This window comes from Oncorhynchus clarkii, unplaced genomic scaffold, assembly GCF_045791955.1.
Source record: "Oncorhynchus clarkii lewisi isolate Uvic-CL-2024 unplaced genomic scaffold, UVic_Ocla_1.0 unplaced_contig_10955_pilon_pilon, whole genome shotgun sequence".
NCBI lineage: Eukaryota > Metazoa > Chordata > Actinopteri > Salmoniformes > Salmonidae > Oncorhynchus > Oncorhynchus clarkii.
In genome coordinates, this window is record NW_027261102.1 from 1 (window position 1) to 143703 (window position 143703).

At 45.8% G+C, this 143703-nt stretch overlaps 6 protein-coding genes and 1 long non-coding RNA gene across 9 annotated transcripts; 2 read left to right on the forward strand and 5 right to left on the reverse strand.

The window, feature by feature from the left end:
- Window positions 1–396: 396 nt before the first annotated feature.
- On the forward strand, window positions 397–4954 carry LOC139404843 (uncharacterized). Its single transcript, XR_011633849.1, has 3 exons — window positions 397–685; window positions 1867–1949; window positions 2443–4954. It is a non-coding gene; the product is annotated as an uncharacterized lncRNA (long non-coding RNA).
- Window positions 4955–7204: 2250 nt separating this feature from the next.
- On the reverse strand, window positions 7205–26815 carry LOC139404842 (BCL2/adenovirus E1B 19 kDa protein-interacting protein 2-like). 2 transcript variants are annotated; one of them, XM_071147375.1, is made up of 10 exons: window positions 24213–24388; window positions 17447–17527; window positions 17204–17262; window positions 16855–17112; window positions 15951–16148; window positions 14646–14748; window positions 14412–14543; window positions 9388–9474; window positions 9100–9198; window positions 7205–8995 (listed from the first exon to the last, which is right to left on the reverse strand). In XM_071147375.1, the coding sequence occupies exons 1-10, from the start codon at window positions 24245–24247 to the stop codon at window positions 8971–8973; spliced, it is 1077 nt and encodes a 358-aa protein (XP_071003476.1). In that variant the 5' UTR covers window positions 24248–24388; the 3' UTR covers window positions 7205–8970. The 2 variants fall into 2 exon arrangements, with proteins under 2 accessions (XP_071003476.1, XP_071003475.1); XM_071147374.1 differs by lacking the exon at window positions 24213–24388 and adding an exon at window positions 26650–26815 and having other exon boundaries at window positions 7213–8995.
- Window positions 26816–27643: 828 nt separating this feature from the next.
- On the reverse strand, window positions 27644–36481 carry LOC139404839 (exopolyphosphatase PRUNE1-like). Its single transcript, XM_071147371.1, has 8 exons — window positions 36259–36481; window positions 32884–32988; window positions 32579–32781; window positions 32224–32408; window positions 31953–32111; window positions 31700–31794; window positions 30198–30356; window positions 27644–30034 (listed from the first exon to the last, which is right to left on the reverse strand). Exons 1-8 carry the CDS (start codon window positions 36295–36297, stop codon window positions 29648–29650), a joined length of 1332 nt encoding a protein of 443 aa, XP_071003472.1. The 5' UTR covers window positions 36298–36481; the 3' UTR covers window positions 27644–29647.
- Window positions 36482–38191: 1710 nt separating this feature from the next.
- Window positions 38192–53146, reverse strand: LOC139404836 (unconventional myosin-Ie-like). Its single transcript, XM_071147366.1, has 27 exons — window positions 52941–53146; window positions 50293–50430; window positions 49798–49887; window positions 48490–48584; window positions 48253–48340; window positions 48057–48146; window positions 47698–47829; window positions 47481–47615; window positions 47271–47403; window positions 46956–47152; window positions 46406–46486; window positions 44872–44958; window positions 44685–44771; window positions 44354–44521; window positions 44047–44132; window positions 43869–43950; window positions 43112–43317; window positions 42739–42883; window positions 42512–42626; window positions 41447–41616; window positions 41071–41216; window positions 40820–40966; window positions 39448–39605; window positions 39263–39337; window positions 38954–39176; window positions 38616–38791; window positions 38192–38335 (listed from the first exon to the last, which is right to left on the reverse strand). Exons 1-27 carry the CDS (start codon window positions 52941–52943, stop codon window positions 38259–38261), a joined length of 3330 nt encoding a protein of 1109 aa, XP_071003467.1. The 5' UTR covers window positions 52944–53146; the 3' UTR covers window positions 38192–38258.
- Window positions 53147–53371: 225 nt separating this feature from the next.
- LOC139404837 (phosphatidylinositol 4-kinase beta-like) lies at window positions 53372–67373 on the reverse strand. Of its 2 annotated transcripts, XM_071147367.1 has the most exons (13): window positions 67270–67373; window positions 64284–65002; window positions 63808–64176; window positions 58448–58675; window positions 58134–58361; window positions 57925–58034; window positions 57699–57803; window positions 57448–57571; window positions 57183–57296; window positions 56434–56585; window positions 55888–56020; window positions 55197–55317; window positions 53372–54972 (listed from the first exon to the last, which is right to left on the reverse strand). In XM_071147367.1, exons 2-13 carry the CDS (start codon window positions 64977–64979, stop codon window positions 54791–54793), a joined length of 2562 nt encoding a protein of 853 aa, XP_071003468.1. In that variant the 5' UTR covers window positions 64980–65002; window positions 67270–67373; the 3' UTR covers window positions 53372–54790. The 2 variants fall into 2 exon arrangements, with proteins under 2 accessions (XP_071003468.1, XP_071003469.1); XM_071147368.1 differs by lacking the exons at window positions 53372–54972; window positions 55197–55317 and adding an exon at window positions 55368–55500.
- A 1799-nt stretch (window positions 67374–69172) lies between these two features.
- Window positions 69173–76978, reverse strand: LOC139404840 (methanethiol oxidase-like). The gene is made up of 12 exons (XM_071147372.1): window positions 76654–76978; window positions 73823–73879; window positions 73226–73338; window positions 72876–73061; window positions 72424–72544; window positions 71665–71847; window positions 71398–71579; window positions 71216–71294; window positions 70913–71034; window positions 70295–70387; window positions 70036–70154; window positions 69173–69611 (listed from the first exon to the last, which is right to left on the reverse strand). The coding sequence occupies exons 1-12, from the start codon at window positions 76961–76963 to the stop codon at window positions 69449–69451; spliced, it is 1728 nt and encodes a 575-aa protein (XP_071003473.1). The 5' UTR covers window positions 76964–76978; the 3' UTR covers window positions 69173–69448.
- Window positions 76979–99326: 22348 nt separating this feature from the next.
- Window positions 99327–102310, forward strand: LOC139404838 (retinol dehydrogenase 12-like). Its single transcript, XM_071147370.1, has 7 exons — window positions 99327–99415; window positions 100343–100477; window positions 100706–100897; window positions 101228–101389; window positions 101478–101597; window positions 101760–101964; window positions 102159–102310. The coding sequence occupies exons 1-7, from the start codon at window positions 99349–99351 to the stop codon at window positions 102262–102264; spliced, it is 987 nt and encodes a 328-aa protein (XP_071003471.1). The 5' UTR covers window positions 99327–99348; the 3' UTR covers window positions 102265–102310.
- Window positions 102311–143703: the final 41393 nt, after the last annotated feature.

Here is a 143703-nt window from a genome sequence, read left to right on the forward strand (position 1 = left end):
ACGGCCTGACCCGCCGCTAGGAGTCCTGACCCGCCGCTAGGTTGCCTGACCCGCCACTAGGCGGCCTGACCCGCCACTAGGCGTCCTGACCCGCCGCTAGACGGCCTGACCCGCCACTAGGTGTCCTGACCCGCCGCTAGGCTGCCTGACCCGCCACTAGGAGTCCTGACACCGCCGCTTGGCTGCCTGACCCGCCGCTAGGCGTCCTGACCCGCCGCAAGGCGTCCTGACCCGCCGCTAGACGTCCTGACCCGCCGCTAGGCGTCCTGACCCGCCGCTAGACGGCCTGACCCGCCCCTAGCCTGCCTGACCCGCCGCTAGACGGCCTGACCCGCCACTAGGAGTCCTGACCCGCCGCTAGGAGTCCTGACCCGCCGCTAGGCGCCCTGACCCGCTGCCATTGAGTATGAAATAACAAGTAGAAGATCAAAACTCTTATCGAAGATCATCCCATTCAGGTTACAAAATGCATTGTGTGTGTGCGTGTATGCTGTAAAGTCTGTACTTCCACTGGGCTTAATTGCATAATATCAGTCTAAGTCCCCATTTTCTATTTCTATATATTTTCTATTATTTCCAGAGGAAGAAGCGCAGGAAAATCGACCGCAGCATGATCGGCGAGCCCACAAACTTTGTCCACTTGACACACATTGGCTCTGGGGAGATGGCAGAGGGCCGGGCCCCGGTAAGAGAGATGATACCTAGACTGACTGGGGCTGGTGTATGTTAAAATGTGTAGAGATATTGTGAAGATATTGTGAAGGTGTGTGTGTGTTACTCCTCAGAACATGGGCAGGGCTTTGCAGCTTCCAACCTGCCGCTAGGAATGTTGGCCTGGTTTCCTACGGAATACAGTCACGTTGGACAGGGAATGAGAGGAGGAAATGTAGAAACGCTGGGAATTGTTTCTCAATTCATTCACCTATTAGTAGGATATGAATATTAACTTCAGTTTGAAACCTGTTACGCTATGATTGATAAAGCTGTGTACAGTACTATCAGAAGACTAGCCAATCACTAGTCTGGTCACTGTTTAAATCACTGTATGGAAAGTGGTAGGTTAAACTGAGTGATAGTCCATTTCTGAATTTATTACATGATGTTGATGCTATCAGTACTAAAATGTATGGACTACTGTATGTCGCTCTGCTGAATGACTCCAATGTTTCACTAAACAACTGACTGTTCCGTCGTGATCATGACCTCCAATTGCGAAAGACAACAGATTTTTTTAAAGAAATGATACATTTACACATTGTATCATGACGTGGTCTGAGAACAGTCAGGAGGAGTATGTTGCTGAAACATGTTATTGCCCTCCGTGTTACATAATTCCATTTCCTCAACTGCTATTGCGTAACCCTCTAATGTCCATTGTTCTGTTATGACCCATAGCTGTCAGACTGTAGTTATTCTAGTGCTCGTCAAGCACGTGCCATTTCTGCAGCGCTTGACGCCAGAATGATTGATCCACACCTGTGCGTTCGTCCAACTCTGAACTGCGTCGTTTTAAAAAGTAAAGAAAAAAACCCACAGCCTAAAGCAAGTCCCATTCCTCCTCACTCCATCCCATCATATGGTCACTATCATTATGTAAAGACGTAGGTTATGAGTAATGCTGCTGGCCAAATGGATCAAATGTTGTCAGCAGTCCAAATGGGATCATGTTTCATATGAACCCCACAGAAACACTGTTAAATATGTTACATAAAATGATACAGTATAGAAGCACAGTTCTAATTCTGGCTTCGGATCCTGCCTCTCCATCCATATGTTATCATGAAGAGGTCATGACCTGCCTTTTTGATATGAAAATGACTAAGTATCTGTAGAAACTCTAACAGTCGTTATCTTCCTGTCCTGTAGTCGGGGCCGGTCCAGGATAAGATGAGGTCAAAAGGACCCAGTGCCAACGGCCGCAAGAGCATGTTATAGCTGCTGCCTACCAAGTAAGTACCCAGTTAATGAAGCTATCGCCATATCTGCAATGCAATAGCTTCTCTGGAACTGACCTTCACCACTGGAACTAACCACCTTCACCACTGGAACTAACCACCTTCACCTCTCTGGAACTAACCACATTCACCTCTCTGGAACTAACCACATTCACCTCTCTGGAACTAACCACCTTCACCTCTCTGGAACTAACCACCTTCACCTCTCTGGAACTAACCACCTTCACACCTCTGGAACGAACCACCTTCACCTCTCTGGAACGAACCACCTTCACCTCTCTGGAACGAACCACCTTCACCTCTCTGGAACGAACCACCTTCACCTCTCTGGAACGAACCACCTTCACCTCTCTGGAACGAACCACCTTCACCTCTCTGGAACGAACCACCTTCACCTCTCTGGAACGAACCACCTTCACCTCTCTGGAACGAACCACCTTCACCTCTCTGGACTTGTAGAACTAACAGTTTTCATTTCTCTCTGTAGGCATGGAGAACCATTTCCATCCTCCTCTATGCGCCCCTCTCATCCCAAATCGAAAGCAGTCACTGCAGTGTAACCTGTTTCCAAAGGAGCGCTTGGCAAACCTGAGAGCGGACCACAATAGAGAGCAGAGAGGCTCTTCCTGACTTCTGCAGGATCTATTTAGCCAAACAGGACGATGGCCTTTCTGTGGTCACCACCAGAATCGCCCTGCTCAGAGGAGGATAGACTGACATGTTTGTTATGCTTTTTAAAGAAAACTATTTGTCTTTCTGATGGACTTTGGACTTCCACTGTATTTCAGCCAACAACGTTACTGTGTCTGTGCCAGCAAGCGGATGGGATAGAGCCGGTGAGAGTGTTTAGTTAAATTTGTTGACTAACATGGCTGATTCCATTTCAGGAAGTGAAGATTATGTTCTCAAGGATTACCTGAATGTTGCAAACCATTGACCTACTGCCAAACAAACTATTTTGTGTATCTGTCTAATGAATGAGGATGCACCTTTTATTTTCCTACAGTGCATAGTTAAAGGTGTCTTCGTGTGTCTTCGTGTAAGGGCAAAATGCTATGTGATTTTGTTGCTGTTTAGATACCAGTACTGAGTAGTGTTATTTTGATTGTACCAGTTGCCATAGAGCCCCATTTGGACTGCTACCCAGTTGCCATAGAGCCCCATTTGGACTGCTACCCAGTTGCCATAGAGCCCCATTTGGACTGCTACCCAGTTGCCATAGAGCCCCATTTGGACTGCTACCCAGTTGCCATAGAACCCCATTTGGACTGCTACCCAGTTGCCATAGAACCCCATTTGGACTGCTACCCAGTTGCCATAGAACCCCATTTGGACTGCTACCCAGTTGCCATAGAGCCCCATTTGGACTGCTACCCAGTTGCCATAGAACCCCATTTGGACTGCTACCCAGTTGCCATAGAACCCCATTTGGACTGCTACCCAGTTGCAAGCATACAGGTAACTGCCAAAATAAAGGAAACCCCAGCATGGTGTCTTAATAGGGCATTGGGCACCACGAGCCGCTAGAACAGCTCCAATGCACCTTGGCATAGATTCTACAAGTGTCTGAAACTCTTGGAGGGATGCAACACCATTCTTCCACCAGAAATTCCATCATTTGGTGTTTTGTTGCTGGTGGTGGGAAACGCTTTCTCAGGCTCCGCTCCAGAATCTCCCAATAGTGTTCAATTGGTTTGAGATCTGGTGACTGAGACGGCCATGGCATATGGTTTACATAGTTTTCATACTCATCAAACCATTGTGACCACTCGTGCCCTGTGGATGGGGTCATTGTCATCCTGGAAGAGACCACTCCCATCAAGGTAGATCTGTTTCACCCTACAGGTAGCAAGCAGGTGATCACTCAGAATAGCTGTGTATTCACTGGAGTTGACCTTGTCCTATATGGGGTTGAGTGGACCTAAACCATGCCAGGAAAATGCACCTCCACACCATAAGAGCTGCCAATAAGTACCCTAATTTACTGGTGTTTCCTTTTATTTGAGCAGTTACCTGTAGCTGGTCACTGTGATACACAATTTACTAGCACCTACTCTGAAAACCCCTAACTATTAGTCAGCAGGAAGAGTCTGTTAGTAACAGGGGTTGTTGTTGTTGAAATTCGAAACACCCTGACCGTTACGGGGCTTTCCAGTGATCTGTCCTGGAATTACTCGGGAATGCCACTCATTAAATCAACTGCATCGAAGGAACATTCCATAAGGTAGTTTGTTCTCTTGTCGGGGGGGGGGGGGATGTCCACCCCCTTGATCAGAATGGAAAATTCCAACCATTTCACTGTGCATTCCCCTTGTAATTTCTATATGGCCTCCCACTTGAGCTTGTTGTAGGTGACGTGCACTCCAAGCTGGCTTGTGTCCCACATGACATCCACACGATTCTGAAACCAGGTGGTTTAAATATCTGATTTAAATCATGCAGTAGAAATGAAAGTTTGTTTCCTGTACACAACTGTATTTCTGACGTGCTTAGTATACACAATCTGTTGTGAATAACTTGTGACTCTGTAGTTTTTTTGCTAAGTGTGTCCATACGGGGAAAAACTCTGAAATTGAATGTTTTTTAAATATTGTATCTTATGTGATTTCCTAGGCCGTTATCCTATAGCAGAACATATGGCATATGGATGGTGTTGTACATGTTGTATGTTGTCCCTTCACTAATACCTTATCTGTTTTATACACTGGGCTTAAAGTTGACTTAATGCTGAAGGTGAGACTTTGCATATTGCTTGGTGGCTTTCCTATCTTTGGTAGAGCTTGTAATACTGAGTACATTCTCAGCCCAACAGAATGACTGCTGCCTTGAAGTTTCTGGAACAATGTACATTGGTAACGTCAGTAACTTGAGTCTGTTGGCATTTAAGTTTCTTTCCCATCTTTATCATGGTTGTTGTTAGACCAAAACTCAAGTTCATTAGAAATGATTTGTGCAATCTCTTGATTTTTCCTGAAATACAGTTCACATTCTGAATAGAATTCTGTGTGATTAATCTCTTCTGTTGCTAATGGTGAATGTTATCACCAAATGTGTTACTCAATTTTCACTGCCTGGTACAGAAATAATAGAATCTCAACCAACTGGTTTCAGTGGCCCCTATGGGCTCTGCTGTGAACATTTCTGGGAGATTGTATCATTTTCATTGAAGTTAGTGGGAATCTGTAGTTGCTACATCCATTTTGGGATTTATAAATGATATATATACCCATTGATTCTTGAATATCTTATAAATGCCTCACGAGCTTAGTTCAACTAGCATGTTGATATCATGGATGGTCAGTCCTTGCATCCACAGCTCTGTCTATGAATTTGAGAGCAGTTACATTTCTCCAGGCCCATCCTTCAGCTTTTTACCAAAACACAGTTGGGGTGACTGCTTTGTCATTGTTTCAATTAAGGATCCTAGTTTTAAACTACTTCAACAAATGCATATCTCACTGAAATCCATCTGGTATAGCACAAATATTGCAATCTAAACAAATGCCCTAAAATAAATGGAATGGACGCTATAGTCTGTGTGTACAGCTCGCTTTAAAAAAACATGCATAACAGAGATGTTAAATGATGCCACTAACAATGCAAATAGTTGGCATGGAAATCTTGTTCTAAGAGCAGCCCAGGGCTGAGTGAATAGATGGGTGCAAGGATCATGTTCCAGCAGCAAAACCCACTGGAACAGAAGATTACAATTTAACGGGAGTGGACTCCACGAACTGTCTAACCATGTGAAATACAGTCCTAAGTAGAGGACGTGTGAAGTCTACGGGGTGTCTAGTAGAGGACGTGTAAAGTCTACGGGGTGTTTAGTAGAGGATGTGTGAAGTCTACGGGGTGTTTAGTAGAGGACATATGAAGTCTACGGGGTGTGAAGTCTACGGGGTGTTTAGTAGAGGACGTGTAAAGTCTACGGGGTGTCCAGTAGAAGACGTGCGAAATCTACGGGGTGTGAAGTCTACGGGGTGTCCAGTAGAGGACATGTGAAGTCTACGGGGTGTTTAGAAGAGGACGTGTGAAGGATACGGAGTGTTTAGTAGAGGACGTGTGAAGGCTACGGGTGTGAAGTCTACGGGGTGTCTACTAGAGGACGTGTGAAGGCTACGGGGTGTCTACTAGAGGACGTGTGAAGGCTACGGAGTGTCCAGTAGAGGACGTGTGAAGGCTACGGGGTGTCCAGTAGAGGACGTGTGAAGGCTACGGGGTGTCCAGTAGAGGACGTGTAAAGGCTACGGGGTGTCCAGTAGAGGACGTGTGAAGGCTACGGGGTGTCCAGTAGAGGACGTGTGAAGGCTACGGGGTGTCCAGTAGAGGACGTGTGAAGGCTACGGGGTGTCTACTAGAGGACGTGTGAAGGCTACGGGGTGTCTACTAGAGGACGTGTGAAGGCTACGGGGTGTCTACTAGAGGACGTGTGAAGGCTACGGGGTGTCTACTAGAGGACGTGTGAAGGCTACGGGGTGTCTACTAGAGGACGTGTGAAGGCTACGGGGTGTCTACTAGAGGACGTGTGAAGGCTACGGGGTGTCTACTAGAGGACGTGTGAAGGCTACGGGGTGTCTACTAGAGGACGTGTGAAGGCTACAGGGTGTCTAGTAGAGGACGTGTGAAGGCTACAGGGTGTCTAGTAGAGGACGTGTGAAGGCTACGGGGTGTCCAGTAGAGGACGTGTGAAGGCTACGGGGTGTCCAGTAGAGGACGTGTGAAGGCTACGGGGTGTCTACTAGAGGACGTGTGAAGGCTACGGGGTGTCTACTAGAGGACGTGTGAAGGCTACGGGGTGTCTACTAGAGGACGTGTGAAGGCTACGGGGTGTCTACTAGAGGACGTGTGAAGGCTACGGGGTGTCTACTAGAGGACGTGTGAAGGCTACAGGGTGTCTACTAGAGGACGTGTGAAGGCTACGGGGTGTCTACTAGAGGACGTGTGAAGGCTACGGGGTGTCCAGTAGAGGACGTGTGAAGGCTACAGGGTGTCTACTAGAGGACGTGTGAAGGCTACAGGGTGTCTACTAGAGGACGTGTGAAGGCTACGGGGTGTCTACTAGAGGACGTGTGAAGGCTACGGGGTGTCTAGTGTTTTTGAATTGTAATATTCACTAGATGTACTTTGTATCATCACCTAGAACTCCAGTCCTAGCTCTTCTCAGAATAACCAGAAGTCTTTATTTGATACCTGAAGATGAATGATTCTATCTTCACTTATTTACTTAAGCTTCTTCAAAAAAAAACAAAGACGAGTTCCATGATGACAACTTTATTTACATGAACAACTGGCAAGCAGACAGACCACCGGGACAAAGGTGTGAATGCAGAGGGGTACAAAATAATCCCTGAAAAACAAGCAGTCAGACTCCAGTCGTGTTAACGAAGGACACCATATCTATCTCAGAGGCCATTCAGTTTCCACCTCCACAAGGCAACACAATTCAGAGAATTTCAGAACACCCAGCTGACATGAGCGATACCAACCACCACCATATAATCTTACTGAATACTAATCTGATTTAATACTGAATGCATCATCGTCTCATGTATTTAAGATCTGTTAGCTACCACCAGTTTAAAGGAGTCTTTTGAAGACTTCTGTAGATTTAGAAACATCCCCAATATGGTGGTATAATTCAGTAGCAGTAACATTGAAAAACCCACAATTTCCTGTGGTAGAATTGTCATTGGTTGCACTAATTGCACTATTTGTCTACATAACCTGTTTGAGGTACTCATGACATTACCCTGAAGAAGGCACAGTGATGTCGAAACGTTGGTAAATACCCAATAAATTACTGGGAGTTTATATATGGAGTATGCAACTTTATTTTGATAGCTTATAATTTTTTCGTTGTTAGTCTGCACCTCCACACAGACATTTTTTTCTGGGTGTGCGCCAGCTCATGTTTTTTAATCAGCATAAAGGACTATAACAAAACAATACATTCAATAGCTCCCTTTTTCAGAAAAATGTTTTTCATTTTCAGATGAATATTCTTCACCCCTAATTAATGGACATGTCACTGTTCCTGTGTACGAGTTACAGTAAATGCAGGCAGCAGTATTCTTCTTCCTCACTTCCTGTGGCTGCCATTTCCTGAATGCCTGCAGCGTTTCCATGGTGACACCCCTTCCTTTAAAATAATGTAAAAGCCCTTACACATGTGGTAAGCAGTGCTCTAAAACAAATGTCTTAAAGTGAGAAGATCATTCAGCTATAGAAAGCATGGTTAGAAAATGACAATTATAAAAGTACAGGTTGTTCAAGAGTTTTCTTACATAAATATTTGCTCTGAGGGTAGGCTATAAAAAGCCTTAGGTTTACAAGGTCAGAATAATACAGTAAAATACGTCAGAATTTATGTCATGATGTAAATTCTGATTTGTTTTATTAAATAGACTGTCTCCATCTTAACCTAAAGTATTATTTGTGCATCAATCACATTTTAGTAAACATTAAAAGGTGACATCCCATCTCCCTGACAACCTGACAGTCCAAAGTGTTGTATTTGGCACTAGAGTGCAGTAAGCCCTAACAGATAAAGCAGCAGTCAATGTGAGCTCCAGTGAAGGTAACTGTAACAGAAAACCATCTGGACCTTTCATCTAAGTGTTATGTTGTGTTCAAACTGACTGTATGTTGCTCCTTGACGACAGGTCCCACAAATCACTCTGGCATCAATACATATGATAGGGTTGCATTCAAGTACCACAAAATAGGGGCAGTTATGAAACTGTTGCAAAGCCAGTGGCTTGGGGAAGTGAACTTCTTTAGTGACATTACATTCAACGATGAATAAATTAAAGGTGTGTCTGTAGACACAAAGTCTTTCATTTTCTGTACAACAAAAGTGCTGCACGTCCAAGCATACCTGCAGGGTGACATTTGGACTAGTTAACTTTTGAACTTTCATGGTAATTCAGCCCATAGTTCCTGGTCGTCTGCTGTCTTCCCCTCCTTCGCCTATCCACTCTCAATGTCCGCTCTTTGGCTTCCCGCGATATGTTCCTCACCCGTTCATCCTCGCATCATACCTAGAGAAAAAAGCACTTAATACGGGAATAATTATCCTACAACGTAGAAGTAAAATTGTAATAACTTCCAGGCTAATATAGCTCTCGAGAACCCAGTCACTCACTCTCGGATGCTGTCGGGAATCTGCAGGCGTTCCATGGGGATGTACTCAGACAGCTCCTGCAGGCTGTGAATGAAGCGGATCTTCCGGCTGAACTTCTCACTGTGGAGGGCACAGAGAGGTCAGAGGTTCGAGAGAACATCAGCATGGTCAAGACATATGCTGCAGCTGGATCTTCACAACAGATGGAGTGGGACTCACTGAATCAGTGTGACTCGTTGAATCATCTGAGGACTGATGTGGTTCAAATGAAATATGAACCACATCAATATGACTAATGGTTCTGCTCACCTGATGAAAGGCTTGACGACAGTGATGAGTGCTTTGATGTACCAGGCAGGGTGGACCACAAAGAGCCCCTTCAGATCCTTCCTCAACCTGCCAGGAGAACCATCACCATGACTCCACAGGCATTACATTTACATGACTCATTTAATCCACATTACAATACGTGTTACATACGTAGGTGGAAACAACCACATGATATGAGTAACACAGTGCCTGAGGCAGATTCTCTGGATGGAACACGGCGAATGTCTGATTTCCTAAACAATCCCCTAGGCATGGGCAGAAACCTGTTTCTCTGAGTCACGTGAAGAGAATCATACATTTAGACGCCTCAGTAAACACCAACCTTAGTTGAATACAATAAGAATGTTCATCCTATGTGTAGTTCTCCTCTTAATGCCCTGGGAAGAGTGCCATGATATACGGCGTTGAGACCTGGTTCTGATGATATGACTCAAAAGCTCACGGTCGCATAGCAACCGCATTTGCCTCCCTCCAAATTGAGCGCGTGAGGTAACGTCTGAGGGCTGGTTTTCTCAAAGACACCAGTGTCTGGAAATAGGTCTGGTCTCGTCCAAGTTCACCAGAAGACATGCTACAGATGTAGGATCTAAATTGGATCACCCTTTTGCAGGATAACGTTCCTGCAATGCAGGAAATTTTTTATGTAGTGTATTTGAGGTTTAAAAAGGCTTCTGACGTTTTGACTTGATTTTCCCTTACGAAATATATATCAACCCTTACACAAATGTCCATCAATTAAAATCCACATAATAATTCACATTTCCGGTTGCTTCAAGATTATTTTCCTATTGTAGCAAACTGGCTCAAATTAAGATCCTACATCTGTACCTTTGGCTCTATAATTCCCTAAGGCAGGGTTTCCCAAACGATCCAACCCCCCCCCCCTGGGAGGACGATTTGGTTTTTGCCCTAACACTACACAGCTGATTCAGATAATCAAAGCTTGGTGATGAGTAGGTTATTTGAATCATCTGTGTAGTGCTATGTCAACAACCAAAACGTGCACCCGGGTTTGGGAAACCACACCCTAAGGTATATTAGGAGCAAGATGATGGTCAACCTGATGTTTGGGAGGCCACTGTGGTATGCACAGTGAATGTGGTGGTTTATGTATGGGAACGTTATGCTGTGGAGTGTGGCCAGTGGCCAGGCATGCAGAGACTGAGCACTGAGCTGCCTTTATATGGGCTATGGAAACATCTCAATGATAAGGAGGACCACATTACAGTAGAACCAACAGCACAGATACAGTATGAGACAAATGGCAAATATACCGACACGTGGATATACTTTAGTACACTTATTTTTGATTGGACTTTGTATTATTGATTATTGTACTGTGATGTTGAGAGAGCCAGCACACAAGCATTTCACTGCACCTTTTATACCTGCTGGAAACTGTGTATGTGACTAATACAATTTGATTTTGATTTGGCACACGCACACAGTCAGGGATCAGAGGGTTATCTGAGGAATGTCCGGAGGGGGCACTTCCCTGTGGTAGAGATCCTCACAGTCCTGAATCATTATACTTCCCTGTGGTAGAGATCCTCACAGCCCTGAATCATTACACTACCCTGTGGTAGAGATCCTCACAGCCCTGAATCATTATACTACCCTGTGGTAGAGATCCTCACAGCCCTGAATCATTACACTACCCTGTGGTAGAGATCCTCACAGCCCTGAATCATTATACTACCCTGTGGTAGAGATCCTCACAGCCCTGAATCATTACACTACCCTGTGGTAGAGATCCTCACAGCCCTAAATCATTATACTACCACATGGTAGAGATCCTCACAGCCCTGAATCATTACACTACCCTGTGGTAGAGATCCTCACAGCCCTGAATCATTATACTTCCCTGTGGTAGAGATCCTCACAGCCCTGAATCATTATACTACCCTGTGGTAGAGATCCTCACAGCCCTGAATCATTACACTACCCTGTGGTAGAGATCCTCACAGCCCTGGATCATTACACTACCCTGTGGTAGAGATCCTCACAGCCCTGAATCATTACACTACCCTGTGGTAGAGATCCTCACAGCCCTGAATCATTACACTACCCTGTGGTAGAGATCCTCACAGCCCTGAATCATTATACTACCCTGTGGTAGAGATCCTCACAGCCCTGAATCATTACACTACCCTGTGGTAGAGATCCTCACAGCCCTGAATCATTATACTACCCTGTGGTAGAGATCCTCACAGCCCTGAATCATTACACTACCCTGTGGTAGAGATCCTCACAGCCCTGAATCATTACACTACCCTGTGGTAGAGATCCTCACAGCCCTGAATCATTACACTACCCTGTGGTAGAGATCCTCACAGCCCTGAATCATTACACTACCCTGTGGTAGAGATCCTCACAGCCCTGAATCATTATACTTCCCTGTGGTAGAGATCCTCACAGCCCTGAATCATTATACTACCCTGTGGTAGAGATCCTCACAGCCCTGAATCATTACACTACCCTGTGGTAGAGATCCTCACAGCCCTGAATCATTACACTACCCTGTGGTAGAGATCCTCACAGCCCTGAATCATTACACTACCCTGTGGTAGAGATCCTCACAGCCCTGAATCATTACACTACCCTGTGGTAGAGATCCTCACAGCCCTGAATCATTACACTACCCTGTGGTAGAGATCCTCACAGCTCTGAATCATTATACTACCCTGTGGTAGAGATCCTCACAGCTCTGAATCATTATACTACCCTGTGGTAGAGATCCTCACAGCTCTGAATCATTATACTACCCTGTGGTAGAGATCCTCACAGCTCTGAATCATTATACTACCCTGTGGTAGAGATCCTCACAGCTCTGAATCATTATACTACCCTGTGGTAGAGATCCTCACAGCCCTGAATCATTATACTACCCTGTGGTAGAGATCCTCACAGCCCTGAATCATTATACTACCCTGTGGTAGAGATCCTCACAGCCCTGAATCATTATACTACCCTGTGGTAGAGATCCTCACAGCCCTGAATCATTATACTACCCTGTGGTAGAGATCCTCACAGCCCTGAATCATTACACTACCCTGTGGTAGAGATCCTCACAGCCCTGAATCATTATACTACCCTGTGGTAGAGATCCTCACAGCCCTGAATCATTACACTACCCTGTGGTAGAGATCCTCACAGCCCTAAATCATTATACTACCACATGGTAGAGATCCTCACAGCCCTGAATCATTACACTACCCTGTGGTAGAGATCCTCACAGCCCTGAATCATTATACTTCCCTGTGGTAGAGATCCTCACAGCCCTGAATCATTACACTACCCTGTGGTAGAGATCCTCACAGCCCTGAATCATTATACTTCCCTGTGGTAGAGATCCTCACAGCCCTGAATCATTATACTTCCCTGTGGTAGAGATCCTCACAGCCCTGAATCATTATACTACCCTGTGGTAGAGATCCTCACAGCCCTGAATCATTGCACTACCCTGTGGTAGAGATCCTCACAGCCCTGAATCATTACACTACCCTGTGGTAGAGATCCTCACAGCCCTGAATCATTACACTACCCTGTGGTAGAGATCCTCACAGCCCTGAATCATTATACTTCCCTGTGGTAGAGATCCTCACAGCCCTGAATCATTATACTACCCTGTGGTAGAGATCCTCACAGCCCTGAATCATTACACTACCCTGTGGTAGAGATCCTCACAGCCCTGAATCATTATACTTCCCTGTGGTAGAGATCCTCACAGCCCTGAATCATTATACTACCCTGTGGTAGAGATCCTCACAGCCCTGAATCATTGCACTACCCTGTGGTAGAGATCCTCACAGCCCTGAATCATTACACTACCCTGTGGTAGAGATCCTCACAGCCCTGAATCATTATACTACCCTGTGGTAGAGATCCTCACAGCCCTGAATCATTACACTACCCTGTGGTAGAGATCCTCACAGCCCTGAATCATTACACTACCCTGTGGTAGAGATCCTCACAGCCCTGAATCATTATACTTCCCTGTGGTAGAGATCCTCACAGCCCTGAATCAATATACTACCCTGTGGTAGAGATCCTCACAGCCCTGAATCATTACACTACCCTGTGGTAGAGATCCTCACAGCCCTGAATCATTACACTACCCTGTGGTAGAGATCCTCACAGCCCTGAATCATTACACTACCCTGTGGTAGAGATCCTCACAGCCCTGAATCATTACACTACCCTGTGGTAGAGATCCTCACAGCCCTGAATCATTATACTACCCTGTGGTACAGCCCTGACTTCCCTGTGGTAGAGATCCTCACAGCCCTGAATCATTATACTACCCTGTGGTAGAGATCCTCACAGCCCTGAATCATTACACTACCCTGTGGTAGAGATCCTCACAGCCCTGAATCATTACACTACCCTGTGGTAGAGATCCTCACAGCCCTGAATCATTATACTTCCCTGTGGTAGAGATCCTCACAGCCCTGAATAAATATACTACCCTGTGGTAGAGATCCTCACAGCCCTGAATCATTACACTACCCTGTGGTAGAGATCCTCACAGCCCTGAATCATTACACTACCCTGTGGTAGAGATCCTCACAGCCCTGAATCATTACACTACCCTGTGGTAGAGATCCTCACAGCCCTGAATCATTACACTACCCTGTGGTAGAGATCCTCACAGCCCTGAATCATTATACTTCCCTGTGGTAGAGATCCTCACAGCCCTGAATCATTATACTACCCTGTGGTAGAGATCCTCACAGCCCTGAATCATTACACTACCCTGTGGTAGAGATCCTCACAGCCCTGAATCATTATAGCATTCCTGTGATATTCCACACGCGGGGAGGAGAAGCAGAGATAGGACAGGAATAAGAGCCCTCCATTACATCCTCCCATTCTGTCCAATACCTGGACCACAGCAGTGCTATACAGAGAACCATAGGGCCACTTGCCCCCTCCTCTGGACTATTTCAGTACAACAGCAGAGGGAACCTTGTGAGAGAAAGAGCAAGAGGAACATACTGTACCTTCTGTCAATGGAGGTGTAACACTGTCGCAGCCATTTGATGGCGGGCATCTTATTCCTGGGAGCCATGCTGCACAGGTACACCATGACATAGCCTTCTGACACCATCAGGTCCAGCGTCCCCACTATGTACCTGCAGCGTACACACACACCCAAATAACAAACTAAAACTACTTTGATTGTCATCTTTCATTGTGACCTCAACACCAGAGGGTGTTTGTCCGTCTACACTGACCTGAAGAGATTGTCCATGACGTACTCATAGTTCTCCACCGTGTTCTCTGGTAGGTAACAGGAGGAGAACGTGATGATGGCATTCATAGCCTCCCCGTAATAACCTAGGAAACACAGAGGCATACCTCATGAGATACGGCACATGTCGATCACATAGAATTACATAGTGAAGAATGACAAGTTCCAACTGTGGGAGTATAGACGGAGTACATGTTGAACTGCTATAGTGTTAAGTACTGCTAATGGGGGTCCTAATAAAATACTGAAATATTTAAGGCAAATGTATTTATGTTTGAACTCTGTTGTTGTTTGACATCATGATGAGGTAACTTGATTGAGCCTAGTAAGGCTATTCATAAAATAGATACAACCTTATAGTCAAAGGAAGCCATCCTCCTCAACTTAACATACTATTATTTTAGGGGTATATACAGTAATATATAGATGGGGGATGGACTCTACAAGGTGTCGAAGGCATTCCACAGGGACACTGGCCCATGTTGACTCCAATGCTTCCCACAGTTGTGTCAAGTTGGTTGGATGTCCTTTGGGTGGTGGACCTGGGATACACATGGGAAACTGTTGAGCGTGAAAAACACAGCAGCGTTGTAGTTCTTGGCACAAACCGGTGCGCCTGGCACCTACTATTTAAATATATATATATTTTTAAATGTAACCTTTATTTAACTAGGCAAGTCAGTTAAGAACAAATTCTTATTTACAATGACAGCCTACCCCGGCCAAAACCAGACGGCGCTGGGACAATTGTGCGCCGCCATATGGGAATCCCACTCACGGCCGGATGTGATGCAGCCTGGATTCGAAGCAGGGACTGCAGTGCCTTAGATCGCTGCGCCACTCGGGAGCAACCATACCCCGTTCAAAGGCACTTAAATCTTTTGTCTTTCCCATTCACCTTCAGAATGGCACACATATGCAATCCATGTCTCAATTGTCTCAAGGCTGAAAAATCCTACTTTAACCTGGCTCCTCCCCTTCATCTACACTGATTGAAGTGGATTTAACAAGTGACATCAATAAGGGATCATAGCTTTCACCTGGATTCACCTGGTCAGTCTATGTCATGGAAAGAGCAGTTCTTAATGTTTGGTATATCAGATAGAATTACATAGTGCAACTGAAAATCATTCCCTTTCACTGAGGCCTGTCATTTTCAGCAAATGCATATAGTGGGAGCTACACAACAGATGCTGTGTCATATGCACTCAGCTGGACTCAGTTATGGAAGCATTGATTTTACAGGTTAGTCAAGTGGCTACTTGACAGTCAGCTTCAGCTGTCTCACCTCCGTGAGAGAGCACCTGGAGGTATGGCTCCAGGACACTCATGTTGACGTGGTACTCCTGTCCTGCGACGCAGAACCTTCTCCAGCGGCACCCCCTGTTGTCCACCTGGTCTAGCTCCATCGAGCCCATCTCTGCCTGCTCCATCACCGTGGTGCCTGAGACACCATCCTCCCCCCGGCCCAGCCGTGGCAGGTCATCTGGAGGGTCATCAGAGGTCAGATGAAGGTCAAGAAGTGGGTCAAGTGGGATTAGATTGTGCAAGCATCATACCATTCCATTTCAGAATGGAATTCAAAATATAAAATGGAATGGAATAGAAGAATACTATGTTCCAAATTGGAATTTCTCTTTATCTCTCTCCTACTCTCTGTTTTCTGACCTCCCACTACAGTTCATTCTACCCCCACACCCCCTTTCTCTCTCCCCACCCTCATACATCCCACTCTCACTTTTACCTTCCCACTCCAGTTCGTGCAAGCCGTCTTTCTCTGTCATCCTCCCACTCCAGTTCTCTCTCACCCTCCCACTCCAGTTCTCTCTCACCCTCCCACTCCAGTTCTCTCTCACCCTCCCACTCCAGTTCTCTCTCACCCTCCCACTCCAGTTCTCCCTCACCCTCCCACTCCAGTTCTTGTCTACTCTCTCACCCTCCCACTCCAGTTCTTGTCTCCCCTCTCACCCTCCCACTCCAGTTCTTGTCTCCCCTCTCACCCTCCCACTCCAGTTCTTGTCTCCTCTCTCACCCTCCCACTCCAGTTCTTGTCTCCTCTCTCACCCTCCCACTCCAGTTCTTGTCTCCTCTCTCACCCTCCCACTCCAGTTCTTGTCTCCTCTCTCACCCTCCCACTCCAGTTCTTGTCTCCCCTCTCACCCTCCCACTCCAGTTCTTGTTTCTTCTCTCACCCTCCCACTCCAGTTCGTGCATGCTGTCAGGGAAGTTGCAGGACTCGCTGTCCGAGGGTGTCTCCAGGGCCTCCAGGTTGATATCCAGCTCCGTGTCATCTTCGTCGGGTGAGAGCGCGGCGGCAGAGTAGCCGGTGTCCCCTGACTTCACACTGCGGTCCGCTGAGTCGGTACGGGACAGGGTCAGGCTGAGGGTGGGCGCCACCAGACGCTTCTTCCTTATGGGGTTTTCTGACAGGGCCAGGCTGGTGGGTGGAGCTGGAGGAGTAGCACACACACAGGTATTGTGGGATATGGTGCAGTACTTTTGGAATTAGGCCTTTGCAGACATATGGTATTAGGGATATACCTGGTCTCTCTGCATTTTCTCCTTGGGTCTCAGGACTATGGGAATCTTCCGGAAGAGGTCTAGGGGGGGAATACAAAATAGTTGAAAAAGCTTAGTACTGCTTTCTTACCCGGTCATAACCAAAAAACATTATTTGCCGGGACCTAAAATATAATTTAAGATTGTCATGGTGAACAGGCTGGGGTTTACAGTTCATGAGGTCAGGGGGTAAGGTTAAAGGTCAGGGTTAGGTTTGTCTCTGACCTGGGGAACTCCTCATCCTGCCATTCCTCCCTCAGCTCCATGTCCTGGATGTAGGAAGCAGCCTTCGCCCCCTCTGGACTCCTACAGAACAGACAGCATGTCACAGTACATTCAATAGTCTTGTTGTACATGCTGTAATAATCAACAGATTCAACAACAGTCTATAGTCCTTAAGAGCTCAAATAAGACACAGTCTGACAGACACTCTGATGAAGGCCACTGCCCAAACGCATGTACCATGTTTTTAATGTGATGATACCAAATTAATAAAGTCTTTGTAAAGTGCCTGTCAAACATTACGCATGAATCACAAGGTCGAATCATTGCAATATGTTCATTGGTTACCAGGGGAGAACGACTGCCCCCTCTCATTGAAACCAGGAAGTTCAAGGCTGACTGTGGTACTGCAGGCATTGTTGGCAGAAAACAGGATTATAGGGATGGGCATTTGACATTTTTTGATTGTTCTTGTACACACATAATGTGCATTTATCTATATGCCACCAGTGTGAAACAATACCTAATTTATCATAACCATTAGTACTATTTAAGATGAATTTATTGAAACTGTAAAATCAACTGGTTATATTATATTGTGAAACACAATCTTCTAAAAGGCAGTAACCTCAGCAGGGGCGCTTGCATAGAAGCCAATGGCTGTGCAACGGCATAGCATTGTTTTGTTCATTTAACAGACAAGCCACTCTTACTTGCCGAGCCCTTATCACAGTCAAGACACACCTTGCAAACAAGCACCCGCCCCACACACACAAACACACACGCACACACTGAGAAGAGTCCTCAAGTTCTCCCTCACCTCACTCCAGTGCTCAGAGAGTACACAGACACAATCACGTCCAAGTGCAGAAGAGCGAGAGAGAAAAACTAACAATGTAGGCTTGCAACTTGTCTTACTCCATGTGTTTCCTCTGGCTGTCATTGGTCTAGACTGCCTCATGTGTGTCCTCTGGCTGTCATTGGTCTAGACTGCCTCATGTGTGTCCTCTGGCTGTCATTGGTCTAGACTGCCTCTGCCAGTGGACACACTTGACAAGGTTTCAGGACCACTGTAAGAGTCAAACAGCACCCTCTGTGACTGTGCCTCCAGTACTCCATGGAAGAGTGGTTCACAAAGTGGCCAACACACCCTTAGACCCACCAGCTGCTGATCACTTCCCTATATTGTGTTAACGTTTCATTAGTGCTCACCTGTCATATGAATTAGACTTTACGCACCGTAAAAGGAAATTGGGCTTTTAAAGTAATGACGTTCATATAGCATCACACTGTAAAGACATACAGATAAAGAATATAGACTCATTTGTAAACTGTCATAAAGGGGAATAGTCTTGGTTTAGAAGACCACCATCTGTCACTTAGAAATTAAAACAGAGTGATAAGCAAATGCTAGATGCACCAATAAATTGGCAAAGATCAAATAATTATAATATGTCCAACTGTAGGCCCTATGTGGAAAAACAAATGAAGAATCATGAACTACAGTAAGTTTATCCATATAGTTTAAGCACTTTTAGTGTCATGTACTGTCATGTTGTCTTGTCTCTGTCCTTTCCCTTCACCCTGTCTCCCTCTGCTGGTCGTGTTAGGTTACCTTTTCTCCCCCGCTTTCCCCCAGCTGTCCCTTGTCTCCTCTAACTACCCATTCACCCCGTTCCCCACCTGTTCCCTTTTTCCCTCTGATTAGGTCCCTATATCTCTCTCTGTTTCTGCTCCTGTCCTTGTCGGATTCTTGTTTGTTTGTGTCATTCATGCCTGAACCAGACTGTCGTCATGTTTGCTGTAACCTTGTCCTGTCCTGTCGGAATCTGCCGGTCCATCTGAGCCTACCTATGTTTGGTAATTAAAGAAGCTCTGTTTAAGTTGATTCGCTTTTGGGTCCTCATTCACGCACCGTAACAGAAGAATCCGACCAAGAATGGACCCAGCGACTTCGGATCCTCTCCACTCAGCCGTCGAGATCCAGGGAGCGATGCTAGGCAGACACAAGCAGGAATTGTCTGCTGCTCGACATGCCGTTGAGACCCTGGCCACCCAAGTCTCCAACCTCACAGAACAGGTTCACCATCTCCGCCTCGATCCACCGGCCACTTCCAGGGCTTTCGAATCTCCGGAGCCCAGAATCAATAACCCGCCGTGTTACTCTGGGGAGCCCACTGAATGCCGCTCGTTCCTCACCCAGTGTGATATTGTGTTTTCTCTCCAGCCCAACACTTACTCCAGGAGCACTGCTCGTGTCGCCTACGTCATATCTCTCCTTATTGGACGGGCTCGTGAGTGGGGCACGGCAATCTGGGAGGCAAGGGCTGAGTGTACTAACCAGTATCAAGACTTTAAGGAGGAGATGATACGGGTTTTTGATCGATCTGTTTTTGGGGAGGAGGCTTCCAGGGCCCTGTCTTCCCTATGTCAAGGCAATCGATCCATAACAGACTACTCTATTGAGTTTCGCACTCTTGCTGTCTCCAGTGGCTGGAACGAGCCGGCCTTGCTCGCTCGTCTTCTGGAGGGTTTCCGCGCAGAGGTAAAGGATGAGATTCTCTCCCGGGAGGTTCCTTCCAGCGTGGATTCCTTGATTGAACTCGCTATTCGCATTGAGCGACGGGTTGATCTTCGTCACCGAGCTCGTGGAAAGGAGCTCGCGCTCTCCGTCGCCTCCCTCTCCGCATCACTACCATCTTCCTCTGCCGGCTCGGGTGCTGAGTCCATGCAGCTGGGAGGTATCCGCATCTCGACTGAGGAGAGGGAACGGAGAATCACCAACCGCCTCTGTCTCTATTGCGGTTCCGCTGGTCATTTTGTCACTTCATGTCCAGTAAAAGGCCAGAGCTCGTCAGTAAGCGGAGGGCTACTGGTGAGCGCTACTACTCCTGTCTCTCCTTCAAGATCCTGCACTACCTTGTCGGTCCATCTACGCTGGACCGGTTCGTCAGCTTCCTGCAGTGCCTTAATAGACTCTGGGGCGGAGGGCTGTTTTATGGACGAGACCTGGGCTCGGGAACATGACATTCCTCTCAGACAGTTAAAGGAGCCCACGGCCTTGTTCGCCCTGGATGGTAGTCCTCTCCCCAGGATTCAGCGTGAGACGCTACCTTTAACCCTCACTGTTTCTGGTAATCATAGTGAAACCATTTCTTTTTTAATTTTTCGTTCACCTTTTACACCTGTTGTTTTGGGCCATCCCTGGCTAGTTTGTCATAATCCTTCCATTAATTGGTCTAGTAATTCTATCCTCTCCTGGAACGTCTCTTGTCATGTGAAATGTTTAATGTCTGCTATCCCTCCTGTTTCCTCTGTCTCTTCTTCACAGGAGGAGCCTGGTGATTTGACAGGGGTGCCGGAGGAATATCACGATCTGCGCACGGTGTTCAGTCGGTCCAGGGCCACCTCTCTTCCTCCACACCGGTCGTATGATTGTAGTATTGATCTCCTTCCGGGAACCACCCCCCCCCGGGGTAGACTATACTCTCTGTCGGCTCCCGAACGTAAGGCTCTCGAAGATTATTTGTCTGTAGCTCTTGACGCCGGTACCATAGTCCCCTCCTCCTCTCCCGCCGGAGCGGGGTTTTTTTTTGTCAAGAAGAAGGACGGGTCTCTGCGCCCCTGCATAGATTATCGAGGGCTGAATGACATAACAGTGAAGAATCGTTATCCGCTTCCTCTTATGTCTTCAGCCTTCGAGATCCTGCAGGGAGCCAGGTTTTTCACTAAGTTGGACCTTCGTAACGCTTACCATCTCGTGCGCATCAGGGAGGGGGACGAGTGGAAGACGGCGTTTAACACTCCGTTAGGGCACTTTGAATACCGGGTTCTTCCTTTCGGCCTCGCTAACGCTCCAGCTGTCTTTCAGGCATTAGTCAATGATGTCCTGAGAGACATGCTGAACATCTTTGTTTTCGTTTACCTTGACGATATCCTGATTTTTTCACCGTCACTCCAGATTCATGTTCAGCACGTTCGACGTGTCCTCCAGCGCCTTTTAGAGAATTGTCTTTTTGTGAAGGCTGAGAAGTGCACTTTTCATGCCTCCTCCGTCACATTTCTCGGTTCTGTTATTTCCGCTGAAGGCATTAAGATGGATCCCGCTAAGGTCCAAGCTGTCATTGATTGGCCCGTCCCTAAGTCACGCGTCGAGCTGCAGCGCTTTCTCGGCTTCGCGAACTTCTATCGTCATTTCATCCGTAATTTCGGTCAGGTGGCAGCTCCTCTCACAGCCCTTACTTCTGTCAAGACGTGCTTTAAGTGGTCCGTTTCCGCCCAGGGAGCTTTTGATCTCCTCAAGAATCGTTTTACATCCGCTCCTATCCTTGTTACACCTGACGTCTCTAGACAGTTCGTTGTCGAGGTTGACGCGTCAGAGGTGGGAGTGGGAGCCATCCTTTCTCAGCGCTCCCTCTCTGACGACAAGGTCCACCCATGCGCGTATTTTTCTCATCGCCTGTCGCCGTCGGAACGTAACTATGATGTGGGTAACCGCGAACTGCTCGCCATCCGGTTAGCCCTAGGCGAATGGCGACAGTGGTTGGAGGGGGCGACCGTTCCTTTTGTCGTTTGGACTGACCATAGGAACCTTGAGTACATCCGTTCTGCCAAACGACTTAATGCGCGTCAGGCGCGTTGGGCGCTGTTTTTCGCTCGTTTCGAGTTCGTGATTTCTTATCGTCCGGGCTCTAAGAACACCAAGCCTGATGCTTTGTCTCGTCTCTTCAGTTCTTCAGTAGCCTCCACTGACCCCGAGGGGATTCTCCCTGAGGGGCGTGTTGTCGGGTTGACTGTCTGGGGAATTGAGAGGCAGGTAAAGCAAGCACTCACTCAAACTCCGTCGCCGCGCGCTTGTCCTAGGAACCTTCTTTTCGTTCCCGTTCCTACTCGTCTGGCCGTTCTTCAGTGGGCTCACTCTGCCAAGTTAGCCGGCCACCCTGGCGTTCGGGGTACGCTTGCTTCCATTCGCCAGCGTTTCTGGTGGCCCACCCGGGAGCATGACACGCGTCGTTTCGTGGCTGCTTGTTCGGTCTGCGCGCAGACTAAGTCCGGTAACTCTCCTCCTGCCGGCCGTCTCAGGCCGCTTCCTATTCCCTCTCGACCGTGGTCTCACATCGCCTTAGATTTTGTCACCGGACTGCCTTCGTCAGCGGGGAAGACTGTTATTCTTACGGTTGTCGATAGGTTCTCTAAGGCGGCTCATTTCATTCCCCTTGCTAAGCTTCCTTCTGCTAAAGAGACGGCACAAATCATCATCGAGAATGTTTTCAGAATTCATGGCCTTCCGTCAGACGTCGTTTCGGACAGAGGTCCGCAATTCACGTCTCAATTTTGGAGGGAGTTTTGCCGTTTGATTGGGGCTTCCGTCAGTCTCTCTTCCGGCTTTCACCCCCAGTCTAACGGTCAAGCAGAACGGGCCAATCAGACTATTGGTCGCATCTTACGCAGTCTTTCTTTTCGCAACCCTGCGTCTTGGTCAGAACAGCTCCCCTGGGCAGAATACGCCCACAACTCGCTTCCTTCGTCTGCGACCGGGCTATCTCCTTTTCAGAGTAGCCTCGGGTACCAGCCTCCGTTGTTCTCATCTCAGTTCGCCGAGTCCAGCGTCCCCTCCGCTCAGGCTTTTGTCCAACGTTGCGAGCGCACCTGGAAGAGGGTCAGGTCTGCACTTTGCCGTTATAGGGCGCAGACTGTGAGAGCTGCTAATAAGCGTAGAACTAAGAGCCCTAGATATTGTCGCGGTCAGAGAGTTTGGCTCTCCACTCAGAACCTTCCCCTTAAGACGGCTTCTCGCAAGTTGACCCCGCGGTTCATTGGTCCATTCCGTATCTCTCAGGTCATTAATCCTGTCGCAGTGCGACTTCTTCTTCCGCGATATCTTCGTCGCGTCCACCCGGTCTTCCATGTCTCCTGTGTTAAGCCCGTTCTTCGCGCCCCCGCTCGTCTTCCCCCCCCCCCCCCCCATCCTTGTCGAGGGCGCACCTATCTACAGGGTCCGTAAAATCTTGGACATGCGTCCTCGGGGCCGTGGTCATCAGTACCTAGTTGACTGGGAGGGGTACGGTCCTGAGGAGAGGAGTTGGGTTCCCTCTCGGGACGTGCTGGACCGTGCGCTGATTGATGATTTCCTCCGTTGCCGCCAGGTTTCCTCCTCGAGTGCGCCAGGAGGCGCTCGGTGAGTGGGGGGGTACTGTCATGTACTGTCATGTTGTCTTGTCTCTGTCCTTTCCCTTCACCCTGTCTCCCTCTGCTGGTCGTGTTAGGTTACCTTTTCTCCCCCGCTTTCCCCCAGCTGTCCCTTGTCTCCTCTAACTACCCATTCACCCCGTTCCCCACCTGTTCCCTTTTTCCCTCTGATTAGGTCCCTATATCTCTCTCTGTTTCTGCTCCTGTCCTTGTCGGATTCTTGTTTGTTTGTGTCATTCATGCCTGAACCAGACTGTCGTCATGTTTGCTGTAACCTTGTCCTGTCCTGTCGGAATCTGCCGGTCCATCTGAGCCTACCTATGTTTGGTAATTAAAGAAGCTCTGTTTAAGTTGATTCGCTTTTGGGTCCTCATTCACGCACCGTAACATTTAGTGTCATTGCACAGTATTAACATGTTGTAAACTAACTTTGCACAACTGTGTTCATGCCGTCAACTGGATTATACATTGCTTCCACATCAGCTTCCCCGTCTCCAACAACCTAGTTCTACTGTAGTTACACAATGCCTTTGTAAATAAAGAGACACGCCGATACACAAAGCGACTGAGCATAGCCTACCTTTCACCCTTTCCTCTGTATAAACGCGCACTCATGCAGACATCATGATTAAAAGATGAGTAAAAAAAAATGTTTATCAAGAAGATAAGTCATTTAAAAGTCGTCAATTGTAAACACTCCGACGTTCGCACAAGTGCAGTGTTCTGACAACCCAACCACACAGCAAACAATACATTAGCTTAGCCAATCAGAGGGCTTTGTACGTGCTCGGCTGGTGACACGTTCACCACACCTGAGTGAGTGAGAACTTTCTGATCTATCACTCATCGCTCAACTTGTAAACACATCAAAATGAGCAGATCCGTAGATAAATAGTTGAGTATCTCAATGCAGCAGTCTCAAACTCTTACCACACTGAAAGGAAACACATTTCGGCAACAATAACAGTTCCTGTTTACTCAACCATCATTAAAAAAAACGGTATTGCCGTCTCCTGATTTTTTTTAACGAGAATGACACATCAATAGGTCCCTCTCGAGAGCCTGTATGTCTATGGTTTAATGAGTCAACCCAGCTGAACTCGTGACAGTAAGGTTTAGCTGGTTTGTGAGATGTGGTCTGAGTATAAACTCATTATCTATTTAATTATTTAAAATGTGGGCGTCCCGTTATGACGTGATCGTTGTGGCACTGAACACCTGAACATCTTGTGAGATTGGAACATAGGGGGTTTAAAGGGTGTGTATGTGTTTGTGTGTGTCTCTGTGTTGCAACCAACCAGTGAACAGATCTCAACTCAATTGAACACTTAAGAGAGATTCTGAGCGGCTCGTGAGACAGCGTTTCCCACCACCATCTACAAAACACCAAATTATGCAATGTCTCGTTGAATAATGGTTTCGCATCCCTCCAATAGCGTTCCAGACACTTGAAGAATCTTTGCCACGGCGCATTGAAGCTGTTCTGGCCCAACGCAATATTAAGACACGTTTTGTGTATTTTGGCAGTAACCTGTAGACGCGTGTAAAAAAAATCTGTTAATAGCTGCTCGTGGTGGGAAGGGAAGACAACCTCTGTGCTCTTGCATTGTTCCCGATGAAGCATGCCTAGGGTGTATACTCTGTGTTAAGGAAACCTGATATTGTAATTGCCACGGCCTGTAGAGGCAGTTATTGAAGCCTCTGCCTATAAAAGGACAGGAGTAGATAACAGGGATTAACCTAACGCAAAGAAAGCTCCGATTCAAACTCCCTTTCCGCCAGAATTATGTCAAAATATGTTCCTTGATCACCAAATATGGAGTTACGCTGAGCAACCATCTCATTTACTCCCGTTACAGCCGGTATGTAGCCTACTTACAAAAAGCAACGGAAAAAAATGCCTCTAACGCCAATAATCTATCTATACCTCCAACTCCAATCTATCCACCTCCGGCAGATAGATTGATGACAATATACAGAAGGAATTCGGAGGCAACTAATGATGACATCAGAGATACAGTGGCTGTCTTTCTGTACCTCGCAGTACAAGTATCAGACAGAGACTAAGATCAGTATGTTTCTTTCCAATTACCGGTATATTAATTATAGGCCTAAATCAAATGTATATCTAGTGGCATTATTACATCACCCCAGACACTGTTCGTGAATCTTGTCAACAGCTCACAATCCAGTGGTGGAAGTTGCCCTTTAGTCCATGTAAATCTTAGTTATAAAACAAACTTTGGCAATTACTAAGCCCATGCATGAATCAACGCTTTGTCAGCTTTGCAAAGCCAGCGATTCAGCACTGAGGAAGTCATTAGAGCAGAGACTCCCAGGACAGACGGCATCTTTATCGTCACTACTGGCCTGGTTAGTGTCAGAGTGGCTTGTGACTTCCCAGTTCTCCTTTTGTTAACCCCTGTCCATTGTTCAGAGAGTAGGTCATATGACATGGAGTCTAGAGGGTTGTAAATGAGATAGATACAACACTCACACTTCAATACTCCATATTTCCCTCTAGCAATTGAAATCCACTACATCTTTCCCTCTAACAATTGAAATCCACTACATCTTTCCCTCTAGCAATTGAAATCCACTCCATATTTCCCTCTAACAATTGAAATCCACTCCATATTTCCCTCTAGCAATTGAAATCCACTACATCTTTCCCTCTAACAATTGAAATCCACTCCATATTTCCCTCTAACAATTGAAATCCACTCCATATTTCCCTCTAGCAATTGAAATCCACTCCATATTTCCCTCTAGCAATTGAAATCCACTCCATATTTCCCTCTAACAATTGAAATCCACTCCATATTTCCCTCTAGTAATTTAAATCCACTACTCCATCTTTCCCTCTAGCATTTGAAATGAGCTGAAACACTGACACCACTGTTTTTGTTTCAGGAAACCCACACCGCTATGAGCGTCACTTCACATTTGCTACACACACTGGTTGTGAAACTATGGGTTTCCACAGAATAAACTAGCAAAGTGGTTTAATCACTTACCCATTTAGCATGTACTGGTCCCCCTGCTCCGTATAGGTCCCCATATCATCCACCCTGTGAGTGAGATCAGATGATTATTTCAGCACTGAATGGGTACCTCCAGGAACTAGTGTTTCTTGCAAAACAAGACAGCCTGCTGGCTCATCTGCCTTTCTCCTGAGGAAGTCTGTTGATGTGGGTGGGTGTGTTTGTGTGGATGTGTGTCTATGTCAGTGAATTCACCCTCTTCCTGTCCCTACAGGTTTTTCTGCATTTCAGCAGGACCTGTTGTGGTTGCTTCCCTATTACCTAAGGCTAAGCTCACCTGGGCAGCTATGGTGCTTAGTCGGCAGATTGAAACATGTTTAGCTAGAGCCTCGCAGATAGAAATGCACTGCATAGAATAAACAGAAACATTTGTACTCTGCATAATGGAGGCTTGTCCAGTCTATACATTTCATTTCTATCTGCAGTGTTCTAAACATTGCATCCCATTGAATGTGCCTCAGTTCTCCCAGTCAGGGAGGAGTTAAGGACAATAGGGAGGTAGGCTTGGGCGATATTCCGTTTATACCAGGGTATTTAGGAAAATACCAACGGCATGATTTTCAATACCATTATTTGGGTTGGGGCCACCAGCACCTCGCAGGGCCTGCCGCGTTGCAACATGTAGAACTATAAGAAATCCATGATATCCAGCGCAGGGCTCCTGCTATGCATTTGGTTTGCTAACTTGCTAAGTGGCTAGATGTCAAGATCAAGCTTCTTGGTTACAGTAGAAACATTCAATGCACTCCTGGATCAAGACCCCTGTTGCCTAATTTATTTTGTGCGTAAAAAATAAGTGTGCCCTTCCGGTACAACATAAACCCCAGTGTGGTACAGAAGCAGTATGAACATTTGGATAAGGCCAAACTCTAGAGGAAGGTAGACAGTAGATACCACACTGGGAGGAACCTCCATGGTCCCAACATCACCCCATCACAAATACTGAGTTGAAATAACATGGACAAAACAGGATAAGAAACTTTAATACTATTAAATCCTTTTCAACATTTCAGGTGAAACCATTACATTTCTAACTGTAAAACTTTAGTCAGCTGGTTTCCAAATGATTAAAAAGGTCAAACTGACATTTTTCACTTGATTGTCCTTCATAACATCTGCTAATGGTCTAACCTTGACTGAAATCTACTCTACCTTTCAGTGCAGATTATGGCTACATCTCATCTGTTCTCATCAGTTTAGAGCATTTAATGAAATAAACAGTCATTTAATTAGACTACATCAGGCCTGGAAGTACCTTGGTTCTGGGGAGTCCTAGTTTCAGATAAGAGCTCAAAATATTATATTCAAATTAACATGACATCAGCAATATCATTGGTACCAAGTGTTTCAACACAATCCAACGGAAGTTACTGTATCTTCGTGCGATACAATTGCATATAATCAGATAATTCTTAAATACATTATGTTTACATACATTTGCAGTATACAAAATCTTTCATTTGGGGAAGATACAGTATTATAATGGTGTTTTGAATCAGAAGAACATTCAAAACTGATTTATTATCAATAAAACAGTCAAGGAATAATGTCTAGCTATCTCTAGCAATAACTATTCAACACAAACTCTTCACTTCAACGTCAAACTGCTGATCAATTATGTCAAATCAACACTGCATATCATGCAGAGTAACACTTCATTTGGACAGTCCATTTCACATTTCAACTAACTATGTACTAAACGCCAACCTTAACCAAACCTTAAACTTAACTCTGACCCTAACCCCAACTCTAACTATTAACCCTTACCCTAAGCTTAGTAAGCAGTTGCTTATCAACAGATAGTTTGACCATCTACAGCTAGACTATCTACAGCTAGACAAATAAAGTGGGGCCACATATTGGTTTAGGCATCTATCACAAAGATCTTCCTATACATATTAGTATAGGGCACAGTGCCTAGATGTCAAGATCAAGCTTCTTGGTTACAGTAGAGACATTCAATGCCCTCCTGGATCAAGATCCCTGTTGCCTTAGTAAGCAGACCACATATTGGTTTAGGCATCTATCACAAAAATGTTCATATACACACTAGTCTAGGCTGCACACACACTCTTGGGGAGAAGAGAGAGAGTGGATCTATTTTCTCAAATCTACAGCAAAATCTATTTCCCGGAAACATAACTGGGAGTATTCCCAATTAAATGTCTTATTCCCATTCAAGGATGAAAGCATCGGTGTCACTAATATTTTTTTATTTAACCTTTATTTAACTAGGCAAGTCAGTTAAGAACAAATTCATATTACAATGATGGCCTACCCCGGCCAAACCTTAACCCGGACGACGCTGGGACAATGGACTCCCAATCACGGCCAGTTGTGATACAGCCAGGAATCAAACCAGGTTCTGTAGTGACGCCTCTAGCACTGAGATGCAGTGCCTTGGACCGCTACGCCACTCAGGAACTCCCTCCCCCCATATAAAGCACGGTGTCACTAACGTAAAGCACGGGTGTCACTAACGTAAAGCACGGGTGTCACTAACGTAAAGCACGGGTGTCACTAACGTAAAGCACGGGTGTCACCAACGTAAAGCACGGGTGTCACCAACGTAAAGCACGGGTGTCACCAACGTAAAGCACGGGTGTCACTAACGTAAAGCACGGGTGTCACCAACGTAAAGCACGGGTGTCACTAACGTAAAGCATGGGTGTCACTAACGTAAAGCACGGGTGTCACTAACGTAAAGCACGGGTGTCACTAATATTTTCAATGCATTTCCATCATCTCCAATATGATTGCCAGTGGATTGTTTACTCCTCTGGATTGGGAACAGTGTGCCTCCCAGTCCTCGTCCCAGCGGATCAATGTTGTGCCGAGCTCAACACCCTGCACAGTCACAAACAATCTGTACTGACTGGTCTGAATCCTGTTGCGAGAACTCTGGCCATCCAGCTGTTATACAGGTTAGTGAGCTTGGGTGCTCCGCTGACCACCAGGAGTGTGAGTGACATCAGAGTCCCCCTGCGTTCTCCTCTTCGCTGGCCATCTTGCTGAACTTCTCCGTCAGAGCTTCAGCGCTGATCTTTGGCAGTCCGTTGTCAAGGGGACAGCCCTCCACCAGACTGTTCATAGGGGTGGGGGGGAAGTAGGAGTCCTCCTCTATCCCAGCGTCCTCAGTGCACGCTCGTTGCTGTGGTACCTCGTAACTCTCCTCTAGGGTCCCACAATGCACCTCTCTTCGCTCCCTGTCCCTCAGGAAGTCCTTGATGATGGGCAGCACCTTCTTCCTGGAGGCCAACGTGTTGCCCTGGAGGTAAGCCCTGATGTCCGAGTAAGGGCTGCTCATTGGACTCAGGCTCAGACTGGGGCTCCGGGCTTGCTCCAAGGCTTGGCTCATCTGCAGGACAACAAAGACCATTCAGTTGATCATATAAAATAGACACCGTAAAAAACAACCCTGGCAACCCAAAGCTTACTATCAACTCTTCATAATGACTTACTTTAACTCTAGATAGTCAACTCTATGGGATCATGTTTGATTGGGATGGTGTAGTTCCTACCTCCCCCCTGTAGAGGGTGCTGGAGCTGTAGACGGCCAGCTGCCTGAAGGGCTCCTTGTTATCGTTGAAGGAGATCGTCATGGCCACCACCAGGTTGTAGCTGTGCTTGTGGCAGAACTCACAGAGCTCTTGCTGTAAGCTTTGTCTCTGTAGAAAAGCCTGAGGGACAACATAGAGGTATTACAGTTTGTTTGTGAATCTCAGTATAAACTCAAATGCAGCTGTTGAGTCCCTTTATAAGTTGACATGAAGAGACAGGCACAGGGTTTGTCTTTTTACTTGTGGGTGGTTCCACCTGATTGGACATGTGGGGGGGTGATCTTCATGAACTAGGTGAAACATCCCACCTTCACATTTTGGGTGACTGAAGGGTGTGTCAGGCAGTAACACAGGGAAGTGTCTGAAGGGTGTGTCAGGCAGTAACAACGGGGAAGTGTCTGAAGGGTGTGTCAGGCAGTAACACAGGGAAGTGTCTGAAGGGTGTGTCAGGCAGTAACACAGGGAAGTGTCTGAAGGGTGTGTCAGGCAGTAACAACGGGGAAGTGTCTGAAGGGTGTGTCAGGCAGTAACAACGGGGATGTGTCTGAAGGGTGTGTCAGGCAGTAACACGGGAAGTGTCTGAAGGGTGTGTCAGGCAGTAACACGGGAAGTGTCTGAAGGGTGCGTCAGGCAGTAACACAGGGAAGTGTCTGAAGGGTGTGTCAGGCAGTAACACAGGGAAGTGTCTGAAGGGTGTGTCAGGCAGTAACACAGGGAAGTGTCTGAAGGGTGTGTCAGGCAGTAACACAGGGAAGTGTCTGAAGGGTGTGTCAGGCAGTAACACAGGGAAGTGTCTGAAGGGTGTGTCAGGCCGTAACACAGGGAAGTGTCTGAAGGGTGTGTCAGGCAGTAACAACAGGGAAGTGTCTGAAGGGTGTGTCAGGCAGTAACAACAGGGAAGTGTCTGAAGGGGGTGTCAGGCAGTAACACAGGGAAGTGTCTGAAGGGTGTGTCAGGCAGTAACACAGGGAAGTGTCTGAAGGGGGTGTCAGGCAGTAACAACAGGGAAGTGTCTGAAGGGTGTGTCAGGCAGTAACACAGGGAAGTGTCTGAAGGGTGTGTCAGGCAGTAACACAGGGAAGTGTCTGAAGGGTGTGTCAGGCAGTAACACAGGGAAGTGTCTGAAGGGTGTCAGGCAGTAGCACGGGGAAGTGTCTGAAGGGTGTGTCAGGCAGTAACACAGGGAAGTGTCTGAAGGGTGTGTCAGGCAGTAACAACAGGGATGTGTCTGAAGGGTGTGTCAGGCAGTAACACGGGGAAAGGCTCTGATAACTTGAGGACTGTGTTCAGTTTAGATCTGAAGTGAGATTCTGTAAAGAATTCATAGGTGAAACGTGCATTGTGGGATGGCATACTGCAGTAGAACTGGGTACATGATAGTATTTGAACCATGTTATTATCCACCAGTAGTACGTGTAACCTTGTGTTGTATCACATATTGAATAGTTAAGATGCACACCCACCTCCAGTGTCATATATATCACACTGACTGCCAGTTTTAAATCTCCTTCCGATGCCACCTTCATGTCTTTCAGAAGCATCTGTTCTGTGGTAAGACCTGAGAACAAGGGAATACGAGCAAAAAACATTGTAGGTCTCCCTCTCCTTCATACTTAAACATGGCATTGATATCATGGGATGCCCATCGTTCTAATCTGAGAGGCAAAAACCACATCCACAAGGCTGAGCTTCAGGTATTAATCCTGGGGTGTTTACCTGACACGTCAAATTTAGCATTCTGCAAGGACTGGAAGAGGACGCCCCTTGGTGGCAGGTTGGGGAAGTGAGTCTCCAGGAGGCCAGCGTACTGGCTGTCTTTAGGGGTGACTTTCCCTGCCTCTGGGGCCATGTTCACACAGTCTAACACTATGGTGCCTGTGATCACAAAGAACAGGATGTCAGTCTCGTCACACAGTGATGCAGTTAAAGGCATAGTTCACTTAATACTGACATGATTTCCACATACATCAGTTATATTTCTGGTTACCATATAAGAGCTGGGCCACCTGTTGGTCGAGGACTTGAGGGGCTTTCTGGATGATCCGTTCTGCCACCAGGGTGGAGCAGGAGCCCACCGTCTCCACGGTAACGGGACAGGAGGGAGAGGGCTTCCTCTCCAGGAGGTGATGGTCGATCACCTCCAACACCGCCTCTTCTAGATCACAGTCAGAGCTGCAACAGACAGCCACACAGTCAGTCAGGGACTTTAGTCAAGCTATTTCAAGGAGTCTCTAGGTCAGTGTTGCTTTTATAGAGATACAGGTGATGATCACATGGGGAAGTGTTTACGTCCTGGATGACTGTCAGTGGACAGAGGTTAAGGTGTCACGGTTGACCCTTACCTGGGCAGCACGTTGTGGTCCACCAGTGTGAGGTCCAGCCGGCCGGCCCGGTGTAGACTCCCCAGGTCCACCTCGTCCCGGAACACCAGGTCATCCTGGGAGAGGCCACTCTCTCTCAGCAGGAAGGCATTGTCCGTGTGCAGCGGGAACTCTTGCCGGGGAATGTTCAGAACGGGAAGAAGAACTTTCCCAGAATCAAGTGTCTGGGAGGGGAGAGAGAGGTGTTATAACACCTGACGTTTGCTCTGTTGAACCATTCTCAACACATGGGTCGGGTCCAAAAGATGAGGGTGGGTTACTCTCACCTTGAACAGGAAGTATGCGTAGGCCAGAGCTGACACCATGGAGTCCAGGTCACAGGCCTCGTTCCCCAGGACCACATGGAACCCTGGGCTGCCCTCTGCGTTCCCCTGAGGAGGGGAGAGTGGGATGAATACAGTCACAAGAATATCCAACTCCTATGAGGGGATTTACCATGAGAAAATACAGGTCAGTCTATCCATTACTCTTATAATGAGCCTTCAAAGGCAATCAGATGTGTATTAGTGAGTGGACAGTGCAATGTGGACAGGTTGTGTGTGTGTGTTGTAATGTCAATGCACGTCATGATGATGCTGATCACAGGAGATTAGCTACTGTCGGTTCTGCACAATGTCCCCCATCCTAGAGTAAAACCCTGGACACTGTTTGAATAGCCTTCTGAAGGGTCAATGGCAGATCCCAGTGTAGCCTAAAGTGGATGAGCTAAGGGCTGACTTCATTCCCCTGCCTGAAGGCTTTGGCTAGCTCTTTGTCAAATAGCCTTAGGCTAATTCCATCAATGACCTCAGTAGAGCAGACTGTGATGTAATGGCTAAGCTACATCACGGCCTGCTAACTCCACTACATGTTTTTGTTGAACGTTTTTAATGTGGAGTTGAGAAACAAGTAGGGTGTTTCATTTTCCCAGAGCATGGCCGTCTGTGACAGCAGCACGAGTCATGGGTGCCAGACCTAGGGGCTAACAGAGACAGCTTGTTGCGATAACAAAAGCCGGTCATGTGACAATTAGCCAGTCTACAGCCTGAAGCCTAGCAGCAGGTAGCCTAGCAACTAAGAGCATTGGGCCAGTAATCGAAACGTTGCTGGTTCAAATCTCCGAGCCGACTATCTATCCACGGTATAACCCAGTCTCATCTATCCACGGTATAACCCAGTCTCATCTATCCACGGTACAACCCAGTCTCATCTATCCACGGTACAACCCAGTCTCATCTATCCACGGTACAACCCAGTCTCATCTATCCACGGTACAACCCAGTCTCATCTATCCACGGTACAACCCAGTCTCATCTATCCACGGTACAACCCAGTCTCATCTATCCACGGTACAACCCAGTCTCATCTATCCACGGTACAACCCAGTCTCATCTATCCACGGTACAACCCAGTCTCATCTATCCACGGTACAACCCAGTCTCATCTATCCACGGTACAACCCAGTCTCATCTATCCACGGTACAACCCAGTCTCATCTATCCACGGTACAACCCAGTCTCATCTATCCACGGTACAACCCAGTCTCATCTATCCACGGTACAACCCAGTCTCATCTATCCACGGTACAACCCAGTCTCATCTATCCACGGTACAACCCAGTCTCATCTATCCACGGTACAACCCAGTCTCATCTATCCACGGTACAACCCAGTCTCATCTATCCACGGTTCAACCCAGTCTCATCTATCCACGATACAACCCAGTCTCATCTATCCACGATACAACCCAGTCTCATCTATCCACGATACAACCCAGTCTCATCTATCCACGATACAACCCAGTCTCATCTATCCACGGTACAACCCAGTCTCATCTATCCACGGTACAACCCAGTCTCATCTATCCACGGTACAACCCAGTCTCATCTATCCACGGTACAACCCAGTCTCATCTATCCACGGTACAACCCAGTCTCATCTATCCACGGTACAACCCAGTCTCATCTATCCACGGTACAACCCAGTCTCATCTATCCACGGTACAACCCAGTCTCATTTATCCACGGTATAACCCAGTCTCATCTATCCACGGTACAACCCAGTCTCATCTATCCACGGTACAACCCAGTCTCATCTATCCACGGTACAACCCAGTCTCATCTATCCACGGTACAACCCAGTCTCATCTATCCACGGTACAACCCAGTCTCATCTATCCACGGTACAACCCAGTCTCATCTATCCACGGTACAACCCAGTCTCATCTATCCACGGTACAACCCAGTCTCATCTATCCACGGTACAACCCAGTCTCATCTATCCACGGTACAACCCAGTCTCATCTATCCACGGTACAACCCAGTCTCATCTATCCACGGTACAACCCAGTCTCATCTATCCACGGTACAACCCAGTCTCATCTATCCACGGTACAACCCAGTCTCATTTATCCACGGTACAACCCAGTCTCATCTATCCACGGTACAACCCAGTCTCATCTATCCACGGTATAACCCAGTCTCATCTATCCACGGTATAACCCAGTCTCATCTATCCACGGTACAACCCAGTCTCATCTATCCACGGTACAACCCAGTCTCATCTATCCACGGTACAACCCAGTCTCATCTATCCACGGTATAACCCAGTCTCATCTATCCACGGTATAACCCAGTCTCATCTATCCACGGTATAACCCAGTCTCATCTATCCACGGTATAACCCAGTCTCATCTGTCCGTTATGTTTTCAGATTGATGCAGAAGGAGTGGTAGCCACTGTTAACTATTGAAATGCACCTCACCTGTCTTTCAGTTCCCATTAGACTTCTCTCTCAACCCAGCCTCCCCATGTACACACTGGATAGTACATCTGTGTTGGTGCTGACTTCTCTTCCCCCTCACTGAACACCGAGTAAATAAGGTGTGACGCTCTGAGGCGCTATAAACACCATCTGATCTCACTAATCTTGATAGGGCTTGTTTTGAACCCAAACAGTGCTCTTTTCACTTAAGGTCAAGAGCATGACATCAAGACCCTGAAATTAAAGCCATCGTGTAACTAACTGTAAGTGTGGCAGATATGCAAAGCAAAAAAATGCACGTGGGCATATTGACACCTGACAGGCACCTGACAGGCAGCTGACCCTACAAGAAATGTACTTTCATGGCCCATTACAATTGAACAATTATATTTGTTTGAATATCACTGAAATATATTAATGCAATATATCATGCAACATAATGAAGCAGTGTATGAGTTACATTTAACACAATTATGTGATCACGTGACAATGCTCAATTTGCCTGGCTAGCCAACTAGCTAGCTGTAATTACAGTCTATGTACAGTACAGTTCAAATGTAGTTAGTGTACGGTGACAACTGTCTGTCTGATCTAATTTGATGCGCATGCACGAGCCCACAAGCAACACCGGGACCATGCGGCAGGCTGCTGTCACATTGCCCTACTGTTTTTCAATGACAAGTCTTTCGACTTGATCTAGTCGGAATTTAATGTCTAGCTAGCTTTCTCCTGATATCTCTGAAAACCCCACTAATTTAATTTGTTCATCATACATGTACATGTCGAAGTTATTTAGAAGACTACATAACTAGCTAACGTTAGCCGTAAAGACAAACTAAACATTGAAAATGGATAAAGCAAGAAAACGGCGCGACCACCAGAAACCGTCGATGTTCCTACCTTCAGTTCATTGCGACAGCTTTTTAAAAATATATCCATGGTTATCGGATGCACTACGTAAAGACAGTCTGAAATTAGAGTGTTCTAGTTGTCTTTGTTGCATATAGCTAACGTTAGCTGTATCTGCACGTCTCAGGAATAAAAAGACTGCACTGTAAGTTTGAAATGTTAATGCCCAAGAGTCGTGCGTGACTCGTCTTGGGCTGACGTGACGTTCAAAGACGGGACGTAGTATTATGGGTAGTGTAGTATCAAATATTGGTTTACAAACTGGTAGTTTCAAAGAGACTGGTTGTAGCAAAGATTTTTCTAACTAAACCAAGATGGACCACAGCCTCTCGTTTCCAATGGGAACAAATGGGCCATAGTGGGCAGACCAAGCAAGAAGGGGGCAGAGCCAAATACGATTGGCCCGTTCTAGCGTTATCTTCATATTTCCGCCAGGGAACGCCTACTCTGAAGTGCGCGTGTGCAATAACTTTTGCAAAGGGTAAAGTCTACAAACCCTAGTCCACTCTGTTCATAACATATTCCAGTTTTGGGAACAGAAAACTGTATTGAGATCAAATGTTTCATTGGTAGTGATTGGAAACGCCAAGCGGATGCTTCACATTTAAACACCCAGTGAAATATCTGTCTCGTTGTTCTATCTGTGGTAATAGAGTTAGTTGTAAAAAACAATGGTAAGTAGTGTCGAGAGGTTTGTGATGGGATGCCGCTCATGTCAGAAGTGACTTTTAGTACCAGGTTAGGATAACTTACTCAGCAGGTTAGGACAACTTACGCAGTTAGTTTAGGAGAATAGGTTAAGGTTATAAAAAGGGTTAGGGTGAGCTAAAATTATCCTGATGCAACTCAATAGTCACTTTGACATCAGTGCCATCCCTTCTAGACATGACCAGTGTCCATAGGCTGTAAAAAGAGTGTCATGGGACAATCTTTGGTGACCCCCCTCCCCCCAAAGAAACAACCCCTCAATATTTGATGGTTTACAATTCTTTTAATTTTTTGTTCATTATGACCTTATGTCAACTGTCAACAAACAATCAACTGTCTTTTTTAACAGACTATCGCTGGGTAATAACATGTACCATGTAGCCTATTATAAAACATGGGAAATGGTAGGCTCTGTTAATGTCTTATATGGTTCATCATCATCTTAGGTAGATATTTCACAATTCTACATCAGTGAAGATCAGTAAGGCTGGGTTTACACAGGCAGCCCAATTCTAATTATTTTCCCATTAATTGGTCTTCTGGCCAATCAGACCAGCCCTTTTGCAGATAATTGGATAAAACATCAGAATTGGGCTGCCTGTGTAAACTCAGCCTTACAAATCTTCACTAAATATAGAATTGTGAAATATCTACCTAAGACATGGATAATCACATAAAATACACAACTAATATATATTTTACAATATATATCTTGTCAAAAATGTTTTGTAATTACCCATTCTATCCCAACTCCACCTGAACTGAGATTATTATGGACATTTGGTCCTATGTATTAAACAAACGTGAAAGAGCAAATAAAACTAAGATTTATTTGAACACTCGAGGTAAATGGCTATAAAAATATTTGTTCAGTCTTTAAAAAAAGCTAACACATGCTAAAACAATAGATAAAATCCATTGATAAAAATTAGTAGTATTTGCACTTCAAACCATCTTTGTCAAAAATCATCACCTTGTCTTGGACTCCAAAGAGAGATGGTATGGAGAAATGCTTTAATTATGCTTTTTTGTTTTGTCTCTGTAGTAATGCACTTGGTATGGTTGTAATTCTACTGTTACCACCTGACTCTCATTGGACATGTCCCTCATCGCTCCAGTCTAGATCTTCTCTCATTGGACATGTCCCTCATCGCTCCAGTCTAGATCTTCTCTCATTGGACATGTCCCTCATCGCTCCAGTCTAGATCTTCTCTCATTGGACATGTCCCTCATCGCTCCAGTCTAGATCTTCTACCTTTAGACAAGTCCCTCATCGCTCCAGCCTAAATCTTCTTTACATAATTCCCAGGAAACATGCCTTCCCTCCCGCGAAGACGACCGTACCACCAGCCTGATGGATCTGGAGGGAGGATGGGTGAGAAAACCGGTCAATCTAGCAATTATAGACTATATAGCCCTTTTCTATCCTCAGAGGGAATTACAGGTGAAGCACAGGAAGACTGCATCACAGTTGAACATGTGGTTATAGTATACCTTTAATAATGCTACAATAATATCAGTATATAATATGTAGCAGTACTTATAGTATATGACTAATAGCAGTTTTATACTACTGTAATTAATATACTCAGTTTATACAAATATAACTTCAGAGATGATCTACTGTAAGAGTTTAGTACCTTCAGTGAGGATTTCAATGACATCCTCCGCGTTGAAGCTCAGCTCATCAGTGTCCTGGGCGTCGTAAGCATACAGCGCTCGGCATTCAGGGGAGCGAGGCTTGGGCTTGGGGGCAGGCTTGGGGCGGCCCGCTCCTGGGGAAGGCTTGACCTCCTTTGAGCGTCTACGATGAACACTGAGCGAAATTGGGAGGAGAGAAAGAGAGATTTAGAAAAAGTGCCTTTCTTGGTTTACAGTATATAATACCATTTGAGGTTTTTTTTAAACACCAGCAACAACAGGAAGAATATCAATTTTAACAACCTAACAAGTATTCAAACAGGACCTGAGAACTCACCCAGCCACTCCCTGGTCAGGCACGTTCATGAAAGCGGTGTCTGCCTGGCTCTGGTTGTTGGAGTGGTTGTTGGTCTGCCGGGACCTCTGTTGTCGGGGTAGTGTAGGCTGCTCCATACTGGACTGCCGGCGGAGCAGAGAGACCCTGGACGAGGGTGGCCCACCCCGCTGACCACCACCCCGCTGACCACCACCCCCACCTCGGCCTCTGCCCCTGGGGGCGCCTGAGACAGATGAGGGAGATGTTGAGTCAGGTCAAAAGTGAAATGAGTGCCATCATTGGAGAGGCTCAGATATCTAGTTCTCTCACCTTGTGACTGCTGTCCTGAGCCTGGAGTCTGGTTTCCCATGTAGCGACTTTTCCTGTTGTCCCTGCGGGTCGGTCCTGGGGAACACATGACAAAAAGGTGTGATGTGTCTGAAATGCTATGGGACGGTTGCAGACACAGATTAGGCCTACTAATAGAAGTCTCCATTCAAAGTGCTTGGACTCACTGGAGTTCTTTGGGAGCCCGGGTCCGATGGTGACTATGAGGACCTTGCTGCTGGGCTTCACAACCGCCTCTTCTCCTTGGCCTGCCTGGAACTGGATCTGCCTGGAGCCAGCAGCAGAGAACGGCCCCCAACCTCCCTTCTTCACCTTAAACTCCAGTCTAAACGAGGAACGGAGAGGGGAGAGAGAAGCGCAATGGGTTAAGATATGGCTTAAAAGACTCAAACTGGATAACTTTTGCGTTATGCATCTTTGAGATTATTCATGATCGTTGACGTAAAGCATGACACTGGGATGTTTTAAGGGGAAATCAGCAGTTGCAACATCCCTTTTTGGACTTATAAATTAATGATTTAATTGATTCTCTAAGAATATAATAATTTAGCTTGGGGGCGTCTCCCGCCAAAATGTTTAAAGGCCCTCCACTTGGCCGCAGGTCTTGCTGTTTTAAAGCAAATTTGGTACAATTCTCCACATTTTGCCAGGGCTTATGCCATGTTCTTATGCTATCTGGGTGACACAAACATTATAACATCACAGCGAGACCCATGCCATGTTCTGACTCAAACATCATAACATCACAGCGAGACCCATGCCATGTTCTGACTCAAACATCATAACATCACAGCGAGACCCATGCCATGTTCTGACTCAAACATTATAACATCACAGCGAGACCCATGCCATGTTCTGACTCAAACATCATAACATCACAGCGAGACCCATGCCATGTTCTGACTCAAACATCATAACATCACAGCGAGACCCATGCCATGTTCTGACTCAAACATTATAACATCACAGCGAGACCCATGCCATGTTCTGACTCAAACATCATAACATCACAGCGAGACCCATGCCATGTTCTGACTCAAACATTATAACATCACAGCGAGACCCATGCCATGTTCTGACTCAAACATTATAACATCACAGCGAGACCCATGCCCATGACATCTTTGGAATTTTAGATTCTCCCTGACTGTCTAGTTTTCATTTTGGTGGTTGTACATGATCTTATAAAGATACAGCTCCATCATCTCTTTTACATACTTTATATGTGGTTTTAGTCATTTAAGTTGCTGATAAATCAATACACTGCAGTCAGAACCCAAAGTATAGGCTTACTTTACTCCAATGTTTGTATACAAAGTAAATGTAAAACTGTATAGCCTCAAAACATGGTTAAAGCTATCTTCATGATATCATGGATGATCAGTCCTTGCATCCATATCGGTCTATGAGAGAGTGGTTTTATTTCTCCAGCCCCATCCCTCAGCATTTTATAGAAAACTACTGTTATGGTTTCAACTGTTTAACAGTAAGACCCCACTGATTGGTCTAAGGCTAAGCTCAGAGTAAAGACTGACTGACAGGTTGTTGAACTTGAGCGGTAGCTTCCTCTGGGTCTTCTCATCATAACGTTTGTAGAGCAGACTGAGGAACTCCGTCTTGAAGATGCACTGAAGGACACTGTCGTAATGCTCCTCGTGGATGATGAAGAAGTCATCCTGCAGGGTGCTGAGGGAGGAAAGGAGACATCTTTTCAATGAAACGCCCATTTCTACTACTGTGCATCATGACCATCAACTGGTATAACACTTCCAGAGTATCTAAACCGGCACCTGAGAGAGACTGACTGAATCTTCTCCACTTCTATCTGTCTCTTCAGAACCTCGTGGATCTGTCCCTTATCTGGTCCCTGCTTCACCTTCTCCCGACCAATCAGATACAGGAACTTAGGGGTCAGGATGAGGTCACGCTTCACAGTCTGCAAGATGGAGAGAGGGATATTATATAACTTGTTGCTATTATAGGCTTACTGACCAGGAACCACAATATATAGGGGGTTCATTGAGCAGACAAGCATTGGCAATATCCACCAAACCGTAGAGGGAGTAGAAACACTGTCTTGTCTATTTAACATGAATAACAATAGCATTATGCGTTCTGTGACAATGTTAATGTTGGTTTGTTACTGTGGCCATACTTGACTCTTACCCTAAACCTGCGGTCATATTTGGCAACCACATCTGCAAAATCGATCTTCTCCCGGCGGCCCACGAACTGCCGGATCTCGGGGTGGTTGTCGGTGCCGATGTAGTCGCCCACAAAGTTCCTGTTGAGGCTGTTCCTCCTCCTCTCCTTCTTATTCAGTAGGATGTCTGAGGCTACAGGACACGACACAGTGTGATACAGTACTGAACTGACAGGACACAGTGTGACACAGTACTGACAGGACACAGTGTGATACAGTACTGAACTGACAGGACACAGTGTGATACAGTACTGAACTGACACGACACAGTGTGATACAGTACTGAACTGACACGACACGACACAGTGTGACACAGTACTGAACTGACACAGTGTGACACAGTACTGAACTGACACAGTGTGACACAGTACTGAACTGACACGACACAGTGTGACACAGTACTGAACTGACACGACACAGTGTGACACAGTACTGAACTGACACGACACAGTGTGACAGTGCTGAACTGACAGGACATGACACAGTGTGACACAGTGCTGAACTGACAGGACACAGTGTGACACAGTACTGAACTGACAGGACACTAGAGTGTGACACAGTACTGAACTGACAGGACACTACAGTGTGACACAGTACTGAACTGACAGGACACTACAGTGTGACACAGTACTGAACTGACAGGACACTACAGTGTGACACAGTACTGAACTGACAGGACACTACAGTGTGACACAGTACTGAACTGACAGGACACTACAGTGTGACACAGTACTGAACTGACAGGACACAGGGCTTAACATATACAGTAGATATAATGCACTATTATGCAGTACTGAACTGACAGGATACAGGGCTTAACATATACAGTAGATATAGTACACTATTATGCAGTACTGAACTGACAGGATACAGGGCTTAACATATACAGTAGATATAGTGCACTATTATACAGTACTGACCTGACAGGATACAGGGCTTAACATATACAGTAGATATAGTGCACTATTATGCAGTACTGACTGTACATGGCAAAAAGCTGATTCCCACAGAGAGAAACCATACCTTACCTTCCTCTCTCATCTTGACGTACTTGCGGACGGCGATGTGTTTGCGCCAGGCCTTCTGGATGGCCCGAGCATATCCGTTATATTTCCTTTCCCTCATCTCCTCCAGCAAGAACAACTACAGAAACATATTTCACAATACTTCTATAAATGATCATCTTTATAGTAAGAAGAACCAGACTGTTATGTGTCAGTATAGAGGTTTTCTAGATAACGAGAGAAAGACGTACTGATTCTGGGGCCTTGATGAAGATCTTAGTCTTTCCCAGCTGGTACTGGTCCTGGTCCATGTTGACAGAGTGGAGGAGGTGCAAAACCCCCTTCCTCTCCTCCCCTGTCCACCGGGGCCATGTCTCCCTGGTCAGGATGGCGTACCTGTAGGACCACACAAAGCCATTTTACTGGACTGGCAGAATGTCCTCAAGTCATGCATACATTTTTTAAATAGATGAAAACAAAGTATTGGGTGGAATTAATTCAGATCAAGCCAAACGCTGATTAAAACAACATGAACAAATACATTTGTACTGATGTTTGAAATCTGTGAAGCCAGCATGGAAATCCATCTCTTGGACCCCTGACCCCTATGACCTTAGGGCTCACCTCTGCAGGAACTTGGCGAAGGCTCGGCGGAATGCGTACCCGGCGCGGCGCACACGAATGTTCTCCCGCAGGCCCAGGTACTCCACCTGGTGTTTGGCCCGAGTGTCCTCCCAGTCCCGAGGCTTCTTGGTCTCGTTGGGCTTGATACAGCGGATGTAGTGGGGGGTGCACTTCATCAGGGTCTGGACCAGGTTGTTGGCTTGTTTCTGAAGGACATGGAGGTTCAATCACAGCTTGGTAGCACAGACCAGGCGCTCAGAGTAGTAAACAGACTGATGGAAGAAAATATATCCCTGTACAATAACACATACAGTGACCCGTGGCCGGGATGTTATGGAAGACAGGGGGGTGGGGGAGCCACTCATCTGAGATTGGACTGGCATGTCTGTTTCCATAGCAACAATAATACTTAGTGGACAGATCTACATAAACATAACTGGTATGGTAGTATCTGTGGGGAAGGAATGGGATGGGTGGGATAATGAGCAGCAGTGCTTACAGTGTGTGGGTCTTTCCTCACTGGTTATTTGGACAAATCACGATTTCGCAGGTGTTAACATCTTTCGAATTTTGGGAGGGGACATTTAGCCCGTAGACAGAGGGTTCCGCTCCTCGTTCCTGTTCTGCTGCTCGTTCTACCATCTCTTCTCTTCACACGTATGGACCCAGAACTTAATCAAGCAGCTGACCAATTACGTGAGACTTTGTTCTGGGTCTACAGAGATTGTAGTAGCACACAACCGTGTCAGATCCTTACCTTGATCTTGCTACTGGCGGTGGTAGGACGGCCCTTTTTCTCTGCCTCTAGGTTTTCTGGGAAAAGGGTTTTTATGAAGGCACTGCCCAAACACAGACAGACAGAGAGAGGCTGGTCAGTGGCAGACTATGTAATTATCATATAGTATACCTATTATAACACGTCTCACTACACTTACAATTCACTGCTCTGCATCAGCTCAATGATGTCGTTGAAGAGCACATCTCTGTTCCTCTCACAGAAGCCACTGACATCATAGGACACCTGAGAGAGAGAGAGAGAGAGAGAGAGAGAGAAGCTATCAGCATTTTCCCTCTAACACATTCTGATATTTGGGATATGTGGGCTCCATGTTCTTCAAACCCCCACCAGGGGGCAATGTACCAAATTAAATCAAAGAGCTGTAATCTTTGGAATGTTGGATCAGGTTGCGATGAGGATGCATTGTAAAAGGCCCATAGTGTTGTACTGTATGGTGTACGTACCTTGCCAGCGTAGTGGTGCACTATGAAGCCTTTATTCCAGTTGTTGAAGTGCTCATGGGAGCTGATTCCCGCTTGTAGCTTCTGGATCAGGGTCTGGTCTGCACCCTCCCCCTTAGCATGCATGGTGGCACACACATCGTCCAAGATACTCATGATGCCTGGGGGGTTCTGGGTAATAAGAACAGGGCATATCAAGAACTGTACCACACACACACACACACACACACACACACACAACATCTACTGGTACTGTAACTAGTTCACCTGAATTACAGGCAAAATGGCCCGGTCAACTTCAGCACTACAGCAATGACCAAATATGATCACTCACCAGTTTGGACTCAATGAGGTCACACACGATTTTGTTGTTAAAGTACTCGATCGGGGTCCACTTGATCCCTTCCTGCACATATTCCTCCTACAAGAAACAACGTCAGTATCTGGGAAAACAGGCCAAAGTAATGTAGACCTATCACAAGACGAAAGAGTGAAACAGGTAATGTAGAGTTATAACTTACCTGCTCAGCTTTTAACGTGAGCTCAATGAAAATCTGCTGCAGCTTCTCATTCACAAAGTTGATGCAGAACTGCTCAAAGCCGTTTTTCTATTAGTGTTAAATAGAGATGTGAAGGAAAATGTTATGTTTGTGCTTTTCTAATAACCAATTCGACTGGGTTGATGCAAGTTACTGGTGGATCATGCCTGGGAGGAATCCTCACTATCAGTATAAGCAATGTGGCAGTACACCCACAACCAAGTTACTGATGGATCATGCCTGGGAGGAATCCTCACTATCAGTATAAGCAATGTGGCAGTACACCCACAACCTTGTTTTGAGAAAGGAATATCTCAGTTTCAAGGTGTCAGCTTGGAGAGAAGAAGCCTTGTGAGGTATTGGTCGGTCACAAGCATGAACCAAAAGTTAATGATGAATGAATAATAAATAATGAATAAGCTAAATCATGCAAATATAACTTGACTGTGTAAGCAGTATATAAGAGACCCAACGGGACTGCCCCGGCAGAGATAATACTTGGTGCATTTATTTGTTGGAACCTCTCCAGCTTGATGATAATAAAGAATCATTCATTTAAGGTTGACTTCAGGTGTCCCTGGTGGTCATTCCCACAACAGAGAGCATACGTAGCATTAGCGATTTTGTATGTAGTAACAATTCAACGTAACTGGAGGTGGCAATTAGGTGTGCAGGACACGTGTGATTAGGTGTACAGGACACGTGTGATTAGGTGTACAGGTCACATGTGATTAGGTGTGCAGGACACGTGTGATTAGGTGTGCAGGATGTTGTTAGGACATATGTGATTAGGTGTACAGGTCACGTGTGATTAGGTGTGCAGGACACGTGTGATTAGGTGTGCAGGATGTTGTTAGGACATATGTGATTAGGTGTACAGGTCACGTGTGATTAGGTGTGCAGGACACGTGTGATTAGGTGTGCAGGACACGTGTGATTAGGTGTGCAGGACACGTGTGATTAGGTGTGCAGGACACGTGTGATTAGGTGTGCAGGACACGTGTGATTAGGTGTGCAGGATGTTGTTAGGACATATGTGATTAGGTGTGCAGGACACGTGTGATTAGGTGTGCAGGACACGTGTGATTAGGTGTGCAGGATGTTGTTAGGACATATGTGATTAGGTGTGCAGGACATGTGATTAGGTGTGCAGGATGTTGTTAGGACATATGTGATTAGGTGTGCAGGATGTTGTTAGGACATATGTGATTAGGTGTGCAGGACACGTGTGATTAGGTGTGCAGGACATGTGATTAGGTGTGCAGGATGTTGTTAGGACATATGTGATTAGGTGTGCAGGACACATGTGATTAGGTGTACAGGACATATGTGATTATGTGATTGGGTGTACAGGTCACATGTGATTAGGTGTGCAGGACACATGTGATCTTCAACTAAATGATATGGTCTAACAGCCTATAGGTAGAAATCTTTATGTATACAGTGTTAAAGGAAATGAAGCATAGTCCAATAGAAGAAGTGGAACTCCTGTATGAGGAAGCACAGAAATATCCACCTGGAAGATTTCAAAGCCATAGATGTCCAGCACCCCGATGTTGAATTCCTCGTGGTCTTTCTGTATGGCTTTGTTGATAGACTGGGGGAGTGGAGAGAAGAAAGAAATCTATGAAGAAGTTGAATTGCTAGTCTATATTTTCATCATACAGTACTACAATAAAATAAGGTGTCATGGTCGTAGCAACAGTACTGCAGTAAACCTCTTGTGAGACAACAGGACAGAACATGTGTAAGCTGTGCTGCCTCCCTGCTGCTCCCATCTCTAGACGTGTTCTGTCTTGTGAGGCTCCCAGCCCAGCAGTCAAAAGACAAACAACTGGACAAGAATTCAGACAGCAAGTCCAATACATGTTCCGATAAGAGAGATGCCTCTTTATAGTGATTGTGAACATGGCAATGCTTTGCTGTTAAATGGCCATGGCCATGCTTTGCTGTTAAATGTTCCCTCTACTAGTTAATCAGTCAAAATATACTGTAGGTGAGCAAATTGATGAGGATAAACGGAACCTCACTGACAGGTTCCTTCTGAAATTAAAATGGACACTTACATCCACAAGAAAGTCAAACAGGCGTGAGTAGAGGGCTTTGGAGAGGGCGTCCCGTGTGAAGGAGGCCTGCTCTGTGTTCAGAGTGACAGCGATGCTCTCCGTCTTGCCTCCCCACTTGCTGTCCATGATCCGGCTGGTCAGCTTGTTTTTCAGACCCTCCTGGGAGATTCCCAACAGGTAGGCCGGGAACGCCAGGACTGCCGGAACATGGAGGAGGGGAAGTGATATAGGACAGCCAGAGAGATCACAAGTGCAAAGAGGGTATAGGATAGGGGTTGGTTTGGGATTGTGTGTGTATGTATGTATGTAACTCACAGTCCTCACTCTCCACCACAGCGTAGTTTCCCTCCTCTCTGAAGACGATGTTACCCAGATGCAGGATGCCTGCTACGATCTGCATCACCATGTCCTGATCATCTACAGACAGGCCCACCACTGACATGGCTTCCTAAAACACAGACACAATGAAGACAAACTGCCTCTCTATACAAGTGAAAAAGAGAGAAAGAGAGAGAGAGAGCTCACCATGGTGTCAGAGAATTCCTTCTTATCGTTGACATCCTCCACGGTGTAGGTGCCAGACTGGTTCAGGTAGAGGTAGTAGTCAGGTGTGGTGACACCAAGGTTCTCCCTCATCTCTTTAGTGGCGCCCCCCAGGAGCTAAGGGTCAGAGGTCATTAGGTCAAAGGTTAATTAAGTGACGGAATTCTCTCCATAATTAGTTATTGTTATTCTGTCCCACCTGGTAGTAGATGTGGAAGTTCCTCTCTCCCTGGTTCTGTGACACCACCCTGGACTTCTCCAACAGGAAGTTGGAGATCTTCCCTCCGTCTGGCTCTCCTCCACGGCTGAACTGGATCTCAAAGTACTTCCCCTGTGGTAAAAACAGACAGTGATTAAGGTTCCTTGTCCAGATAAGGCCTAAAACAGGAATGCAACAACAAAGCTCCACCTACAATCCTCCCTATTGCTTCACCTATCTGGTCCCATCATCTCTGCCAATGGGAGTGAATGGCAGAAGGCCACAACATTTTGGAATGAAATGCACCCCTAATTCCTTATCCATTCTATCGGTATTCCCAGATTCCCGGTTCTACTCACAAAGCGACTAGAGTTATTGTTGCGCACAGTCTTGGCATTCCCAAAGGCCTCCAGGAGAGGGTTGGATTGGAGGATGATGTCTTTTACGTGCTGTGAAGAAGAAGAATAAAGGAGAACAGATGAACCCACTAATATGTGTCTGAGAAGAAGAAATGAGAGAATGGAAGGGAGCATTAGTCAAATGTATCCCCTATACCTGGACTTTGGGACCTCCGCCCGACACCTTGGAGATGTAACCCATTATGTATTTAGCTGCTACAGTCTTTCCTGCTCCACTCTCCCCACTGCAAAGACAACGGAAAGCTTTGGGAAACAGGGCAACACCCTAACTCATTGTGATGGTATTCCATTGACAGAATGCATGGTTTATGTGACAGTTCAGGTTACAAGAAGTATAAAGTTTGATCTCTAGGAGTGAGATGATTGGTCAGACCTGATGATGACACACTGGTTCTCACAGTCGATCATCATGTTGCGGTACATGTTGTCAGCCAGGGCATAGATGTGAGGGGGGTTCTCATACTGGGCCTGGAAAAGGAAGAGAAAGCATAGCGGTTAAGAGCATTGGGCCAATAATCAAAAGGTCGCTGGTTCGAATCCCCACGCCGACAATCTGTCGATGTGCCCTTGACCAAGGCACTTAACCCTATTTGTTCCTGTAAGTCACTCTGGATAAGAGCACCTGCTAAATTACTAATTAGAAGAAAAAAAAAAATATATATATATATATATATATATATATGAGTGTCTTCTACAAGCCCTAGGTGACTTGCTATCAAACATCCAGCAGTTTACTTTCAACATGTATTTTATTTTGTCCAGCTCGGTAAACAGCATTCACAATAGATGACGCTTCTTACTGACATGATGACGCTTCTTACTTACATGATGACGCTTCTTACTTACATGATGACGCTTCTTACTTACATGATGACGCTTCTTACTTACATGATGACGCTTCTTACTTACATGATGACGCTTCTTACTTACATGATGACGCTTCTTACTGACATGATGACGCTTCTTACTGACATGATGACGCTTCTTACTTACATGATGACGCTTCTTACTTACATGATGACGCTTCTTACTGACATGATGACGCTTCTTACTTACATGATGACGCTTCTTACTGACATGATGACGCTTCTTACTTACATGATGACGCTTCTTACTTACATGATGACGCTTCTTACTTACATGATGACGCTTCTTACTTACATGATGACGCTTCTTACTTACATGATGACGCTTCTTACTGACATGATGACGCTTCTTACTGACATGATGACGCTTCTTACTTACATGATGACGCTTCTTACTTACTTACATTTACTTAAAAAAAGGCATTTACAAAAACTTCTGCAGTAGAATACATTGTCACATATTTGTAACAGAAGTGGTTAATGGAGTTTCTACTGGTCCCTCAGACCCGAGTGAAACCAAAGAAATGAAGGAGGTAACTGAGAAACAGGAAGCCTTGGGGTTATTCATTAACTCTGTGATTATGAGGTCAGGTAAACAATGGACAACTTAATGGCATTGAACAGATCATTTACATGATAGTGGGAATGTGGGAGGGCACACTTTGCATCACCTATTAATAAGCATCATTTTATACACTACAGTTTCTCCGTCTAGATCGAGAGATGCAAACAAATCCTGAAACTGGTAGGTAGGTAGGTAGGTGCAGCCAGCCAGCAGCAAGCCCAGTGTCTTTAGTAGTGTGTCTATTACTCACAGCTCCCTGGTAGAGCTCCACCTCTCTGTCGGTGAAGTAGGGCAGCTGTTTAAAGGGGTTGACAGAGATCAGCACCGACCCTATGTAGGTCTGAGGAAGACACGTTAAGAAGAACTTGAATATCCATCTAGAAGACACCACCGCCAGGGACCACAACAACGCTGACGTGGGTAGCTGTGATCACAGTGTTAGTCCCTAACGCTACATGGTGTACTGTAAATATGGTGGTTGAGACACAAACATATTATCCTTCCATGTTGCTATACACTTTTTAAAGTATGTTATTAAGGCTAATCTCATAACAGGCTGATGTGGGTGAAGTGATCACACAGGTGTGTAGGTCCATAGGGCGTGCGTGTGTGTGTTTGTGTGTGTGTGTGTGACAGAGAGACCACGGTGTATGTACATCTACAAAGCACAGCAAAGCCTCAGTGTATTTGCCACATATAGCAGTGCGTGTCCTGGTTCTACTACTAAGTTGAAGCTGAAGGATACAAAGATGTAGTCGTCCATGTATCTCTTCTTGAGGTTGTCAGTGATGGCATCTTCGTTGATCTTGGAGAGCAGGACCATGTCATCCACCCCGCTGATCTTAACATTCTGGGTCTGCCAGTGGTAGCGCTCCTTACTCCCCTGAGACAGAGAAACAGACAGAAAGAGAGGGAGATAGAAACTTATTGCAACCAGTCTGTGCAAATTCAAATTCGCTCTCTTTCCATTTCAACTCCTCTCCTCATCCATTAAGGAACACTCATATGTCCTCATTAACTGACTGAGGAGTGGGAGTTGGAAAGATCAGTGATGGGCTGGTAGCAAGGAAACTGAATATGCCGGAATCTGACATACCAACTACTTTACACAAGAGGCTGTGAGCTCTTCAAGATCGCATTGTGGAGTTCTGGAAATGTACAACGGTTTGTGTGGTGCAAATAGTAATGTCCGCACAGTGAACACCAGTGGTCACCAACCTTGTACACAATAAATTACATAAAAGTAGCAATCAATACACTTTTTAGACTGTGCCTGTTAGACTGTGCCTGTTAGACTGTGCCTGTTAGACTGTGCCTGTTAGACTGTGCCTGCCACAAATAAGCTGAATGTGTTATGACCATAAAGTAAAGAAATAGTCTTCATACTCACCACACGACCATAAAGATGTTCCCACCATAACACATGTATTACACAATTACAGCAGCCTCTATTTCAAAAGAGGATGAGAACTATGATCCTACTCAAACAGCTACAGAAATGTCTCAACCGTTGACGTGAATGTACTCACTCTTACCAAAATAACCTTGAATATTGCCATATTGACCACAAGTTGGTGAGGTAATGTCATAATATAGCTGTGTGCCTGCCAGGATGAATCAGAACACTATCATTTATTTAAACTTGATTTAACTAGGCAAGTCACTTCATAACAAATTCTTAATGACAATGACGGCCTACCAAGACCAAGAGACAAACGTTTATGATTGAAATACCCTCGTCAATTCAGTGGTGTAAAGTAGTTGTCAAACACACATCACATTATACAAGGTGCTGAATGAGAAACTCTGCATAGAAAAGAAACAGAAAGGCTAAGCAGCAATATAGTGTGTAGGCTGTAGGCTGTAGACCGTAGGCTGTAGACCGTAGGCTGTAGGCCGTAGGCTGTGTTGTTTCTTCGTTCATTCACTGATGGTCAGATGGGCAAGAAGAGGCAATGCCACGAGGGAAATACCTTGTGATTTATCAGTCATGAATCACCATGACAGACAGATGGTTTGGGTATTGCAACAGACAGTCCAGTTCTCGTAGAACAGTCATGCGTCTGTGGAATTTCTAACAAGGAACCAAACAGGTCACAGGGTGAATACCAGCAGTGGTTTGTTCCCCTTTTCTCTAACTTGATCAGTACTGATAAAAACTAGATCGGGAGAGGAAGAATATTCTGTCACGTTGTCCTCCTGAATGTGTCCAACCAATACAGAGTCCCGATGTTGAATCCCAAAGTTATGACCAGGTATAATTTTGTATGCATGACATCACAGGGGGTCTGTCCCCCGTGGACCTCAAATCTTCCTATCCTGATTTGTCTACATTCCTTTTCCCTCCTAGGGCCTGTTCAATGGGGATAACCCTGCCCAGACACGTTGCTCCTGGTTGATTCATTTGAATCAGCTTCACCTGCAGTTTGACAGGGAAACAATTTTGCTAGCTGAGTGCAGTAACATTTAGAGGCAAAACATTTACTATAGTAGCATAGCCACGGGAAGTAATTGGGAGTTGGGGGTATTGTTTGTGGAGGTGGACAGGGTGGCAGCAGAGAACAATGTTTTGCATGCTCTAATTGGTCCACTAATACAGGATTATTAAAGGCCCAGCGCACTACTTTTGTGAGAGAGAAGAAAAAATAAAGAAACCATTATTTATTATGATTTTTCAGTGGGTGCTGCAGAACCCTCAGCACCCCTACTCTCTGTGGCTATGTGTAGTAGACTACGGGTATGCCTAGGCTGTGATTTAGGTGTGCATGCAATGAATGACCTCTGGGAAAAGTGTATGCCCAGGCTAGTCGTGTGTTTCCATCTGTGGGTAGGCCTAAACGTTGTGCCTATTCCAATGTTATTATATACTATAGACCCCTTTCCTTGTCACCTTTCCTATAACCTAGCACCACTGATCATGACTTGACAGGTGGAAGCAGCACTAAGGTGAAAACCTGTCCATACTTTTCAGTTATTGGAAAGGAGTTCAAGGAGTACTGGGACATTTGAGGCAATAGTCTACTGATTGAATCAAATGTAGACACTGTCTACCTGTTCACGACAAGGAAGTCTGTGCAAAAGAAAAATGCGCAGACTTACTAATATTTACGTCGTGTGGATCCAACAGTGCCAGTTGTTTAAAGTTAGTGATTTATGAATCAAAGAACGGACAGCGCCTTTTCAAGCTCCGGTCAGGCATCCAAGGATATTTGTCGACAATCCTTGTCATCCACCAGGTTTCTGTATCACAAACACTAGGCAATTGGACTTGTTGGCTCAAGGAAATATTCTCCAGTCGGGAGAACTTCACGAGTAGGCTAAACATTCGATGAATGATGTTTAAATTATTTTCGGTGTGTAGTTGGTGATTGAGAAAAAGTATAGGTTACTTACCATTTTAACTTGATATTACTTCCTGATTGAGAAATCCAACTTACACGGAAAGTTTGAGGAGCTAAGCAAGGAGTGTCACGAGCTCAGGTGAAACTCAAACGTAATATCATACTTATAAATCTAAAGAGGGTTCATTTAATTGTCGGTATTATATGCTGTTTTCTATCAATGTAAAAACTTTCACCCGGTGCTTCAACGTTGATTGAATAGCCTAGCCTGACTTCTTCTAAGGAGGTGGGGTCAGTTTGTAAGTAATTTAAACATTTGCTAGCGGAAGTGTGGACAGGTAAGGGACTACCTCTGCAGTTGGCATTATGGTGTTTTTTAAAGCCTATCACCCAAGTACAATGGCGTAAAGTACTAGTTGTAGTAGATAGTAACGTATTGAAATATCCAGACAGGTAAAAATGTAATTTTCAACAACCTGACAGACAAATTACATGTATTACAAAGAAAAATGTACAAGTTAAGGGAGGTCACGTGATCATAACAGCTGGTCCATTAAATAACAGTTTATAAAGAAATAAAAAGGTTTGACAAAAACACTAAAGGTAGTAGAAAAACTATTGGGAGAAATACATTTAATTAGGATTCTAGCTTGTAATTGGTTTGCCCTTACACATTCAGACATCTGGAACAGGGGTGAGAATCCAGATTCTATTGAGATGAATGTAGAGTGGTGGATGGACATAAATCATCTCTATCCTGCCCTAAAACACAGGAAATCAGCCATACAGTTCATAGACCCCATCTTTATCAACCTCCATCCAAAAGCATTCTGATTTAGAAATGTTGAAGTAACACTTTAATTCAACCATTTGTGAATTGACTATTTTCCTCAATGTTCAAAGCCTTTGCTGCTTTTGTGAAATACTGGGTTCTTCTGAGGTACTTCAGTCACATTGGTTCTTGTAGAACTGCTTTGCTCTCCTTTTGTCTACTCAGACCCTCCCCACAAGTACCAGTTTCTAGTGGCTCAATAGACAGCAGTAGGCTCTTCTTCTTCCTCCAAAATTATACCAGGTAGAAATACAAGTCTTCACAGTTGAGTCATGTCCCTTCATACAAAGTGATGCACAAAAGCTTACAGAAGAAATTAGGTTGATAGAAGATACATCGGTAGCGTGGCGCAACCTCATTCCAACCCACTATTGTCGGATCATATTTTGAGGGAACTATGTGCATCTAGCAAACAATGTCACTCCTCAACAACCAAGAACAGTCATGAGTATGGCAGTCCAAAGACAATGGAAACGGAGCTGGTTCCTAAGCATTTCACTAAGTGTTCATTCCATGACTGAGAAAGTGTAGAGAAAACCACTGTAATAGAGAGTTTGGAATGAAATGGTCAATATGGAGACTGAACACCATCACACACTGGGGTGAGACAGATTGACTTAAAGGGCTGGTGAGTGTCATGTATATCTGAGGCACAGGGAAACTGTACTATTACATACTGCAGAGACGGGGAGAAACAGAACACATTCCTATTGGAGAAAACAAAGCACATGGAAAGATATAAGGGGGTAAAACAGACAGAGAAACAGAGAGACATGAATAAAGATGCAGGAAAAGATGAAAACCACAGCTGAAACCTCTCAAATCCTGTGAGGAAAGACATCAGTCCAAGGTTGAGGTGGTGTTAGAAACACAACTATAAACTATGAATGTATTCTGTCTGTAGAGGTATGGGGACTTGTAGGGTGTGGGAGTGGAGTGGTCTCTGCCCGTGGTGCGGCCTCTCCAGTCCAGTCCATGTATGTCCACTGCACATTTAGAAACACACACACACTCATGTATCCTTTCCATACACACGTCCTGTACATACGCACACACACACACACACACGTTCACATGATGCCGTTGGTGAGGTACTGGAAGCCGTCATAGAGCTTGGTAGTGATGGAGCGCATGGATCCGTCCACCATCTGCTCCACCAGGACCTGCAGCTGTTCCTCCGTCAGGCTCATGTGGAAACGCTCCTTCAAGGTCCGGATGGTGCTGGATCCGTGGAAGCAGGGCAGCTGGGAGCCTGGTAGGGAGAAGAGAGGGACACTGATGAAGTACACTGTAGTACAGTTTGTTACTCATAACGACCAAGTGTACTTCTCCATAAAGCACTTTCCTTAAAGTTAAAGCTACTTTACAGGACTAACTAAAGCTAACATGACTACAATACAGACTAGGACCAGAGAGACATGCCATGACTGATACACAGTTGTGGGTTAGGACAAGGTAAGTATGAAGAGTAATTACCTTGCTGCATGATCTCCACTATCTGGATGACTTTGTCCATGTGTTTACGTGCTGCTATCAGGCCCTGCAGCATGAGCATCTTATAGTAATTAAACATGTCTCCATCCAGACCTCCCATCACCTAGAGAGAGACAGAGCATCTTATAGTAATTAAACATGTCTACATCCAGACCTCCCATCACCTAGAGAGAGACAGAGCATCTTATAGTAATTCAACATGTCTCCATCCAGACCTCCCATCACCTAGAGAGAGACAGAGCATCTTATAGTAATTAAACATGTCTCCATCCAGACCTCCCATCACCTAGAGAGAGACAGAGCATCTTATAGTAATTCAACATGTCTCCATCCAGACCTCCCATCACCTAGAGAGAGACAGAGCATCTTATAGTAATTCAACATGTCTACATCCAGACCTCCCATCACCTAGAGAGAGAGAGACAGAGCATCTTATAGTAATTCAACATGTCTCCATCCAGACCTCCCATCACCTAGAGAGAGACAGAGCATCTTATAGTAATTAAACATGTCTCCATCACCTAGAGAGACAGTCACAAGAAAGTGTTGTATTAGTCAATTAGCTTTGTTGAAGATGGCAAAGTGTTTCAAACCTCTGCTTTACTCCTGGTTCAACAGAAATCAGCAAATCTGAATAAGAACGTTGCATTAGCGTTCCTGTCAATTAACTCACGTCTACAAACTCGTTGGTGAGCTTGAAAGCAGAGGTCTCGAAGCCCAGGTTGCGGGGCGAGCTGGACAGAATGAAGCCAAAGTCTATGTGGATGATGTGGCCCTCAGCGTCCAACAGGATGTTGCCATTGTGTCTGGAGAGATGACAGGGCAGAGAGAGATGACAGGGCGGAGAGAGATGACAGGGCGGAGAGAGATGACAGGGCGGAGAGAGATGACAGGGCGGAGAGAGATGACAGGGCGGAGAGAGATGACAGGGCGGAGAGAGATGACAGGGCGGAGAGAGATGAGAGAACAGAAATGGTCAGAAAGAAAGAGGGAAAATAAGAGAGTGAACAGAATGTAAGTAATGAGAGAGAGAGATGAGAACAAAATGTAAGTGATGAGAGAGATATGAGAACAAAATGTAAGTGATGAGAGAGAGATGAGAACAAAATGTAAGTGATGAGAGAGAGATGACAGGGAGGAGAGATGAGAACAAAATGTAAGTGATGAGAGAGAGAGAGGATATAGGAGTGAATGAGAGGAAGTAGTGGGTGTGTCTGACCTGTCTTTGACCTGCAGCAGGTAGCAGATGAGACAGTAGCCTGCACAGCTCTGGACAAAGTTGCGCTGGGCCGTGAGGAAGGCCTCGGTGGTGTGGGTACCGTGTTCCTGCAGGAAGTAGTCCAGCAGAGACATCTGGCTCTGTTTCTTCACCTGGCGGAGGGATATCAGAGAACTTTAACATGGAAGTCCCACTCCAGTCTCCCTTTCAGATCATGTAACACCTTTTCTACTTAACAAAAGGCCCATCTTAATAGGTGGTCCAGTCATGACACAACTAGGTGGTCCCATCAGACCAACTCATTGAAGTTTGTAGGACATATTTAATAATCATTTGGTGGGTGCATATATTTGCCCTACTTCACACATGTACAAGTGTGTATTATATACATGTGTGAATTGAAAATGTCATTTTTTATTTATACATATCCCAACTCCCCCTGAGACACTCTCGGATAGTGGGGTTACGGTCAGGGCATTATCAACGGTGACCCAGGAGCAATTAGGGTTAAGTGCCTTGCTCATGGGCACATCGAGATTTTTCAGCTTGGGGATTCAAACTAGTGACCTTTCGGTTACTGGCCCAATGCTCTAACATCCTACCCACTAGACTACCTGCCGTGTGCCGCTAGAAGCCTAATATCTGGGAGAAAAGGTATTGATCTAGCTGGCTGAGGGGCAAAGGTAGTAACGTTAAATACTACTAATAGTAATGTTTGTTTTTGTTGGAGCCTTTCTGAGTCCACTCACCTGGTGGATGGACACTGCGTTGACTATGGGTTCAATCATGCCGCTGTCAGAGGAGATCACCAGGATCTTGTAGGGTTTGATCCAGATAGGCACGCGCTCCTGTTCCCAGATGATCTGGGAGAGGGAAGAGAGCGGTACATAATTAGTCCAGATAAAGTATATACAGGAGATTATACTGTCATGTAAATGCTGGGTGTGTATATGTGGAAAGAGAGGTTCATCCTTGCTGTGTTTGTGGAGCTAGAGAGTCTCCATTAAGAATGACCTGGAGCTGCTGCAGCACTTGAGAGGCCAGGAGCTCTTGCCGAAGGTCGTCGCCACACTTGACGATGACTGACAACAACCTCCAGGTAGGGATGTGTCCATATGGGGAGCCCTCCCTTATCCGCCTATTCAGAAGAACACAACAAGTACAGGCACATACAATTAGCAAAGCTCAAACCTTTCCTCTAGCCTTGAGGTTACCATCAAGGCATGCAACACCTCCACGGTCCACTGTGGGGATTGAGTACGCACTGAACCTTCTCCTGCCACGGCTCCTTGAGGGCCACTGCTGAAGGGTCCTCTGGGTCCCGTTTGAATGTGGTGGGTGTGTGAGCTAGCTGCTCTGAGAGACGCCGCCTGTGTAGTGGGGGAAACACACACATTCACCATCACTACTGAAGAAGCATCATATACATCACAGTTTGAAAGACTACATTATACCACCCAAGCTAGCTCTCTCCCAGCTATTCCTCTGTACCTGATGTCTCCAGCAGCGATGAAGATGGGCTCCTTGCTGTCCAGGCTGGTGATGCTGTCCACTGAGAACTGGGAGATGTTGTCACAGCTGTTGGTGTGGAACTCTGGGAGCTGGGATAACAGAGGAGGGGAAAGAACGGGGGAGAGGGTGAGTACACAGCCCACACTCCTTCACTACCTGATAAGGGTAGGTGGGCTCCTGACCCTTACCTCCACCTGCAGATCCCTGATGTCGTCCACAGACCAGGCTTCGTTATCCTCATCGTAGTTGTGAACCGTTGAGAAGCCCCCGGCTCGCTGATCTGCCGTGATGCCGCAGTCCGGAAGGTTCTCCACTGAGCGCGTGCTGCGGATCCTGGTCTCGGAGATCCGCACCGGAACGTTGGACGTCTCAAAGTCCTCACACTCCAGAACCTCCACATAGATGAGGTACGGCGCCTGACCAGGTAGAGGTGATTGTTTACATGTTTGTGTTGGTGCGTCGTCTCATTCTACACTGTGTGTGTGTGTGATCTCCCCCTCACCTTGTCTTTGGAGTTGAGCACCACAGCCTGTGTGTGAGGGACGCGCACCACGTGGTGGTCGAAGGCGGCGGTGGGCAGCCAGACGCGGGCGGGCAGCTTGTGGTTGAGCAGCGAAAGCTCCGAGATGAGCCGGGACGTCTTCTGCTCCTTAGTGGGCAGCGTGGCCAGCCGCTTCCCAATGCCCATCAGGGACTTGATGAACTCTCTCTGCGGTGCCAGACGCGCCGGCTACAGAGGAGGAGGAAATCAGATGTATGAACATAATGACCTTTGGAGTAATAGTGATTTGTAAGAATAGTTCAGTGTTGTGTTGGAACCAAATACTCTCTACAACAACACACCTTCTCGTGTTGACCCCCAGAGAACAGGGAGCACCACTCCCTTGTCAAATTACAACAGCAACTTAGATGTACAGCCATGAGCCGCTGCTCCATTTGTGTCAAGTTAGTTTGAAATGATTCAGAAGTCAAGGCCCATTATTGCAGCTGATTCAAGTGAGCAAATGTGTATAATCGCCTGTAGTCTCAAAATAGCCTTTTAAAAAGCCGAAACCCTTCAGCAACCAACATGACACAAATGTCAGAAGATAAGACTAGTTGAAACATGAAAGACCAGAACTTGAAACCATTGGCAAATCATTCATTTGAGGCTAAATTATTGCAGCAGTGGTTTAAAGAAGTCCAAGTTTACACAAAGCCCCAAAACATATACAGACATATTTTGTAAAAATAGAAAATTAAAGCAATAGAGTGGAGGTTTATAAGCATGTATCACAATCTGCACCCGTAACAACCATAGATACACAACTGAAATATGACCCCAAAAAACAATGACGAACAGATCCCACTGCTGCCACCAATGACCTGACCTGACCCCTGAAGGCTATTTATCTCTGGAGCCCAAAGTTACATATTGAGATACATGCTTACAACTCCTCACTTCGCATACAGAGAGTAGTCTACAACCCGGCTGCCAATGGAGACAGGCAGCCATCACCCCAGAATGCACCACAGAAGTCTGTGGTGATGGAGGCCGTTAACTTACTGTACCAGTCTTAGTCTAACAATTAAGACTTTCAGAGCTGGAGCTCAGATCCTGGGAAAGGTGAGAGGTTAAAGTACAAAGTAAGGAAAGGGGGGTGGAGGGAAAGAAAGTAAAAAAAATCTTATTTTTTAAAATGTTTATACCAACAACAAGAATCATAATTAGGTAGTATCAGACTGTATGCCCCCAGTGAATGGGAAGAGGCTGATTTGTGTGCCTGTGTATTCCAGGGTCTTGTTGTGAGGAGTGACAACAAATCTGCAGCTCTACAATGATCCCGTTTATCTGGGTGAACTACTACTAACACTCTCACATGATACTAAAGGTCACAGAGCATGGGGAATAGAATAGAGGAAATAAGAGACATGAGAGCTATGTCTATAGAGCATGGGGAAGCAAGGACAAGGACAACATTAAGAGAGATGAGCAGAGAAAAGCTTCCTTTATGAAAGTCTAGTGACATCCAGTGTTTATGAATGGTTACTCACAACAGACTGTCTCACTACACATTAATCAGGGGGAGGAGGAATGATGGTGGGAAGAGTCCAAACTAGATCCAGGCCTTCAGAAAGTATTCACCCCCCTGACTTTTTACAGCATTTTTGTTGTATTACAGCCTGAATTTTTTATTATTTTGGGTCACTAGCCTACACACAATACCTCATAATGTCAAAGTGGAATTGTGTTTTTAGAAATGTGTACAAATTAATGAGAAATTAAGAGCTGAAATGACTTGAGTCAATAGGTCGAATATTCAATCCCTTTGTTATGGCAAGCCTAAATCAATTCAGGAGTACAAATGTGCTGAACAAGTCACATAATACGTTGCTCTGTGTGTAATGATAGTGTTTAACATGATTTCTGAATGACTACCTCATCTCTGTACCCCACACATACAATTATCTATAAGGTCACTCCGTCGAGCAGCGCATTCAAACACAGATTCAACCACAAAGACCAGGGAGGTTTTTCAATGCCTCGCAAAGGCACCCATTGGTAGATAGGTACAAAAAAAATGAAAAGCAGACATTGAATATTCCTTTGAGCATGGTGAAGTTATTAATTACACTTTGGATGGTGTATCAATACACCCAGTCACTACAAAGATACAGGCGTCCTTCCTAACTCAGTTGCCGGAAAGGAAGGAAACGGCTCAGGGATTTCCCCATGAGGCCAATGGTGATTTTAAAACAGTTAGAGTTTAATGGCTGTGATAGGAGAGAACTGAGGACGGATCAAAAACATAGTTACTCCACAATACTAACCTAAATAACAGACTGAAAAGAAGCCTGTACAGAATAAAAAAAAATATTCCAAAACATGCAACCTGTTTGCAGTAAGGCACTAAAGTAAAACTACAAAACATGTAGCAAAGAAATTAACTTGTCCTGAATACAAAGCATTAGGTTTGGGGCAAATTCTTGTAACACAACAAAATGTGGAAAAAGTCAAAGGGTGTGAATATTTTCTGAAGGTTCCACACAATTACTAGACACCTTGAACTCTCCTCCCAGTGTAACAGTGATGGTGCAACAGCAGTCTTTGTTCACACCATGTGTTTTACCAGCCTTTGCAGAAGGTCACGTGAGACTGAGACAGAATTTTCTGCTGCACGATGACATGAAGTTGGCACATCACATAACAGTATATTTAAATTCCCTTCCTGAATTGGCCTGGAATTGATTCTGACCTCGCGCCATAATGGGGCAGTATGTCTCTATAGTGGAGTCTCAATAAGAGAGTGGGGAGGTTGTGTTTTGGGTACCTCTATAACAACAATGATAAGGAAGTTGTGTCAATGACTCATCGATGACTAAAGGAACTAAACTGGTGTATCAGTGACTCGTGAAGAGACTTTGCAATTGAGATTTGATTTTCAATTGTGTATCCAACGACTAAACAACTAAAAGTGTTCAAATGTTTGATAATAGACCCGTTCATGCCTGAGAAGACTGCCTAATCCTAGATTATCACCCATATCAGGAGGGCACTTCCTTTTACATAATGACAGCTCTGCCGTTTCAGGGACAGTCCCTGAGCACCCTGTAGTGGTGATGACTGAGTACCTTTACATGCACACTAATAATTAGATAGTAAACTGATTATGGCAGTAGGCCAAGCACGGCAGGAGTCATGTAAACACGTTACTCTGCATATCTCAATCAGCGCACGGTCATAATCAAAGTAAGCACCAATTAAAACAGCTGGTTTTCTGAGCAATCTTTCAAATGACTAGGACATGCAAAGACCTTAATCAGAGCTGTAGCAGTGTTACTGAGCACGAGCAGCGCAAGCTTCCTCCTTTAGCGCCAGTGAAATTAGTTCAGAAAAACTGAAAGTGTGCATCTTAGAAATAGTTCACATTCAAACTTTTATGTCCAAACTCAGACTCAAATATAATTCACAAACGTTTATTTTGACTGGTGATTATCAAAGTCCCATCAGGTAGCCTGATTTCAGATGTGTCCATGTAAACTGGATTATTAGGGGAATCCTTCTTCTTGCGAAGCATGTAAATGTTTAAATCCAACTACTATAATAATAATCTGATTATTTACAATAATTGTACTATTGTGTGCATGTAAACATTAGCTACCCATCTTCCTTCAACGATGACGACAAGAACTACCGGTCTTATCAGTGTAGCTAAATTAACCATTATGACAAATTCTTTACTCTGGTGTTTTTGTATCCAATAGCTACCAGGTTAATAGCCGAGTACTGATGATGTTGCCACATGGTCAGTCGCCATAGCGAACTAGTTTCTCCCAAGATATCACCAGACCTCAATAGAGAACTCTGGGCATGGTGTTTCTAGAAGCACTGTGACCCTATAGTAACACTGTCTCCATGTTTGTAAACCGAAGAGGGAGCTAAGAGAGAAAGGAGGAAGTGACCAGAGGGAAATCACTGAGCTTGAAACTGAACTGCTGATTAAGTTTGGTGTGGTAGTCACATATACACATGCACGCACGGACACACACATACAGAGCTTAATTGGTCAAAGATCCTTTCTTCAACATTTTTATATTTGAGTCATTTAGCAGACGATCTTATCCAGAGCAACTTACAGCAATGAGAGCACACATTTTTATACTTTATTTGTACTGGTCCAACGTGGGAACGGAACCCATAACCCTGGCCATGCTCTACCAACTGAGCTACATGGTCCCAAGTGGGAACGGAACCCATAACCCTGGCCATGCTCTACCAACTGAGCTACATGGTCCCAAGTGGGAACGGAACCCATAACCCTGGCCATGCTCTACCAACTGAGCTACATGGTCCCAAGTGGGAACGGAACCCATAACCCTGGCCATGCTCTATCAACTGAGCTACATGTCCCAAGTGGGAACGGAACCCATAACCCTGGCCATGCTCTACCAACTGAGCTACATGGTCCCAAGTGGGAACGGAACCCATAACCCTGGCCATGCTCTATCAACTGAGCTACATGTCCCAAGTGGGAACGGAACCCATAACCCTGGCCATGCTCTACCAACTGAGCTACATGGTCCCAAATGGGAACCGAACCCATAACCCTGGCCATGCTCTATCAACTGAGCTACATGGTCCCAAGTGGGAACGGAACCCATAACCCTGGCCATGCTCTACCAACTGAGCTACATGGTCCCACGTGGGAACGGAACCCATAACCCTGGCCATGCTCTACCAACTGAGCTACATGGTCCCACGTGGGAACGGAACCCATAACCCTGGCCATGCTCTACCAACTGAGCTACATGGGACCACGTGGGAACGGAACCCATAACCCTGGCCATGCTCTACCAACTGAGCTACATGGTCCCAAGTGGGAACGGAACCCATAACCCTGGCCATGCTCTACCAACTGAGCTACATGGTCCGACGTGGGAACGGAACCCATAACCCTGGCCATGCTCTACCAACTGAGCTACATGGGACCACGTGGGAACAGAACCCATAACCCTGGCCATGCTCTACCAACTGAGCTACATGGGACCACGTGTGAGTTACATAACCATGACACCTTCTATACAGAGACAGAAGAGGAAGTATTATTCCCTGCTCTGTCTGGAATATGTGCATTCCACTGACCCCAAACCCCAATAGCATGTTATCTCTGGGACTATTTTTCAGACAACTGGTGATAACAGCTACAGATTAAGAGTGCTGGACTGTGAAGCTCTTTCTGTTCTTGTATAATGCCCCCCCATTGGACACCAAGCAGTTGCTTCCAAAGTTAGCTATCCCACTTTGAGAGACACCTGCCAAGATACAGAGAAACAAAGTGACTTAGTGGAAAACAAAAATGTGTATATACTCCCAGTGCACACCTCGTCCTGGTTGCTCTCCACCTTGGGGTTGCTCGCTGTCCTCTTCAGGTTGCTGCTCAGGCTGATGCTGACCGTGGCGTCCGACTTGGAGCGCTGATGCGTGCGCTTAGTAGGCGACAGACCGTGCTCTCCGCCCAAGCCGTGCCCGTGCAGGGATGGTGCAGCAGTCGGAAGTGGGCAGAAAGGGGCCAACGTCAGTGGCTGGCGGGCACGGACTGCAGCTGGTTTGAGTTCGTCGGAGAAGATGAGTTTGCGTAGCTTGGTGCCGCGCGAGTGTCGCTGTGTGGAGATGTGCATGTCGGAGGAGTAGGCGCCCAGCAGCCAGGCGCACTGCAGCGAGAAGGAGATACTCTGACGGCAGCGGTGCACCTGTGGTGGAAAAATGATTTGATGTGAAAGGAGCTATAGAGAGGATACATTTCTAACTCTGATGAGTAGCTAGCCACAGAGGTAGTTCAGGGAGGTAACATACGCACCACGTAGGGCTTGATGGCGTCTCCCACGTCCTCGTCCATGTGGATGTACATGTTGAGCAGCTGCGGCAGGTAGAAGTCCACCTCCTCGTGGCGGAAGCTGAACAGACGGTTGCCGATGTAGGCCTGCACACCCGGCTCCTTGGAGTTGTGTAGATAGGAGATGGCCATTGACACGTCGAAGAGTTTGGACTCAAACAGCCGCAGCAGCCACGACTGCTTGGAGGGGTTGTGGCGCTGGCGCCGCCGCGCGCTTTTCACCGAGCCTGGAGGCAGTGCCTCAGAGTCCTCCTCCCCGGGGATTTTTGGGGGCTTGATAGGCTCTGTATGTACAGTCCCGTTGACCAGTGTTTGGTCTGTGCTATTGCCACCATCAGACCCAGGACCTGACCCCTCACTTTCGCCTTTGAGAAACTTCACCTTCTGCAGCACCTCCTGGCAGGCCATCTTGGCCACCTCGGGATCGATGACCAGGGTCAGCTCGCCCACGCCCTCTGAGATGACATCCAGGGGTGGGCTGGAGGCGGCTGGACCATCGCTGTGAGTGGGGCTGGGACTGGTGGTCTGCTGATAGTGGTAGGATCCAGAGGAAGGGGAGGAGGGCAGAGAGAGTGAGGGAGAGGAGGAGGCTGTGGAGGGGCTCTGCGGTTCTAATTCCTCTGGCTGTACAGCAGACAGACCCAGCTCCGTGTCACCCATCACGGCCGCTCACCACACTCCCACTGGGGCCAGACAGAGACAGAGACACAGAGACAGAGAGACAGAGACAGTAGGAAACAGAAAGAGGTTTCATCATTGTTTTGGCCCTCAACGTGTGACAGACCTAGGTTTGTGGAGGTCATGACATTTTGTCAGCAGGTTATTGTCATGCAATAGACTGCCGGTCTCACGGTAATTGACTGTTAATTAACAAACACGTTTAGCATATCCAGGCCTCCACGCATACAAGCCGCATAAAAGCCTTTGAAACAATTGGAAAGTTGAATTAATCTATTTAATATACACAATCACAATGAATCCATTATGTATTTTAGGCAGGTCTTAAGAAATATGATATGAAGAAAATGTATTTCAGAAGAACATGTTTTCTGGCTATGCGCCATGCCATTGGCTGTAGGCTTGTTAATTTAGTTTTAGTTTAAAAAAACACTATACTGTTTTGAGAAGTTTTTGATGTGATTTTTGACTGCATTTTCATCGATATTAGAGTGGTTGGAGGGACAATAGAGCCCTGAATACCAGGCCGTTAGCGACCTGATGGTCGTTAGCGAGTTGGGTACTATCAAAGCATGTCCAGAGTGCATAAGTGGAGATTACCGTGACATGGAATTCTACTGCGGTCATGAATCATGACTGTCGGAGTGGCGGTAATATGGTCACCTCAACAGCCCTAGACAGGCCGCAAGTCTGCAAAACACAGCCCATAGCTCCTTTGATTCTTCATATAGCATTTACATTGAACAGGAATCAGGTTTGGGCTAAGTGGAACAAAGTGCTCAGTGTGTAAAATGGATCTGACAATCTGTGTCCGTCTTCCCATCAGTCAACTAACATACTGTCTGTAAATGCAGGCCAATGATCTTTTCTATGAGTCACTGTCCAGCCATCTGTCCTTCTATGAACGTGTTCGCCTGACTGAGGTCACTGTCTTCCGGCAGGCCCTGCTATGTAACGCACATGGCCATACACACCTGCTAATTCTACTGAGCAGATTAGCACCACAGCAGCACTACCTAGTGCCATGCACTACAGGCCCAAAGCAGGGAGAGGGAGGGTTGTCTCTCTGAAACCTCTGTTATCCATCAGGTGTCAATCTTCAACGTGGTTAATAGCACCCCATCACAAGCCATCCATCGTAGAACACAGTGAATAAGGGATCTACCAGAAACTTCACGACTACAAAGATGAAACCAATACATTTTTCACATTGTTGAATCAACAATGTGGGCTAAGGGCCTCGATCTTTGAGAAGAATGGGTGCAGTATAACACTGGTCCTGCTGTATAGGACTTGTGTGGGTGGTGGAGCAAAGTACTTCCTCATTGGGCTAGTATCCATCAGTCTTTTTCTTTGATCAATATGCTGAAAAATTAAAACTCAGTTTTGGTGGGTGTTGAACAAAAGTGTCAGGTTTGTATACAGTGTTCAGCAGATGGAATATAAATTAACCCTTCGCTAGCTGGCTGCGGCAAGTTGTTGTTGAATTAGCCGTTTCAAGAAGCAGGGACAAGGCAAGGAATTACGCATAGCTAGCACTTATCCAATCGTCCAAACAGAATCATACAGGTGTCTAGCCAGCCAACACCGTCTAGGCAAGGGGTGTGTCATGGAGATAGGTATACAAACATTTGACACGTGTGGTTAACGTTATAAATATGCTGCAGTTGCAATTAACTTTGCTCGCAAATAACGTTGGCAAAACATTTACTAGAACGTTAACGTTAGATAGAGATGGCTAACTCGCCTCAGACGAGTAACGTTAGGTAGACAATCAAACACTAGCTATCTAACTGTCAGTAGTTAGTTAACAGTTCACTAGCCAGCTAGTTGTCGAGCTTGCTGACTAGCTCAGAGCGTAACGTTATTTGCTAGGTAGCTAACATTAGTAAACTATTTATTCTAGTTAAATTATCTATAATTTAGTAGCTATAGTTTAGTAGCTAGCTCCTTCTCATTCCTGGTCAGATTTAGCCATCTAACGTTAACTACATATCTTCCTTAAACGATAAGAAATACCGGTGTTATCATAGTAGCTAAATTAACCATTATGACAAATTCTTTACTCGGGTGTTTTTGTATCTAATTGCTAGCTACCAAGTGAATAGCCGACTAGCTGCTAACCTAAACCTGAGGGATTAACGTTAGCTAGCTCGCTTGCTAGCACATAAGTAGCTAACGTTACACCAGCTAACTTGCGTATCAAACTCCTCGTTTTCTTTAAGGCCACGCCACTCTGAGTGCTATAAACAATTAGAAACATAACTCCTACCTTAAAATTGTATTGGATGGTTAGCTATTTAAGTTTTTTTTATCTCCAATATCTCTGCTCCATTTAGAATGCGTTCAGTCCCTCAAAGTGCCGAGTTCTCTGAACAACTTATTGGAGAGGTGACAGACTAGGGCTGCCTGCTTAGTGCCTGTGTAAAATATATTTGTCCATTATGACAAACTACTCCACAATAAGTGTTGTTGTAAAACATAGAAAATTGCTGAATGAAGAACGTGTAAAATTTTAGCTACATCCAAAAGTGCGTAATATGGTAGAGTAGGGTGCACTATGATACCAGTGTATTACACATAGGCGACAGGAGGTTGGTGACACCTTAATTGGGGAGGACAGGCATATGGTAATGGCTGGAAAATAATAGGTGGAAAGAGATCAACATCAAACACATGGTTTCCATTCGCTCCATTCCAGGCATTATTATGACCAGTCCTCCCCTCAGCAGCCTACACTGACATAGACCTATCCTTTACCAGTGTATTGATAATATACCTTTCATTACTATACACTTGTTTGTGTCATAGCGGATGACTAAGTGTATCGCTGGAAGCTTCCAGAGATGTAGAAGTACTATTGCCACAGATATAAAAATGCCTTTTATGGGTCAATAGTATGCTTGGTTTCCCCACTTTGTCACAGTGCTTTGACTTGGATTACACAGTTGTGCTCTGCCTGGCTGCTGTGGATGCAGGAGGGGGATGTAGCGGTGCATCACTACTACTCTCCTGAGACCTAGAAGTACTGTTGTCCCAGACCATGGTGCATCTTGGGTGTGTTTGTGTGGAGTGTTTGCCCCCCTCTGGAATTTCCACTGTCACACACACGCGTATGGCCAAGCCTGGCATGAATATAGGATTGCCGTGCTGATAGCAATGATCTATTTGCATCATCTGACCATTTTATTTCCTCACTTCTGATGTTAATTAACCACATCTTTGGATCTGAAAGTAGTATGGATTGATTCAGTTTAGGGATGTTGGAAAGTAGCTGCCCAAATCATGCCTGGTGTAAAATTTAGAAAAGTTTATAGGTCACCTGCACCTATGGGCAGTAGCAGGCACTGTTGAGCAAGTATAAATTTTAAGGCTCACTAGCCACTAAATCCAGCCAGCCAAAGGATCTTTGCTCCAGGTCACACATAACCTGGCCACCATCAAAAGTTAGTTATTTTCCAATGCAAACCAGTATTGCCAATATGTTAAGTCCTTTAAAATAAATCCTTGCAGTGATACCCACTGGCCCAAATATTATCTGAAGTGTAACTGACTCACCCAAGCTTGAGAAAGCTTTTGATAGATTTGCTTAAGGGTCATGCTTCAAGGTCATTCCAGACATGTAGTGTAATGAACCATAGCTATGAGACTCAGTGATCAATTATTATTATCATTCTATATAATAATGTAGGAATATGCAGTACATTTATTCAATGTATTTAAAACCATTAATATCTTGCAAATGAACATTATCAATGAGTATTTAAATCAAATGAACTATATAATTATGCAAACCATTATTAATGTAGCAGAATTGGTAGACTGGTGGTTAGAGGTAGTTAGCGTAATAGAGCGTTGGGCCAGTAACTAACTGAAAGGTTGCTGGTTTAAATACCTGCGCCGACAAGGCAAAAAATATGTTGTGCATTTGAGCAAGTCACTTAACCCTCATTTACTATAGGGGCACTGTACTACTATGGCTAACCCTGTAAAACAACATGTTTCACTACACCCATCTAGTTTCCTATTAAATTAAGAGTAAACAATCCAGACATACAGATTCATTCAACCCTGCTGAACACACACACACTCAGGCCATTAAGGAATGATGAAAAATGAGAACGTCTTCATATTCTTAAAAAACAGTACGTCGCCATCAGATGTTACTCTATGAATTCCATATGTTAGAATTTGTTTATTTTTTTAAACCTCAGTTTCACCACTGGCATTGGAAGTAACAAAGAACATTTGGTTCATAGATGAGATAATGACTTAAGGCACAATTATGCATTTAAAGCAAAGCAGCATGGAATGAATAGGCAGCATTATCGGGCATGAGGCTCGAGGGTATGCCTCCTTCCCCACCCGTTCCCAACTAATATGAGTTACATGAAGTCTATGTAAAGTATGATGGGAATGAGAGGGGGAAAACTGGGGCCTCCTGCGTAACTTTACAGCCAGATGTCAGAGGTGCAGTCTCCCCCAGGGTATCGTAGCTCGTGGGCCAAGGCCGGGCCATTGGGCTCTTTCCCAAAGTCGACCAGGAAGTTCTCATTCACCTTGAGGCCACCATTGGCTGTGTTCACGTCAATCTGCATCATAACAGAACCCTCCCTAAGGCAAAGAGAGAAACAGACAAGGGAAAATAAGAAATACAGTCAAGTATTCCATTTGATAGTGTTTCTAGCTATTGGTGTTCAAAACATCTTATTGAAGCAGCCCATGATATTGAATAACACTTATAAGAGCGATAGCATACAAATCCACGTTTTGATAGCTTACAACAAACCTGTTCCTGACATGTGTGCATTGACCACAAGTATGTAAAGTGGTGGGAAATTGTAATACTCGAGTAAAAAGATAGCTTCATAATAAAAAAGTCACCCAGAAAAATACTACTTGAGTAAAAGTATTTGATTTTAAATATACTCAAGTATCATAAGACTATCTACTTAAGTAGTACTTTAAAGTATTTTTACTTAAGTACTTTACACCACTGAGTAATAGAAAAATCTAAGACAGGTGAACAAGTCCTCACTTGATCATTTCCGGGTAGAACTGCTTGTCCCAGCCACTGTAGAGAGAGGTGGTGACGTACAGTCTCTTCCCATCCAGACTGAGCTGCAACATCTGGGGGCTCCCTGGGATCCTCTTCCCCTGGTGTGGATCACATGTACACACAAGTCGTTATCTGCACCTTACAAACACAACCTAAACACCTACTTTTGACCTACTGCAGACATTCTGCTAGTGTGTGTGTGAAGTGAGTTTGGGCATAGATTGTTATTCTTACACACCTTGATTGTGCGTGGGGGTGGTTGGCTCTGATTCTCTGGGTCCTCCAGTACTTTGACAGGGCCATCGTTTAGGATGCTCCCTCCCAAGAAGAGCTGAATACACAGGGAGACAGTCAGTGGACAACTAACAATTTCAGGAGACTGTCCTACCTAGCCCTAGCTACCTTAAGTTGAATGAACTGAGTAAGTCGCTCTGGATAAGAGCGTCTGCTAGATGACCAACATGAAAATGTAGGAGGCCACTTGTTTTTTTTATTTATTTTACCTTTATTTAACTAGGCAAGTCAGTTAAGAAAAAAATCTTATTTTCAATGACGGCCAACAGTGGGTTAACTGCCTGTTCAGGGGCAGAACGACAGATTTGTCAGCTCGGGGGTTTGAACTTGCAACCTTCCGGTTACTAGTCCAACGCTCTAACCACTAGGCTACCCTGCCGACCCTACACAGGTACGCATCACATAGGCAGACTGATGAAGATGATTAATTTAAGTATCCACATAAAAAAAGAACATATGCACTTGTCAGGTTTAATACCTCTGTCCAAGACCATTGCCTGTAAGATGAAACATTTTTGGTGGGTTTAAAATAATCAGCCATGTTGTAAACTTGTGATGTCACCTGGCCAGCCAGACGTGGGTTCCTCCTGTTTGTGATGTCATACTGTCGTATGTCTCCATGCAGCCAGTTACTGAAGTATAGGAAGCGGTCGTCCAGGGAGATCAGAATATCTGTGATCAGACCTGAGATGAACAGATCACACATCAAATTCAGGAAAACCCATTTCATTTGGCATTTCCATTTGATTATGGAACGGGTAGCTACACCCAATTCAAAATCTTCAATATGTACTGGAAGTGTTAAATGTATCCCTAATCTGCAGTACTCTCCCATCAACATTTTCCCAGACACACACACACTCACTTGGCATCACTGGCAAAGCCCATCCCTCCACTTTCTTACTGGGGACGTGGATAACCTTCTCAGCAGCCCATTCTCCTTTCTGTTGATACAGTACCATTTTGTAAGACACTAAGCCAAAAACAAAAGCAAGAGAGATCAGACATGTTATTCTGTTTTTTCCTATGCATTAATGTTTTGCTCACTGGTGTCCTGTAGAAACGGAAGACGGTTCCTTGGAGTGCACAGCCGACGTAGCCCTCCGTGGCGGCGGGATCATGGAGGAAGCGGATCTCCAGAGGAATGGCGCCCTCCTCCCCCAGGTCCAGGGACTGTAGCCGCTTGTGAGTGGTCCAGTCCCACACGTGGATCTTCGATCCATAGAGACCTGCAGACAGAACAGCAGCATTGAAACATTTCTCTCTACTCAACAAGTGTAATACAAAACACATGTATCACCTCTATTTACACACCTTCTTTGACATGTTCCAGGCTGAAACCGTAAGCGAGGGCTTTGGGCGCTCCCCATTCGGTGCTCATCATGACGTTGTGTCGGGGCTGGTACCAGAAGTCATAACCAAAAGGTGCCGCCTCACCAGGCAGCTCCCAGTTACCAACCACCTCAAACGTTTTACCATCCAGCAAGATAAAGCCACCTGAGAGAAACACATCCTGCATCAGTCATCTAATCCAAATGAATATTAACTTGCCTAAATGACACTCCCTTGCCCCGCCCAGTATTCTTTATCATTGTGGATTGTAGAGCCTTAGTCCCTTATTATAAACTGGGTGGTTCCATCCCTAAATGCTGACTGGCTGAAAGCTATGGTATATCATACCGTATACCACGGGTATAACAAAACATTTATTTGTATTGTTCTAATTACGTATGTAACCGGTTTATAATAGCAATTTGGCACCTCAGGGGTTTTTGGTATATGGCCAATATACCACGGCTAAGGGCTGTATCCAGGCACTCCACGTTGCGTCATGCATACGAATAGCCCTTAGCCATGTTATATTGGCCATAAACCACACCCCCTCGGGCCTTATTGCTTAAAATATAGGCGTGTGTTATTCATCCCTATCCTTATGATACAAAGTAAAGTGTTTCAAGGTCACATGCATTGCATGAGGCTGAGGACAAGGAGAGAAGCATCAGGTATTGTCTGCTTTATTTTGCCCAGAACACACCGTCTGTCCCCCTACTGCAGCGTGTTGTCTCCTCCTACCTTTTCCATTGCCAGATGGATCTCCTATGCTGCTGATCATAATCTGGCCACTGCCCAGGCAGTGTGTGGTGTGGGGGTTGGCCAGGCCCGTCTTCCAGAAGATATCCGTGGGCTCCACAATCTGTGAGGAAGCAATCCTTTGGTTTAAATCAGATTACGACCTGCATGGGAAGGACACTTTCCTTTACAAAACAAATGATGCATATTGGGCTGTTGGTGAGAGATGGGTAGGAGGCTTGACCAAATCTGTACATTCAATTGTCTGTTTTTGTTTCGTTGTGTGCTGGAGCTCCTTGTATGACATTGCGTGGTGTTGACTGGATTTGATGTGTCTGTTTCATTTGTTGAGGTTCTGAAAAAAATAATAATTGCACAACAGCTGTGCAACATGGTCATCGAGTACTGTAGTATCACTATAATCAATCACCTGCTGTAGAAGGGTGACCCTTTACCTTGTGCATCTGTGGCGCGCGGGGGTCTGTCCCAGTGTCCACTATGTAGACCCGGGAGGAGATGAGCGAGGGCAGGATAAGTCGGTTGCGCTTCTTGGATGAGTCGCCAAAACAGCTGCTGCAGGCGTTCCAACCAGAGTGGTGTAGCTCGTCATTCAGGTTGGGCATGGGCAGTCTGTGGATGACCTGTAGGCGCAGACATTACCAGGTCACTCTTTAATCCACAAGGTCAAAGGTCATGTATAACACTGTCATCTCTTCAGTATTTAAACTACCGACCACTGTGACTAATGAAGACAGGTGTGAAATCAAAAGCAAGGCAGTGGTTGTTTGATGTAGATCAGCAGTACCTGACAATAAGTAGGAGACTTGGGGTCCACATCGACCGTGGCAAGGTAGTCTGGTTTTTGGATTCCAGTGTTGCGATAAATGCAGGGCAGGTACACAATCTCCTCACGTGGACCTTCAAAAACAAGAGCCCCATTTCAGGAGGCACTACTGTCATTCACTCCTCCTTGACCACAAGAACAAGGACCATGACAAACGCAAATCCCAAAGAGGGATTGATATTAAGGGTTGCACTATTTCCTAGTCAACTGACCAGTCGGGTAAGTTGAGAGTGCTCTGTGGTTTCCCCATCGGGGGAGGTGTTTGTTTTTTTACTGAATATAACCAAACAAAGCGCAAAGAATCAAACCAAAGAATTCCAGTAGCCTACAACTGATGTCTGGTTCCTGCCAATGTTTCAGTAAAATAGACAATTTATGGCATTTGTGCATGTAAATATTTTCATGCAACTGACAAACTCAAGGAACCCCAAAAAAAAATGTTTTTTTTAAATAGTCCCGACTTGTCCAATGGGCAAGTGCCCTGTAGACCTTAATGTCAATCCCTCCTAAAACACATGGGGTGAGCTAAGCTGGTCTTTCCCAGAAAACGACACTCACCCTTCATGGCATCCAGTGGGCTTTTGTAGCCAGGTCCACAGCCTGTGCATTTAGTTGCTGAAAAAACAAACCGCAACTGTCTTTTTCATAGAGAGCTCAAAATAACTTTACTACCACACACAGCAATCTCTGTTTTTACTATTACTGCTGAACATCTATGGCAGGTAACCACAGAACTGTCACACCTATAAGTCATATGCATTCGTCATACAGTTGTTGGGCATATGTTTAAAATGACCTAGAAGTTTCATCACAGGTAAGTCATGTAGACACTTTTCATACTTTTTGTTGTAAAACTGTTGCAGAATGAGTGTGTGAAAGGAGACATTCATTTGTCCACTTTGTCTTCCTTTCCCAAGGTTGCTGTTACTGGCAGCCATCAGAATCGTAGATAAATGCACTTTTACTGTACAAATCTGTAATGCAATGTTATGATTGTGAATGTTAGAGAACAAATCAAATCTGCACAACATGGTCCCAAAAATGCACTGTTTATTTACCCAGCCAATGTTTGACCCTAGGGTCAAAATAAATAAACAGAGCACTGTTTTGTATATCAGTGTGCAGATTCTGTTCATTAATACATCAGAATCATAACATTATATAGCAAGGTCATACAGATATACAGTGTTAACTATTTTTTGGCCAATTGTGTGTGTAAATTTAACAAAACAAAAAATATATTAAAAAATTGACGTTCCCACTATGGTGCCAACACCCCACTGAGAGTTCCTGCTCCCTAATCATATGTCTTGATTTACAGAATAATAGCAAGCCACTCAAGTCAACAGTGCAGACATCGATTCACAAGAGACTGACAGGGTTGGGTCAGTAACCATGATTTTTTTTTCTCCCACCTTTATTTAACCAGGTAGGCTAGTTGAGAACATTCCCATTTACAACTGCGACCTGGCCAAGATAAAGCATAGCAGTGTGAACAGACAACAGAGTTACACATGGAGTAAACAATTAACAAGTCAATAACACAGTAGAAAAAAAAAAGGGGGGGGGGGGGGGGGGGAAGAGTCTATATAAATTGTGTGCAAAAGGCATGGGGTCGGCCAAAAATTACAATTTTGCAGATTAACACTGGAGTGATAAATGATCAGATGGTCATGTACAGGTAGAGATACTGGTGTGCAAAAGAGCAGAAAAGTAAATAAATATGAACACTATGGGGATGAGGTTGGTGAAAATGGGTGGGCTATTTACCAATAGACTATGTACAGCTGCAGCGATCGGTTAGCTGCTCAGATAGCAGATGTTTGAAGTTGGTGAGGGAGATAAAAGTCTCCAACTTCAGCGATTTTTGCAATTCGTTCCAGTCACAGGCAGCAGAGAACTGGAACGAAAGGCGGCCAAATGAGGTGTTGGCTTTAGGGATGATCAGTGAGATACACCTGCTGGAGCGCATGCTACGGGTGGGTATTGCCAATGCCAACAATGGTTCAGAGACTGTATAGATTTCAGATAAGCTTCATTAGCATGAATGGTAAGGCTACTGTTGCTAAAGCAAAGTGAGATAATGACATCATATAATGTATATCTGTGGAACTTAGGACTCTGCTGATCCAGAGTGCTGGTTGTCTTTGGCATTGTACCAAATCCTGCCATAATTTAGTGCTGCCTTTACTTGGAATAAACCATTGCTTTTGTCATGATCAAAGCTGTGCCTTTTTCCTTACACCTGGCAAACAATGGTTTTGGCCTAAACCATTGTTGCAGCTGAGAAACAATAGTGAAGAAAAAAAACATGTGGAAACCACAGCAGATGTCAGATATCAAGCAATCTTCCAGGAAACTAGTCTCCAGTCCAACATTTCCCAACACAATTCCTTCTAAGATACACAAGTTCAGCTTCCGTTCATTTAATGGGTTTGACTGTTGCAGGTCCAAAGAAACCTGGATGAGCCTCTTGCATCATTGATGGATCTACCAAATTCTCTGTTATGGAAATAGGCTAGTCTAACTGTCAAAAGGACATTTTCATTTAATTGTAGAAATTAAAATGTAATAATGCATAGAAGGTTGTTGTGGTTCTGCTGAAGCATCATGATAAAGTGGATCATTTAAGATGAACAAGGCAACAAGAGCAAGAAACCTTTCACCTTTCACACTAAACCCCAACCCCCCCCAATTTCCCGTCACTGCACACGAGAATAAACAGCTACTTACGCAGTGTGAAGCAGGTGGCTGCATCATTTAGACCAGTGTTTCCCAACCAGGGGTACTAGGAACCACTGATTTAAACCACCAAACCTATGCAATTGTGTGACCAGGTGTTTAGGTCCATGCTGAAAACACTTTTTACTTTATAAATTCAAAACGGTGTGAGAAAGACAAAGTATCCTATAGTAAAACATAGCAAGCAGCTTAATAAGGGAAACATTACATGATTAAATCTAATTGAGACGCCGCTGTAACTTCCATTTCTTCCAGTCCTTTTGAATTTGTAAGGCAATGCACGAGTGCCAATATGTAAACACATTTGTATACGTCATTGTCGGTTAAACTAACTGACTACTCAGCAATGGAATTCGGATTCACACATTTTCAACAAGAACTGCCGCACGGACGTGCGCAATTACTCACACTTATTTTCGTTTTGGACATATTTCATTAGTTGTCTTACTCAAATATGCATTTATATAACACAATAACACATTCAGCTCTAAGTTAAATTACTAATGAAAAGTTGACACTATGGAGGTGGTTAGCATTATGTTCTAGTCCACGTTTAATCATTAACTTCGTCATTACCCATTTCAACGTTTTGACAGATTTCCTAAAAGCTACGAAAACGAGTGAAAAAGCATGAAGATTGGACAAACCCATCCCGCAGACTTTATTCGTCCAAGGTATCCACAAGGATCCGGGCTTTCTATAAATTCTTTCAGCTGATATGAGAGTGGAGGAATGGTTGGGCAGGTTTTGTAGGGTAAATGACTTGAGGGGAAAAAAAGGGGAGTGTTTATGGCAGCGTAACGTTGCACGTAGAAATAAGTATTGAGTGCATTTCGTTTTGCATGGCCCGGTGCCCCGGCGGTGGAGATTCCGTTTTGCGACCAATAGACAATGGCATGATCTAAAATATATAAACCCCACCCAACCGGGGCACAGGGCGATGCCAAATGAACTCATCCATTAATATATGAAAGAAGAGATACCCCCGCGCGATTGTCCTGCCCTCTGTTATAGTTTGATAAGACTTGCTTTGATGGCAACATAACATTTAGCTGACACGTTTCTGGCGCAAAGCAAGGTAACATGTTCTGCACTATAAAATAAATATGCAGTTTAAAGTGTTGTTTTAGTTTATTTCCTATGGTCCATACTGATTAGATATACGGTCTATTAAACTCACGCTACCTTCCTACTTAGTCAAGGGGTCATCTCTTGCGTAACTCGACATGAGGGAATGTGAGAATAAAGCCACAATCTGGAGTTTTACCAATATTGTGTTTCAGTCCGTAGACAAAAACAACCTATTTCAAATGAGACGCAGCTATGAATGTAAGGACTTAATCTATAAAAGATTGACTGCTTTTTTAATCATATTTTGAAGATATACATTAGACTTAAATGACATCAAAAACAGAAACAGTAAAGTATTAAAAACGTATATTTTGAATTAGGCCGTATGATATGATAGATAATTGTACAAACCCATAAAACATTTTTAAAGTTCTATTTGATCAAGAATTGTAAGGGTAGGCTATGTCATTAATCAAAATGACCACTGAGCTGCAGGAAATATCCCAGATTGTGCCTCTCACGCCTAATCAAATGCAGGAAATGTTTTTCTTACAAGAGATTCAGAATCTTCAGGACGATTTCAATAACCCCCATGTCCCTTTGGAAGTATTGAGCAGACCAAAGACAAGTCAGAAAAGAAAGGATGCATTTAATATCATCTCTGTGTGTCCATGACTGTGACAAATGAGGTACAGTTCAGATACTTGTTAAAGAACATATTGGACATCTGCAAAATGCATTCGATATTATGTAACTCCATAAGGAATTCAACATTCCCAACATTTCTCAAGCTTGTCAACCCTTCCTCAGTACTACAATCTGACAGACACAGGCAAGAGAACATGGTAGTTCACCCAAATCACATTTGTTTATAAGTCCTTAAGATAAATAGAATACTCTATATAGCTGTAAGCCGTCATTACTAGCCTTCTAGCAATATGGTTGAGTCTATCTAGCCCATAGATTAGGCTACTTTCAAGGTAAGGAAAGAATGTATGTAAAGTCATTTGAGTGCAATAAGGGATAAGGAAGAAAAAGTTGGGGGCAAATTTGTAAACCAACACCAATCTGTCAAAAAGGCATTGAACTTTTAGAAAATACTAAACAATGCATAGTAAATATTCTCAAACTGAATTAAGAATGCATTAATGTACAGTATAGCACCTTAAAATGTTTTGTGTTCAGTTGATGATCTCTTTAGATTTGATTTCTAACACCACAAGAACATGCCTTACGATTGATGGAGTTTGGATCCAGTCTGTTGTGCGTCATAGTGTTCATTAAAGCAAAACATAGAACCTGTCAAGTCAAACAAGGGATACCCACTCAGTTTCCCCACACTGATAACATAAAAAAAGGTTCAAAGGTTGACCAATTGTACTTTAACAGTATGCACTGTAATCTTCTGTGGCCATTTGCAGGGAAGACCCACAGGCTGTGTGGCCTAAGGCAACACGGCAGATGTTCTTGAGTAGGACCGAAGTATTCAACTCAGAGTTTGTGAAAGGGAAGGACTAAGAGGGGGAGACCTCCTCATGGGACCCTCCTGGCTCTCTGGCAGCGGCTCCATCTCTTCTTCTCCCTTTTCCAAGATGTTTTCCTTTGTTGTGTCCATTTCTATAGCTACCTTGTGATTCTCATCTAATGTCCCTTGTTCACTTTCCTGCTCTTCATCTACCTTCCCTTCTTTAACCTCTTGCTCCTCATCTACCCTCTCTTCTCCAGTCTCTTGCTCCTCATCTACCCTCTCTTCTCCAGCCTCTTGCTTCTCATCTACCCTCTCTTCTCCAGCCTCTTGCTTCTCATCTACCCTCTCTTCTCCAGTCTCTTGCTTCTCATCTACCCTCTCTTCTCCAGCCTCCGTGTCCTTTGTACCCCTGCTGTCTTCCTGCTCGAGCTCTGCTGGTGACTCTGGTTCCAGAACCTCAGGACCTAGCAGGGCCTCTCTGAGAGTACTCATCAGCTCTGACTGGGTCTCTGCCAGAGTCTTGGTCATTTCCTGGTCCCACTGCCCAGGGACCAAGTCAGTAAGGTGGAAGGACTGTCGCAGCAGATCAGGCTGTTCCTCTAGGTAGGACAAGGCCTCCACTAGCCAGGCTACTAGCAGCTGCACTAGGTCTTTGTGTGTGGCCCCTGCTGCCCCACCCTCGGCAGCCAGCCGGGCCCAGCGGGCCAGCAAGAAGCTCTGCAGCACGGGCCGCAGGCACATCTCCAGGGGCTGGAGGCGGCAGGTGCAGCCAGCGGGGACCACGGCCGGAAGGGTGCCAGTGGCACCAAGGGTGGTCAAGAAGTCCTTAGACACGTGTCCACGGTGGCCGTCCAGGATCAGCATGCCTTTGGTACTCCTGTTCTGGTCCAGCATATGTTGGCGCCACACCTGAGACTCCCACAGTGCCAACTCCTCGTCCCTGGTGAATCCCTCCACCTTGGCCTCCAGCAGGACAGAGTTGGGGAGGCCTGTGCCCTGCATCTTGGGGAGCTGCCCCTTGATTAGGACCAGGGTGCGTAGCATGGTGCCATCGGCCAGCGCTGAAAGATAGATGGTGACCAGAGGTTCCCTGGTTCCCACCAGCTGGAGAGCCTCTTCTTTATCCACTTTGGCTGGATCCGCAAGCGCCTCAATGTCTACAAAGACAGACAGCTCGTCCATGGCAGCTATGCCTGTGTGGGGCAGATCGTGGGCCTGGATGTGCTTGCGGGTGAACTTGGTGAAGGAGTTAGCGCTGTCCTCCATGGAGCGTGGCAAGCGGAAGCTGACCGTGGCAGTCCGCCCAACAGCCTGCCAGCCAAGGCTATGTTGCAGCATGAAGCTCACAGCCCAGTCGTAAGAGATACGGAAGGCGCTGCTGTGACCGTCTTGGCTGTGGATCTCAGAAGCCCTCTGAAAAAGGTTCTTCTCGTTGAGCGGCAGCTGCTGCTCTCGCTGGGCCATGACCCACTCCACCATGCGCTCCACCGCCTCTCCCTTGCCGGGTCCCCGGCCATCACGTTCCAGCTGCTTCTCCTTGTTCTTCAGCCAGGTCCGGATGAGATTAGACTGGGTGGATAGCTGCTTGGCGGCTTGACGTTCCCCGCAGCACAGAGCGAACAGCACTATCCTCAGCAGACGCACAGAGAGGGTGTCCTTTCGTTCTTTTACCACCGGGCGTACTGTCGGAGGGGTGACGGGAGGGTCAGATAAGGCAGGCTGCTGTTTAGACTCCCCTTCATTAACAATTTCATCAACGTCCTTGCCAAGACCTTCAACCTCCATTTCTTCATTGTCTGTGTCTGAGCCCATGTCCTCCACTGGGGCCATTGCCTCGTCCAGGTCACTCTCCGGCCCTAAGGGACCCCACTCGCTGCTGTCGTCAAAGCGGTCTGCTCCCGTGGTGTTTCTGCAGGAAAGAAAGATAAGTGGTATTTGAGGCATGACAGATAAAACATCTCAATTAATCACAATATTTTGGGGGGAGTAAACTGTGTGAAACGGCTGGAGTGTGTCTCGTAAAGTACCTCATGTTCTCCATGATGAATCCAACATTAGGGGAGCCTGTTAAAAAAAAAAGCAAGAGAGGATAAGAGATTTAGATTTGAAAAGAAAGAGCACGCAGCTAAATGTAAGTGTTACAACAAACATTTCTGTTTCAGGTTGAACTATGTAGACTTTGTTTTCCCTGTCATAATGTATTATTAATATCATCTTTCACAGACAATGTTTTTGACGCTTGTAAACTCATAGAGATGAAGCTAGTCTTGAATTGATTATATACTGTATGTGTTTTGGTATCACAAGAGATGATATTATTGTGTGTGCATCTACAAAACATCAAATAAATGATTGACCTGAGTGGTGGGGTGAGAAGCCATGATACTCCCAGAAGCAGCTGGGCTGCTTGCACAGGTTGGCTTTGCAAACGATGCATCCAAACACGCTCTCATGTCGCAGGTTCTTCAAATTGCAGTTCTTGCATCTCTTGGTCTTGGCGGTGAGTTTAACCAGTCTGTGCCTTAGTTTATTTGGATTGCCTTGCAGGGCAACTTCTCGCACGCTCGCTAGTCCCTCTTTATTCTCAGAGTGGATGCGTGCTTGTCTCTCTGCACACTTGGCTAGCTGGTGCCCTAAGCGCTTTCGAAAGTTTGCCTGGGTAAAGAGTCCACCCTGCACCCATGACGGTGGGTTCTCTTTGCGGCTCTCCCGCAGCACTATAAAGGCGTTGACTATGCTCAGGTTGACCAGGAACCAGAAGAGACTGCGCCAGTGCTTGTCTAGTGGCAGCCCTCCTAGAGGGTTGCAGGCAAGCAGCTGTTTGCAGATGTCCACTCCTCGCATATTCTCCTGCAGAAGTCGGAAGGCTAAGGGCCGCTCGATGGGGCTGAGTTCGCCCACTTTGGTTTGAGACTTCCTCCACACTGTGTCTGGCTGCCCTGGCCTGGCATTGGTAGACAGGCAGCCCATCTCCTTGGTGTCTTTCCAGCGGGTGGCCAGCAGGGGACCCAACTGCCTCTGCAGGAAGTCCCCAGGCTTCTCCAGCTTACCCTGCTCCCACAGCTCCCTGGGGAGGATGGGGCTTGGTGGAGGAAAGGAGCTGGAGGCGTAAATGCCCTGTTCCAAGAGCTTCTGCATGAGAGGGGCAGAGGCCAGTGAGCTACCCAGGAAGAGCTGGTGGTGTTTCTGCTGGAGTCCCTCCACTAAGGGGGGAACTACACTGAACCCCAGCTCATTCTCCTTCTCCCTCCCCATGTGGATGAGCAGTCGGTGGCAGTAGCCCGACTTGGAGTCACACAGCAGCCACACCCCTGGTTGGGCCTTGGGGTTCCCTTTGGCTTGGCCGGCCTCCGTCTCCAGGCTGGGCAGCAGGGCCCGGTCGATGGCCAGGCACCGGTTGGGTTGGTAGGCTTCCCACATGGAGTCGCCAAGGATGCTCAGCATAGGTCTGAAGAGACGCAGCCTGTCGCTGCCACTGCCCTCCCCCTCCTCCTCCTCCTCCATGGAGGTGAGCAGACTACCCATCCAGATGTTGTTGGAGATCTGCTGGAAGCGCTTGATGGACATGGCCCTGAAGAAGGTGTGGCAGTTGTCGTAGTGCTGCCAGGACCAGTAGTTGGCAGGCTCTGGGAGGCTCTGAAGGCCCATGAGGATACTGAGACCTATGAAGCCCTTGATCTCGTGAGCGGCAACAGGGACCCAGTCCGGGTCACGCTGCCCAAGAAACTGGCAGGTCTTGGCCTTGGCGTTGGTCTCGTTGGCGATGAGCTCCAGGAGCGAGTACGGGAAGAGCAGGTTGAAGTAGTCGACAGCGTCGCTGTTTTTGTTTAAGGACTGGCGAGGACCGCAGCTCTCTGTGAAGTCGAGGATGGTTGTGGAGTTGGTGCCTCTCAGCAGAGGTTCTCTCCAGTTCTCCATTAACGCCCATTCAGACCTCCCCACTTCCACACCCCCCCCGGATTTGTCCTCCTCCTCTTGGCAGAACTCAATGTCAGACTCCAGAGACTCTGTGGGGGAGGGAAGGGGATCACAGGAACAACAGTTAGTCTTTTGCTCCACAGAGCCAAGTTGACAACTTTTCTTTTATAAACTCCCTGGGCCATTTCTTATGTCAGCCAAGTCCACTTTTACAACACCATGTGTATAGAACAGGGAAAGATATAACACCTTCACAACTGGCCAGTAGTCTGAAAACAACATAAACGGCAGAGGAAAACAGATTGGTATGCAGACTGTCTCCTTGGTAAGACATTACTCCTCTGCACTTGGGTCATTTTTAGACTCCACACATTTTCCTATTTACTTTGGCACAAAACATGCTTTGGAGTGTGTCTTGATGTACAACAATCTGTCAGTTCCTGTAATGCAGGGTTCCACAAGTGGCAGCCCACAGGCCTTCTTTGTTGGACATAAGACTGTAAACACACCAGCAAATCAGGGCCAGGTGATTTACATTTCCTGTTCCAACGTATTCCCACGCATAATAGAGAGATATGTGATCTTATACAAATGTAAGCAAGGTTTGAAATGATGTTTTAGTCAAATATTATATCCATTTGGGCTTTGAGGTCAATTTGCAGTCTACAAATGATTTGTAATTATGTTTTGGCCCCCTAACCATCCCCTCAAGAAAAACTCAAATGGGCCCGTGGCTGAATCTAGTTGATGATAGTGTGTGAACGAGCAACATGGGATGCAGCCATGTAGAGTTCTTTGACCTCATTAATGAAGAGAAGGGGAATGTATGGTAACAAACACCTGTTGTGTGTGGTTGTGAATAAGTGTGTGGTTCATCTTTTTCCACATTACTTTTTGTAGACACGCACACACACACACACACACACACACACACACACACACCATTTCATTTTTTTTTTGTGTTTACAAGTTTGTAAAAATAGTTTTACATTAGGTAGGGCCAATAGCTTTAGTGCGACCTCATGACCAGAACATAAGGCCTTGTTCTAACCAATATAGATGTACAAATATTTATGATTGAAGGCCCCCTCTGGTGTCCTATATGAGGGGATTTTATGGGCACTCCACAATATCTGGTGTGAACCATGTCTCACTGTACAATATCTGGTGTGAACCATGTCTCACTGTACAATATCTTGTGTGAACCATGTCTCTCACTGTACAATATCTGGTGTGAACCATGTCTCTCACTGTACAATATCTGGTGTGAACCATGTCTCTCACTGTACAATATCTGGTGTGAACCATGTCTCTCACTGTACAATATCTTGTGTGAACCATGTCTCTCACTGTACAATATCTGGTGTGAACCATGTCTCTCACTGTACAATTCCTAGTGTGAACCATGTCTCTCACTGTACAATATCTGGTGTGAACCATGTCTCACTGTACAATATCTGGTGTGTACCATGTCTCTCACTGTACAATATCTGGTGTGTACCATGTCTCACTGTACAATATCTGGTGTGAACCATGTCTCTCACTGTACAATATCTGGTGTGAACCATGTCTCTCACTGTACAATATCTGGTGTGAACCATGTCTCTCACTGTACAATATCTGGTGTGAACCATGTCTCTCACTGTACAATATCTTGTGTGAACCATGTCTCACTGTACAATATCTAGTGTGAACCATGTCTCACTGTACAATATCTGGTGTGAACCATGTCTCTCACTGTACAATATCTGGTGTGAACCATGTCTCTCACTGTACAATATCTTGTGTGAACCATGTCTCTCACTGTACAATATCTGGTGTGAACCATGTCTCACTGTACAATATCTGGTGTGAACCATGTCTCTCACTGTACAATATCTGGTGTGAACCATGTCTCTCACTGTACAATATCTTGTGTGAACCATGTCTCTCACTGTACAATATCTGGTGTGAACCATGTCTCTCACTGTACAATATCTAGTGTGAACCATGTCTCTCACTGTACAATATCTGGTGTGAACCATGTCTCACTGTACAATATCTGGTGTGTACCATGTCTCTCACTGTACAATATCTGGTGTGAACCATGTCTCACTGTACAATATCTGGTGTGAACCATGTCTCTCACTGTACAATATCTGGTGTGAACCATGTCTCACTGTACAATATCTGGTGTGAACCATGTCTCACTGTACAATATCTGGTGTGAACCATGTCTCACTGTACAATATCTGGTGTGAACCATGTCTCTCACTGTACAATATCTGGTGTGAACCATGTCTCTCACTGTACAATATCTGGTGTGAACCATGTCTCTCACTGTACAATATCTGGTGTGAACCATGTCTCTCACTGTACAATATCTGGTGTGTACCATGTCTCTCACTGTACAATATCTGGTGTGTACCATGTCTCTCACTGTACAATATCTGGTGTGTCTCTCACCATGTGAACCATGTCTCACTGTACAATATCTGGTGTGTACCATGTCTCACTGTACAATATCTGGTGTGAACCATGTCTCACTGTACAATATCTGGTGTGAACCATGTCTCACTGTACAATATCTGGTGTGAACCATGTCTCTCACTGTACAATATCTGGTGTGAACCATGTCTCTCACTGTACAATATCTGGTGTGAACCATGTCTCACTGTACAATATCTAGTGTGAACCATGTCTCACTGTACAATATCTGGTGTGAACCATGTCTCTCACTGTACAATATCTGGTGTGAACCATGTCTCTCACTGTACAATATCTGGTGTGAACCATGTCTCTCACTGTACAATATCTAGTGTGAACCATGTCTCTCACTGTACAATATCTGGTGTGAACCATGTCTCACTGTACAATATCTGGTGTGTCCCATGTCTCTCACTGTACAATATCTGGTGTGAACCATGTCTCACTGTACAATATCTGGTGTGAACCATGTCTCACTGTACAATATCTAGTGTGAACCATGTCTCTCACTGTACAATATCTGGTGTGAACCATGTCTCACTGTACAATAATCCTACCATGTCTTTCAGTGTTCACAAGGGGAGATAAGCTCAACACCTTGTGCAACAAAACATTTGGCATCAGGCCAAGTTAAACAACAAAGTAAATAACGACAGCAACCCACCACAACTAGATGTCAAATCATGGGGCTCTTTTGCTGGCACATTTTGCACAAAATGTCACCATGAATGTTGCCATCCTGGTTCTACGTTATAGTACATTTAATGAATAAGATTAATGGTGTATAAATGTTCATGTCTAAATGCTTATGCATTGTACGTAGTAGTATACACTTTTTAAATTGTGCTAGCAATTTCAAAACATTTTCTAAACTGCAAATATAAAGCATCTTTCTCCTTCCATGGTAAAACTGACATGCAAAGGCTATCTGTTTGGAGTTCTGTGGGGAGCTTGAAGACACCTACCATTTGGTGTACAGGTGCTGGAGCCGTGACTTGGGTCCTGGGCCAGGTGCTTGGCCATAAGGTCCCCTGTCTGAGAGCTGAAGTCACAGAGCTCACACCGCAGATTCAAATAGCTGTGTGGAACAGAGGGAATGAAGGTTGGAATGTGTCCCTAGTAACTGGCAAGGCAAAAAAAGATCAAAAACACAACAGAAAAGGTGTCCATTACCAAGGGGGGGGCCGCTTGTGCAGGGGGACCCGGTTGGTTTTCATACGTGGTGCATGATTTCTGCAACAAGAGAAATGAACACTATCAAACTGTCCAAGACATCTATGATCAATGAATGAACCATTGTTTCTTTGACTAATAAAACATTATCTATATTGAAGCTTGACTCACGTAATCATGTGGTCTGCGTAGGAGCGCGAACAGCAGGTGCTGTAGGGGCACACAGCACAGTGGACGAAGGTGGGGTAGTGGTCGGGGAAGCTGGGTACGTCTGAGCTGCACTCCATGCACCGCTGCTTGACTAGAGACACACTGTAGAGGTCACACAGAGGTCAGACACTTCAGCCACAATATATGCGTTTATACATCACCCTGGCCGTGAGCCAACCCTCCAAGGGTGTTTCAGGGAGAGTTGGGATATGCAAAAAAAAACGTATTTCCAACTCACACACACGTATTAATACACACTTGTACATGTGTGAAAAATAACAAACACCCACCAAATGATGATTATGTTTATACATGCTCTCAGAGGGCAAGCTAGCGCTACTGTCACACTTCTCAATCAAAAACTAAGTCTGAGATGAATGATTGGGATTTGTAGTCCTGGGATTTGTAGTCGCTCCATGTACAACAATATAACTATTACTCACCTCCGTTTCTGAAACTTGGTGAGCAGGTCCAACTGCTTGATGGATTTCCTCATGGTGGTTCTGGTTGTTTGTGGAGGTGGTTTGGACTGATGTTGTAGTTTATGTTGTATGTTGGTGTAGGTCTGGCCCGCCTGAGGAGTGGGGCCTGTCGTCTTATAGTCCATAGGTACATTCTTGGGCAAGGGCAACTGTCCCTTGTGGTGGGAATATGCCCTGATGGTCACCTAAGTACACAGACAAGAATATAACACAGTGTTTAACCCCATTCTACTTATGAATACTATACCTATACTAATATAACTCCTTCTTGATCTAGGACATGCATTTCTTTTTGGTTAACCGTTGTTCTGTCCAACAAGTAAATTGCCTGAATCTCTACGCTCTTAGAAAAAAGGGTTCCAAAAGGGTTTTTCGGCTATCCCCATAGGAGAACCCTTTTGGGTTCCATGTAGAACCCTTATTTTGGGTTCCATGTTGAACCCTCTGTAAGAATTCTACATGGAACCAAAAAAGGTTCTTCAAAGGTGGGATGGGAATAGCAGAAAGCACCTTTTCAACTAAGAGTGTAGATAAAGTGGCAAGACATTTCTCTGTGGATGACGCCACTTTGTGGCACAAGTAAGAGAAGGTCTAATCAGTGAAATGAAGCTGTTCATCAACTCACTTTAGTCCCAGGTTGGAGCCCCTCCAGCTGCTTGGGTTTGCGGAAGGTCCTGTGGCTGTGGGTTTTGTGCTCCATCCTGTCCGTGGCAGAGAGGAACTGCAAACGGCACTTGTTGCAGTGACTCGCTCTACTGGCCTGAAAAATCAAGAGTTGGGTTCAGCGTTTCAGGGCTATACATAAACTGCAGAAGAAATTGTGATCTCGTTTTGTCTTTGTACAAGAGTTTACCAAACACTTTTTCTTGCAGTATCACTGCCTTTATAAAACATATGGGACCGGTTTCCCAGACCCAGATTAATCCTAGTCCTGGACTAAATACACACTTACAATGAAGATCCTCTGTTGAGATTGGTGTTTAATCTAAGACTAGGTATAATATGAGTGTGGGAAACCAGGCCATAAATACCTTCCTTGAAGTAAATTCTTTACAACAGTTTTAAATGGGAACAATGCTTACTTTTTTATGGTCCTGTGTGACTTAGTTGGTAGAGCATGGGACTTGCAACACCAGGGTTGTGGGTTTGATTCCCACGGGGGACCAGTATGAGAAAATGTATGCACTCACTACTGTAAATTGTTGTGGATAAGAGCGTCTGCTAAATGACATAAAATGTAATGGGCCTGGGTTGTTCCTCTACCTGGTGTCGTATGTAATGCTGCTGGTAGGAGTTGGGGCTCTTGAACACCTTCAGGCAGTAGACACACAGCTGGTTGCATGTCTTTGCATGATTGGTACAGAAGTGGTTGTACACATCAGAAAAGAAAGAAGACCGGTACCGACACACCTTGAAAAGAAGAAGGGATGGGACTTCAGGAAGGTGTGGTTCTGAGAGGAAATGGAAAGGCCAGCTTTTATTCTATCCTGTTTAACTGGAGGTGAAAGGTTACCAACCTGGCAAATATAGGGCATCTCTCCTGGTTTGTGGGTGTTCTTCATGTGATGCAGGAACACAGGCTCACTCTCAAACGCCCACTCACAGATCTTACAACAAGCTGCACGGTCAATAGAGAAAACGAATCACAAATCCTCCATCAAATGCAACTTAGTTTAATCATAAGAAAATATATCTCCCAGGATGCATATTTAACAACAGGTGAATATGTAAGTATGGTAATGAGAGGGTGTACTGGAAGACTGAGTGGGCCCGTGGGCATTCTCCACATGGTACTGGAGCTGGGCGCTGGTAGAGAACTGGCGGAAGCAGTGCTGGCAGGAGGTCAGCTGGTCCACCCATTTAGTCATCTCTGGGTGCTGCTTCATGTGGTCCATCAGCCTGCCGAGCACACACACACACACACAGTTAACATCCTTCCAGCAATTGAGATTTGCATTTGCATAGTTCTAACCCTTCAATAAGTGGTCCAGATACTTTTGTGGCAATATATCACATGCAAACATTTGATTGATACTTCTACCCCTAAATGTTGTCATTTCAAATCAATTTATGGTCAGTCTGTATGTGTACATACTGTGTGTGTGTATCTGGAGCAGGGGACCCCATCCTTACCTAATGTTGCTATTGGACCTCTTGGGACAGATGACACATTTGAAGGAATAGTTCAGCTTCGTGGGCTGGCTGTCGACCAGGGACTGTTGGCCCGCGAAGTGGCCATAGTAGAAATCATCCACTAGCATAACCACCTTAGGCGGAGGGTCTGGGTTGGAGCTGGGAGCCAGTTCTGGCAGGGGGTTCTGAGTGCCACTGCTGCTGGAAGGCCCAGCAGTAATGACCAGGTCTGGACAGCAGAACTGGGAGGGGGGAATTCAATACAGTTTAAAATTGCCATCATTCTCATCATTACTAGTGGTGAATGTTCATGGTTTAATATCTGGAATGTTCTATGGTGCATATGATTAAGCTTCTTACACACATATGTCCTTGAAGTGCTTCTTGCATTTTGAATTGGGCTCCACATCGGGGGCATATCTTTACCTCCCGATCAACTGTAAAACAAACAGAACAGGGAAACATTTGACCAATGTTCTGTTCAGCGACATATCTACACTTAGAACCCGCGAGGGAATATGATAATGAGCAATAGATCTGATATCGATGTAATTACTGTACCTTTGGTGTTGCCCTGTGTCAGGGGCGTGGCCACGGGTACATTGGCCTGGCTGTTGCTCTTGACGATCTGCAGAAGCTGCGATTGGAGAGCGACTGGGACTTGGTTCCATTTCACTATAGCACAAAGGAAAGCAGGGGATGTTCAACAGATGTCACTATAGAGACAAAAGCTGTACTTCATTGAATTTAGACCCACCCATAAAATAAGAATTTACAAATCTGAGGCTGTGAGGAAGTGTTGAGTAGAGTGGGCCGGGTGCCCATGGTGCTAGCCGTGGTGGTGAGGGGGGCGTGACTGGGCCCGCGGATGGTGAGGGTGGCAGGGATTTGCATAGTGGCAAAGGTGCTGGGCACCGCCTGCCGTAAAACACCACTGGGGCCAGCAGTGGGCCTAATCTGTGCAGGCTGGGTCACAACCTGAGGCATCCCCATAGACGGAGCAAAGAACTGCCCTCCAGGTCCTACCATAGGAGAGAGAGGGCTGTTAACAAAATGGTGTTACTATACCATTGGGACCCCTGTATGTCTATTGTAGCTCTTTGAAAACAGCACTGGATAAAGATGCTGAAATTAAAGACCTAAAGTTATAAAATTACCAGAGAGTAGGGTGATGGGTCGAATCATCTGGCCTTGCTGTAAATTCAGAACTATCCCCATAGGGTTCTGCCCAGGCCTGACGTTTCGGACCGGGAAACCCTGTGACATATAGTAATGAGATGAAGTTAAATACATTCTTAAATGCATTCCACCTCGCTGAGCTGAACCAAAGCAGGTCAGAGAAGATCCGTGAGCACTGATGCAGTCCGTACCTGGGTGAAGTAGATCTGCTGGGCATTGGCCGGGCCGGCACCAGGGTTAACAGCTGTGGGCAGTAGCATGGTGCTCAGACCTGTAGGGGTTTGGATCTGGATCAGCTGTTGTCCCTGGACCATGCCAGATGGTACCAGAGAGGGCATACCAGGGACTCCCGTGGGGACCATAAATTGAGGTAACACCGATGACGACACAGGAGCTGAGGGACACAGAGGAAGGGGGACAACCTAGTGGTTAGTGTCCAGGGCGGGATCTGAACTCAGGTCTACCAAGGGAGAAACCAATGTCTTGACTGTTAGACCAAGAGGACGTTTCCCCTTTGCTGAGAATAACACTGATTTTGATGTCGTAGGCAGGGGCTACCTCATCACAAGACCATGAGCCACTCATGTCTGCTACAACAGCTTCAGCCCTCGGTTCTATATTATAATCAGTGTTGCCACTTTAAAAAGGAGCAGCTTGTGCATTCTCTTTAGTTTCCGACTCCGAGGTGTATAACACATTTATAAATACTCCTGTACAATCAAATAATGAAAATCAATTCCTGAGCTTTTCCTGTGTTTCTGAAAGTAACGACAGCTGTTTTAACCTTTGGGCAGTGTGCGTTTGAGACACCATCCTTCCCCCCCAAAACATCAACTCACGTGCTCTAGTGGTGCGCTGCAAGACAGAGGAGGAGGACAGGATTGTGTTGGAAACCGTTGCCGGGACACGTTGTGCAGCTGAGGGAGTGAGGGAGGGTATGCTGGGAATTGGAGTTTCTCGGGATGTCGAGGAGAAAAAGGAGGCTTCACAGACTGCAGGAAACACACAATGACATAAACAGCAAGGTACAGTTAAATTACATGAGAATTAGCATCCATTCTCCTGTGTTTTTATTTGATCTGACCTAGTATTGATTCTGAGCTGTTTTTTTCAGTTTATATTCTGTATTTCTTACTTTTTATACCATTGATATTGAATATTCCATTGTTGAGGAAAAGCTTGCAAATAAGCATTTCACTGTACTATTTACCCTTGTTGTATCCTGTGCACAGGACAAATAAACTTTGATTGTATTTACCTTCACAGCATAGTCCTATGCCAGGGGTGTCAAACTCATTCCATGGAGGGCCTAGTGTCTGCTGGTTTTTTGTGTTTCCTTTCAATTAAGACCTAGACAACCAGGTGAGGGGAGTTCCTTACTAATTACTGACCCTAATTCATCAATTGAATCATACTACACCGGCTGTTCTGACACTCGTCGTATGTGGCAGGGCTTGCAAACCATTACAGACTACAAAGGGAAGCACAGCCGAGAGCTGCCCAGTGACATGAGCCTACCAGACGAACTAAATAACTTCTATGCACGCTTCGAGGCAAATAACACTGAAACATGCATGAGAGCATCAACTGTTCCGGATGACTGTGTGATCACGCTCTCCGCAGCCGATGTGAGTAAGACCTACAAACAGGTCAACATTCACAAGGCCGCTGGGCCAGACGATTACCAGGACGTGTACTCTGAGCATGAGCTGACCAACTGGCAAGTGTCTTCACTGACATTTTCAAACTCTCCCTGTCTGAGTCTGTAATACCAACATGTTTCATGCAGACCACCATAGTCCCTGTGCCCAAGAACACTAAGGTAACCTGCCTAAATGACTACCGACCCGTAGCACTCATGTCTGTAGCCATTAAATGCTTTGAAAGTTGGCGCCAAGTCTAGGTCCAAGAGGCTTCTAAACAGCTTCTACCCCCAAGCCATAAGACTCCTGAACAGCTAATCAAATGGCTACCCAGATACCCCCGCTACTACTCTGTTATTATCTATGCATAGCCACTTAACAACCCAATTACCTCGACACCGGTGCCCCAGCACATTGACACATTGTACCGGTACCCCCTGTATATAGCCTCCACATTGACACATTGACTCTTTACCGGTACCCCCTGTATATAGCCTCCACATTTACCCATTGACTCTGTACCGGTACCCCCTGTATATAGCCTCCACATTGACTCTGTGCCGGTACCCCCTGTATATAGCCTCCACATTGACTCTGTACCGGTACCCCCTGTATATAGCCTCCACATTGACTCTGTACTGGCACCCCCTGTATATAGCCTCCACATTGACTCTGTACCGGTACCCCCTGTATATAGCCTCCACATTGACTCTGTACCGGTACCCCCTGTATATAGCCTCCACATTGACACATTGACTCTATACCGGTACCCCCTGTATATAGCCTCCACATTGACTCTGTACCGGTACCCCCTGTATATAGCCTCCACATTGACTCTGTACCAGTACCCCCTGTATAAAGCCTCCACATTGACACATTGACTCTGTACCGGTACCCCCTGTATATAGCCTCCACATTGACACATTGACTCTGTACCGGTACCCCCTGTATATAGCCTCCACATTGACTCTGTACCGGTACCCCCTGTATATAGCCTCCACATTGACTCTGTACCGGTACCCCCTGTATATAGCCTCCACATTGACTCTGTACCGGTACCCCCTGTATATAGCCTCCACATTGACTCTGTACCGGTACCCCCTGTATATAGCCTCCACATTGACTCTGTACCGGTACCCCCTGTATATAGCCTCCACATTGTCTCTGTACCGGTACCCCCTGTATATAGCCTCCACATTGACTCTGTACCGGTACCCCCTGTATATAGCCTCCACATTGTCTCTGTACCGGTACCCCCTGTATATAGCCTCCACATTGACACATTGACTCTGTACCGGTACCCCCTGTATATAGCCTCCACATTGACTCTGTACCGGTACCCCCTGTATATAGCCTCCACATTGACTCTGTACCGGTACCCCCTGTATATAGCCTCCACATTGACTCTGCACCGGTACCCCCTGCATAAAGCCTCCACATTGACTCTGTACCGGTACCCCCTGTATATAGCCTCCACATTGACTCTGTACCGGTACCCCCTGTATATAGCCTCCACATTGACACATTGACTCTGTACCGGTACCCCCTGTATATAGCCTCCACATTGACTCTTTACCGGTACCCCCTGTATATAGCCTCCACATTGACTCTGTACCGGTACCCCCTGTATATAGCCTCCACATTGACACATTGTCTCTGTACCGGTACCCCCTGTATATAGCCTCCACATTGACTCTGTACCGGTACCCCCTGTATATAGCCTCCACATTGACTCTTTACCGGTACCCCCTGTATATAGCTTCCACATTGACTCTGTACCGGTACCCCCTGTATATAGCCTCCACATTGACTCTGTACCGGTACCCCCTGTATATAGCCTCCACATTGACTCTGTACCGGTACCCCCTGTATATAGCCTCCACATTGACTCTGTACCGGTACCCCCTGTATATAGCCTCCACATTGACTCTGTACCGGTACCCCCTGTATATAGCCTCCACATTGTCTCTGTACCGGTACCCCCTGTATATAGCCTCCACATTGACTCTGTACCGGTACCCCCTGTATATAGCCTCCACATTGACTCTGTACCGGTACCCCCTGTATATAGCCTCCACATTGACTCTGTACCGGTACCCCCTGTATATAGCCTCCACATTGACTCTGTACCGGTACCCCCTGTATATAGCCTCCACATTGACTCTGTACCGGTACCCCCTGTATATAGCCTCCACATTGACTCTGTACCGGTACCCCCTGTATATAGCCTCCACATTGACTCTGTACCGGTACCCCCTGTATATAGCCTCCACATTGTCTCTGTACCGGTACCCCCTGTATATAGCCTCCACATTGTCTCTGTACCGGTACCCCCTGTATATAGCCTCCACATTGTCTCTGTACCGGTACCCCCTGTATATAGCCTCCACATTGACTCTGTACCGGTACCCCCTGTATATAGCCTCCACATTGTCTCTGTACCGGTACCCCCTGTATATAGCCTCCACATTGTCTCTGTACCGGTACCCCCTGTATATAGCCTCCACATTGACTCTGTACCGGTACCCCCTGTATATAGCCTCCACATTGACTCTGTACCGGTACCCCCTGTATATAGCCTCCACATTGTCTCTGTACCGGTACCCCCTGTATATAGCCTCCACATTGACTCTGTACCGGTACCCCCTGTATATAGCCTCCACATTGACTCTGTACCGGTACCCCCTGTATATAGCCTCCACATTGTCTCTGTACCGGTACCCCCTGTATATAGCCTCCACATTGACTCTGTACCGGTACCCCCTGTATATAGCCTCCACATTGTCTCTGTACCGGTACCCCCTGTATATAGCCTCCACATTGTCTCTGTACCGGTACCCCCTGTATATAGCCTCCACATTGTCTCTGTACCGGTACCCCCTGTATATAGCCTCCACATTGACTCTGTACCGGTACCCCCTGTATATAGCCTCCACATTGTCTCTGTACCGGTACCCCCTGTATATAGCCTCCACATTGTATATAGCCTCTGTACCGGTACCCCCTGTATATAGCCTCCACATTGACTCTGTACCGGTACCCCCTGTATATAGCCTCCACATTGACTCTGTACCGGTACCCCCTGTATATAGCCTCCACATTGACTCTGTACCGGTACCCCCTGTATATAGCCTCCACATTGACTCTGTACCGGTACCCCCTGTATATAGCCTCCACATTGTCTCTGTACCGGTACCCCCTGTATATAGCCTCCACATTGACTCTGTACCGGTACCCCCTGTATATAGCCTCCACATTGACTCTGTACCGGTACCCCCTGTATATAGCCTCCACATTGACTCTGTACCGGTACCCCCTGTATATAGCCTCCACATTGTCTCTGTACCGGTACCCCCTGTATATAGCCTCCACATTGACTCTGTACCGGTACCCCCTGTATATAGCCTCCACATTGACTCTGTACCGGTACCCCCTGTATATAGCCTCCACATTGACTCTGTACCGGTACCCCCTGTATATAGCCTCCACATTGACTCTGTACCGGTACCCCCTGTATATAGCCTCCACATTGACTCTGTACCGGTACCCCCTGTATATAGCCTCCACATTGACTCTGTACCGGTACCCCCTGTATATAGCCTCCACATTGACTCTGTACCGGTACCCCCTGTATATCGCCCCGCTATTGTTATTCACTGCTGCTCTTTGAATATTTGTTTTTCTTATCTCTTATTTTTTTCTTATTTTTAATTTTTCAGGTATTTTTAAAAAACTGCATTGTTGGTTAAGGGCTTGTAAGTAAGTATTTAACTGTAAGGTCTACTACACCTGTTTTATTCGGCGTATGTGACAAATAAAATTTGATTTGATCAATCAAGTACAAGGGAGGAGCGAAAACCCGCAGATTCTCGGCTCTCCGTAGAATGAGTTTGACGCGTGTCTTATGCTAACCGACTATATGACTGGGTCATTGACCATTCATACATGTTCAGACCATGACAAGGAACGCAGTGATCAGTCCGTCACCAAGATGACAGTCAAAAGGGTGTGTCAGTCTGTCTCTGTGGCAATAGTTGGCCAATGGGCATGCTCACCGTTGTCGTTGTCGCCCTCTATGAATTCCAACTCCTCCTCCACGTCATCATACATCTGTTGCCATGGCTCCAGCTCCTCCTCCTCACATTCCATGAATAAATCGCCGTCCATATTGCTGAACGGATCAAATGTCTAATAAACAACTAAGACACACTGAACGGTTAAAATGTCTAGTAAGTGTACACTCATAAGTGTAGATCTATCGCTAGAGAACTACGAACAGTGTCAGAACATCATACAGTACATTAAAAAACACCATTGTAGCTTGAGTAAATATCAGTGTTTTTATAAGTTTCATGTGTTTGTGTAACTTGTATGAAACTATAAAGTTAATTTATTTCAAACATTTATTATATTGTAACCTTTATTTTACTAGGCAAGTCAGTTAAGAACACAGCCTAGGAACAGTGGGGCAGAACAACAGATTTTTACCTTGTCAGCTCGGGGATTCGATCTTGCAAGTCCAACGTTCTAACCAATAGGCTATCTGCCGGCTACCTGCCGTAAGCTACACTATTGAAGAAGGAAAAAAAAAGCCTATTGATTGAATGTTGGCAATATGACTCAGAGACTTGGCTTCAGAGATATAGAAAATCTGTCCAGGATATAAATAATCTTATGAAATTGAATTTCTAAAGATATAAAAATACATATTAAACTATTGAATGAAAACATTGCTTCTCTGACAATTTTTGGGGGGCAATTGTTTTAAATATATATACGCAATTGAGTTAATCTATTATTCTTCTCTGGCTCATTGTGATAGAATTTCTCGCTAAATGTCCCTGGCAACCACTAGAAAATGTACGAAAGGGGCGGGGGACAAAAATAGTTCTCTACATGTATGACAGATTTGAGGTGCATGACTCAAATAAAACAGCTGTTCGTTCCGTGAGTCTAACAAGTCATGTACATGTTTTGCAGAAGAGATGATCTCGTAATGCAATAGTCGCATTCCAAAGAGATAAGACCCCCCCCCCCCCCCCCCCTCACATTTTGTGGAAAATACATTCTGCGTCGGCGTAATGTTACTACTGACTCACAACGTGTAGGCTACGCTATTGATGTCTTTCCACTGTAACGTTTAGCGTGCACATTAGATATATTTACGGCACAAAATATATGTATTATTTGTGACACACAAACTACAGGTAAACCATAAACTATTACAGTTAAATTCTTACCCCGTCCAATATGAAGACAGAACGCTAATAAACTAGAACACACAAAAATTATTCGCAGGCTATATGTTCCCCATTGGAGGCATATTAATCCGCATGAAGGAGGCAGACGTTTACCTCTTTCAGCAAATTACATTGGTCAAAACAAAGTTTGCGTCATTTCCGCTTTAAAAATCTGCACTGTGATTGGCTCCCATCAATGTAAAGAAGAGAGGCGGAGCAAAGCATTTCAGGAAGTAGGGTTGCCCTAAAACTGCGTTGTTTTAATAAATTTCATTAAAAACGTAGTTAATTCAAGTCAATTAATTTCTAACACGGTAATTAATACTCAAATACATGAAATAGTATTAATTTCAACCAAATTTGTGTCAATACTAATATCCATACACCCACTAAAGGCAAATTCATTGAAGCTGCAAGCAGCCATTTTGTTATATCATGATGCTATTTATTAGCCCTTATTCATGACTCAAATTCCATTGCATTACATTGAGCCATTTGTCTTCCTCTTTCGCCTTGTGAGAAAAATGCCCAGACGCTCGGTCCCTGACAAAATGCTGTCTAAATGCAAATACACCTCACACGCGATACAATTTTGGAAACATTTAGAATTGTACTTTCATATAAGCAAGAAATAATTGTTCAAATACAAAAGCTACATTTACTGTGGAGTTTAGGAAAGAACATTGCCTCAAACCGAGACTACACTTCCTACCCTCCAATTTCCAATGGCGCGGAACTGTGGAGGAAGTGTTGTACTTTGGCTGGGTGCTGTGTTTTTGTCAATTCTGCAGGGTGCAACAATGATGTAACTTTGCTAAAAATGCATACAGTAAGTGTATATTTTGTATTTGAAAGATTCTCCCACCCTGAGAAAAAAACTGTAGGCCTATCAGAAATGAAGATTATTAACGTTTCTAAACTTTAAAACAGTGACAGGATTGTAGTTCCTTGATCCAGCTGGGTTCCATGCTTTCAATTGAGAACTAAAGGGCTGGGTTCTGGAGAACTAACTATTGATGTGCTGATTAATGTTACATACTCACATTGACATTTTATGTTCTCACATTACAATTTTACAGAGTGAACTGTGTGTGCGCGCGTGTGTGTCAAATAAAATAAACAAATATTTGTTACATGCGCCGAATACAAGTGTGAAATGCTCATTTACCAACAATGCAGTTCAAAAAATTGAGTTAAGGAAATATTTACTAAATAATATAAAAGTAACACAAGAAAATGCCATAGCAATGTAATGTGTGTGTGTGTGTGTGTGTGTGAGAGAAAGAGAGAAGGGGTCATCATCCATGATAATTTATTCACTTTGGGATTCATGTACATGTAGTCCACTCCACAAAACAATGTTACAAAAATACTGCTTATAGGCTATAGGCCTAGGCTGTCAACAAGGCACATGGTGGCTACTTTGAAGAATCTCAAATATAAAATATATTTTGATTTGGTTAACTTTTTTTGGTTACTACATGATTCCATATGTGTCATTTCATAGTTTTGATGTCTTCACTATTATTCTACAATGTAGAAAATAGTAAAAAATAAGAATAAACCCTGGAATGACTAGGTGTGTCCAAACTTTTGACTGGTACTGTATTTGGAAATGTGTACATATATATTTTATTTTCTTCTCTTAGGTTATAGGTTTAGGCTATTGTAACGCTGAATTGACCAGTAATATTACTGTGAGGTAGCAAACATAACCCATCCGTGCAGCACATATGGCATGCTATCTCCCTCTGGTCCCTATACATTTGATAAAGGACATGTGTTATGCAGCAATAGGTCTTACCTCAAATAGCCTAACCAAACAACTATCACAGCAGCCTATAAACATACAGATATTAGCCCGACATTGTGATGTCAAAGTTTATCATTGTAGGCAGCAGATTAGCCTAAATGGCATGACATGGATATAGTCTTTATGCCAGATCATGTTCTAGGAATTGTATTCTAGTCAAATGCATTGTTATACCATTCTGCCTATTCATTTGCATTGGTATGTTTACATCTGTTTGCAGCGTTTTCATTCGCTGGACTGGGCTCACTCAGTTCACACCTAGAGATGTAACATAACACTTTGTATTTCGACACCACTGCTGCTCTCGTATTGCCCATGATACATTAGAGAATACGATTGTAATCTCTTCGTAATCTGAAGACAGACGCGAAATCCCTCTATTTAAATTGCTTTAAACCTATTAATAGCCTCGCTCTCAGATGAGAGCATCATAGCCGGCAAAACATCGAAATATTCCTAGATTAGAACGAGGTGACTCCCAAGGCGAACGGTATTCGGTCCGTCCACCTATGATCTGGCAGGTTTTTGACCAAGGCTACGGATAAAATGTGGGATGAAGTTGCTCGGTCTGCGCCGGTTAAGTATGGCGCTGTCATAGCGGTCACAGTGATCTGTAAGTCATGGCCTTTGTTTTTCATTGTACTATTTGAAACGTGTTTGTTACAATGAAATAACCAAGTAAAAAAATATAGAATAGACTTTGAATTAAATGTGAAGGCGGGGCAAGGAAATCACTCAGAATATGAAATCGATTTAACGGTTTTAAGAAAAGGCTCTAAAGATATTTTTCATTCTCTATTATCATTCAACTTGGTTTGTCTTTTTGTCTCTTTTATTATTGTTTTATTAGAGAGAGCGCTAACTTTGTTGTTATTTTGAATATTAAACAGACAATAACAAAATTGGTTGTGTTAATTGTAATTTGTGAAGAACACTTACTAAATTTGTCAGCATATGTTTATGCTCTCTTTGCAGACATCTGTTATTAATAAGATGTTATCTTGATGTTATTCAATGTTTTTTAACAGTTCTTTATCACAAACATATCCCAGCTCTTAATATCAAGTGCACAGTTAACTCCTATTCATACATTCCAGGAGCATGTTAAAATGCTCAGAGTTTCTGTCTGTCTACCCAGAAAAATTTGTCCTCCAAAAACACATCATCAGCTCAGACATCAGAGCTTCCCTGTCAGAGTTCTAGTCCATATTCCTGGTCACCATAATATGTTGCTCTCAAATGAACCCACTACACTCTTAGAAAAAAAGGTTCCAAAAGGGTTCTTCGGCTGTCCTCATAGGATAACTATTTTTGGTTCCATGTAGAAAGAACCCTTTTAGGTTTTAGTTAGAACACTTTTGGGTTCCATGTAGAACCCTCTGTGGAAAGGGTTCTAAATGGAACCCAAAGTGTTCTACCTGGAAGAAGAACTGAATAACCCTTTTAGGTTTTAGATAGCACCTTTTTTCTAAGTGTACAGCTTTCAAGCAATAATGTGGGAGGGTATCAATTCTCTCCATGTTGTTTGTTGCACCGACAGGCGTTGTTCTGTTGAGAAAATGGATTGCTGGGGGTGTGTGTCAATCTTCAGTCCAATTACGTGGCAAGACGGTGTTGGTCACCGGTGCCAACACTGGCATTGGCAAGGAAACGTGCCATGACATGGCACGTAGAGGTATGGCATAATCACATTATGTAGCTATGTACAAAATGTCACTGTAAAGACACAGTTTGACCTACTTTAAGGCAGGGTGTTAAATTACTGCCTTCGACCATCCCATCCCAGGAAATGGTTGCAATATTGGGAGCAGGGTACCCTCCTCTTTGGACAGGATGTGCTCTGTGGGGGGATGGCGTGTGTTGTGTGTTTGTGCCTTCTCTAACTGACTTTGGGGAGCTGCAGGGGCGCGGGTGGTGATGGCATGCCGGGACCTGACACGGGCTGCGAGGGCGGCGGATGAGATTCGTCAGGCCACGGGGAACAGCAACATCGTTGTGCGGCACCTGGACCTGGCCTCTATGTACTCTGTCAGAGAGTTGGCCAAAGAGTTCATTGCCAGTGAGGATCGCCTAGATATACTCATCAACAACGCTGGTGAGCATCAGCAACCACTGGAACAGCCATGTCTGGATGGAAAGCTGGCTCTATGGCTTCAGCAACCACTGGAACTGCCATGTCTGGGCCCAGATTCACAAAACGTCTCAGAGGGAAATGTGCTGATCTAGGATATTTTTTTCTTCCTTTTAGATCATAACGAATAAGATTACATGGACCGGGGGGACCTGATCCTAGATTAACACTCTTACTCTGAGACGCTTTGTTAATACGGGCCGAGAATGGGAAGCTGGCTCTATGGTATTATGACTGATAAGGATGGTTGATTCCAGTTATATAGCGCTTCATCATGATGGTTGTCTCCATCAGGTGTGATGATGTGCCCTAAGTGGCTAACAGAGGACGGCTTCGAGACACAACTGGCTGTCAATCACCTCGGACACTTTCTACTGACCAATCTCCTTCTGGGGAAGCTCAAGAGCTCCGCCCCTAGTCGTGTGGTCAATGTGTCTAGCATTGCACACAAAGGGGGTAAACCGGCCTATTGGACTTTTATCTGCCTTTCCATAATATAGGTGCCATGCAATGTAAAAAACAAAGTCTATTTCCCTACATCTAGGTAAGATCCAGTTTGATGATCTTTTCTTTGCCAAGAGGCCGTACAACTCCCTGGTCAGTTACAGGCAGAGCAAGCTGGCCAACGTGCTATTCTCCAGAGAGCTGGCCAGAAGGTTGAAAGGTAAACAGAAATACCCTCGGTTGTCTTTGGCCTTGTGCACATTTATTACAACCATTACAACAACAATATTGTCACCAATAAGAGTTTTAATTGACTGTCAGATAGGACTTTTCCCAGACACGGTGTAGAGGTGTGAAACACTGGGATCTGATCCCCTGGTAGGTACGGGGGTGACGTCCTACAGCCTGCATCCCGGGGTGATCAGGACAGAGCTGACTCGTCACGTGGAGACCTGGTTCCCCATGCTGAGGGCCATCCTGTCAGCCCCCTCCGTGCTCCTCATGAAGACCCCCACCCAGGGTGCCCAGACCTCCATCTACTGTGCTGTCACCCCAGGACTGGAGCACAAGTCTGGCAGCTACTTCAGGTAAGCTCTGTGGTGAAAGTAGTGCTGGATAGGACATGAACATCAAGTCACTGTACTTAATTGTTTTCAATTGTTGTCAAGGTTGTTTAGCTCCGGTTTGTAAAGTGTTATTGGTGTGTGTGTGTGTGTGTGTGTGTGTGTGTGTGTGTGTGTGTGTGTGTGTGTGTGTGTGTGTGTGTGTGTGTGCGTCTCAGTGACTGTGCCATGACGGAGACCGCCCCAGGGGGGAGGGATGATGCGGTGGCCAAGAGGCTTTGGAAGGAGAGTGCCCGTCTGGTGGGTTACATAGAAAAAGACTGAACAACACCCTCCACCTTCAAACTATAGAGAAAGACTGAACAACCCCCTCCATCTGAAAACTATAGTGAAAGACTGTACAACCCCCTCCATCTGAAAACTATAGAGAAAGACTGAACAACCCCCTCCACCTGAAAACTATAGAGAAAGACTGTACAACCCCCTCCATCTGAAAACTATAGAGAAAGACTGTACAACCCCCTCCACCTGAAAACTATAGAGAAAGACTGTACAACCCCCTCCATCTGAAAACTATAGAGAAAGACTGTACAACCCCCTCCACCTGAAAACTATAGAGAAAGACTGTACAACCCCCTCCATCTGAAAACTATAGAGAAAGACTGAACAACCCCCTCCACCTTCAAACTATAGAGAAAGACTGTACAACCCCCTCCATCTGAAAACTATAGAGAAAGACTGTACAACCCCCTCCACCTGAAAACTATAGAGAAAGACTGTACAACCCCCTCCATCTGAAAACTATAGAGAAAGACTGAACAACCCCCTCCACCTTCAAACTATAGAGAAAGACTGTACAACCCCCTCCATCTGAAAACTATAGAGAAAGACTGTACAACCCCCTCCACCTGAAAACCATAGAGAAAGACTGTACAACCCCCTCCATCAGAAAACCATAGAGAAAGACTGAACAACCCCCTCCACCTGAAAACTATAGAGAAAGACTGTACAACCCCCTCCACCTGAAAACTATAGAGAAAGACTGTACAACCCCCTCCATCTGAAAACTATAGAGAAAGACTGTACAACCCCCTCCACCTGAAAACTATAGAGAAAGACTGTACAACCCCCTCCACCTGAAAACCATAGAGAAAAACTGAACCCCCTCCATCTGAAAACTATAGAGAAAGACTGTACAACCCCCTCCATCTGAAAACCACAGAGAAAGACTGAACAACCCCCTCCACCTGCAAACTATAGAGAAGGACTGAGCAACCCCCTCCACTTGCAAACTATAGAGAAAGACTGTACAACCCCCTCCACCTGGAAACCATAGAGAAAAACTGAACCCCCTCCATCTGAAAACTATAGAGAAAGACTGTACAACCCCCTCCATCTGAAAACCACAGAGAAAGACTGAACCACCCCCTCCACCTGCAAACTATAGAGAAAGACTGAGCAACCCCCTCCACTTGCAAACTATAGAGAAAGACTGTACAACCCCCTCCACCTTCAAACCATAGAGAAAGACTGAACAACCCCCTCCACCTTAAAACTATAGAGAAAGACTGAACAACCCCCTCCATCTGAAAACTACAGAGAAAGACTGTACAACCCCCTCCACCTGAAAACCACAGAGAAAGACTGAACAACACCCTCCACCTTAAAACTATGGAGAAAGACTGAACAACCCCCTCCACCTTCAAACTAAAGAGAAGGACTGGACAACCCCCTCCACCTGCAAACTATAGAGAAAGACTGAGCAACCCCCTCCACTTGCAAACTAAAGAGAAAGACTGTACAACCCCCTCCACCTTCAAACCATAGAGAAAGACTGTACAACCCCCTCTACCTGCAAACCATAAAGAAAGACTGAACAACCCCCTCCATCTGAAAACTACAAAGAAAGACTGTACAACCCCCTCCACCTGAAAATGGTAGAGAAACACTGTACAACCCCCTCGACCTTCAAACTATAGAGAAAGACTGAACAACCCCCTCCACCTGCAAACTATAGAGAAAGACTGTACAACCCCCTCCACCTGAAAACCATAGAGAAAAACTGAACCCCCTCCATCTGAAAACTATAGAGAAAGACTGTACAACCCCCTCCATCTGAAAACCACAGAGAAAGACTGAACCACCCCCTCCACCTGCAAACTATAGAGAAAGAACAACCCCCTCCACCTGCAAACCACAGAGAAAGACTGAACAACCCCCTCCACCTGCAAACTATAGAGAAAGACTGTACAACCCCCTCCACCTTCAAACCATAAAGAAAGACTGAACAACCCCCTCCACCTTCAAACTATAGAGAAAGAATGAACAACCCCCTCCACCTTCAAACTATAGAGAAAGACTGAACCACCCCCTCCACCTTAAAACCATAGAGAAAGACTGAACAACCCCCTCCACCTGCAAACCATAGAGAAAGACTGAACAACCCCCTCCATCTGAAAACTACAGAGAAAGACTGTACAACCCCCTCCACCTGCAAACTATAGAGAAAGACTGTACAACCCCCTCCACCTTCAAAGCATAGAGAAAGACTGAACAACCCCCTCCACCTGCAAACTATAGAGAAAGACTGTACAACCCCCTCCACCTTCAAACCATAGAGAAAGACTGAACAACCCCCTCCACCTGCAAACTATAGAGAAAGACTGTACAACCCCCTCCACCTTCAAACCATAGAGAAAGACTGTACAACCCCCTCCACCTTCAAACTATAGAGAAAGACTGAACAACCCCCTACATCTGAAAACCGGGAACTCATGAACTAAGGACAGCCCCAACCCTCTCTGACAAACAGCATCAACAGATTGGACGACTGGTACCAAGGAATCCTCAAGCCTCTCTTCTCTGACCTCTCAATATAAAATGACCTGTAAGGAGTCTTCAAAAAGACATGCATGGGTGATGTGTAGTTACCAGGTTGGGGCGTCCATGCTTACCTTGGAGATTGCAGACTGAAAGACTAACAGACCTGTAGGAACTCAACTCAGGACAAAAAGTCCTTTCACCTCACTATGCTGGAGATCAGATATCCAACAAATTATTTGGAGCATCCATCGCCAGTCATTCTTGTAGAATTCTGACCCTTGTTAACAGGGGCGTCATGTACCCCAAAAATCTGAGGTTTAACAGGGGCGTCATGTACCCCAAAAATCTGAGGTTTAACAGGGGCGTCATGTACCCCAAAAATCTGAGGTTTAACAGGGGCGTCATGTACCCCAAAAATCTGAGGTTTAACAGGGGCGTCATGTACCCCAAAAATCTGAGTGTGCACAAAGTATGTGAGGATGGCTGGGGGAGTGGTTGGATAATTTAGCAATTTTCAAACACCTGAAAAAGCTTTTTCCTGCAATCTAGAGCCATGATCATTATGCTTAATTTTGTGTGAAAAATATGTATATTTTTCTGCATATTTAAGCATACTTTTTGAACTGTCTGTATCCACCTGATTGGTGGTTCTTTTTTTCAATCAACTAAATATTCATCTCTACATCTCTGCTAAAAATCTGGGTAAAAGATTGAAAGGAATGTGAGTCTTATTCAGTACATTGAATAATTCCTCACTTTTCTAAAGTCTACCAACCTTGCCAGCACACATGCCAGCTAAGATAGTTAGACAAGCTAGCTACTCTAACTTGTTTGATAGCCTTCTTTATAGCTAGTTATGAGGTTGGGAGATTGGGAACCAATCTGGGCTAGCTAAAGCCAAATTCATAAAATTGCTAGGAGGCTATTTTTTTGTATAAACAGGACACATCTGAGGGGGCACGTGCCCCTGCGCCCCCTATGGGCATTATGCCTCTGCCTGATAATATGAATGTCAGTTGAGAGTGTTGTACTTGATAGCTTAGTACATTGGGATGAATATTACACTGGTGATCATGCATTTACTGCAGTTTAACACTTTAGAGTGTCATGTTTATGAAATAAGCAGGTAAATAGTATATTTCATCATTAGAGATTGCAGGTAATTATTGCCAAGTATTCACCTGGTTATTTCCTGAGGGCACTGTAAAAGCATGTTTATACTAAATGTTCTCTGTAAAGAGTAGTTGTCTTTTGGAATTCACTCCTGAAATGGGAAACTACTGATGGTCATTCTGTTTTTCAAGGAAGGATCATCTTCAAGGTAATTTTGCAAAGTAGCAACAATGACTATCTCAAATAAAATGTAAGCTTTGTTTCTGTTGTTACCTTCATTTGAATAACAAAAATGTGTTTTGCATCAAACTGTATAAATGTGATTCTCTTATTCTATCTGTAAGGTTTTCTGACATGCAGTGAGCAGGAGTAACCAGCAGAGGGTAATGTGTCCATTATAATTGAGCCACTAGAGAGCAGCGTGGTCCACTTACCATGCAGTCAGCACTCTACAGCCTCTTTCCAGGATTGCCGATACTGAGTAGTAACTGAATTCTTTCATGTTACCAATGAATCATATTTTTACAATGGTGACAACCTCTCAAATATAATTTGTCAATAGCCAATATTGTTCCAAACAGTTCACATCCAGAGACCCATAAAAAGTGTGAAATTGTTTTGTATTGTGGGAAACGGTTAATTTCATAAATTTGGGGTTCATTTCATAAGCTATGGTTGTCTAAAAATATCAGTGTCAGAGAAATTATTTTACAACAAGTGCTTTGAAATAAAGAAGCTGAGACACACACTATACCACCATAAGTATATGACATACATAGTGTCTAATAGACTCTACTGTAAGGGTTTGGAATAATGTTAGGAGTCAGTAGACATGCTGTCCTTATAGACCTAATGGTTCAGTATACATGCTGTCTTTATAGACCTAATGATTCAGTAGACATGCTGTCCTTATAGATCTAATGGTTCAGTAGACATGCTGTCCTTCCTTATAGACCAAATGGTTCAGTAGACATGCTGTCCTTATAGACATAATGGTTCAGTAGACACGCTGTTCTTATAGACCTAATGGTTCAGTAGACATGCTGTCCTTATAGACCTAATGGTTCAGTATACATGCTGTCCTTATAGACCTAATGGTTCAGTAGACATGCTGTGGTTATAGGCCTAATGGTTAAGTAGACATGCTGTGGTTATAGGCCTAATGGTTCAGTAGACATGCTGCGGTTATAGACCTAATGGTTCAGTAGACATGCTGTCCTTATAGACCTAATGGTTCAGTAGACATGCTGTCCTTATAGGCCTAATGGTTCAGTAGACATGCTGTCCTTATAGACGTAATGGTTCAGTATACATGCTGTCCTTGTAGACCTAATGGTTCAGTAGACATGCTGTGGTTATAGGCCTAATAGTTCAGTAGACATGCTGTGGTTATAGGCTTAATGGTTCAGTAGACATGCTGTCCTTCCTGATAGACCTAATGGTTCAGTATACATGCTGTGGTTATAGGCCTAATGGTTCAGAAGACATGCTGTCCTTATAGACCTAATGGTTCAGTAGACATGCTGTCCTTATAGACCTAATGGTTCAGTATACATGCTGTCCTTATAGACCTAATGGTTCAGTAGACATGCTGTCCTTATAGACCTAATGGTTCAGTAGACATGCTGTCCTTATAGACCTAATGGTTCAGTAGACATGCTGTGGTTATAGGCCTAATAGTTCAGTAGACATGCTGTGGTTATAGGCCTAATGGTTCAGTAGACATGCTGTCCTTCCTGATAGACCTAATGGTTCAGTATACATGCTGTGGTTATAGGCCTAATGGTTCAGAAGACATGCTGTCCTTATAGACCTAATGGTTCAGTAGACATGCTGTCCTTATAGACCTAATGGTGAAGACCCTTGAACTGAGTCAGTAAGCAGATGCCAGCTCTGTCTTCCACTAAAGAGCTGATCTTATTAAGCTATAGCAGAGACCTATGACAGCAACATGTGACCTCTCACGGTTGGTAAGTAAACAGCAACTTAGAGAGGTCACATGTTACAGGATGTCACAGGTCAGCGGTAGATCAAACATCGCTAAGGTTTCCACATAGACTGATCTTGTTGCTAAAATTGATGAAAATCTAAAAATGTATATACAAGTTCCCCTAAATGTTAGCTTGGAAAACACCAGCTATCTCTTTGACAACCTCTGTCCTGTAGAGTCTGCGAGCTCTACTCAGTTGAATATCGATTCATCTGGACTGCCACTGGAGACTCTGTAAAGGCTATTATCTTTTATATCCATTGGACATTGCATTCCCAATGCCACCATTCTCAGACATATCAAACATCCTCATTCAGGACCCTGGACAGAAAGACCCACATACTGTAATGGCCTGGATCAATGACTGAGTGCCTGGGTGGAGTCTCAACACACACACACACACACACACACACACACACACACACACACACACACACACACACACACACACACACACACACACACACACACACACACACACACACACACACACACACACACACACACACACACACACACACACACAGAGCCTGAAAAGCCTGGAATGGGATAATGCATCCTGTTGGTGTGGGAACATTGATCAGGCCAGACAGTCTGGGCATTAGTGGGGGTAATGGGTACGGCACCAGCCTTCCTCTTTACCGGATCACTTACCGGCCATTTTTATAAACTCCTGTCTCCCCCCTATCATACCCCTGTCTCCCCTCTATCATACCCCTGTCTCCCCTCTATCATACCCCTGTCTCCCCCCTATCATACCCCTGTCTCCCCTCTATCATACCCCTGTCTCCCATCTATCTTACCGTGGTCTCCCCTCTATCATACCCCTGTTTCCCCTCTATCTTACCGTGGTCTCCCCCCTATCATACCCCTGTCTCCCCTCTATCTTACCGTGGTCTCCCCTCTATCATACCCCTGTCTCCCCTCTATCTTACCGTGGTCTCCCCCCTATTATACTCCTGTCCGCCCTCTATCTTACCGTGGTCTCCCCTCTATCATACCCCTGTCTCCCCTCTATCTTACCGTGGTCTCTCCTCTATCATACCCCTGTCTCCCCTCTATCTTACCGTGGTCTCCCCCCTATCATACCCCTGTCTCCCCTCTATCTTACCGTGGTCTCCCCTCTATCTTTCCGTGGTCTCCCCTCTATCTTACCGTGGTCTCACCCCTATCATACCCCTGTCTCCCCTCTATCTTACCGTGGTCTCCCCTCTATCTTACCGTGGTCTCCCCCCTATCATACCCCTGTCTCCCCTCTATCTTACCGTGGTCTCCACCCTATTATACTCCTGTCCGCCCTCTATCTTACCGTGGTCTCCCCTCTATCATACCCCTGTCTCCCCTCTATCTTACCGTGGTCTCTCCTCTATCATACCCCTGTCTCCCCTCTATCTTACCGTGGTCTCACCCCTATCATACCCCTGTCTCCCCTCTATCTTACCGTGGTCTCCCCTCTATCTTACCGTGGTCTCCCCTCTATCTTTCCGTGGTCTCCCCTCTATCTTACCGTGGTCTCACCCCTATCATACCCCTGTCTCCCCTCTATCTTACCGTGGTCTCCCCTCTATCTTACCGTGGTCTCCCCCCTATAATACCCCTGTCTCCCCTCTATCTTACCGTGGTCTCCACCCTATTATACTCCTGTCCGCCCTCTATCTTACCGTGGTCTCCCCCCTATCATACCCCTGTCTCCCCTCTATCTTACCGTGGTCTCCCCTCTATCTTTCCGTGGTCTCCCCTCTATCTTACCGTGGTCTCCCCCCTATCATACCCCTGTCTCCCCCCTATCATACCCCTGTCTCCCCTCTATCTTACCGTGGTCTCCCCTCTATCATACCCCTGTCTCCCCTCTATCTTACCGTGGTCTCCCCTCTATCATACCCCTGTCTCCCCTCTATCTTACCGTGGTCTCCCCTCTATCATACCCCGGTCTCCCCTCTATCTTACCGTGGTCTCCCCCCTATCATACCCCTGTCTCCCCCCTATCTTACCGTGGTCTCCCCTCTATCATACCCCTGTCTCCCCTCTATCTTACCGTGGTCTCCCCTTTATCATACCCCTGTCTCCCCTCTATCATACCCCTGTCTCCCCTCTATCTTACCGTGGTCTCCCCTCTATCATACCCCTGTCTCCCCTCTATCTTACCGTGGTCTCCCCTCTATCATACCCCGGTCTCCCCTCTATCTTACCGTGGTCTCCCCCCTATCATACCCCTGTCTCCCCCCTATCTTACCGTGGTCTCCCCTCTATCATACCCCTGTCTCCCCTCTATCTTACCGTGGTCTCCCCTTTATCATACCCCTGTCTCCCCTCTATCATACCCCTGTCTCCCCTCTATCTTACCGTGGTCTCCCCTCTATCATACCCCTGTCTCCCCTCTATCTTACCGTGGTCTCCCCTCTATCTTACCGTGGTCTCCCCCCTATTATACCCCTGTCCGCCCTCTATCTTATCGTGGTCTCCCCTCTATCATACCCCTGTCTCCCCTCTATCTTACCGTGGTCTCCCCTCTATCTTACCGTGGTCTCCCCTCTATCATACCCCTGTCTCCCCTCTATCTTACCGTGGTCTCCCCGCTATCTTACCGTGGTCTCCCCCTTATCATACCCCTGTCTCCCCTCTATCTTACCGTGGTCTCCCCTCTATCTTACCGTGGTCTCCCCCCTATCATACCCTGTCTCCCCCCTATAATACCCCTGTCTCCCCTCTATCTTACCGTGGTCTCCCCTCTATCATACCCCTGTCTCCCCTCTATCTTACCGTGGTCTCCCCTCTATCATACCCATGTCTCCCCTCTATCTTACCGTGGTCTCCCCCCTATCATACCCCTGTCTCCCCTCTATCTTACCGTGGTCTCCCCTCTATCATACCCCTGTCTCCCCTCTATCATACCGCTGTCTCCCCTCTATCTTACCGTGGTCTCCCCTCTATCATACCCCTGTCTCCCCTCTATCTTACCGTGGTCTCCCCCCTATCATACCCCTGTCCGCCCTCTATCTTACCGTGGTCTCCCCTCTATCACACCCCTGTCTCCCCTCTATCTTACAGTGGTCTCCCCTCTATCTTACCGTGGTCTCCCCTCTATCATACCCCTGTCTCCCCTCTATCCTACCGTGGTCTCCCCCTATCATACCCCTGTCTCCCCTCTATCTTACCGTGGTCTCCCCTCTATCTTACCGTGGTCTCCCCCCTATCATACCCCTGTCTCCCCTCTATCTTACCGTGGTCTCCCCCTATCATACCCCTGTCTCCCCTATATCTTACCGTGGTCTCCCCTCTATCATACACCTGTCTCCCCTCTATCTTACCGTGGTCTCCCCTCTATAATACCCCTGTCTCCCCTCTATCTTACCGTGGTTTCCCCCCTATCATACCCCTGTCTCCCCTCTATCTTACCGTGGTCTCCCCTCTATCTTACCGTGGTCTCCCCCCTATCATACCCCTGTCTCCCCTCTATCTTACTGTGGTCTCCCCGCTATCTTTCCGTGGTCTCCCCCCTATCATACCCCTGTCTCCCCTCTATCTTACCGTGGTCTCCCCTCTATCTTACCGTGGTCTCCCCTCTATCTTACCGAGGTCTCCCCCCTATCATACCCCTGTCTCCCCCCTATCATACCCCTGTCTCCCCTCTATCTTACCGTGGTCTCCCCTCTATCATACCCCTGTCTCCCCTCTATCTTACCGTGTTCTCCCCTCTATCATACCCCTGTCTCCCCTCTATCTTACCGTGGTCTCCCCTCTATCATACCCCGGTCTCCCCTCTATCTTACCGTGGTCTCCCCCCTATCATACCCCTGTCTCCCCTCTATCTTACCGTGGTCTCCCCTCTATCATTCCCCTGTCTCCCCTCTATCTTACCGTGTTCTCCCCTCTATCATACCCCTGTCTCCCCTCTATCTTACCGTGGTCTCCCCTCTATCATACCCCTGTCTCCCCTCTATCTTACCGTGGTCTCCCCTCTATCATACCCATGTCTCCCCTCTATCTTACCGTGGTCTCCCCCCTATCATACCCCTGTCTCCCCTCTATCTTACCGTGGTCTCCCCTCTATCATACCCCTGTCTCCCCTCTATCTTACCGTGGTCTCCCCTCTATCATACCCCGGTCTCCCCTCTATCATACCCCTGTCTCCCCTCTATCTTACCGTGGTCTCCCCTCTATCATACCCCTGTCTCCCCTCTATCTTACCGTGGTCTCCCCCCTATCATACCCCTGTCCGCCCTCTATCTTACCGTGGTCTCCCCTCTATCATACCCCTGTCTCCCCTCTATCTTACCGTGGTCTCCCCTCTATCTTCCGTGGTCTCCCCCCTATCATACCCCTGTCTCCCCTCTATCTTACCGTGGTCTCCCCCTATCATACCCCTGTCTCCCCTATATCTTACCGTGGTCTCCCCTCTATCATACACCTGTCTCCCCTCTATCTTACCGTGGTCTCCCCTCTATCATACCCCTGTCTCCCCTCTATCTTACCGTGGTTTCCCCCCTATCATACCCCTGTCTCCCCTCTATCTTACCGTGGTCTCCCCTCTATCTTACCGTGGTCTCCCCCCTATCATACCCCTGTCTCCCCTCTATCTTACGGTGGTCTCCCCGCTATCTTTCCGTGGTCTCCCCCCTATCATACCCCTGTCTCCCCTCTATCTTACCGTGGTCTCCCCTCTATCTTACCGTGGTCTCCCATCTATCTTACCGAGGTCTCCCCCCTATCATACCCCTGTCTCCCCCCTATCATACCCCTGTCTCCCCTCTATCTTACCGTGGTCTCCCCTCTATCATACCCCTGTCTCCCCTCTATCTTACCGTGGTCTCCCCTCTATCATACCCCTGTCTCCCCTCTATCTTACCGTGTTCTCCCCTCTATCATACCCCGGTCTCCCCTCTATCTTACCGTGGTCTCCCCCCTATCATACCCCTGTCTCCCCTCTATCTTACCGTGGTCTCCCCTCTATCATTCCCCTGTCTCCCCTCTATCTTACCGTGTTCTCCCCTCTATCATACCCCTGTCTCCCCTCTATCTTACCGTGGTCTCCCCTCTATCATACCCCGGTCTCCCCTCTATCTTACCGTGGTCTCCCCCCTATAATACCCCTGTCTCCCCCCTATCTTACCGTGGTCTCCCCTCTATCATACCCCTGTCTCCCCTCTATCTTACCGTGGTCTCCCCTCTATCATACCCCTGTCTCCCCTCTATCTTACCGTGGTCTCCCCCCTATTATACTCCTGTCCGCCCTCTATCTTACCGTGGTCTCCCCTCTATCATACCCCTGTCTCCCCTCTATCTTACCGTGGTCTCTCCTCTATCATACCCCTGTCTCCCCTCTATCTTACCGTGGTCTCCCCCCTATCATACCCCTGTCTCCCCTCTATCTTACCGTGGTCTCCCCTCTATCTTTCCGTGGTCTCCCCTCTATCTTACCGTGGTCTCACCCCTATCATACCCCTGTCTCCCCTCTATCTTACCGTGGTCTCCCCTCTATCTTACCGTGGTCTCCCCCCTATCATACCCCTGTCTCCCCTCTATCTTACCGTGGTCTCCACCCTATTATACTCCTGTCCGCCCTCTATCTTACCGTGGTCTCCCCTCTATCATACCCCTGTCTCCCCTCTATCTTACCGTGGTCTCTCCTCTATCATACCCCTGTCTCCCCTCTATCTTACCGTGGTCTCACCCCTATCATACCCCTGTCTCCCCTCTATCTTACCGTGGTCTCCCCTCTATCTTACCGTGGTCTCCCCTCTATCTTTCCGTGGTCTCCCCTCTATCTTACCGTGGTCTCACCCCTATCATACCCCTGTCTCCCCTCTATCTTACCGTGGTCTCCCCTCTATCTTACCGTGGTCTCCCCCCTATCATACCCCTGTCTCCCCTCTATCTTACCGTGGTCTCCACCCTATTATACTCCTGTCCGCCCTCTATCTTACCGTGGTCTCCCCCCTATCATACCCCTGTCTCCCCTCTATCTTACCGTGGTCTCCCCTCTATCTTTCCGTGGTCTCCCCTCTATCTTACCGTGGTCTCCCCCCTATCATACCCCTGTCTCCCCCCTATCATACCCCTGTCTCCCCTCTATCTTACCGTGGTCTCCCCTCTATCATACCCCTGTCTCCCCTCTATCTTACCGTGGTCTCCCCTCTATCATACCCCTGTCTCCCCTCTATCTTACCGTGGTCTCCCCTCTATCATACCCCAGTCTCCCCTCTATCTTACCGTGGTCTCCCCCCTATCATACCCCTGTCTCCCCCCTATCTTACCGTGGTCTCCCCTCTATCATACCCCTGTCTCCCCTCTATCTTACCGTGGTCTCCCCTTTATCATACCCCTGTCTCCCCTCTATCATACCCCTGTCTCCCCTCTATCTTACCGTGGTCTCCCCTCTATCATACCCCTGTCTCCCCTCTATCTTACCGTGGTCTCCCCTCTATCATACCCCGGTCTCCCCTCTATCTTACCGTGGTCTCCCCCCTATCATACCCCTGTCTCCCCCCTATCTTACCGTGGTCTCCCCTCTATCATACCCCTGTCTCCCCTCTATCTTACCGTGGTCTCCCCTTTATCATACCCCTGTCTCCCCTCTATCATACCCCTGTCTCCCCTCTATCTTACCGTGGTCTCCCCTCTATCATACCCCTGTCTCCCCTCTATCTTACCGTGGTCTCCCCCCTATCATACCCCTGTCTCCCCTCTATCTTACCGTGGTCTCCCCTCTATCTTACCGTGGTCTCCCCCCTATTATACCCCTGTCCGCCCTCTATCTTATCGTGGTCTCCCCTCTATCATCCCCCTGTCTCCCCTCTATCTTACCGTGGTCTCCCCTCTATCTTACCGTGGTCTCCCCTCTATCATACCCCTGTCTCCCCTCTATCATACCCCTGTCTCCCCTCTATCTTACCGTGGTCTCCCCCCTATCATACCCCTGTCTCCCCTCTATCTTACCGTGGTCTCCCCGCTATCTTACCGTGGTCTCCCCTCTATCATACCCCTGTCTCCCCTCTATCTTACCGTGGTCTCCCCTCTATCTTACCGTGGTCTCCCCCCTATCATACCCTGTCTCCCCCCTATCATACCCCTGTCTCCCCTCTATCTTACCGTGGTCTCCCCTCTATCATACCCCTGTCTCCCCTCTATCTTACCGTGGTCTCCCCTCTATCATACCCATGTCTCCCCTCTATCTTACCGTGGTCTCCCCCCTATCATACCCCTGTCTCCCCTCTATCTTACCGTGGTCTCCCCTCTATCATACCCCTGTCTCCCCTCTATCTTACCGTGGTCTCCCCTCTATCATACCCCGGTCTCCCCCCTATCATACCCCTGTCCGCCCTCTATCTTACCGTGGTCTCCCCTCTATCACACCCCTGTCTCCCCTCTATCTTACAGTGGTCTCCCCTCTATCTTACCGTGGTCTCCCCTCTATCATACCCCTGTCTCCCCTCTATCCTACCGTGGTCTCCCCCTATCATACCCCTGTCTCCCCTCTATCTTACCGTGGTCTCCCCTCTATCTTACCGTGGTCTCCCCCCTATCATACCCCTGTCTCCCCTCTATCTTACCGTGGTCTCCCCCCTATCATACCCCTGTCTCCCCTATATCTTACCGTGGTCTCCCCTCTATCATACACCTGTCTCCCCTCTATCTTACCGTGGTCTCCCCTCTATCATACCCCTGTCTCCCCGCTATCTTACCGTGGTTTCCCCCCTATCATACCCCTGTCTCCCCTCTATCTTACCGTGGTCTCCCCTCTATCTTACCGTGGTCTCCCCCCTATCATACCCCTGTCTCCCCTCTATCTTACTGTGGTCTCCCCGCTATCTTTCCGTGGTCTCCCCCCTATCATACCCCTGTCTCCCCTCTATCATACCGTGGTCTCCCCTCTATCTTACCGTGGTCTCCCCTCTATCTTACCGAGGTCTCCCCCCTATCATACCCCTGTCTCCCCCCTATCATACCCCTGTCTCCCCTCTATCTTACCGTGGTCTCCCCTCTATCATACCCCTGTCTCCCCTCTATCTTACCGTGTTCTCCCCTCTATCATACCCCTGTCTCCCCTCTATCTTACCGTGGTCTCCCCTCTATCATACCCCGGTCTCCCCTCTATCTTACCGTGGTCTCCCCCCTATCATACCCCTGTCTCCCCCCTATCTTACCGTGGTCTCCCCTCTATCATACCCCTGTCTCCCCTCTATCTTACCGTTGTCTCCCCTCTATCATACCCCTGTCTCCCCTCTATCTTACCGTGGTCTCCCCTCTATCATACCCCTGTCTCCCCTCTATCTTACCGTGGTCTCCCCCCTATCATACCCCTGTCTCCCCTCTATCTTACCGTGGTCTCCCCTCTATCATACCCCTGTCTCCCCTCTTTCTTACCGTGGTCTCCCCTCTATCTTACCGTGGTCTCCCCTCTATCATACCCCTGTCTCCCCTCTATCTTACCGTGGTCTCCCCCTATCATACCCGTGTCTCCCCTCTATCTTACCGTGGTCTCCCCTCTATCTTACCGTGGTCTCCCCTCTATCTTACCGTGGTCTCCCCCCTATCATACCCCTGTCTCCCCCCTATCATACCCCTGTCTCCCCTCTATCTTACCGTGGTCTCCCCTCTATCATACCCCTGTCTCCCCTCTATCTTACCGTGGTCTCCCCTCTATCATACCCCTGTCTCCCCTCTATCTTACCGTCGTCTCCCCTCTCTCTTACCGTGGTCTCCCCTCTATCATACCCCGGTCTCCCCTCTATCTTACCGTGGTCTCCCCTCTATCTTACCGTGGTCTCCCCTCTATCTTACCGTGGTCTCCCCCCTGTCAATGGAGTGATGGCCTCCTTTTTTGATTTTCATATAGGCTTGCTTCCCCATTGTCCTTTGAAGAAAATATAGTTGAGCACTTTCTACCCTCATCTACAATCACCTTTTCCTCAGGCAAGAAGGTGTATTCCTCTGTCTGTCTGTCTGTCTGTCTGTCTGTCTGTCTGTCTGTCTGTCTGTCTGTAGGGTCTGTCTGTCTGTCTGTCTGTCTGTCTGTCTGTCTGTCTGTAGGGTCTGTCAGTCTGTAGAGTCTGTCTGTCTGTCTGTCTGTCTGTCTGTCTGTCTGTCTGTCTGTCTGTCTGTCTGTAGGGTCTGTCAGTCTGTAGAGTCTGTCTGTCTATCTGCAGGCATCGCCTCAACAGTTCCATCTCTCCAGGGAGAGAAGCCAACAACATCAGGAGGACCCCGAGCCCGGCTACCAGTTGTGGCAATAAAACACGTGTTAGTCTAATTAGCAGCGCTAGCACAGCTGTGTTGAAGATGACAAAGGTTGACAGCACACTCCTCTCGTGAAACTGTGCCTATATTTTTGGTTTAATGGTTGAAATGGTTCTAATGGTTTAACAGTATGTCATTCCCATCATAACATTATAGCTATATCCACATGGAAATGACACATTATGTAATCAATTTGGCAAAAATAAAGCCACATTTATTTATTTACTGTAAATGCCTTTTCCCCCCAGTATGGAATACAAACGCTGTTGTCAAACATACTCTGTGGTTATGTTCCAGGATCTGTGTAAAACATTTCAGGAGACTTTTCAACTCTATTGTTGAGTGAATGGATGATCACCACAGGCATCAGTGTGATGCACTTTGTCAAGAGAGAAGACGAGGGGGCAGGGTGACTACTAAACACAGTGACTGAGTGTTTCACCAGAGAGGTTATGGGCAGAGGAATGTGTGATTATGATGGAACTCGATGCTAACGATGGCTAGTGACGCACTTTACCCGGCACAGTGAAAGGAGCGCTGGGCTACTCAGACAGGGGTTAGTGAATAGGACCCGTCATTATGGTCAACCCCAGCCCTTGTTATGATGACCCGGGGGTCCCTGTTGTTCTCCTCACACACACACACACGCACGCACGTACACACACACACACACACACACACACACACACACACACACACACACACACACACACACACACACACACACACACACACACACACACACACACACACACACACACACACACACACACACACACACACAATCCCTTGGTAGGTCTTCACTGTTGGCCTGGCTGTGGGAGTCTTGTTCAACACCAGTCTTCACTCAGAGGGGCCCGGGCTGTGCTAAATAGCCTGGCTATCTGGGCAACACTCACTCATGGCTGGAATGCTGGTATGTTCAACAATAGTGCTGCACGACGGAGGCTTTCATGTCTCTGAAGTAGCATGGCCTGGAAGCACCATTGTCTACTCCCCCATAGCTCACCCTCCAGGCAGGGGCTGGCTGATTTGCAGTCTCTACCCACTGAAGTGGTCATCTTTCTGGCTAAGTCATTTACAAGCTCCCCTCCCATCCTACCCCTCTAACCCCCAAGCCATGCAAAACAGAGGGATAGAACTTAAAGAAGGCTAGTAAAACTAGCCAGGGGACAGAGAGACGGTAACAGGAACAGTGTGTCTATGTATGGTGCTTTGACAACACAAGTGCACTTGTCATGCAAATAAAGAACTTTGAATTTGAAAAGAAAGGGAAAGAAGGGAGGGAAAGAAAGAAAGATAGAAAGAAAGAAAGAAAGGAAGATAGAAAGGGAGAGGAGGAAAGGAAGAGAGAAAGAAATAAATAAATGGAGAGGAGGAAAAACAGAAATGGAGAGCAGAAAAAACAGAAATGGAGAGGAGAAAAAACAGAAATGGAGAGGAGAAAAAACAGAAATGGAGAGGAGGAAAAACAGAAATGGAGAGGAGAAAAAACAGAAATGGAGAGGAGAAAAAACAGAAATGGAGAGGAGAAAAAACAGAAATGGAGAGGAGAAAAAACAGAAATGGAGAGGAGAAAAAACAGAAATGGAGAGGAGAAAAAACAGAAATGGAGAGGAGAAAAAAAAGAAAGCGAAACAGGAGAGCAGGAGAGAAAAAGGGGTGAGGCCTCCTGGGTAGAGGGGGAAATCCTTTCATCTCAGTGGAGAGTTTCAAGACAGCAATGGAAGAGAACAACAGGGTCTGTGTTTGAAATGGTTCTCCCACTGTCTCCTTCTCCCTTTCTATTCCCCCCTGACCACAGAGACCTCTCTGATTCCCCCACTGTCTCCTTCTCTCTTTCTATTCCCCCTGACCACAGAGACCTCTCTGATTCCCCCACTGTCTCCTTCTCCCTTTCTATTCCCCCTGACCACAGAGACCTCTCTGGTTCCCCCACTGTCTCCTTCTCCCTTTCTATTCCCCCTGACCACAGAGATGTCTCTGGTTCCCCCATTGTCTCCTTCTCCCTTTCTATTCCCCCTGACCCACAGAGACCTCTCTGGTTCCCCCACTGTCTCCTTCTCCATTTCTATTCCCCCTGACCCACAGAGACCTCTCTGGTTCCCCCACTGTCTCCTTCTCCCTTTCTATTCCCCCTGACCACAGAGACCTCTCTGGTTCCTCCACGGTCTCCTTCTCCCTTTCTATTCCACCTGACCACAGAGACCTCTCTGGTTCCCCCACTGTCTCCTTCTCCCTTTATATTCCACCTGACCACAGAGACCTCTCTGGTTCCCCCACTGTCTCCTTCTCCCTTTCTATTCCCCCTGACCACAGAGACCTCTCTGGTTCCCCCACTGACTCCTTCTCCCTTTCTATTCCCCCTGACCCACAGAGACCTATCTGGTTCCCCCACTGTCTCCTTCTCCCTTTCTATTCCCCCTGACCCACAGAGACCTCTCTGGTTCCCCCACTGTCTCCTTCTCCCTTTCTATTCCACCTGACCACAGAGACCTCTCTGGTTCCCCCACTGTCTCCTTCTCCCTTTCTATCCCCCCTGACCCACAGAGACCTCTCTGGTTCCCCCACTGTCTCCTTCTCCCTTTCTATTCCACCTGACCACAGAGACCTCTCTGGTTCCCCCACTGTCTCCTTCTCCCTTTCTATTCCCCCTGACCACAGAGACCTCACTGGTTCCCCCACTGTCTCCTTCTCCCTTTCTATCCCCCTGACCCACAGAGACCTCTCTGGTTCCCCCACTGTCTCCTTCTCCCTTTCTATTCCCCCTGACCCACAGAGATCTCTCTGGTTCCCCCACTGTCTCCTTCTCCCTTTCTATTCCCCCTGACCACAGAGACCTCTCTGGTTCCCCACACTGTCTGCTTCTCCCTTTCTATTCCACCTGACCACAGAGATGTCTCTGGTTCCCCCACTGTCTCCTTCTCCCTTTCTATTCCCCCTGACCACAGAGACCTCTCTGGTTCCCCCACTGTCTCCTTCTCCCTTTCTATTCCCCCTGACCACAGAGACCTCTCTGGTTCCCCCACTGTCTCCTTCTCCCTTTCTATTCCACCTGACCACAGAGATGTCTCTGGTTCCCCCACTGTCTCCTTCTCCCTTTCTATTCCCCCTGACCACAGAGACCTCTCTGGTTCCCCCACTGTCTCCTTCTCCCTTTCTATTCCACCTGACCACAGAGATGTCTCTGGTTCCCCCACTGTCTCCTTCTCCCTTTCTATTCCCCCTGACCACAGAGACCTCTCTGGTTCCCCCACTGTCTCCTTCTCCCTTTCTATTCCCCCTGACCACAGATACCTCTCTGGTTCCCCCACTGTCTCCTTCTCCCTTTCTATTCCCCCTGACCCACAGAGACCTCTCTGGTTCCCCCACTGTCTCCTTCTCCCTTTCTATTCCACCTGACCACAGAGACCTCTCTGGTTTCCCCACTGTCTCCTTCTCCCTTTCTATCCCCCCTGACCCACAGAGACCTCTCTGGTTCCCCCACTGTCTCCTTCTCCCTTTCTATTCCACCTGACCACAGAGACCTCTCTGGTTCCCCCACTGTCTCCTTCTCCCTTTCTATTCCCCCTGACCACAGAGACCTCACTGGTTCCCCCACTGTCTCCTTCTCCCTTTCTATCCCCCTGACCCACAGAGACCTCTCTGGTTCCCCCACTGTCTCCTTCTCCCTTTCTATTCCCCCTGACCCACAGAGATCTCTCTGGTTCCCCCACTGTCTCCTTCTCCCTTTCTATTCCCCCTGACCACAGAGACCTCTCTGGTTCCCCACACTGTCTCCTTCTCCCTTTCTATTCCACCTGACCACAGAGATGTCTCTGGTTCCCCCACTGTCTCCTTCTCCCTTTCTATTCCCCCTGACCACAGAGACCTCGCTGGTTCCCCCACTGTCTCCTTCTCCCTTTCTATTCCACCTGACCACAGAGATGTCTCTGGTTCCCCCACTGTCTCCTTCTCCCTTTCTATTCCCCCTGACCACAGAGACCTCTCTGGTTCCCCCACTGTCTCCTTCTCCCTTTCTATTCCCCCTGACCACAGATACCTCTCTGGTTCCCCCACTGACTCCTTCTCCCTTTCTATTCCACCTGACCACAGAGACCTCTCTGGTTCCTCCATTAATCCTCCTTCTGTCCTTCTTTCTCTTCCCCATCTGTCTGTCTGTCTCACTCACTTCCCACTTAGGTCTCACACTCTCCCTTTTCTGTTCCTCAGATCACCTTCCTTTAGACATGAGCCTGCTTCTCTTTCTCTAACTACTGCCTAAGCCCCTTCCATCCCCATGTCTACCCCTCCCCTCCCTACTGCCTAGGGGTTAGGTAGTAGGGAGGGGGAGGGGTAGACATGGGGGTGGAAGGGGCTAGGCAGTAGGGAGGGGAGGGGTAGACATGGGGGTGGACATGGGGGTGGAAGGGTTAGGCAGTAGGGAAGGGGAGGGGAGGGGTAGACATGGGGATGGAAGGGGCTTTAGGCAGTAGGGATGGAAGAGGTTAGTAGCCCCTTCCATCCCCATGTCTACCCCTCCCCTCCCTACTACCTAACCCCTACCATCCCCATGTCTACCCCTCCCCTCCCCTCCCTACTGCCTAACCTCTTCCATCCCTACTTCCTAAAGCCCCTTCCCTCCCCATGTCTACCCCTCCCTTCCCCTCCCTACTACCTAATAGCCTCTTCCATCCCCATGTCTACCCCTCCCCTCCCCTCCCCTCCCTACTACCTAACCCCTTCCATCCCCATGTCTACCCCTCCCCTCCCTACTACCTAACCCCTTCCATCCCCATGTCTACCCCTCCCCTCCCTACTGCCTAACCCCTTCCATCCCCATGTCTACCCCTCCCCTCCCTACTGCCTAACCCCTTCCATCCCCATGTCTACCCCTCCCCTCCCTACTACCTAACCCCTTCCATCCCCATGTCTACCCCTCCCCTCCCCTCCCTACTGCCTAACCCCTTCAATCCCCATGTCTACCCCTCCCCTCCCTACTGCCTAAAGCCCCTTCCATCCCCATGTCTACCCCTCCCCTCCCTACTGCCTAATTAGCCCCTTCCATCCCTACTGCCTAACCTCTTCCATCCCCATGTCTACCCCTCCCCTCCCCTCCCCTCCCTACTGCCTAACCCCTTCCATCCCCATGTCTACCCCTCCCCTCCCCATGACTACCCCTCCGCTCCTCATGTCTACCCCTCCATTCCCCATGTCTACCCCTCCTCTTCCCTCATCTCTCTTGCCCTCTCCATGGCTCTTAAACCTTCTTTGCCCAGTAGTTGGTCTTGGCAGTGTGATGGGAATTCTCTTGGCAGAGTGCCAGTGGCCCTGATAGAAAGAGAGAAGGAGAGAGAGAGTGACAGAAGGAAATTGAGAGAGAAAGAGAGTGACAGAGAGAGGTTATTAGGGACAGCTGCAAGGAACCTCCATTCTGACCCTACTCTGACACTAGCTGAGATACTTACTGGGACACACCTGTTCTCTCACACAGGCGTGCATGAAGGAACACACACTCAGGAATGCATGTAAACACACGCACACACTGTGACAAGCACACACACACACATACACAATCTCACACAGGCAGGGCTATAGGGAAAGTGAAAGTGTAGACCAGGTCACAGGGGCCACAAAAAAAACAGAGTCTGACCTACTGCTGGGATCTCTATATGTACTGCATTATGTCCCTTTATGTTACTGGGTCAGAAGCCAATCTCTAGCAGACTGGGACTCAGCACCCCGTTAATCTGGCTTGACTCTGAGTGCTGCAATACAGGGAGGAGGAGGAGGGATAGAGGGATGGATAGAGAGATGGATAGAGAGAAGGATAGAGAAAACGATAGAGAGAAGAATAGAGCAGGAGATCATGTCTGGGGTGTAATTAACTCCAGGCTCTGATCCCAGTTTATTGTTGTGTGTAGTAATCTCTCCCTCTCTCTCTCTTTCCCCCCTTCTCTCTCTCTCAATTCAATTCAAGAGGCTTTATTGGCATGGGAAACATATGTTAACATTACCAAAGCAAGTGATGAAGATAATATACAAAATAAATAAATAAACAATAAAAATGAACAGTAAACATTACACTCAAATGTCATATTATGTGTTGTAACGATGTACAAATGGTTAAAGTACAAAAGGGAAAATAAATAAACATACACATGGGTTGTATTTACAATGTTGTTTGTTCTTCACTGGTTGACCTTTACTTGTGGCAACAGGTCACAAATCTTGCTGCTGTGATGGCACACTGTGGTATTTCAACCAGTAGATATGGGAGTTAATCAAAATCAGGTTTGTTTTCAAATTCTTTGTGGATCTGTGTAATCTGAGGGAAATATGTGTCTCTAATATGGTCATACATTTGGCAGGAGGTTAGGAAATGCATTTATAAAGCCCTTTTTACATCAGCTGATGTCACATGTTATACAGAAACCCAGCCTATAAACCTCAAACAGGAAGAAATGCAGATGTAGAAGCACGGTGGCTGGGAAAAACTCAGGAACCTGGGGCCTCCCGGGTGGCGCAGTGGTCTAAGGCACTGCATCGGCTCTGTTGCAGCCGGCCGCGACCGGGAGGTCCATGGGGCGACGCACAATTGGCGCATCGGGTCGGGTTAGGGAGGGTTTGGTCGGTAGGGATATCCTTGTCTCATCCATCGGGTCGTCAGGGTTAGGGAGGGTTTGGCCGGTAGGGATATCCTTGTCTCATCCATCGGGTCGTCCGTGTTAGGGAGGGTTTGGTCGGTAGGGATATCCTTGTCTCATCCATCGGGTCGGGTTAGGGAGGGTTTGGTCGGTAGGGATATCCTTGTCTCATCCATCGGGTCGTCCGGGTTAGGGAGGGTTTGGCCGGCGGGGATATCCTTGTCTCATCCATCGGGTCGTCCGTGTTAGGAAGGGTTTGGCCGGTAGGGATATCCTTGTCTCATCCATCGGGTCGGGTTAGGGAGGGTTTGGTCGGTAGGGATATCCTTGTCTCATCCATCGGGTCGTCCGGGTTAGGGAGGGTTTGGCCGGTAGGGATATCCTTGTCTCATCCATCGGGTCGTCCGGGTTAGGGAGGGTTTGGCCGGTAGGGATATCCTTGTCTCATCCATCGGGTCGTCCGTGTTAGGGAGGGTTTGGCCGGTAGGGATATCCTTGTCTCATCCATCGGGTCGTCCGGGTTAGGGAGGGTTTGGCCGGTAGGGATATCCTTGTCTCATCCATCGGGTCGTCCGTGTTAGGGAGGGTTTGGTCGGTAGGGATATCCTTGTCTCATCCATCGGGTCGTCAGGGTTAGGGAGGGTTTGGCCGGTAGGGATATCCTTGTCTCATCCATCGGGTCGTCCGTGTTAGGGAGGGTTTGGCCGGTAGGGATATCCTTGTCTCATCCATCACGTTGTCCGTGTTAGGGAGGGTTTGGCCGGTAGGGATATCCTTGTCTCATCCATCGGGTCGTCAGGGTTAGGGAGGGTTTGGCCGGCGGGGATATCCTTGTCTCATCCATCGGGTCGTCCGGGTTAGGGAGGGTTTGGCCGGTAGGGATATCCTTGTCTCATCCATCACGTTGTCCGTGTTAGGGAGGGTTTGGCCGGTAGGGATATCCTTGTCTCATCCATCGGGTCGTCCGGGTTAGGAAGGGTTTGGCCGGTAGGGATATCCTTGTCTCATCCATCGGGTCGGGTTAGGGAGGGTTTGGTCGGTAGGGATATCCTTGTCTCATCCATCGGGTCGTCCGTGTTAGGGAGGGTTTGGTCGGTAGGGATATCCTTGTCTCATCCATCACGTTGTCCGTGTTAGGGAGGGTTTGGTCGGTAGGGATATCCTTGTCTCATCCATCGGGTCGTCCGTGTTAGGGAGGGTTTGGTCGGGATATCCTTGTCTCATCCATCGGGTCGTCCGGGTTAGGGAGGGTTTGGTCGGTAGGGATATCCTTGTCTCATCCATCGGGTCGGGTTAGGGAGGGTTTGGTCGGTAGGGATATCCTTGTCTCATCCATCACGTTGTCCGTGTTAGGGAGGGTTTGGTCGGTAGGGATATCCTTGTCTCATCCATCGGGTCGTCCGGGTTAGGGAGGGTTTGGCCGGTAGGGATATCCTTGTCTCATCCATCGGGTCGTCCGGGTTAGGAAGGGTTTGGTCGGTAGGGATATCCTTGTCTCATCCATCGGGTCGGGTTAGGGAGGGTTTGGTCGGTAGGGATATCCTTGTCTCATCCATCGGGTCGTCCGGGTTAGGGAGGGTTTGGCCGGCGGGGATATCCTTGTCTCATCCATCGGGTCGTCCGTGTTAGGGAGGGTTTGGCCGGTAGGGATATCCTTGTCTCATCCATCGGGTCGTCCGTGTTAGGGAGGGTTTGGCCGGTAGGGATATCCTTGTCTCATCCATCGGGTCGTCCGTGTTAGGGAGGGTTTGGCCGGTAGGGATATCCTTGTCTCATCCATCGGGTCGTCAGGGTTAGGGAGGGTTTGGTCGGTAGGGATATCCTTGTCTCATCCATCACGTTGTCCGTGTTAGGGAGGGTTTGGTCGGTAGGGATATCCTTGTCTCATCCATCGGGTCGTCCGGGTTAGGGATGGAAAGAAAGAAAGAAAGAAAGAAAGAAAGAAAGAAAGAAAGAAAGAAAGAAAGAATAAAAGACACACAAAGAGACAGAGAGACAGGGAGAGACAGGGAGAGTTACGGTGACTGTATTGATTTAACAGACAGTGATTAAGTTACCTAACCTGGCAGACATTTCCAGAGGCAAATAATGTTCCCTAGATGAACAAAATGCTAGATCAGTGTGTCCGTCTGGTTCCCGGATAAAGGGCACAGGCGCATGTCCAACCACAGACACACAAACACGCACGCATGCACACACACAAATACACACACACACACATTGCACTACACAGCCACTCAGGGATGGAACAGGTTGATGAAACATCTACTGTATGTGTCTATGGTCTGGGCTAGCAGGAAGCAGCTTTTTGCTCTTATTGCATAGTGTGTTGATAGTAATGTAGAAAGTTATGTAATTATTTTTGAGTGGCTGGTCAACAACAATGTACTCTTATGTTATGCAACAATAGTCGAAGTGACCCTTTAGAGCACATATGTCAGAGTCAAGGCCCGCGGGCCACATCCGGCCCGCAAGAAGGTTTTTTACGGCCCCTGGGATGATCTTGATTTATTATTAGAACCGGCCCGCAGCAAGCCGGCAGCCCGCAGATCTTTTACACGCACCAATACTACATTTCCCACAATGCAAAGGTGACGCACCGAGCAGTAGGCTGCTTCATTTCAATATTTATTGGCACAGCAGTCGTCAGCATCACAGTAAAATTAACTTTCAGATACCCATCAAAAATGGCAAAACGGAAGGTGGATACTGAGAACCGGGGGTTTCAAACAAGGTGGGAGTCGGAGTATATGTTCACGAAGGTAGCTGGAAAACCTGTGTGTCTTCTGTGTGGAGAAAGTGTGGCGGTACTGAAAGAGTATAATCTGAGACGACATTATGAAACGAAACACGCGGACACACACGCGGACGCAACTGTCAAGGCCAGTTTTATTTTGGCAGAAGAGATCGCTAAATCAGCCCGGCCATTTACGGAGGGGGATTTCATCAAAAACTGCATGATTAAAGTTTGTGACGAAGTTTGCCCAGAAAAAAGGCAACTCTTTTTAAATGTGAGTCTGAGCAGAAACACCATTGCCGAGAGAGTAGACCAGTTGTCCATCAATCTAAAAGAGCAGCTTGTGAAAAAGGGAAAAGATTTTATTGCATATTCCTTGGCTGTGGATGAGAGCACCGACATTTCTGACATTGCCCAGTTGTCAATTTTCATCCGCGGAGTGGACTCCAACCTAAGCGTGACAGAGGAGTTTTTGGCTTTACGTCCTATGCATGGCACAACTACGGGGCATGATTTGTATGAAGAGGTGTCAAGATGTGTAAATGAGATGGAGCTGCCTTGGGAAAAACTCGTGGGTTTGACAACCGACGGAGCACCTGCGATGTGTGGACACAGGAGCGGACTGGTGGCGAAGATACGGGAAAAGATGCAAGAGGAAAACGCGACAGGTGAGCTGACAGCTTATCATTGTATCATACACCAGGAAGCGTTGTGCGGTAAAGCCTTGAAAATGGAGCATGTAATGAGCATCATCACGCGCACAGTTAACTTTATCAGAGCCAAAGGTTTGAATCACCGCCAGTTCAAGGCATTTCTGACGGAGTTAGAAACGGAGCATGGTGATTTGCCTTATCACACAGAGGTGCGATGGCTAAGCCAGGGAAAGGTGCTTCAAAGATGTTTCGAGCTTCGTGAGGAGATTTGTCTGTTCTTGGACAGCAAAGGGAAAGACACAACACAACTCCGAGACGAAATGTTTCTGTGTGAAATGGCTTTTCTGTGTGACATTACGAGTCATCTGAATGCAATAAACTTGCAGCTGCAGGGTCGGGATCGTGTCATCTCTGATATGTACAGTACAGTGAAGGCATTTAAAACCAAACTGACTCTGTGGGAGACGCAGATGCGGAAAGAAAATTTGAGCCACTTTCCCAGCTGCCAGACCATGAAAGAGAAGCTCTCTACCAGTGCGTTCCCGAGCACACAGTTGGCTGATAAAATAGGTATGCTTGCCGCTGACTTTCGACGCCGATTTGCTGACTTTGAAGCACAAAAAAGCAGGTTGGAACTGCTCGGTAACCCATTTGCTGTTGACGTGGAAAGCTCACCACCAAACCTCCAAATGGAGTTGATTGACCTCCAATGCAATGATGCACTGAGGGCAAAATATGCGGCAGTGGGTGCTGCGGAGTTCGCCCGTTTCCTCCCCGGCACAATGCCCCAGCTGCGCATCCAGGCTGCTCAAACGTTGTCTATGTTTGGCAGCACATACCTGTGTGAACAACTGTTTTCTTTGATGAACCTGAACAAAACATCACACAGAAGTCGACTTACTGCTGAACACCTCCACTCAATTCTGAGGATTTCTTCAGCTCAGAGCCTTACCCCGAACATTGATGAACTTGTGGAAAAGATGGGACACCACCAAGTATCACCCTCAACCTCAAACAAGTGAACATTACTGTGCAATCACATATTTAGAGTTTTTACTCAGTTCAAGTTTAAAAGTTAAAATTTAATATTTGTTTTCACTGCATGTTACTTCTCCTTAAACAAAGTGTTGTTTTTGATTAATAGATTTTTGCACTTTATTTTTTTGTATTTCAATCCAATTATATTTTAAAAATATTTCAGTTGAGTGGATGATAGAAAATTGCTATTATTGTTTTTTCTTTGAAGTAAATTTAGCCCACTTTTGCTAAAATAGAAAATATAGTCTACTGATGGTGCCTTGAATACCGGTTTCTTTCATTTAATGTTCATGTTATGGGGATATTTATATAAAGGAAATTTGTCTTTTGTGTCTGTTGAAAATTAAAGATTACTGACAGAGCCATAAGAAAATATTGCTTTATTTATCTGATCATATTGTAATATATTTGTTAGGTTTTCAGTAGGTTCAATTAGGTTCACTAGACTATATGCGTCATTTAAAAAATTTTCAATGAACATTCGAACAGTCCGGCCCTCGTCTTGTAGCTGATTTTTTTATTTGGCCCTCCGTCCATTTGACTTTGACACCCCTGCTTTAGAGCAACTTTTAGAATTGGATCAGTGTGTATTTTATTTATTTTGACAGGGAGTCATGTGAGACCAAGGTCTCTTTTTCAGAATATATGCACATAAATACACATTATACACAACAGTATCCACCAAGGATGGGCATCTTTGATTGGGGTGGGGTCCACAAAAAAATCTGAATACATCATAAGGGGCCACAGTGGCTCCCAGGTCTGCATACCCACATTCATACCCAGACATGCAGTCAGAGCTGGCTCTAGCCTTTTTGGGGAACCCACCTTACCAGCAAAATATTTTAGCAGCCTCCCTCTTGACTGTGGAGAGAAATTCCTGCAATTCTACAAAATGTTCCATGTGGTGTAGAGAACATTTAGCAGTTTTAAAGCAATAGTACACATTTTGCCATGGGGCGGAGAAAAGATTTGTGAAACTTTATAACACATTTCATGCAATTCTACTCATTTTGCCATGGGGCAGAGAGAAAGATTGGCAGTTTTACAGCTAATTTCCTGCAATGTTACACATTTTGTCATAGGATGCAGACAAATGTTTGCAATTTTTAAGCTAATTTCCTGTAATTCTACACATTTTGCCCTGACTTATGCCATGTTAATGTAATATCTGACTTACAAAATCAATGGGGGACCCCCGGTCTGTAATTCGACCATGATTAGCTGGCTCGACTAATTTACCAATCTAGAAATGTTTAGCTGACATGGACTAATTGAAACTGCTGATACACATCCACATTTTCAAATTGCACCTTGTGTATTCTACTATTCTAACTCTCACATTAACATTGTTTTGTTTTGTTTTTAAAAAATTAAGAGAGAGAATGGGCGAGAGAGTAAACTTAGCAGTAGAAACCTAAACAGTCTATTTGTATATCAGTATATCAGCTTCACTATCAAATCCAAAAAAAATCAAGCAGACAACCAAAGAAAATGAATCACAATATAAAAAATTGTTTGAAGAAGAATGCAAAAAACCTAAGATAGAAATTGAGAAACCTATCCAACCAAAAACATAGAGACCCAGAAAACCTCAGCCTACGCCTTCACTATGTTGAATCACCAAAACAATTCAGAAATAAACTACGGAAAAAGAAGGAACAGCACATCAGAAATCAGCTCAATGTAATTGAAGAATCCATAGAATCTAACCACTTCTGGGAAAATTGGAACACACTAAGCAAACAATAACACAAAGAGTTATTCATCCAAAATGGAGATGTATGGAGAAACCACTTCTCCAATATTTTTGGCTCTATAACAAAGAACAAACAGCAAAAACATATACATGATCAAATACAAATCTTAGAATCAACTATTAAAGACTACCAGAACTGGATTCTCCAATTACTTTGAATGAACTACAGGACAAAATACAAACCCTCCAACCTAAAAAGGCCTGTGGTGTTGATGGTATCTTAAATGAAATGATCAAATACACAGACCACAAATACAAATTGGCTATACTTAAACTCCTTAACATCATCCTCAGCTTTGGCATCTTCAATATTTGGCAACAGGGAATGTCAACCCCAATCCACAAAAGTAGAGACAAATTTGACCCCATTAACAACCGTGGGATATGCATCAACAGCAACCTTGGGAAAATCCTCTGCATTATCATTAATAGCAGACTCGTACATTTCCTCAATGAAAACAATGTACTGAGGAAATGTCAAATAAAAATGTGATTCACATTAAAAGGAAAACATTTCTTCACATTTACAAACAGTACATTTATATTTTCCAACGGGGCTATACATTTGGGTGAGGTTTTTTTCTCACCTGAGTAGCCTCTTTTCACTGCCAAAAATGAAATTAAACCATTTAGTGTTTGGAGAAATACAATGTCAAATACAGGTAGCCTAGTCAAATAATACAGGTAGCCTAGTCAAATAATACAGGTAGCCTAGTCAAATAATACAGGTAGCCTAGTCAAATAATACAGGTAGCCTAGTCAAATAATACAGGTAGCCTAGTCAAATAATACAGGTAGCCTAGTCAAACAATACAGGTAGCCTAGTCAAATAATACAGGTAGCCTAGTCAAATAATACAGGTAGCCTAGTCAAATAATACAGGTAGCCTAGTCAAATAATACAGGTAGCCTAGTCAAATAATACAGGTAGCCTAGTCAAATAATACAGGTAGCCTAGTCAAACAATACAGGTAGCCTAGTCAAATAATACAGGTAGCCTAGTCAAATAATACAGGTAGCCTAGTCAAATAATACAGGTAGCCTAGTCAAACAATACATGTAGCCTAGTCAAATAATACAGGTAACCTATTCAAACAATACAGGTAGCCTAGTCAAACAATGACCATCCAATCACATTAACCGTTACTTTCTCGCGGGAAACCTTCACTCCTGCCAGACATTTAGAAACGAAACATGACAATTTGAAAAATAAGCCATAGGAGTTTTCTGAGCGAGAATAAAGATGACTTTCGAGTAGTAAGACATGTATAAAAGCAACAGATACCATTAATAAGAAGGGCTAGAAGTGTCTTATATGGTGAGCTACCGAGTGGCTAGGACAGTCAAGCCTCATACTATTGTGGTGAACTTAATTCTTCCTACGGCCACGGATATATCTGGGACAGTGCTGGGGGAAAAGGCCCCCAAAACTATACAGACAATGTCTTCATCAAACAACACTGTTTCACAGCGCATCAGTGACATGGCAGGAGATTGTTTTGAAACAATTACTGCTTCACATACAAGCCAGTGAATTCTATGCGTTACAGCTTGATGAGTCAACAGACCTGACACAGCTCCTGGTATACGTATGTCCGTTGCGTTTATGGAGGTCAATTAAGGAAGACATCCTCTTCTGCAAACCACTGGAAACCAGGACAACAGGAGAGGATATTTACTCGACAGCTTTGTGACATCAAATTGACTTTGGTGGTCAAGATGTGTTGGTATCTGTACTGATGGCGCAAAAGCCATGACAGGTATACATAGTGGAGTGGTAATGCGCGTGCATGCAGTTGCTCCCGACGCCACTTGGGTACACTGCAGCATCCACTGAGAGACTCTTCCTGCCGAGGGAATGCCTGACAGGTTGAAAGATGTTTTGGACACTTACAGTGAAAATGGTTAACTTTGTTAAAGCAAGGCCCCTGAACTCTTGTGCATTTTCTGCATTATGCAATGATATAGGCAGCGACCATGTGACATTTTAACAACATACTTCTGTGTGCTGGTTATCAAGGGGAAAAGTATTGACAAGTTTTTTTGAATTGAGAGATGAGCTTAAAGTTTTCTTCACTGACCATCATTTTCACTTGTCTGACCGCTTGCATGATGACGAGTTTCTCACACAAATGGCCTATCTTGGTGATGTTTTTTCTCACCTGAATGATCTTAATCTAGGATTACAGGGACTCTCCGCAACTTTATTCAATGTGAGGGACAAAATTGAGGCTATGATTAAGCCACGCTCAAGGTCCTAAACAATATCATAACCGCCATCGATAAAAGACAATACTGTGCAGCCGTATTCCTCGACCTGGCCAAGGCTTTTGACTCTGTCAATCACCGCTTTCTTATCGGCAGACTCAACAGACTTGGTTTCTCAAGTGACTGGTTCACCAAATACTTTTCAGATAGAGTTCAGTGTGTCAAATCAGAGGGCCTGTTGTCTGAACCTCTGGCAGTCTCTATGGGGGTGCCACAGGGTTCAATTCTCGGGCCGACTCTTTTCTGTGTATACATCAATGATGTCGCTCTTGCTGCTGGTGATCCTCTGATCCACCTCTACGCAGACGACACCATTCTGTATACATCTGGCCCTTCTTTGGATACTGTGTTAACAAACCTACAGATGAGCTTCAATACCATACAACTCTCCTTCCATGGCCTCCAACTGCTCTTAAATGCAAGTAAAACTAAATGCATGCTCTTCAACCGATCGCTGCCTTCACCTGCCCGCCCATCTAGCATCACTACTCTGGACGGTTCTGACTTAGAATATGTGGACAACTACAAATACCTAGGTGTCTGGTTAGACTGTAAACTCTCCTTCCAGACTCACATTAAGCATCTCCAATCCAAAATTACATTTAGAATCGGCTTCCTTTTTCGCAACAAAGAATCCTTCACTCATGCTGCCAAACATACCCTCGTAACACTGACTATCCTACCGATCCTTGACTTGGGCAATGTCATTTACAAAATAGCCTCCAACACTCTACTCAGCAAATTGAATGCAGTCTATCACAGTGCCATCTGTTTTATCACCAAAGCCCCATATACTACCCACCACTGCGACCTGAATGCTCTCGTCGGCTGGCACTCACTGTATATTTGTCGCCAAACCCACTGGTTCCACGTCATCTATAAGTCTTTGCTAGGTAAAGCCCCGCCTTATCTCAGCTCACTGGTCACCATAGCAGCACCCACCCGAAGCACGCACTCCAGTAGGTATATTTCCCTGGTCACCCCCAAAGCCAACTCCTCATTGGGCCACCTCTCCTTTCAGTTCTCTGCTGCCAATGACTGGAACGAATTTCAAAAATCACTGAAGCTGGAGACTCATATCTCCTTCACTAACTTTAAGCATCAGCTGTCAGAGCAGCGTACCGTTCATTGCACCTGTACATAGCCCATCTGTACATAGCACCCCCAACTACCTCATCCCCATATTGTTATTTATTGTTTTGCTCCTTTGCACCCCAGTATCTCTACTTGCACATTCATCTTCTGCACATCTATCACTCCAGTGTTTAATTGCTAAATTGTAATTATTTCGCCGCTATGGCTGATTTATTGCCTTACCTCCCTAATCTTACTTAATTTGCACACAGTGTATATAGACGTTTCTATTGTGTTATTGACTGTACGTTTGTTTATTCCATGTGTAACTCTGTGTTGTTTGTGTCACACTGCTTTGCTTTATCTTGGCCAGGGCGCAGTTGTAAATGAGAACTTGTTCTCAACTGGCCTACCTGGTTAAATAAAGGCAATTTTTTTTTAATGAAATAAGTTGTAGCTCGTCTCTGTCTGCATTAACAAGGACAACACACAGGTCTTTCCATCATTGTTAGATTTTGTTGTGAGCAAGTGAACTCAAGCTTACGGACAATGTCAAATGTGATATAGCGAAGCACCTGAGTGAGTTGGGTGTGCAATTCCCAAAACAGATGACACAAACAACTGGATTCATTATCCTTTTCATGCCCTGCCTCCAGTCCACTTACCGATATCTGAACAAGAGAGCCTCATCGAAATTGCAACAAGCTGTTCTGTGAAAATTAAATTTAATCAGAAGCCACTGCCAGATTTCTGGATTGTGCTGCGCTCAGAGTATCCTGCCTTGGCAAATCGCGCTGTTAAGACACTGATTCCTTTTGATACCTATGTGAGAGTGGATTCTCGGCCCTCACTAGCATGAAAACTAAATACAGGCACAGACTGTGTGTGGAAAATGATTTAAGATTCTCTCCAGTACGACCCAACATTGCAGAGTTATGTTCATCCTTTCAAGCATACCCTTCTCATTAACCTGTGGTGAGTTATTCTCAATTTTTGATGAACAAATGAGGTTTTACAGTGCCTTGCGAAAGTATTCGGCCCCCTTGAACTTTGCGACCTTTTGCCACATTTCAGGCCTCAAACATAAAGATATAAAACTGTATTTTTTTGTGAAGAATCAACAACAAGTGGGACACAATCATGAAGTGGAACGACATTTATTGGATATTTCAAACTTTTTTAACAAATCAAAAACTGAAAAATTGGGCGTGCAAAATTATTCAGCCCCTTTACTTTCAGTGCAGCAAACTCTCTCCAGAAGTTCAGTGAGGATCTCTGAATGATCCAATGTTGACCTAAATGACTAATGATGATAAATACAATCCACCTGTCGTGAATCCAGTCTCCGTATAAATGCACCTGCACTGTGATAGTCTCAGAGGTCCGTTAAAAGCGCAGAGAGCATCATGAAGAACAAGGAACACACCAGGCAGGTCCGAGATACTGTTGTGAAGAAGTTTAAAGCCGGATTTGGATACAAAAAGATTTCCCAAGCTTTAAACATCCCAAGGAGCACTGTGCAAGCGATAATATTGAAATGGAAGGAGTATCAGACCACTGCAAATCTACCAAGACCTGGCCGTCCCTCTAAACTTTCAGCTCATACAAGGAGAAGACTGATCAGAGATGCAGCCAAGAGGCCCATGATCACTCTGGATGAACTGCAGAGATCTACAGCTGAGGTGGGAGACTCTGTCCATAGGACAACAATCAGTCGTATATTGCACAAATCTGGCCTTTATGGAAGAGTGGCAAGAAGAAAGCCATTTCTTAAAGATATCCATAAAAAGTGTTGTTTAAAGTTTGCCACAAGCCACCGGGGAGACACACCAAACATGTGGAAGAAGGTGCTCTGGTCAGATGAAACCAAAATTGAACTTTTTGGCAACAATGCAAAACGTTATGTTTGGCGTAAAAGCAACACCCTGAACACACCATCCCCACTGTCAAACATGGTGGTGGCAGCATCATGGTTTGGGCCTGCTTTTCTTCAGCAGGGACAGGGAAGATGGTTAAAATTGATGGGAAGATGGATGGAGCCAAATACAGGACCATTCTGGAAGAAAACCTGATGGAGTCTGCAAAAGACCTGAGACTGGGACGGAGATTTGTCTTCCAACAAGACAATGATCCAAAACATAAAGCAAAATCTACAATGGAATGGTTCAAAAATAAACATATCCAGGTGTTAGAATGGCCAAGTCAAAGTCCAGACCTGAATCCAATCGAGAATCTGTGGAAAGAACTGAAAACTGCTGTTCACAAATGCTCTCCATCCAACCTCACTGAGCTCGAGCTGTTTTGCAAGGAGGAATGTGGAAAAAATGTCAGTCTCTCGATGTGCAAAACTGATAGAGACATACCCCAAGCGACTTACAGCTGTAATCGCAGCAAAAGGTGGCGCTACAAAGTATTAACTTAAGGGGGCTGAATAATTTTGCACGCCCAATTTTTCAGTTTTTGATTTGTTAAAAAAGTTTGAAATATCCAATAAATGTCATTCCACTTCATGATTGTGTCCCACTTGTTGTTGATTCTTCACAAAAAAATACAGTTTTATATCTTTATGTTTGAAGCCTGAAATGTGGCAAAAGTCGCAAAGTTCAAGGGGGCCGAATACTTTCGCAAGGCACTGTATATGTAAGATGGCTAAATTAAAAGCAAAATTATTGATATAGTATTATTTGTGCCCTGGTCCTATACGAGCTCTTTGTCACTTCCAACGAGCCGGGTTGTGACAAAAACTCACACTCATTCTTATGTCTAATAAATGTATCATATAGTGTGCGTGTGGCAGGCTTACAATGATGGCAAAAAACAACATTTGAGAGTGTGCTGACCCTGGTGCTAGAGGGGGTACGCAGCTGGAGGTTGAATGTTTGAAGGGGTACGGGACTATAAAAAGTTTGGAACCACTTCCCTAGAGCATACAAAGAACTATACATTCCTCGGCCTGAACATCAGTGCCACAGGTACTGTAACTTCCTCAAAGCTGTGAACGATCTGAGAGACAAGGCAAAAAGGGCCTTCTACGCCATCAAAAGGAACATAAATGTAGGATCTGGCTAAAAATACTTGAGTAAGTTATGGAACCCCTTGTTCTTTATGATTGTGAGTTCTAGGGTCTGCTCACTGACCAAGAATTCAGAAAATGGGACAAACACCAAATTGAGATTTTGCAAAAATATAATCATTGTACCGCAGAAAATACCAAATAATGCATGCAGAGCAGAATTAGGCTGATACCCGCTAATGATCAAAATCCAGAAAAGAGCCGTTACATTTTACAACCACGTAAAAGGAATCGCTTCCTTGCCCACAAAATGAGGTGGAATCTGAGCTCCCCTATCTATTGGGTAAAAACCACAGTGTGAAATCACAGCAGCAAGATGTGTGACCTGTTGCCACAAGAAAAGGGCAACCAGTGAAGAACAAACATTATGAGTGTTTTTTTATTGTTTATTGTTTATTTCACTTTTCTTTATTATCTATTTAATTTGCTTTGACAATGTAAACATATGTTTCCCCTGCCAATAAAGCTATTTGAATTGAGAGAGAGAGAGAGAGAGAGAGAGGGGGGGGGGGGGTGGGGAATAGAATGAGAGAGCGAGAGGGAGAGAGAGAGGGAGAGAGAGGGAGGTGGGGGGGGAGAGAGAGAGAGAGAGATAGAGAGAGAGATAGAGAGAGAGGGATAGCGGGAGAGAGAGAGTGGAATAGTATGAGAGAGAGAGAGAGAGAGAGAGAGAGAGAGAGAGAGAGAGAGAGAGAGAAAGAGAGAGAGAGAGAGAGAGAGAGAGAGAGAGAGAGAGAGACAGAGAGAGACTTACCACCTCTCCTGTTCCAGGCCCTATGAATAATGAGCGAGCCAATAAAAATGTTATTAATAATAGATGACTGTCCAGAGCAGAGCACAACCCTTGTCTATCTATCACCCTGTAGTGTTAGGAAGAGTAGACACACTCTATATGATCTACAGCTGAGGGGAATCAGCTCATTGTCCCAGAATACCCCTAACAGGTCAAAACACATGATAAAACACTCAATAAACCCCCTAGAAATAGCATTTGACCTCGTGGGGACTAACAAAATATCCCCAGTTGGTAAAATGTTTGTTTACTATTCTTGTGGGGACTTCTGGTCCCCACAAGAATAGTTAAACACATCCACATGCGCAAACACACACACACACACACACACACACACACACACACACACACACACACACACACACACACACACACACACACACACACACACACACACACACACACACCGACAGACCACACAGCTCTTCCCATAACACGTTCTTCACATTCCAGATCCAAAACCTCCTCTAAATCATCAAGGTTGCTCTGGCATGGCTGTTTATTTGGGGTGTCTAAAATGATATGTCAGGGAAAACTAGTGGTACAGGGTCATTTCAGTCTGTGTTTTGTGAAGGAGTGCAGAGAACTAAACAAGCTCAAGGGCCCACTTGGGTTGCTGGAAAAGTGGTACAATGTACGCTGAAATACTCACTGTATCATGTGAACACAACTAAATGAGAGAGTATATATCAGTGGAGGCTGCTGAGGGGAGGACGGCTCATAATAGTGGCTGGGATGGAATATAATGGCTGGATTGGAATTGAATGGCTGAAATGGAGTTTAATGGCTGAAATGGAGTGTAATGGCTGAAATGGAGTGTAATGGCTGAAATGGAGTGTAATGGCTGAAATGGAGTGTAATGGCTGAAATGGAGTGTAATGGCTGAAATGGAGTGTAATGGCTAAAATGGAGTTTAATGGATGAAATGGAGTTTAATGGATGAAATGGAGTGTAATGGATGAAATGGAGTTTAATGGCTGAAATGGAGTGTAATGGATGAAATGGAGTTTAATGGATGAAATGGAGTTTAATGGATGAAATGGAGTTTAATGGCTGAAATGGAGTGTAATGGATGAAATGGAGTTTAATGGATGAAATGGAGTTTAATGGCTGAAATGGAGTGTAATGGAACAGAAAGGAATCAATCATCATTACAGTCATCTATGCTAATAGGACGCATGGTTAATTACTTCACCATTCATCATGTGACTCCTTGATCTACAATGACATAATACATGAAAAAAGCCCATGAAACTAGTAAGCATTATGGAAAATGAAGGCTTGCCGTAAACAGAAACAGCTGTTACAATTCTCCCCCTAACCTCTGACCTTCTAATGGCCTAACTGGAAGACGGCTGTTTGTTTTTTCTTCTGAAGTGGATCAACAAAGGAGGAAGTGGAGTGCTATTGGCCAACGGAGTAGGGCGGTGAAGGGTTTGTTGTTGCGGACTGACTCCCTTCTTGTTGCAGAGTCAGCCCTCTCAAAAATGTGACTGTGGGATTCTGACGCCCTGGGCGGCTGTCTGGGTCTGCATAGAACAGGTCAACAACTCTAACTTCTCAAGACCTCAATACTTTGAGCAAAAAACTGATACAGGCCTTGTAGAGGAGACAGGGTATGGTTGTCACGCTTGTGCAAACAGCCACAACTATGGGTTGGTTGTCATAAATACTGTGCTGGTGAGTTTTTTAGAAAACACTGTTAGCCACGCTGGCCAATCAGCACTGTGAAACGTAAATGTGTGGCTGATATGGTGCCTCTATGGGGGAGGGCAGGATGACCCAGATAGTGAACTGTATACACAGTGCAATGTAACGATAAGTTTGGTCCTTTAAGGGGAGGACAAGTAATGTCATGATATGTCAAACATCTCACTTACAACGTTGAGTCTGATGGTAAATCAGACTGGGCATTTCTTCACAGACATGCTATGACGTGGCCAATCTGACTTCCTCTTCCCCTGTCTCACTTCCTCTGTAAACCATCAGACTGCAGACCATTCAGAACCACCTGACTGTGTCATATCTACCCGCTATTTTTGGTATTCACGTTGCTTTTATCACAAGAAAGGGGCTTTGACTCATCTTCCTGAGGTTATTCTTGGGATTCTAATAGCAGATGTAGATCCATGAAATTGTCCCATTTGACACCCCTGAGAAGATTTTGGTCTGATTCAGCAAATCCTTTCAGGAAACAGTAATAGCTCAGAGCTCTGAAATAACGCACCAATGTGTTCTAACCTTAGAAAAATACTGTACGGGTGGTTGAACACAGAATCCACCTCTACGCAGACGACACCATTCTGTATACTTCAGGCCCTTCTTTGGACACTGTGTTAACAACCCTCCAGGCAAGCTTCAATGCCATACAACTCTCCTTCCGTGGCCTCCAATTGCTCTTAAATACAAGTAAAACTAAATGCATGCTCTTCAACCGATCGCTACCTGCACCTACCCGCCTGTCCAACATCACTACTTTGGACGGCTCTGACTTAGAATACGTGGACAACTACAAATACTTAGGTGTCTGGTTAGACTGTAAACTCTCCTTCCAGACCCATATCAAACATCTCCAATCCAAAGTTAAATCTAGAATTGGCTTCCTATTTCGCAACAAAGCATCCTTCACTCATGCTGCCAAACATACCCTTGTAAAACTGACCATCCTACCAATCCTCGACTTTGGCGATGTCATTTACAAAATAGCCTCCAATACCCTACTCAACAAATTGGATGCAGTCTATCACAGTGCAATCCGTTTTGTCACCAAAGCCCCATATACTACCCACCATTGCGACCTGTACGCTCTCGTTGGCTGGCCCTCGCTTCATACTCGTCGCCAAACCCACTGGCTCCATGTCATCTACAAGACCCTGCTAGGTAAAGTCCCCCCTTATCTCAGCTCGCTGGTCACCATTGCATCTCCCACCTGTAGCACACGCTCCAGCAGGTATATCTCTCTAGTCACCCCCAAAACCAATTCTTTCTTTGGCCGCCTCTCCTTCCAGTTCTCTGCTGCCAATGACTGGAACGAACTACAAAAATCTCTGAACCTGGAAACACTTATCTCCCTCACTAGCTTTAAGCACCAACTGTCAGAGCAGCTCACAGATTACTGCACCTGTACATAGCCCACCTATAATTTAGCCCAAACAACTACCTCTTTCCCTACTGTATTTTATTTATTTATTTATTTTGCTCCTTTGCACCCCATTATTTTTATTTCTACTTTGCACATTCTCCCACTGCAAATCTACCATTCCAGTGTTTTACTTGCTATATTGTATTTACTTTGCCACCATGTCCTTTTTTTTGCCTTTACCTCCCTTATCTCACCTCATTTGCTCACATCGTATATAGACTTGTTTATACTGTATTATTGACTGTATGTTTGTTTTACTCCATGTGTAACTCTGTGTCGTTGTATGTGTCGAACTGCTTTGCTTTATCTTGGCCAGGTCGCAATTGTAAATGAGAACTTGTTCTCAACTACCCAACCTGGTTAAATAAAGGTGTTCTCAACTAGCCAACCTGGTTAAATAAAGGTGAAATAAAAAAATAAAAAAATCAATCTTGCCAGCATTAGCTAATTCTTTGGAGAATGGACTCGCAGCGCTAGTAAAATATGAGTTATAGTGTACCATTCTGCCACGCAATATAGAGCTATGGCCTTGGTATGGCCGAATATAGAGGTACATTCTGAAAGATGAGTTTGTGATGACGTCTTTTGTACATTGTGGTTCTGAGAAGCTTCCTCACATGACTCACACCAGCACTTGACCTGAACTGAGCAACACACAACCTTTAGACCACCATACCTATTTGTACTATTGTATTTATAGCCGGTACACATTCATAGCCACTTGATGTTTTGGTATTGTTTAAAGCCAGAGATATGGATAAAGCGTCTTAAATTGATTATCCTGTTGTTGCAGGAAATGTCGTGCATAGCAGGAGATGCAAACTTGTAGTGTATTCAAGGTTTAAAAAGGCTTCTAAAGTTTGTAATTTCCACTATAAAATGTCAGACTTGATTTGCCATCGAAAAATGTATCCACCCCTACTAAAATGTCCATTAATTATAATCCAATAATTCCAACTTCCTGTTGCTGCAGGATTATTTTCCTGCTGTGAGAAACTGATTCAGATCCATTCTTTAGGGTCTGTCATTTTGTATAATATAGTAAAGAAAATGACTTGCAGTTTAATCCATTAATCATAAAAATCCTAATCGAAATAAATCAGCAGCTCAAACACAAATGGCATTCCTCAACCAAATAGACCCCAAAGCTGGTTTTAACCAACATGTGAGAGCCTGAGCCATGACCCATTTCAGACCTTTCCTTTGGCCTTCCATTGGGTAATGAAATTATCAGTTGCGTGGCGCCTGCGGATCAACTTCCTCTCAACATCTGTCTGAGGCCTCGCCTTAAGATTAGAGTGAATGAGAAGACTTCAACCAGATTTGACATCTCAGAATCGCTGGGCATCTATCTACGCATCACTGTTTGTAGGATTTATTTCATCCTCATTTTGGAAGGACAGGGGGTGGGGGCTTTATGAAGATCCTGGTACTTAATTTACCCTGCTGATGACCTGTCAAATCAAATCTATTGGCAGAGAGTGAATGGAGGGCCAGGGGTTTTTACCAGCCTAATCCCATTGGGAATATCCTGATCTGGACTCCCAAAACCCATACCAAGGAACGAAACCTTCCCCCCAGTCACACCAGTCCCCATGTTGAGTCCCCAGTCACACCAGTCCTATGTTGAGTCCCCAGTCACACCAGCCCCCATGTTGAGTCCCCAGTCACACCAGTCCTATGTTGAGTCCCCAGTCACACCAGTCCTATGTTGAGTCCCCAGTCACACCAGCCCCCATGTTGAGTCCCCAGTCACACCAGTCCTATGTTGAGTCCCCAGTCACACCAGTCCTATGTTGAGTCCCCAGTCACACCAGCCCCCATGTTGAGTCCCCATTCACACCACTCCCCATGTTGAGTCCCCAGTCACACCAGTCCTATGTTGAGTACTCAGTCACACCAGCCCCCATGTTGAGTCCCCAGTCACACCAGCCCCCATGTTGAGTCCCCAGTCACACCAGTCCTATGTTGAGTACTCAGTCACACCAGCCCCCATGTTGAGTCCCCAGTCACACCAGCCCCCATGTTGAGTCCCCAGTCACACCAGCCCCCATGTTGAGTCCCCAGTCACACCAGCCCCCATCCCATTACCCTGGCCGCCCGTCTGTCATGTCCCAGCCCCACTGCCCTACATTGCTGGTTTATAAACCCAGGCCATCTGCGCCCCTGTCTAGCGCCCACAAAAACTGCTCCTACCATGCTTGGGCCCTAATCTCTCCCCTTCTCACCTAATCCAGTTCACAGGATCCAGTAGTGGAGCAGCTCAATCCCACTAAGACACATACCAAGTTGGTTAACTTAGTCAGCCTGGCCTCATAGACGAGGCATAACACAGTACATGTAAATCCAAGACACTCAAATTAGTATGTGTTATGTTTGGTATGGTAACATAAGACAGATGACTAGTTAAGGCAAAAACCTTAACGCGAGGTCGAATCTCATCATGAACAACTTTTCAACTACATACAACTTTTAACCACTTTGCAACTACTTAGCATGTTAGCTAACACTTCCCCTAACCCCAACCCTAACCTTAACCTTTTTAGTTAACCCTTCCTCTAACCCTAACCTCAACCCTTTTAGCTAACCCTTCCCCTAACTCTAACCTTTACCCTTTATCCTTACTCCTAAGCGAAATGCCTTTAGACCAGGTTGACCTAGCCTATGGTCCAATTTATAACACTTGTTGGAGCAATCAGTAAATGAGCAAAGTTCCATGCTTCCATGAGTCTATTCAATTCAGTACTTTCTGAGAAGAATATCACCAATCAGCTTTTGAATCAGCATCATACTGAGCACCATATGGCACTACTGCCCAAAATGTTTACAAATTGAATCCATTGTAACCTTGAAGCGCAGAGTGCAGACTGACGACATTTGAAATGAGTTTGAGGTAACAGGTTTAAAACATTTTGGAGATACTACAACATAGTTAAGTATTTTGTTGGGCTCTCCAGTCTTGTAGCTAAGACATTTTATTGGTGATAGCAGGAAGCATCCCATCCATTTTGACTTGATCTCCTCCAAGTACCAGACAACCTTTCAATCTGCTTATCGCAAAGGATTTCATTTCAAGCCCATGGGGATGTAGACAAAAAGGTTCAGGTTATTTTGGTTTCATGTTAAAAGACTAAGCATAGTGAAAGCCTGTGTTCCTCTAAAGGCTTTGGATAAAAAAATGTCATTTGGTTGATAATGCTTCACTTTTAAGAGACATCTGTGTTTGTTGCTAATATAGATATTTACTATGCCATCACACAAGCTTTGTGTTCACATCTGCTCTTCCATGAGTGTTACCTGTTTGTGGTAGTTAAAGATGCAGTTCGGGATCTTAAGCATTTACAAATTCGTAACACATCATACGAAATGGATGCCATTTTCTGGGAACCGTTTTGGCTCGTGAGCACTACTTTTCAAAACTACTGGCTAAAATGATCC

Excerpts from the sequence above, each read along its gene's own strand:
- LOC139404836 (XM_071147366.1), bottom strand. Across the intron at positions 46,487-46,955 it reads TGTTTGACTTTCTTGTGGAT|TCTATCAACAAAGCCATACA; the intron begins GTAAGTGTCCAT and ends CCACTCCCCCAG. Across the intron at positions 40,967-41,070 it reads ATTCAGTCAGTCTCTCTCAG|CACCCTGCAGGATGACTTCT; the intron begins GTGCCGGTTTAG and ends TTCCTCCCTCAG.
- LOC139404842 (XM_071147374.1), bottom strand. The coding sequence starts at position 26,693 with ATGGGGACCTATACGGAGCAGGGGGACCAGTACATGCTAAATGG. Across the intron at positions 14,749-15,950 it reads CCAGGTGCTCTCTCACGGAG|GTTATTACGGGGAGGCTATG; the intron begins GTGAGACAGCTG and ends TGTGTTTCCTAG. Across the intron at positions 9,199-9,387 it reads GTCGTCAAGCCTTTCATCAG|TGAGAAGTTCAGCCGGAAGA; the intron begins GTGAGCAGAACC and ends TGCCCTCCACAG.
- LOC139404838 (XM_071147370.1), top strand. The coding sequence starts at position 99,349 with ATGTGGGATGAAGTTGCTCGGTCTGCGCCGGTTAAGTATGGCGCTGTC. Across the intron at positions 100,898-101,227 it reads TATACTCATCAACAACGCTG|GTGTGATGATGTGCCCTAAG; the intron begins GTGAGCATCAGC and ends TGTCTCCATCAG. Across the intron at positions 101,390-101,477 it reads TAGCATTGCACACAAAGGGG|GTAAGATCCAGTTTGATGAT; the intron begins GTAAACCGGCCT and ends CCCTACATCTAG.
- LOC139404840 (XM_071147372.1), bottom strand. The coding sequence starts at position 76,963 with ATGAGTTCATTTGGCATCGCCCTGTGCCCCGGTTGGGTGGGGTTTATA. Across the intron at positions 72,545-72,875 it reads GCGCGCCACAGATGCACAAG|ATTGTGGAGCCCACGGATAT; the intron begins GTAAAGGGTCAC and ends GCTTCCTCACAG. Across the intron at positions 71,848-72,423 it reads TCCATCTGGCAATGGAAAAG|GTGGCTTTATCTTGCTGGAT; the intron begins GTAGGAGGAGAC and ends TGTTTCTCTCAG.
- LOC139404839 (XM_071147371.1), bottom strand. The coding sequence starts at position 36,297 with ATGGATATATTTTTAAAAAGCTGTCGCAATGAACTGAAG. Across the intron at positions 32,782-32,883 it reads ACGCATACTTCCTGTTCAAG|ACACTTGATTCTGGGAAAGT; the intron begins GTGAGAGTAACC and ends CTCCCCTCCCAG. Across the intron at positions 32,409-32,578 it reads GACCACAACGTGCTGCCCAG|CTCTGACTGTGATCTAGAAG; the intron begins GTAAGGGTCAAC and ends TGTCTGTTGCAG.
- LOC139404837 (XM_071147367.1), bottom strand. The coding sequence starts at position 64,979 with ATGGGTGACACGGAGCTGGGTCTGTCTGCTGTACAGCCAGAGGAATTA. Across the intron at positions 64,177-64,283 it reads ACGCCATCAAGCCCTACGTG|GTGCACCGCTGCCGTCAGAG; the intron begins GTGCGTATGTTA and ends TTTCCACCACAG. Across the intron at positions 55,318-55,887 it reads TCACCAACGAGTTTGTAGAC|GTGATGGGAGGTCTGGATGG; the intron begins GTGAGTTAATTG and ends GTCTCTCTCTAG.